Consider the following 142,902-nt stretch of genomic DNA (forward strand, 5'->3'; position numbering starts at 1 on the left):
CTTCTTTAAATGAACAGCATGCCTGCAAGCTGGGTGTGTTTGCAAAGCCTTGATTTTGACTTGCAGTCAAGGTCATGTTGTCAGAGAGGATGGTAAAAGAAGATAAAGGTCGTTTTCATTCATCCCTTTGTGGAAAAACAGACTCGCTATGTCATCCTCAGACACACTCACACTCGACATGAATTTTGTTTCCAGTGTTACACTTCATTAAACTGTGGATTTGTCAAAACAGCAAAACAAATGCAGTGCATGCAATGACTTCAAGGAATAATGAAATCATGCTGCAGATGACTAAGCCAACTTTTTTTTCATTTATTGACCGCCCACACAAGAAATACTGTCCACTGTTGAAACAGGACATTCAAAGAAAACGAAGAGAGTTTAGTATTGAGGGAGAGTGGTTGAATTTTACATTATTCCCTGCACATATAAATGAAAATGGATTTAAGAATGACATTTTAAGACTGGGTTTTGTTGGGGTTTTTGCGTGTAGTTTGCATGTTATCCATGTGCCTGCATTCATGCTTCCACTGAAAATGATGGCTGCCTTCGACAGAAAGCCAAAATTACCCAACAAGCTTGTACAAGGTGCGTGACCGCTGAGTTTAGTCAACATTGTCTGTCGGTATGTGTGTTTGTGTGGGTGGTTCGTGGTCTTTTCCTCCATGTTTAGTCTTGCGATGGGCTGGCAACCTGTACTGGTTGCTTCCTGCCTTCCTTCCAATGTTATCTGGGACAGACTCCAGCCCACACAACCCTGCTCTGGATAAACTGAGTTCATGAGATGGATAGATGGATGGTTTCCCCCAGCAGATGAGTCCACAGAGCCGTAACTGCCAATAGCTGGGCGACTGAAAGCATTGGTGGAGCAGTACACAGAAGTGACGCCAAAGCTGTGAAGCAGCAGGAGCCACCACAGCGGTAAGTACTCTGAAGAGTTGATCATCATAATCAACACCTTGATATCATTTCAAAGGGGAAAAAAAATACTTAAACCAAAGGAGACTTTTTATTCTTACCTCGTTTCCTTAAAGCAGAACCAGACTTTTTTTCTCGAGGCCTTTGACTCTTCAGAATACACCTGGATTTTTTTCAGATCTGAGCAAACTGAGACGCAGACTCTTTGAATTAGACACAAAACACCTGGACTAATCAAACCACACCTGGAATATTTCTTAAACTGACATGTACTTCTTGTATTGGACTTTGCAGCTTTAAACCAAACCCACACTCTTTAAAACAAATGTGAATTATTTACAATCGATCTAAATTATTTGAACTAGAGACAGACTATTTGAGATACACATGAATACTATGAACTCTACACTGGCTCCACACTACAGGTACATAGCAGTTCATTTCTCTACCAAAGGGTTGTACAGTATGTATGTATGTTAATGGGTTAAGGCTTCTTAAATAGCACACTAAACTAGACACATGAACTAGTCCAAGGAAGAACTGGGCTGCTAGCTCTCATTCATGGAGAGTGAAACTCTCAACTTATTCATACGTGCAATTTTTGTTTTTGTCTCACTCCAGCTTGTTATATTTGGTTGAATGCCAGCTTTCTATATGTGAAGAAGATCTGGATTGATAGTCTATATATAATATATCTTATGCTGGCTTGTATTTTAAAAAGCCATTGTAAATGTGTATTTTTAAACGGGCAACATTGCACTTGTTTTATATTATACTTTTGTTATTTCCGTGGTCTATAGTATGTATTAAATACATTTTCCATTTATTAAAACAATATTTCTCACTATGGAGATTGTGTCTGAGCATCTGAAGATTGTTGGCTACTGTTTGAATTAAAACACAGCTTTTCTTGGAAATATAAAAAAAAATCAAGTTTCAGTGTTTTGGTGCTGAAACGGCCTCCCATTTACCAACAAATCATTGAGGATGTGCACTTCTGTTGTGTGATGAGTTCGGTCTGTGATTTCTAGTTCACACCAAAAATGTGCCATATTTTTTTTATACACCAAAAAAGTGAGTGCAAGACAATTGTAGAAGAAAAAAAAGGAACTGACACCTTTTAAAGTTTCTTAATCAAAATTGCGAGGTCCTCAACAGCCTTTTATTTTAGCACGACGGTGTACAATACATGGAAGCAAGCCCATAATATACACATGCTACATAGTTTCATACATAAACCATCACTTAAGTCACAGAGATGACAGAATTAACCAGTCTATAAACTGTCAAGTAATACGGAACACAGTGGTGCAAAAGGTCAGATTTCTGTTCACACAAGCAAGTATGGAAATACATTCATGATATAAAAAGACTATAAGGGTTAAAAAAAAAAAAAAAATGTAAGCATCAAATGACAGTTTGTTAAAACACCACTATGGAATACATTTTACAAAAATGGAATTAAATAAACGTGCAGTTCAATAAATGGTGATGCTTTAATTCATACTGGTATATATTTTTCACATTTTTCTTTTATAACACACACAAAAATTGGTTGAAAAAATAGTTCCCATTCATAAAATGTGTCGCAACACCCTTTACAAGAAATACTTTCAGTTTGGCTGTAACCATTCAAGAACATTAAGCAACGATGTATTCCAGGATGTGGTTCAAAGTCACACCCTAATCTCTGTGTGTCACAGTGAAGCTGTGCAGAGTATCTGCAAGTTTATCATTTCAAAATGGCTACGATAAATACATTTGCTCTGCTTTTATGGGGCAATAATCCTCCATTTGCTTTACATCATTTATAAACTCATTCAAGAATTATCTAAATGTTATCTGAAAATGAAAGCTAACTGGAAGTCACAATGGATAATGTATCCCTATTAAGTCCATGCCATGTGCCCAGACAGTGCCTGGAGCGCACAAGCACATGCAATAAATAAGCGTATGTGTTGGCTGTTGTCGAAGAAGAATTGAAGTCTTGTGGATGAGCAGAGAGCAACAGAGAGCTCTCCTCACACATACCGACATCGACAGAAGACATAGACAGACTGCCTGAACCTACCAATCCTCTCAAGGTGTCCAAACCCTCTAGACAAAACAAGGAGTCCAGCCTGAGAACCGAGCCAGATAGAGGGTCTCACAGTTGTGTGTCCTTGAGAGAAGGACAGCTGAAACACTTGTATCCACAAGAGGGGACAGATACACATATCATAAAAACACTTGCACTTAAAAGGCAAAAAGGTAAACTTAAATGCATTCAACAGAGAATGAAGGAATTTCATCTGCAGTTGTATGTAAATAACAACCGGTTTCCTCTGCTTCGCCAAAAAACGAGAAAAAAGGTAAAAGAATGGCCTCTGTCACAAATGATTAAAGTTACAGTCGTTTTATTGTTCTTGAGAGAAATTGGGTTGAACATATGTAAAATAACACAAATACATCAGAAAACAAACACTATGCACTGATAGTCCTTATTATCCTTGTAGACAACATCATTTGGGTTCATGTAGTACTTACAAAATACATCAATAAAACTGTGGGTTTTTTTCATGTTTAGCATGTCAAACTGAGTATATATACTTTCTCTGAAAAATGCTAAGAGAAAACAGTCAAAGTACTTTAAATAACCAATCACAACAGATGTTTCGCACAACTCCAACATCTGAGAGCCTCACATGAGGGAACATAAAATAAACCCCTGTGTTTTTCCCTTCCACATCCCGCTCGTTTTCAAGCATGTTTGACATTAGCAGCTGTCCTCAAAATCAGGCTCACCGCTGATGTCTTCTTGGTAAGCTTCAGGGAAACCCAAGTCAGGTCCAATCAAACTCCAATGCTGTTTTCTAAAAAATCAAAGTCTTCTAAATAATTCAACTCAGCTGCGGGATTGTTAGTGTTAAGAGATTGTGTGTGGGATTGTGAAATTCCAAACGTCACAATTTGATCAGACTGAATGTGGAGGCAAAACAGCGTCCAAGCAGCGACCCGTTCAGAGCAAATCTGGACAGGTGATTTTAACAAGATGCAGACCAGTAATTAGACTTTCATGTCATGCTGCTTGTACAGACAACGAAACACTATTTTCAGCACATAGGAGATAATGGCTCTAAGTTAGATTCTCAGTGAAATAAAGCTAATCGACGAGGGTGGCTGCTGCCAGTGCAGAAATACAAAATGCAGGATAGCAAGTGACAACTTGTGATTCCATTCTATTCTATTCTATTTTACATGGGGCCCTCAGTGAAAACGATTTGGACTTGGATATAGATTTTGACTGATGGTTTGTGTTTGTATTTGACTGTATTGATATTTATATTCATTTTTAACATTACAGTATTTGTTTACTGTATATTGTTGAACTTGTACATGGATATGAGACAATAGAGTGTAAACATTAGTTTTTTACTCTATTACACATAGACATCATATCTCATATGTTTCTGTATATTTTATTTAGTTGTTTATACTTAGATATATCCTGTAACTGCGATAGAAAGATAATACAACACAGCTACTATACGGTACAACACAAGTGTCTACATTCCCTTCAGTACTCTGCATAATACCTCACACACAATAATGGGAATCTGATTTGTGTTAAATGCACTTCTTTGCACATTTGACGGACGTCAAATATCCAACATCAACATGAGGATTCAAATGGAGGTTCAAGGGTAGTTCTTTATAGGAGACAAATCTAAACCACAGAACAAATGGTAGCAAATTAAAGAACCTTGGATGTTCTGTTTCAGTGACTTCTACACGTAGTTTGCAAGTGAATCACAGAGCACCAGGAGACAAGATGAACCTCGTGCTGGAACATCATCAGTGTGCTTGATTGCTGCCTTGGTTACCGTGATCAGTTTTAGGGTCCCACGATGCAGCGCTTCCTGGCAATATTGTCATAATCTGATGGATGTCTTCAATTATGCTTGAGTCCAGCACTGCAACACATGCACACACACACACACACACAGTCACACTTTTATATTCCAAAAAAAACATCATTGTGAGGGAATATAAATGTAAATTTGATGACAAGTTGTGCAATTTTCACTATAAACAAACACCCTTCTTTTTTTTTCTTTTTTTCTTTTTTTTTTCAACCTTCGTCCTTCTTTAAAATAAATCCAAAAAGAGACATTTTAAGGACAGGAATTTGTGTTGCAATTTTAGAACATATAGAAAATATAGATTGCACTCCCAATTTGTCATGCTTTGTGTTCACAGAAACTACTCGGGACACGTCAGACATCACTTCATATCTGTTGTGTCACATTTGGCAGACCACAAGCTGCATGTTTACTCTGGCCACGGCCAGTAAGAATGAAAATCTTTCATTCATTGAGAAAGTTCCTATATGCCACACAGGTGGTGCATGTTGTCTCTTATAAATTTGAATTAGCGCTGTGTTCAGTCTGTTCTGCTTCTATAGATTCTCTATGAGCCTCTGAGCCTCAGCTGCAGATGTTCTTGCTTCCTCCCACCTGTTTGGATTAGGATATAATATCTCAGGTGAATAATCTATTGGAGCGCAGCAGCCAGAACGAGTCTGCACTTCTTTTAAGCTCGCTCAGAGCTGCAGCAGCTCAGTTGGCTTTGGATGAACGGCTGGAACTTAAACAGGAAGATTTTGCTCTTAATTTCAACTGTGGTAGTAAGGAAGGACAGTAAATTCTGTCTGAGCCAGATGTGCTCTCAGACAAGATACAAATAACTATTCATTAAGCTGCCAAGTTAACTTTAAGTCCCAGATGGATGTGAAGATGTTGGGTTGTGTCGTTACTGGTACTGACGTGAACTCATCAGACTTGCATTCAGTTTTGAGCAAAACACTGTTTCGTTTACGTGAATGCCTTCTAACAGGTAAAATTACAAGATATCCACTTTGCACTCAGACAGCAAGATATCTTTCAGGAAGTTTAAGAATGTGCATAATACAAACACACCTAAATGTTTCAGGGATGTTAGAAGTATCGAGAATTTGGTGTAAATTATTTGGTATATTTCACAATTTACTGAAAACTTATCAAAAGTCACTGAAATTCCATTTATCACTGAGAATAGATTTGTTACCATCCAATTTCCTAATGGTATACATCATTTCAAAATAAACCTTGAGCTATACTCAAACATCTGGATAGTATGAACAACAGTTTCATAAGTTCTTTTTGATCTCTTTATAATACTGATAAACTAAAAAGAAAAAAGAAAAAGACAGGCTCAATAAAATCATATTAGATTCCTCAAAAGACTATCTCAGTTCACCTTCCGCAATAGCTCCAGTAGCCTGCTGGAACCCATTTATTGCTTTTCTTAGTTCTCTGAGCTGTTATCTTCCCATGTCAGTAAATGGCAGATAAAAAGGGTTGTTGGGCCATGTGACTCCACAGAATCAGTCTAATCCAATGAGTCTGAATACACGTTCTAATCTGACCTTTGTGTGTGTGTGTGTCACAGACCAGGACGGAGACGCTGGATGTCCGACACAAAGTACGAAGACGATCTGGCACAGACACACTGGGGCAACGGTTACACGTATCCGGGTATTTGAAAAAACGGTGACATTTCTCTGCGTTTTGGCCGTGCATTTACACATAAACGCAGCTACGACTGACCACAAACGATGATTCTGGAAAACTCTTTCCACAGTGGAGATCTGGATAATATCTGTGTCTCCGGTTGCATCTAAAGGGGGGTAGGTGGATATTTACATCACAATTCGTGATGTGGTGTTTTTTTCCAGGATTCTGATTGGCTATCATGGCTTCATGCTTCGCGATACACTGCCCCCTACAGGTTTGGCATGCTCATAGCAGCTCTGAACCAGGCATATATGAGGTCAGTGTAAATGAAGATTTTTTTTAATTTTTTTTTAAAGGTAGAGAGGGAAATTACCGTTTTTGTAAAAACCCATGTACGTGTAAACGTTGCCTCAGACACACCAGGAATGCTGACAGTGCAATGTGCGTTTGTGTGTGTGTGTGTGTGTGTGTGTGTGTGTTTGTTGCTAGGTAGAGTATCTTTAGAATGTGCGGGTGTGTCTGTGTTCAACAGTTCAAACACGGACAAGCTCATCCGTCAGTGTGAGAGCGGAGCAACTCGTATTAGAACTAACAATGTTTACAATTCCCGCTCTTAACGTGGTTTTATCATGTCAAAACCGACGGTGTATGCGAGCACGGCAAGTATGTGTGTGGCATTCTTCTTTGCAAAGCAAAATAGAGCGCTATCCTTCGTCGCACAGCGTATGGAAATGTCTCAACATAACCGACGAAACTACAACCCAAAACCATTTTGAAAAAAATCTAATAAAAAGCACCAGGCCATCAAAGATGTGAGGGCGAAAAACCTGTCAAAGTATCGTATTCATGTCATGTGACTAGCAGTGAAACACCAACTCTGTGGCAGGTGACAAGCAAGAAAAGAAATGATTCTGCCTTTTCTTCAGTTGCATCTTCACTTTGAGACTTATTGGCTCAGAAGTGTCGGCTAATTCAAAAGTAAAATTCACAAAGCACCGATGGTTATAGTACAGATAGTTTATCAAGTCTAGATTTTTATCAATGTTTGCAGGAAACCAACATTCTGTCCTGAACCTTTCCTTTTCAGGCAGGTGGAGTTCCCCCTGTGTGCCACAAAAACCCACAGTGGAGTCTGTTGAGGGACTGGTGAAAATGATCATGCAGGAGGTGTGGGCAAGGTGAACATTTGTAGTATTCATCGAGAGCCTTGATGATCGTTGTTGAGAGTTAAAGGGAATGGCATTGTCTGTTGCATTGGTCTTGGTGTAGCACATGTAAGACAGCAAGACTGGTTATTTTGATTTGTGGTGTAATGAATGCAGAATTACCACAGATTGCTACCTGTAAACCCTGTTCCTACAGCCATTGTTCCCTTTAGAATGTTAAGGTGGATCACTACATTTGGAGTCTGAGAGTATTGTCCTGATGGTGGTGTGGTTGGTGTTGCAATTGATCTTTTATTTTAAATCTAGGACACTGATTTTTATGAGACCCATAGGATCGATTCTTGAGACGTCTACTCCTATTATTAACCCGTGGATGCATGACTGACCAATACCAACACTCTTCCATGAGTGGGGTCAAAAATGACCCCAATTTGAATGAATGTGTTTTTACAATAAACTTAAGAAATGTCTTTACTTTCGGTTAAAGATGATGATTTTTCAATGATATTTTAGTGAACAAAAGACTGATTTCATTGTTGACATGCTCATTTATAGCTTTTTCTAACATTTTAAAGATCTCTATGCCGAAATTGTCGGGCCTGCTCAGCATATACAACAGAAACTTGGACCTCCCTCTGAATGGCACAAGTTGGTCATCCACTGTGACACAATCACCGGGGATGAATTTCTGCCTGCGGTTGACCAGGGGCTGCCAATGGGACCTGGTTGCGGCTCATTCTGCTTATGGAAAAGAGGGGTAGCGATATAAAAACTGCATTTTCTTTTGTTAAATTTTTTTTTTAAATGTATAAGGACATTTTTTATAAATGCAAATGGCCTCATGTCACAAACATGTTTCATGAGGATTAACCTGGAACATGAACAATATAGAAACGTCTTCGATTTTGAAGAATTACAACCTTAGGGGTCCTTTTTGACCCCACCTATGCATCGAACAGTTAAGTAACAATTAGAACCTGTTTTGTCTGACAGTCTGGTAAGTTCTTCATTTTCAGGGTTATTTGTCGTTGTCAGTAATGACTTAATTCTGCCGTCATTTGTCTGAGTGTTGTTTATTCCTTTAACTAATCCTGATGATTGAGGGTGACAATTGGAGTAAAGCTTTATAAGTATATTAAATGCTTCAGCTAGTTTATCACTGCATTTCTGAAATGTTGTCCATTCCCTCCAAAAGTTAGGCAGAATCACATTATTTGTTTGGTTGTTTTTTTTATTGTGAGGTTTTGGTGCTTATAAGATTGTTGTTTTCTAGCTTGATCTAAATGTTTACAAATAATACATTTTCGATTTTAACCGAGCACTACATTTTCATTAGTTAGGTTATAGTCTAAATATATTCACTTCCTTGATTTCATAGTTGTAGCTTATACTTTGAAACGTTTTCATTTACGTTTTGGTAGATATTGAAGCAAAAATGTATTTATTTTTTTATTTATTTTTTTCCTCAGTGATGAAATCAATGAATCATCTAAGTAAGATCACAACTGACTCTCTCAGCTCAACCACAAAGGAATTAAAATTAAAATGAAAAAATCCAATACTGAAAGTAATTACAATTTTCTAAATTAATATACAAACAGATCCATGATATTTAAAAAAAAAAAAAAAATGTAATTACTTTTGGAGCTTGTGAATTACAGCTCACTTTACAGCCCACAAGTATAACCTCAGTCCAGCCAGAGAAACTTTATAACTGTCGAAATGGAAGAATTACAGATCAATCGATCCATTTTTAATTAATCATTAAATTATTATGCTGTCCCGTGTGTTAGGCGTTAAAGGGTTCTATCTAATAAATGCTCACTGCTTTATCTACGGCTGGGTTGTGTGGTATCATTTGTTTTTTTATAGCGTCATTATGTGTTTCAGCAACCATTCCTTGTTCGGTGGGTTTTATTCCGTTATTAAGTTCAATAACACCATCGCCCCCTCAGAGATTGACATGATACAATACTGTTATGGGACCAACAACTTCAGGAGATCTAGTTAGAAGATTAATGGCCGTGTTTAAAGGCTGATATTTTTAGCATTTTATCCCTGGACATGAGCAATCAATCAGGACTTTGCCTGCTTCCAGAACAGTTCTTTATGCTCCTGACGACAGAAAGGCTTTCCTATCTGGTTTTAATCCATCCTGACTCCACATTAAATCTCTTGAGAAGTGGGTCAGTTTCAAGATCTGGGTCAACAGTCTGAAATTTTCAAATCATAAATTACATTGCAACTGAAAATTAATTTGATCCTCAAAAAAATGTCTGTCTAGATAAAGGAGTGTGAATAAAGAATGCAAATAATGTATTAGAACTAGCAATTTTTACAGAACTTAGAGGAGTAAAAACACTCGCAGCTCTTATTGACTTTTACTGCTGTTTTGTAAGTGTTTTATATTTGCTTCTTGATTTTTACTGATGTCTGAAGAGTTTTGTATTGTTGTTTTAGCGCATATTGTTTTTAGCACTTTGAGATTTACGAATGTAAAGTGAAATACTAATAAAATGCATAATTATTATTATTATTATTATTATTTTAAAGGAATTAAACCTTACGTTAAAAAAAAATTTAAGGAAAAAGATGATTGGCAGCAGGACTTGGAGAAAAGCATCGTCACACTTGACTGAGAAAGAAAAAGGTTAAACAATATAACTGGGCAATATGCACGCATTCCTGAAACGGAGGGCTCCTAAACTCTCCGCTTCATAAACAAAAACAGCACACAGCGCTTGCCCAACTAATTACAAGCCAGTTACCTCATTATTGCTGCACCCATTCACACACTGTTTGTTCAATCCAAAGAGACGTTGAAATGATTATTTCTGTGGTAGCTCAGCGAGAATGTCTCAGTTTTATTTCAAAAATTACTTACTCACTCAATAAACTGTACACATACAGGATGCTCCTAAACCCACTATTCTATCAGTGAGAAGATGACAGTTTTCTTTGAAACTTTAACTTAATTGATTCTTTATTGGGGGGATTTAGACATAGAAGCAAACACTAATTTGTTTTTCATTACCATAATTTAATCAGTCAGGTTTGTTTTTCTTCTTCTTCTCTAGAATCAACTCTTCAATTGTAATGAAAAGCAATGGAAATGTAGGTCAGAAGACCGACACACGCCTAGATATAATAAGAAAAACAACAAGTAAGAATGGGTAAAGAAATCTCTCAAACAGGAGAAACCAGGCGTGACGCTCATTGTATTCACCGTGCTGTCAATACACTCTTTGGTGACACATATACTAATCGAACACGCTGTACGGGTGTAAATTGGAAGTCACACAGTTCATTGGATCTTGAAAAGGAAAAAAAAAAAAGGCCTTTGTCACAGCAGTAGCTACAAGCTCCAAAACCAGTGCCATGGTCAGTGGAAATCTGTGGTAAAACGCGAACGTGAAAATAATTCCACCGAAATAAATCCAGTGAGAATATTCTCACACTTTTGAAAAATATCATGTAAATAGGGAGAAATAATAACATATCACTCTGTGGGTGCTATATTTTTACGATGTAATAAACAACATCTAACCATACCTGCCAGCACTTGTTCATGTTGTCACATGAAGGTGGGGAAACGTACACAAGGAACTAATACGGTACATGGATGCATGAATCACAATCATAAGAGAGCCACGACTATGCACACAACTAACACTCGCCGCCGCCGTGTTAATTCAAGCTACCAAATAATCAATAGTGAGCACGATATGGACCAAATCATCTGTTTTCAGATTTGTCTATTCGACTTGTACAGCTCGCTTCATGTCTTATTGAAACAGTGTGAAAAATGCCAGTAAAAATTGTGCTTATTATACGTTACCTCCAGAGCACGAAATGATTTAGCAAAGAGAAAATGTAAACTAAATAATATAGAAAATATCAAACAAAACAAAAAAAATTCTAAAATGTAAAAGGACACCACTATCAGAAGGCTGAAGACAGTGATTATTGCAAAAACATTTAGCTCATTTATTATGCCTTCAGAACACCAACTCATAATGAATACACACGCAAGGCTAAGGCATATGTTGACTTACCAGCTCTTAACCACTGTTGTGTTTATTTTTTCTCTTTATTAATCCTTATTTTTAGAGTCAAAACAGAGATCTACTGTGCTGTTTATTAACGTTTTGCTGTTTCTTATATTTCCTTGTCAAATAGCTTTTTCTAAATAAAAAGCATTCAAAATATCAAACCAAGACCTTATATTTATCTACTTTAATACCGTTTCTAATGAATAGAATGTTAGTGGTGTGGTGACCAGTGAACTGGTGGAACTGGGGTGGATTCAAATTCTCAGCCTAAAGGTCTGGAGTTGAAAACGAATCATTCTCTCACATTACCAATTACAGGTGAGGTGACATTATGTGTTAGAGAGTAGAATTCTCATACACAGAGAATGACTGAATGACTGAATGAATGAATGAGAAGGTGTTAAAGGTGGGGGTTTGTGTGGAGAAGCATGACATTTGACCCTGTGTTGCTACTGGTCTGCTTTAAGCAGAAGCAGCTCATGGTCCTCCTGTGAGTTTCTTTTGTTCCAATCAAACATCCAGCCCATTCTCTTGCTGCACGGCCCCACGGCTGCGTGGAATTCCAGGGAAACAGGCTCGCCACATGTGCTCGCCACTGCTGTGCTTTCACACAGTCAGGCGTAAAAACACAGCTCATCTCCATCCATCACAACAAACTGAGACGTTGTTATGGATTAGTCAGCTCGGTGGGCGAACCCTAACTTTTAGCACGTTGGTGCATCAGGCAGTGAAGTGAAACCTGGCAGTGAGGACGGAAGTCAGGTCACATGCCGTGGTTCGAGAGCGTGAGGCAAAAGAACCGGAGCTCATTCCTGCGCTCCAAGGCCACGGAAATGGTGAGGGGAGGACTGCGCGCGTTTCCTCACTGTAAAGCCCACACCAACTAAGCATCTGCGCAGCAATGGGGGACTCACCCGATAGTGCCTGTTTCCAGCTTTAGCCCTCGGTGAACATAATTGAAGAATGACCAATGGTGAGTAAATGACGCGCAACTTGCGTGGATCCATTCAAGTGGCCCCGAAAGTGGTGACACACTGAATTAAGCCACACTTTTATCAACCAAAACCTGTGCGTATAGTAACCATGTGTGTGTGGTAGATTTAAAGAAACGACAGGCAACAAAAACTGCAGTGCGTGTGTGATATAAAGTGTAAACTTACCAGGAGACTGAACTGCGCGTCTGCCTCCGCCGAGCGACTGACTGGCTGCGTCTCTGTGCCAGACTGAAAGGAGCTTCCAACCGGGGGGAATTCCGTGTTATTAACTTCCCTGCCCGTAAGAAGGAAACTGAAAAAGCTCGAGGATTTACAGGAATTGGCCACCCGTTTACAGGAATTGGCGGAGCCGCTGGACTGATTCCCAGGAAGGTTGTTTTTTTTTTTAAAGCGCAGTTCATGTGAAAAGCAGAGAGAACGAATCATGCATTCTGTCTACAAGACTTTACAGTAAACACTGGGCTGCAGTACATGTGGATTCAAGAAAAAAAAAAAAAAAGGATAAAGAAAGTCACTTTTTCAGTGTTGGTTTAAAATTGCAGTTGTTTGCTAAAGTTGTTGATGGGATATTTTGAGGTCTGATACAAAAGCCGGGGAGGTTTTCACTGATCACACAACGCGTTGTAAAGCATGAATCAGTATTTTTCATGGTAAATCATCTCCTTATCATATCAGTATTGTGCAGATCCCAGAGGTTCTGCTTTGTAAAGAGTCTAAATAAATGTTTCAAAATAGAAACCATAAGCGATTTTTTCCTGCTCGTACTCTCTTAACATTTCTGACTCCAATCATGAAGTATTTTGCGAACGTGAAGACACTGATTGTATTCCATTTAGTCATTCTACCGTGAATCACACCTGCCTACTTTTTCACGAGACTATAGCATCGTGAGTAGACGTGGGTGGCTTCACGGTGCTTCTATAACTCGGTTAATGAAAATGAAATTGCACTTTAATTCAAGGTCCTTTTCCTATTATACAATGTGGTTATGTAATCCGAAAGCACTAATAAAAAAACAATAACCTGAATACTGTCAACTTCATCACATTCATAATGTTACACGTATTTGATTCCATTCACATGAATTCTCAGTCAGTTTATCACATTTCGAAACTAAAAGGTCCGGCCAAGTTCGACCGCTCACATCCTCAAAAATAATTTCCTTATTTTTCAGAAAACACTATGCCCTCTTGGAGCATAAAGGTTTTGGAGTGAGTTTATTTATGACGAAAGATCTAGATCATAGTGCATCGAGTTACCATCCGTGATAGCCTTCATATATACAACTACACCATTGAACACATTTTTACAACTTTATCTTTACATAAAATAAAATCTGGTGAAAAATGCATTTTGTGTTACTACATTTCATGACATCTCGTGTACAAGAGAGTTCATTGATTGTTTTAAATCACTCTTCCTAATGATAAGAAAAAGTTTAAATTGACACACTATAGACATTTTTCACATTTAATACACTGATGCATACCTTTGATTATACATACATTGCCTGGATTCTTTAACACCAAAAGAGCTTAATCTATACAGATACCAATCTGACAGATGGATGGAAAATATCCAGCTGGCTCTGAAGAGTATAACCATATGTACACTTATCCTTGCATGTATGCTCTGCATTATTATTGCCAGACTCATTATTGTTGTGAGCTAAAATTGCCAAATTGCAGAAACTGTTGTGAGAAGGTGGACGTAGGCAAAACGAGGCAGGAACAAAGCTGGCTGTTTTGGACACACACACACACACAGTAACCATATTTACAATTTGAGCTGTTTCACAGGACCCGCCCCAGTTCTTTCATTCTTTACTTAGTATTAAAGAAATGCCAAAGGCTGATTTGAGATTATGATTATTATTTATTAAACAGCCACATGGTCCATTTTGAACGCTATGAACTATCGCAGGAGTTCAGTCACGTCCAGAACCTGTGTGTGTGTGTGTGTGTGTGTGTGTGTGTGTGTGTGTGTGTGTGTGTGTGTGTGTGTGTGTGTGTGTGTGTGTGTGTGTGTGTGTGTGTGTGTGTGTGTGTGTGTGTGTGTGTGTGTGTGTGTGTGTGTGTGTGTGTGTGTGTGTGTGTGTGTGTGTGCCTGGTTCTGCAAAGGTTTCTTCCTGTTAAAAGGGAGTTTTTCCACGTCGCCCATGTTTTGCTTAAGTTGGGTTTTTTTCTTTTAAGCCTTGAAGTGCCTGTGTTGTTTTTGTCATTGCGATTTCTTCCCACAGTGCAGGGACATGCATTTGCGGTTAATTTGCCATAGTAAGATTTACTGTAAGTGTGTGTGAGTGTTGCTCCTTCTCCCTGCAATGTACTGAAGTGGCAACCTTAGCCAGGATGTACTCTGCCTTCGCTCATAGTTAACAGTCTGGAATTGGCTCAGGCCCCCTGACCTCATGTTGGATAAAGCGATATAAAAGATGAATGAATGGACTGCATGTTGATAGAGTTTGTGCTATTCGGCTGACCTCTCCACCCCTCTCTCCACTGTGTCCCTCACAGACTCTTCTCTGCAGCAGTGTCCTTGCTCTTCTGCTTCTACCTCTATCTCTGTCCTGTAACAGTAAAAGGCTCCCTCAAGAAGTCAGACGAGATTACGAACTCGTGAAGATTGATCTGCGCAACTCAGTAAGTAAGACAAATATTATGTTCCTCACTTTTTTTAACCTTTTCTGAGCAAAGGGGCAATAAGTAGTCCATCCATAAATAAAAAAGCATTTGAGCATAACAATGTTAAAATATGGATTGACTGTATAAATTGGGGACATTTTTTAAGCGTCATCTCAGATACAAATGAACCGATTAACAGCCTACGACAGTTACAGTACATAGTTCTCATATGAAATCCAATAACCATGGTGACGGTGAAAACACTGTAAAGGGAAGCAGACAAGTTGGAACACAACTGTAGTGATGCTGGAGGTGTTCCCTAATATTAGGTATCAGATATTAAGCATTATGCAGGTTGGATGGTCTTGTCTTGTTTAGTATCCAGTACAAGTTTAGTATGCAGTACTATTCCAAATAGCACTATTTGGACAATCAGACAATCCCCCTCACTGTCCACTTTTAAAACTAATCTTAAAACCCACTTCTATTCCTTGGCTTTTAACCATGTTTGAGACTCTGTCCCTGGTTTTATTGTTGCCAATCTATTGTTTGTTTATTGTATTTCACTGTTTTTACTCTTTACTGTACTTTTTTATTTTGTCTTTTATTGTAAAGCACTTTGGCCTCAGCCACAACTGTTTTAAAGTGCTGTATAAATAAAGCTGACTTGACTTGACTTGACTATTAGTAATGGTGCTATTTGGAATAGTACAAACAGCCATAAGAGGCAGCAAAATCAAAATTAGGAGATAAAGAAAATAGTTTCACTGTGAATCCTTGATTGGATTTTCACAATGAAGTGAGCTGCTGGGAAGTGCCAAATAGAAGAAGAATGTTCTTTTGCCCGAATTGAATAATACTTTATTCATACTACAGAAAGTACTTCTCAATCCAATTTGTGCCGCTTAAAAAACAGTGGTACTAAAACTCTCACCCACCTTCGTCTTTCTCATTCACCTAAGAATCAAAGTGTCACCACCTTGCTGCAAAACTCACCCTGCCCAGTTCTGAGATACAAGTTACGACGCTGCGCCTCAAAGAACAACACAGTGAGTATTATTAATTATTCAGTGCATCATCTGAAATATCTCTAGTGGCCACAAAAGCAGAGATCCCATCTCAACTATTCATTTGCTTTCTACATACACTGCCGTGTCTCCTCAGCTCCTTAATAAATGAACAGATTACAGACCCTCTGAGGGGCTAATGGAAATGAGCTGTTCCAACAAGGTCAATGCCACAGTTCAGTTGTTTGAATTGATGATTAATTAAGAGTCGGGGTTATGGAGAAAAACCATCACAGGAAAGGAACGAGTTACAGCAGCAGGGAGTGTTCACCTCATCAACCTGTAGGCAATTGTTTTCCACATAGCCAGATGTTTGCATTCCTGTCAGAGAGCAAAGGTGACTCTTGCTTCAATGAGCATTTTTACATGGATCTTAGTTTTTGTGGTCACCAGGTGTACACACCCTCCTACTGAAATGCTTTAAAGGACTCCTGTGTTTCTGTTCTGTAGGATTTTGTGAGCACCCTGCACATACTAACCTGCAAAATGAAGCATTTAAAGCTTTCCCACACGGATAGGCTGACTAAATCTGTCCTATACTCGATACGTTGCCCTTGTCTCGAAAAACCGGTAAGTCTTAGCAAGTTCCCCAGCATGTTTCTTTTGCTAGTTTGTTTATTAAAATTTGCAAGGGGCTGCAGCATAGTTTCACATTCTCTGCACAACTTTATAGCGTATTGAATTGATACCCTGTGGTGTTTTTGTAACTCGGTAATGGGTGAGTCACAGGTTACAGAGCAAGTTGGCTGTGAGAGTGTATTCCTTCTTATTTGAGAATTTCAGGCCAGAAAAGTTCACAGCAATCGGTGAATTATCGCGATCACTGTACCTGTTCATGCCGAAGGTCCTCGGTGGAGTCGAGGTCTGGACTCTATGCAGGCTGCTTCCGTTCTTCCACTCATCCAAGCATGTCTTTATGGACCTTGTCGTCTGCTGGAGGAGAGTCACACTTGTACAGAAAAGAGCCGTCGAACAAAGTTTGAAAAGTAGCATTGTCCAAAACTGTTTTGCATGATTTCACTCACCTGCAGCGAAGGGTCTGATTGAATCACCTGAATTCAAAAATTGACAGGTGTGCCCAAACTTCTTTTGTCCATATCGTGTAGGAACGCTCTTCAGGACAGCAGTTATGTCCTCACAACACCTGACTGAGCAAAACGTGTCAACGAAATGTATGTTCAACCCCAAGAAAGCACAGGGAGAATATAGAAACTCTCCTGAAAGAAACAATAGTCTTCTTTACAAAACACAAATCCCACTTTGACAACACCAAACCACACAAAGTAAGTTGCACTCTTCAGCCCTTTTTGAAAGGCAGGATCAGCGTTAGATCTGATGATTCAATGTCATCGTTAGAGTCTGAGTCATTCAGTAAACCAGGGCCTCGTCAGAGACTCACCGATCGAACTGCCCCCATGTCCTGTTCAGTCGGTTTAAGCAGCCGTTTCAGATGACTCTTTACTCCTTAATTAGAATTTTGACACACACGTCACTTAACTACAGTACATGTTTTCAAAAATGGCTGCATGCGTGAAAAGGTCACGCCAAACTAAGAGGAGATGAACCTTTCAGAGCTGCATGTCTTCAGCTGGGGAGGATTAAAGTCACACCAGGCTGCATTTTAACATCTGACAGTTACCTCGGTCTTATACATGAGATATGGATTATAGTGTATTCTGATTATAATCAGGGTTTGTGGGGGGGGGGGGGGGGGGACTGGACTCTGATTTGTCACAGTCAGACTGAGAAGTGAGTCATTTCGTTATAAATTCATAATAAAGACGCTGAGTGTGAGTCAGCAGTATGTGCCACGACATTGCCAATTTTCCTCGTGCTAAACTGATGTTAATATGAAGCGAATTGGTGATTACTGTATATTAATTAGGTTATTCTAAATTGTTGTTTTTTTTTTAAATTGCCTAGACAAAAGGAGCCACCGCCAGAAGAAGACGGAGGGCGACTGGGGAGAGGCAAATCCAGAGACTGACAAAAATACTTTGCAAAGCCAAGGCCTTCTTGAAACACATGACTGAATGCTACGAGATGCTGAACACTCAGGGATCAATGGCCACCTGAGACCGAGTGTGAGCAGAAGGGACTTGTTCAATTCTTCTGTACTTTGCAGGATTATGCAAGAAGAAGCTTCCACATCATTTAAGCTTTCCCGCCAGAAACTGTGATATCTCTCTCATTGTTTTGGGTGTTGCATGATTACCAAACTTTCCGACATTTCCAGGCTACACAAGAAGAAGCTATTAATCAGAGAGAAAATAACTGGGTTTTTTTTGTTGTTTTTTTCACCCCAGTCCATCATACTTTACGCAAAACAGTGTCGGACCAGTTCAAAATAAGCTGATGAATGTTCATGGCACAACGAAGCCTAATTGTTTTAAAAGTGTGTTCAAAAAGGGAAACATTGTGGGAGAATAGTTTACCATGTGCAGCTATATAGGATTTCTCCAAGCCGTCAAGCTTTTAAAACATGCTGTTGACGGTTACCGTACTTGCGGTACGCTATGACAGCTAAGCATGAACAAGCAGGAAATACTAAGGTGCTCAAATAGTTTTTACTTTCACTTTTCAAATTACCGGCCCCGACACATCCTTGTTATCCCAGGCATCTAAAAGGTGCCGTTTCTGACTGTGGGGTTGTTTTAGGCAGTGTGACAAATCATTTGTTCTCTCCTGAATAGCCCCGGAGTTCATCAATCATCAAGCCTGATGGAAATATTAAAAGCATATTTTGCCACGGTTGGCTGGAATTCAGCAAACAAGAGACTTTTCGACTCTGGGATACAGCTGAAAATGTTTCCTGTTACATTCAGTTGGTGCCGTGATTAATGGACCCTGCATGGTTCAAACGTATCAGAAATGTACTGTAGCAGAGTTACTCGATACTCAACATTTATTGTTTTCACATGACAAATATATTGTGTATATATATATATATATATATATATAGCATGGAAAAAAAAGTAAAATCAAGTTTGCAGCCTTCACTCCTTTACTGCAAGTTATCACATAGCTGTTTTCTGTATGCAACGTCTCGTGCAAATATATTTATATGCACACTGAGTGCATGTGTTTTTAACTGAATGGCCCATGTACCAGCACTCTGCAGTAAAAACTAGATCACAGATATCTTTATAGTTTCAGTCAAGTTTATTGATGATGGATATACATGGCTTTAAGTGCATGACCAGCTGTCTCCGGGTTAGCAACCGTTATCAGAACAGGAACACACAAGCATCCAAATCTGTTTAAACATTTTGTGTCACGCGTTGTAAATACAAGTATGCCTCTTGGAGTAAAAACAAGACCTTTTCTGAAGCTAATATTGTAATCCACTGAATACTGAGGAAAACATAACTACCGCAGCACATCCAGGTGCATTTGTTTTTTTATATACCAGTAACTCAAAATAAGAACATTCTGTGGTTTCACACAAGAGTTGAAGTCATTGTTTATTCAGTAGAACAACAAATGGGAATATGAAAATAAATAACTAATCTTACTGAATGAAATAAGCTAGAGTAAAAGGACAGAGCAAATTGCTACAATTGTCTACGAGGGTACTGTGATGCATTTATCTCGAAAGAGACTTTAAAAGGAGCACCGACTAGATATTTAGCATCGAGACTGGTCCCTCATAAAACAGCGGACAGGAGACATTTAAGCCCATATCTTCCCCTCAAAAACAAACATTACTTTCTTCAGTAGTCAATCATATTGCACTTCAACGGGAGCAGAATCTGTCAGAGGGGAAGGGGAGGCTAATCGGTTTAAGGAATGCAAATCAGATCAAGGTGGGCTGGGGATTGAAATGCAGAGCTTTACCACTCACCTCTAATTCACCATTCCAAGATTTTTCTGTTTGTCCTGTCTCACATTATCTAAACCATTTTTTTTTTTTTACCCTTTTAGCTTTGCGTACACGCCGTCCTCGGACCCCCATCAAATGCACATCCTCTTGATTCCACACTCGCAGCAGAATTTAGCATATTCAACAGGGTACTTGGTCCCGCAAGCGTGGCAGAACTTGCTCTTCACCTCACCGTTGCCGACGTCATTTCCTCCGTCGACATTGTTCCTTCAAAAAGAATGAAGACGAGTACAAAACAATGAATAGTCAATAGTGACAAATGACTTAATTTCAAACATTTGGAAATTAATGAAAAATAAAGACAGGAGGTCCATTTTCAATACAGGTTTTAAAGAAGGAAGTTTTCCTTCTAACTTATGTCTACTAGCTGAAAATCAACTCTGTGAAGTTAATGCTAAATGATAAGTGGTTTTCATTTGTATGGAGGGTTTTTAGACTTAAAAAAACAAAACAATAAAATAAAATCGGAGTTGGAAGCTGTAATTTCCAAAGGTGCGAAGCATCAGTTGACCACAAGGGGTCAGGAGAGTTTAAGACTTTCTGTGACTGTTCACCTCGGTATGTAGGCGTCCACTTTCTTCTTGTTTTGTCCTATTCCAGACGGGGTGTTTCTCGCAGGGCCGTAGCCAGAGCTCACTACTCGGGTCTTATTTCCCATGCTGAGAGAGAAATGAGAGAAAACAAAGAGAGAACAGTGATACGGCCGTGTAACTTGAACTGTGTTTGCGCTGGCACAGAACTATAAATTGCACTTTGATACTCACCTGCCTTGTTGTGAAACACATTGGTGCAGCATTAATGCTTATGCCAGTAAAACATATAAAAATAATCACCAACAAGCACGGCATAAATGTTCTAATTTTAGTGTAGTAAATTTTTCAATCTTCAGTCCAGAGTCTCCTGAAGGTAGAAAACACCCGCCTTAGAACCGGGGAGACCTGTCCTTTCAGGCTGTGGAATGACTTGCCCCTGTCCCTCCCCACGCTCGACTCCACACAACACTTAGAAACGTTTTTATTTAGAAAAGCTTTTGTTTGATAGATTTTCCACTTTTGTTACGTAGTTTATGAAATTATTTGTATCATTGTTGTTTTAATGCTCCATTTTTATGTACAGCACTTTGTGATTTTTATCTGTGAAAAGCGCTTTATAAATAAACTTTACTTACTTCAGTGTAAATGTGGTTAGTGCAGTTATTTAGTCTCATATCAGTACCATCATCATGCACATGAAGCAAAAAGTAAATATGAAGAATGTGAATATTAACGAAAGGAAAAAAAACTCTTAGATTCTCATTCTGTTGCTGCTGATTTAATGTGGCATGAATACTTCTCATATCTATAAATCCTGTTTAGAAAACTATGGAGATTTTCAGCCAAATACGAGTCATCGCATGGTTAAGCATGAAGTTATATTGGGGAAAAAAATAAAAACGGGCAGAATCTTTCACTCATCAAATAGCATGAAAGGTATAAGTAGTGGTGTGTGTGGGGGTGTGTGTGTGCACACGCACAAACCCTGAGGGTGGACTTGTGAGCCCGGAGGGATTACTCTTCACCAACCCTGCTGAGGAGGTCTTGCCAGAGGGGATTCCTTGAATGAAAGACAAAAGATGGGAGGAAACATGAAGTCAGACAGATGCGTGAATCACTGTGAAGCACATTAAACCCCAATGGGAGCCGTCGTCTCACCACTGGGCTGTCCCAGGCCTGATCTCTGTGGTAAGCGAGAGGATGCTGAAGGAATGGTGGACACAGCAGGAGGGTTGGCCTTCTTCATCGGAGTGGAGGCCTTGTACTAAAGCCAGAGGAAGCAAAACAATAAAAAGTATGGAGTTTAACTTGAAATATTTTGCGTTGTGCATTTCTGCATATGTGATGTTAAAAACAGACCGAGCTCCACATATTCATTACAGATCTAAAGAATAAGTCTCATTCAGGAACCAAAATGAAATAATGATAATAATAATGGTAATTATAATAGAAAAGCAGAGGTCCTATTCAAAATGGGTTCGGCTGCTGAATTACCAAATGAACCGTCTGCTAATGCTATGTGAGTCTTATTATCTATAATAAGTGTTGTGAATTCCCACTCGGAGTCATTAAAATTACTGCAGTTTGGGGCAAACAAATCTGTGTGAACATGTACTCATGGGCTCATAAACTACTTCAAACAACTAAATTATTAAGTGCCCATTCCAATGTGTTTTGTTGAGAGAACGATAGTTTGTACCTGTCCTCGACCAGCCGGCTTCTTGGGTTCCACCGCCTTACCCTTGTTTGGCATTCGAGCCGCCTGCTCCTGGCAGAACTTAATGTGTCGGTCGGCTGCGCTCTGGTTGAACCTCCGCTGACACCAAGGACACTGGATATAATCTAAAGGCAAAGCGGGAAGCGGGAAAGACCCCGAAGTTTCAGTAAATCTGTGACCTTGACAAATCTTTCACACGTGCAAAAGTATTTTTTGTTTGAAGACATAGGGTTGCATGCCGAAGTGTCCTTGGGCAAGACACTGAACCCCAAAACTGCCCCCTGTTGCAGTGACAGCGCCTTGCACGGCTGCAGCCTCCAATGGTGTGCGAATGGGTGGATGTGATGAGCTTATGTAAAGCACTTTGGGGCTGTTGTCAGCTAAAAAGCGCGATATAAGTTATTCCATTTACAATGTTGACCAACATCAAATGGTTGATTTACCAGCACAGTTACTGAATATGAGCCGCGTGACCTTTAATTCAACTCCTAAAGTAAGTTATGGACTACCTGGGTCATAAGTCGGAGGTGGAGGTGGGGGTAACGGCCCCCCTTCCTTAATGACCTGAGTTATGTTCTTGGCAGCTCGGATGGTAGCGATGAAGTCTTCATGTTTCTTGCGCCAGTTGGAAGGCTTCTTCGGAGGCTCCGCCTGGCAGGACGACACCACAGAACAACGCCCCGTTACCCCGGCTTGCACTTTCTCAAGTTCTCTAACTGTAGGACCACAGAAGGATGCTCAAACCCAAAATGGACCAAATGTTTTACTGCCAATTTCAAATGGTGACAGGTTCTCACGTCAGCATGGAAAACCACAAAAAAAAAAAAAAAAAAAAAAAACTGAATCCTTAGTTAAAATGACTGCCAACTCTCATGTTCTGCCCTCCTAGGACAAAAAAGGACGGCATGAGTCATCTAAAGCTGACGATTACTGACAGAAGTAGTTCACTGAACTGGTTCTGTGGCAACATGATTCCGACAATACTATCTATGTGGCCTTGAACAAAAAAGAAACTGGCCTCGCATAACACCTGGAGGGTAGTCCTGTTCATATCATAAAGCTATGGATAAGGTTATTACACTAGAAAGATAGTCCGTGTGTAGCAGTTTGTTCAATACATGTATGGCCAGCAATGCCCTTATTTTCTGATCTGCAATTAAATATCAAGAATGGACAAGCGACATGTGTCGGACCCCATACCGCACAAATAAATCTGTTTGTATGGTAGGGGGCTTAACGTGACGTGTTTGTTCATTCCTGTGACTTTAAAGCAGATCAGATTGTGTGACAACTTTATTTACCAAACTTTGAAATGTAAAAATGGAGCAGCCCACAGATTCTAAGATGGCATAAATAGACAGCCAAAGCGAACTCTGGGCAGACCTTGGGAATTAATGTCTGTGATAAAAAAAAAAAAATCCATGATCAACTTCTATAGCTTTAAGATAAGTTTTCAAATAGTGATTTCAATCTAAAGCAGGTAGATTATTGCAACAGCCAAGCCAGAAAACACTACGGTACTTAGAAAGGAAAGTGAAATATGATCAGTTAAAGAAGTAAGGAAAAAAAAAAAGGCTTGGGTTTAGAGACTAATATCACTGGAGTGATATGATACACCTCTAGACTAGCCAAAAGAGGAAAAAAGAGGAAATTCAGTATTTATGAAGCCAAGGACAGCAAGGAAAAGCTTCCTGGGCACCAATAGATTATCTAAACATCACGTATATGGAAAGGACAAACAAGAGCAGACAAATCAACTTACTTTCTGAGCAGCAGCTGAACTTTGTGACTGAAATACAATTGAAAGTGGTTTACATTTGATAAATAGACTTTCAACACAAAGAACTGGGTATCCTACAGGGAACAATAAAGATTTCAAATGAGCTGTTCACTACAGTAAAAGATTTCAATGCTGCACATATATTAAGGATCAATAATGTTCTGATTTCTGTTGATCGAAATGTAATTTTTTGAGTTTTAATAAGATGCACTGTAAACAAGGGTGCATGTCTAGCGGTGTACTGGTCTGGTAAATAACTCTCAAGTCTCTGTTGAACGTTTCTATTTATCAATGCACTGTGCAAAACATTAATGACATCAATTGTAGTATATACATACATATATGTATATATAAATTTAAATTCTTATTTATTTAGATGATTTGAGATAAGAAAGCACTAATCTAGGAATTAGCCAAAAAGGACCTCTATATAGTAATGTTGTGTAAACAAGAATCTTATGAAAACCACATTTTTAGGAAGCTGTAAAATTTTGACAAAATGAGGACGCTTTCAGACGGACTCCAAACATTTTTTTTTTTCATCCTCTGAACCTTCCTGGGATTTTCCGCCCGCAGACATCCGTCCTGCAGCGCCAGTGAATTCTTACCTTTGGTTTGATGGGTTTAAGTGTGGAGATTTCCGTTCCTTCAGCTCTCTGTCTGCTGGAGTCAAAAACCTTTCTCCTTTTAGCCGCAGACTTCTGACAGATTTTAGAATGTTTCGCCTGTGAGAAGAAATATTCAGAGAGAATACTGTAAAATCAAGAATTTGTCTTTGTGTTTTCTTCTAAGGCTTGTATCCTGCTCCTTTTTTTTTTTTTTAAGTGCTTCAGGTTTCAATCACAGTTCAATCTAACCCTTCGTTTGTGTTTATTGCACATGTTCTTTTGGAGGTGGCAAAACTTTCATATAAAAGTGAGAAGATAAAAATCACAAATGAAACGACAAACTTGCACTTGAAACAGAAGCAGATTATTATAGGACCACATCCCCATCACAAAGAAACAGTAAATCTAGCTATTTCCGTTATAGAGGATGACAACAAATATAGTAGTGATAAATAGATAACACCATTTCTCCAAAAGATACAGATATACATATTTGCAAGACATCTAAGCAACACTTATGGTGCCTTAAATACAACAACTGGATTTTGTTTCAATGGGTACAGACTGTATAACAGAGCAGTCTATAGTTCCTTAGTTTTGACTTTTAAATACAAACGTGCCACCTCTCAGAGCAGTTCTAAAGCCTGGATTTGAAATCACAAGTAACTCTACACATATAGATTTAGAATCATAGCTTCGCCGGGTAAAAAGAGTATTTTTTGGGAATAAAGAACCCTTCACACAGGCCTGTGGGCTATTATAACCCAAACAGCTGACATTCTGTCAGCTGATACGAATGGAGAAATGTGTTATTCAGCAAACACAGTGTGTCTCCAAGAAAGATTGGAACAGATCCACTTCTCCTTTCACATTGCTGTATTCTCATTTTTTTAAATCACAATGTGCTTATTTTGTATTGTTGTCAATGAATAGTAGAAATAAAAGATGAGTTCTTTTTACCAGGACTTTCGGTAAAAAGCATCTTTGGCAGGTGTTACATTGAATCAGGTCCTCAGCAGGAGGAGCTTCATCTGCAAAAATAACAAAATATATAGTTATCTAGTGACTGTGTAAAACAGAGAATAACAGTGGGATTGATTGTGCGCAAATACAACTGCTTTCCTGAAATAGAAGTGAAAAAGCAATTACATTCCGAGCCAGGCTTTCATTATTATAATTTTTTTTAGACTCCTGTAGGCACAACATTCAGACAAACTGCCCCTGGTATGGACACTCAGTATGATACTGTGTATGTGGATCAGTCGTTCATATCCATTAACCATGACAAGATGCCAGTTGACCATAGGAAGTAAAACTAGGACAAGAAATGGGCGTCATGGCGTTTGTGTCACGAAGGCAGCGTTGAAAGTTTATAACGTCGCTCATTCATTAAAGACACACAAGTCAGCAGCATGCTAGCACAGGATAGCTCCTGCAGCTTGGGATCACACCCATTCAGGCAGTGAGCGGTAAGCTTCATCTTTGGCCCTGCCGTTAACCCAAACAAACGGCTCGCGATCAAAAGCCGGCCAACCGCCGGCAGCGGGGTTATCTTGGGAAGATAAAACCCGAAATGTTGCCTGGTAGACCGTGCTACACAACAAACAACAGGGCTTTAATTTCGCTCACCTTCAAATTCTTCCATCGTTAGGTTATCCCTTGCCTGATGCTGCTGCTCTTGTTGTTAAAAAAAGAAAGGAGGAGTAGCCAGAGGAGACGAGAGGGTTCCCTCATCATCACTTCCGGGTTCGTTTAACAGGAGAAAACTAGAGAGGTACCGATGTGCGAACAAAGAGCGCCGCCATTTCTCTCTTGACATCGGAAGTCGCGTGATTTTTATACATAAAGCATGTTGGGGGTTTTTAATTTTTAGATTGGTGAAGGTTTTAAAAAGGTACAGGCTGAAGAATTAAAAAAAATGTCCATTGGGAAAACAAACTATAGAAAAATTAAAATATTTTAAAAAGGTTTATATTTTTAAAAAGTACAACACAGCAAGAATGTCTTTAAAAAAAAGTTGCACATTTTAAAACTATTGGTTTGACAGAATCCGAAGCAAGTCAAAAAAATGCAAACGTTTCTCTGCATACTTCAAGGCAGTGTCTCCTCGAGACGGCAGGTGGGGCGTGGGAGGACACCTTTGTTGTCATGGTTACAGTGTTGTTATCAAATATTATGTATTCCGCTGTCTTGGGTGGTTCAAATATCACTCAGTATGGTTTAAAAAGAGTATGTCTTCTTGTTATGGACAACAATCAACATTTTTACCAGGGTAACTCTTATGTTGATCGAAAAAGTATTATTTACATGAATCTTAAATTAAACATATTACAAACCTATTTTCACAATATCTTTTTGTGTAATGCCCTTTGCCAAAAACTTTGTTTAGGGTCAAGCCTCATTTAGAGATGACTGTCATCCTCACTCCAACACAATGACTCCCCTTTGTGTGTGCTCCCTCGCTGCCTTTGTTAGTTCAAATGGCCGAGAAAAGTACTTGCCCAGAGCAAACACTAAGTGGATCCCAGTTCCCCCCATACTGAGAACGTGTGTCGTCTGAATGGACTAATTCATAGCCAGATGTTATGAGACCACAGAACGTGCGTTTATTTGAATGGCTACATCTGTACTCATCACAACAAGATTGCTGTTTTCAGCCTGAGTCTCCTCTTTGTCACTATCGTACACACACACACACACACACACACACACACACACACACACACACACACACACACACACACACACACACACACACACACACACACACACACACACACACATAACTAAGCTAATCTACTCACAGGATGTCCAGTCTCAGACTCTACCACAAGATGGTGTAATAAGACATTGGTGTATTGAGTCAAAATCTTTTGGGGAAAAAGAACCTGACACCAGATGTAGCTGTAAAGACATAAATCCCTTGGACTCTCTAAACAGAACTGACAAAACTCAGAAATCTCAAATGACTGGACACTGCAGAGACTCACTTCAACCACTCAGCACACTAGGGTTGCATCATTTGACAGAAGTCACAAGTCTCCTCAGTCAAAGAAGCAGCTCTGACCCTTTCTGAAGAAGTCATCAGTCCAGGTTTGTAGTCAGTGGACACTGTCAGTGGATATTTGTGGTGTTCTACCACGTCAACACTGGATGTGAACTGGGGGTCACCTGAACCTTGCCTCTCCTAAAATCCACAACCAACTTTTTAGTGTTCTTCCTCCTGCTGTGCTTCAGTTCACACCATGTCACAAAGTGTATCCCCCACCACTTTGTTTTCAAACCTCATCACCCTGATAGCTCACGTCGAGTGTTGCTGACCTCTGTCTGACACATGCTGCTGAAGAAGTAGATTGGTCTCGAGGGTGCCTCCTCCCGCATTGCCATCAGTTCGCCACCCAGTAGAATTTCCCTGATTGTTTTAAAGGCACTTAAAAAGTAAAAAAAAAACTTGAACATCACTGTGTTGGCCAGCTTGTTCATATTAACATGTTTGACTCTAATCTGAATCTCGTAGGCAACCTGAAGGGGATCTAAGTGTGGCTCTAAACTGCTCTAGGACAAGCACCTGCAAAGTCTTCATTATGTGCAATGTGAGCTCCACCCATCAACTGAAGTAGTCCCGATAATAATCAGTTTTACTCAAGGTAGAAAAAGCTTCTTTTTATTTTTTGAATTGGAAAGTAAAGTATAGACATTCAAAAAACACCCTAACACTCACTATCACACGTACACCAAATACACAGTGAAATATATTTTCTGTATGTAGCCTCTCCTCGGGGAGCAAATTGGAGCTGCAGTGAAGCATTTGGGGGTCGTCGGCCTTGCTCAGGGATTCATACCTATGAACCTCTGATCCAATTGCTTTCTCTCTTTGCCACTTGCTCTTGGCCACTGCTGCCCAAAACAGTCACCTCTGCACTGAAGTTGGTTCCATGAATCACCAAATATAAACTCCAATCGACCTTGTCTGAGTTGAAACTTCACAAATCATTCTGCAATATTGCTGAAATACATTATATCAAGGCTCTGCCTTAAGAACCAATAAATAAGTAACATTTTCAGTGTAATAATGTCACCAGTTGATGCAACATTTTAGAAAAAAGAAAAGTCTAGACAGTTGCTCACTTCAAGGGCTTTATTTTGAAACTGCCTCCGTGAAGCAGCGTCATTTGGACTCTTGCTTGATGAAGTGTATCCTCCTCTCTGGAAGCGCAATGGGGGACGCAGAAGTAGGGAGATTCAAGCTGATGTGACTGACCCCTGCTGATATTCGGAGGCTCAAACAGGTACTTGATCACACTATTTTAGGTCTATCAGGAGTTGCACATAATGCATGTATGCCGAATTATTGCATGCACAGGCTGCGTTTATGGCTGCAGCTTTGGGGGTCTTTGTCAGCAGATGACATGTTGCTGTTCATTTATTAAATCAGTTTGAACGTGATGCTTCTCCTCCACCATTAAGTCAGTTAGAAAATGTTATTTCTTCCGCACAATATTTAAAACTTAATTTAAAATTGTCTATGTCCATGTGGGAGCGCCATTGTGTGTTTCTGCCTGACAGAAACATTGTGTTGGGCTTCAGTCCCAGTTATGCTCAGGCCACCTAGAATAACTCTGGCATTACATTCCTGTACTCCCCCTTATCACAGCGAGACTCACATGTAATTTTCAATTTGACACCACAACAACTGAAATGCTTGCACAGCCACACACTTCATCATTGCTTCGCCCTCATGTTTTAATCAGTGGTGAAGTGCACTGGCCTTTTATGCTTTTTAGTGGTTGGATCATTTGTTTCTAGTTCAGGCCAGCTGAGCTCGAGGTCCCACATGGGAGCAAACCCCCCATGGGATTTCACAAACACGCCTTCCCATGAGCTTGAAACACTCAAACACAGTTGATGGGGATGTTCCACTTCATGGGTGCTACAGTGTGACTGAATTATGTAAAGTGTCAATCAATATTTTATAGAGTATGAGCATAGGAAACACCTGTCAGGAATAGTCTTCTAGTTTTAGCTTAAAATAAAATGACAGTCTATTGCGTAACGGTTATGAAATTGCAGTTAATTTATTGTCTACATCATACAGACACAGGACATATATTATGAACCCCCCCCCATGTTCTGTTTTATAGTTGTACACAGTCAACATCTGCTAGGTCTTGCCCATCTTGACACCATTTAGAGAATGGCAGCTCAGTGAGAGTGAATGTGAAGATGATGACAGTTGAGGCATCCAAAAATAGACGCGGTCCATCTCAGCTCGTGCGACTCTAAAGAGCCACACATGGATATGGAAGCTGAGGTCATTTTTAAAAATATTGCCACCGAAGACAATGTGTTGGGAGGTGTGTGGCTTATTGGTGAAACTTAGATTCTGATTGTGCAAATCTGAATTGCAAAAGCGTAATAATACCTGTATTTCAAGTTGATATAGGCCTCAAAAATGTAGATGGACATGATCTTTAATTAATGAAAATGGTGGGACAAAGCCTGAACCTGCTCAGTGCTGAAGGGCAGCCTCATCCAAGCAGACTGAACCAGAACATTAAAATGTCAACAGAGGATTTACCCTAAATCTCAACGCAGCTCTATTTGAGTTTACTATAGTGGAATGAAAGCACTTTCTTCCTTTGTGCCTAATTATATTTTTTTTTGTCTTTTTGTTATTGTTGTTGTTGTTGTGTTGCGTTAATCATGTGGCGTCCTCCTTTATGTTCCTTCTCTCATTAGTTCCTGTACAGATTTTGTCCTCTCTGTGTCGCTAGTAGGCTGAGATTAAAACAGATTAATCAGGGATTAGGTCATAAACGAAGAAGAGGGAGGGGGGTGTATTGAACGAGTGCAGCCCACTGTGACACTTTCTTCTTGTCATCACAAACACCTGACATGATCATTGTGCAAAGCTACTTTGGAAAAGCAACATTTCACTAGTTTCTCTTCAGGTGTAGCACGGGGTCATTCATGTTATTGTGTGCGGGTCTGTAAGCCTGTGCTGCCCTGCGTATCCAGGCTGTGCTATGGTGAGGTGTGGCAGCGATGACGGATGTGGAGGCGACTTATGAGGACTTCATTGCGTCTCGACGATCCGGCCGCAGGAATGCCATCCATGAGATCTCCGGAGCCCCGGGAGGGCAGGGACCCACCGACCCGTCGCAGAGTCTGGCACAACTTGACATCAACAAATCAGGTGAGACATATTTGGGTTACGGTTGCACATAATTTGACGACGCTTGTGCGAAACTGTAAATGAAGAAGAATAAAAGTGAAAAAAAAAAAAAAAAAAAAGAAATAATCTAAATAAAACTAAGGTGTCAAAATGTACTCCAAGTGAACAAAGCTCCTTGAGCTTCACAAGTTCAAATATTCATCTAAAAAAAGACCATCGATGGACAACACACACTGACTCCACACAGAAACAAGTAATCAAGCACACATACAGTATATTCCATATATGTGTTGGTGCCATGAGGGAACCACACTAACCGCTGGACCACCATGCTATCATTTTTAAGTCCTTTTAAGTAATTTTTTATGAAATGCAGTGATTGACACATACAGGGATTGTTTTTTCCCCCCGTTTGTTTTTTCTTACTTTCATTTAGATTGACACTGAGAGGATACGCAGTTATTTAAATTGTTAACCCTTGTTGAACGTAAACTAAGCTTTCGTATTAAAAATATCTCCTTGTACGTAATCGAGGGGATTAAGAGCAACAAATTTGGTGTAGAATTACAAATATTTTGAAAATGACTTATTTTAAAGTATTCCTATAATGTTCCTATGTGTGACAATGTTTTTGAAAGCGATCATTACAAATGTGGGAACTGGCACATACTCACATTCTACTCAAGTCTGTCTTTTCATGGTCTTATCTACTTGGTATGAACTGTTCTGAGCGGATTCTTCACGTCAGTGACTTCTGGTCTCGCAGATTTCATCATGACATACTTTGCTGATTCACCCGGCTTCATTTGCGTCACTGGCTTCTCAAGTTGTAACTTATGCATGAAACTTACTGCCCCCCCCCCCCCCCCCCCCCCCCCCCCCCCCCTTGCTGTTTGTCAGGTGGTGAGGCAGACGATCCTGAGAAAAGCCGAGACTGTCCAGCAAAGGAAGAGGAGACTCAGGCCGAGGGCAGCTAAGTGGCTTCGCGTGTCAGACGTTTGTGAACCGGAGGAGCCACGTCTTTTTGCCCCAGCTGATCCCTGAACGATCATCCAGACCTCAGAGTGGCATCTGAGATACACATTCAAATCCTCCACTATCAGCACCCCACCATCGGGAAGTTATCACTATGGCAACCAAAGTACCGCCTCTCGTCCTGTTCTTTGGTGCGTTCCACCCTCCGTAAAGAGTTAGATATCCTTGATGCCTTCCCTTCTTTGCTATAAGATGAGAGAATAGGTTTGCTGAATGCAACATGGGGTAAGCAACTAGGACCACCTCTGCTGTGTGGACAAATGCCCCGAGTGGAATGGAGATCAGGAGAAAAGAGGTCATTGATGGGTTTTTGGGGCCGGCTTAAGTTTCAACCACAGAATTAAAATTTTGTCTTCCCTTCCCCCTTTGCCTTGAACCAACCTCTAATGTGGCGGCAGCTCTTCCATGAAACATGAGGGTGACAGGACAGCTACTTGTTTTTCACGCCTGCACAGCTGTTCTCCACCGTCTATCAAATGATTTCTCTATATTTGTTTACTGTGACTCAATGCTCTGTTGTGTTTCTTCTGTGGAATTTTGGAGGGTGTTCAATTACTAGTATCTCGCAAGTGAATAACACTCCGAGTAACATTGTGGATCCGCGTATAATATCACTACTGATCAGAAATGCTGCATGCAGTCATGCATCTTTATTATTGCATTGATTAGTCATGTAGAGACCAAATCAAGGCAGACGTTTTTTGACTGGTCTGATTTGCTCTGCACTGCCTCACAACAACAACCAAGACGTGGGACAAAGAAGAACTTGTGTGTCTTGCTTTGTGCTTGCACTCCGACCCATAAATCTGTCTTGAATTCCACTAAATAGTCACTCACGTTTTTGTGCGTCTCCGGTCAGGCCTAACTGATGGAGTAAATACTTTTCCTCTTGGAAATCATGCATTTTAAACCCAATGAGCTACCCATGTGATCTGGTGGTGCAGTGGGTCACACTGGTGCACTGCATTAACAACACCCGGGGTCATGTCTGGGCCGGGCTCCGGGCTCACCCTGTTTGGGCTTTGCTCGTTTTGCTTGTGCCTGTGTGCTTTATCGGCAGGGACTCCCACTTCCTCCCACACTTCAAGGACATCGTGTTAGGTTCCTTGGTGTTCCTGAATTGGTTTTAGTTTTGCTTTATTTCACATGCGGATGTGCCGCATTGCAGGCATAAACCATTGACATTGAGTTGTTTATTCAGAATAGTGCTTATTTTAAATATTGTATTTTTAAAATGTGTAATAACTGAAGTATTATTAATCCTGCCTCTTAACTTCTTATGGCTTTGCTGGGAAGACGCCATCATTGTATGTGATGGCGGCTGATGCAGGACCTCAATACAAAGCATTGACACAATATTCACATCTGCATCACTTCCTCTTTGTATCGCAGTAGCTCCATGCTGCCATGTGTAACATCCCAATGTGTGTTTAAAATGTATTATAGTCTCATGATGGACACTGAGACAAAATAAATGCTACTGGAGGTTCGAAAAATTGCACTACTGATAGCACTCACTGGTAACACTAGTGTCTTATTTATAATGAATGGGTAAGGGTTTATAGGTTTGTGTGCACAGTTTTGAGTGTATTCCCAATGATAGAAAGCACGTTGGAATGATTGTTGTTGGGATTTGTATGGACTGCCTTTTGCAAGTCCCATTTTTTGAAAATCTTTCCGCATTAAAAGGAATTGAACCTTTCTAATATTATAACTGTATGATGCCTTGTTTTGTTATCCAAACAAACACATTTATATGTTCGCAAAATATCTCTGATGAGTTTGTGCAGTGTAATGCTCGAATATTAATTTGCTTGTTTCATTAAAAGGATAGGAATTGTTCACACTGCGAATGCAACTTTGGATTCAGGAGTTGCATGATTTTAACTTGTGTTGTATTTCTCACATCATTTTTGCCTTTTCAATCTGTTCATTGCGTTGTAAGAAGTATTATTGTTTAACGTCATCACGTTCGACACATTCATCTTTAAAACGAGCGCGTGAACAGTGCATGTTGCAGCTTCCTGGGCATTGCTTCCCTCTGGTGGTCAGAGGAAGACAAAGCATTCAGCCACAGAAAAACTCTGCTGTGAATAAAGTGGATTTAGAAGTGACTTTTAAAACACACTCCAGTCATGAAACTTTAACCACAAAGTGGTGAATCCAGTGCGAGGTGTTAAAAAAAGAACGGCAACCACAAATATTGTAATATTGCATTTAAAAAAAACAAAAAAAAAACACATACAGTACACATTTGATAAAATAGAACAGTGCTTGTGCATCTGGCAGTCATCAGAATGGTAGGAACTGGTCTGAATATGCTTCCAAACAAGAAAGAAAAAATGTATAAGAGTGGCTTATAAGAGATAAGATATGTAGGTAAAGACTTAAAAGTTTTGCTTTAGAAAAAGCAGTTATTCAGTTATGTAATTATACAATGAATATTTGTGACATCCACTTGAGACAATAATAGAAGATATAGATATGGATCTTTAAATTGTATTTGCTTAAATTTGCTTAGCAGAAGAAGAAACTTTCAATCTGAGAAAATACTCCCAGCTCTACTTTGCGCGTGTGTAAAACAAAAGTCAAGGTCAGGTCATAGAAGGTAACTGATAGAGAAGCAAAAGATGACAAAATGTGTCACGCATATTTATGCAAAACTGAGTTTTAAACACATATCACATCTCATTCAGTTAGCGGGAGCCCTGCCTTTACTCCCATGGAGGCCAGGACAGGCTACCACATGTTCTCTATATTCTAGTTGATGCCGCTCTAATAGATAAAATGGAATGCAAACATATTACATGTCGCAGAAGGAGAATATAAGGCGTCGCTGGTATTTTCAAACACACTACATCGATTCTCCAAATTCACATCATTTTAGGACGTTTTGAGAATGGCTTTACAGTTTCTTGTCAAGCAATGAAAAAGAACGACTGGCTTAAAGATATTAAATCACAGTCAAAGAAACCCAGCATGACTCCTAAACAACCTCCCACACAAAATAAAGTGAAAATAAACACATATCTACATTCTTTTCCTGACCTGTATGACTTCCTCTAACTTCACCTAAACATTGTAAAAGCACCTACATGGACAAATAATGGGAGCGTCTGAAGATAAATCAATTTCACTTAAAATGTTTAGAACAATCCTATTCCTAATATACAACAGTGACTTTCGATACTTTAAATCATGAAAAACAAAAATCCCACTTCGGACAACACAAGAAACATAACCAGTAAAAACTAATATATCAACACGTGCATGCGCTGTTGTGGCATTTCTATCATCAAAAGAAATGCTTAAATTTCTTTCTTCTTTCACAAACTTGTGTTGAAATTCTTGAGTAGCATGAAGGAGCACCTGCAACCATGTGCACTTATGTCTCAAACACATTCAACACTGGGGTTTTTTTTTTTCCCCTTCCTTTTCTCGGTCAAACACATTTCTAAACGGATTACTTTTCGTGTGGGATAAAAAATCCGTGCACGTCTTTGTGGAGCTCAGCCTTCACGTATGCTCGGCCGACTTCTTTGAACGTTTTGCCATCGAGGAAGAGGAGAAAGTCAGACTGGCCTGGTTTGCAGCTGATGACTGACACGAGCACCACACCTTTCAAAGAAAAGAACGCATTATTGGACTGCCTTTTCCAAATTGCTCTGACCTGATAACTCAGATAACATCATTTCACCAATAGAGATGATATCAAGTGAAGCGAAATGTCAATGGATTTGTATAACAACGTCACAAATCTTGCTTAAACACCAGTTCATATTCTCACCATCATCCTCTGACTCTCCATTTGGTCTGGGGATGAAGATGGGCTCTGACGGATAGCAGTTCTCCTCATCCCAGTAAACCATTTCCTTGGTTTCCGTGTCAAACTTTCCAACCTGCGGAAAATGAAACACGCTTTTACTGTAACCCAGGATTTCGCTGACTCGACAAAAAATGGCAAATGGAACAAAGTTCATCTGACAGATGCTGCTATCATCAGCAGAGCGAGAGAGACATAAAAACCTATATTATAAATAGCTTATCAGAGCCCATGAAGTACTTTGTCCACACTGTAACCAATATGAGTGGAAGAGGTTGGTAAGGTCTTACAATGCTTAGTGCTCAATTGATCTAAACAGCAACTCTTTTCCTGGTATCAGATGCGAAGTGACGTGTTTTTATTCAGCTTTCAGTCATAAATCGAGGAGTGTTCCGTCAGCTTTCTTGAACTTCCTACTGCTATAAAACCGGTCATCTCGACCAATTCATTAATAAACAATAGAGCTGCTAGTGTGAAATGCCTTCTAGGTATGACAAGTAAAGTGTGAACTATTTGAAAAAAAAACCAAAACAAAACTAACACGGAACTGAATCAAGTGACACTCGAGCACATGTCAAGCATTCTGTGTTCCTCGTTGCTCACATGGGATTTCCGGCAGCATGTGCACTTGGAAAGGAAGCAAAGCAGCAATGTCAGCTATACTCAGATAGAACCAACTTCATCTCTATCGTATCAGGTTACAATCGGTCAGAGAATATGTTGCGGGACTTACGCAAAGACTTTTCTTCTTCGAAAAGAAGCACGAAAAATGACATAATGTGGACTTGTGCCTGCTGAATCAGACAATCCTCCGGTGTTGAAATTCAGCTAAAGAGGAAGCTTAGTACCATCTATACCTCGGGTTTGTTACCGATGCCCTGCAATAAAACCCACCTTTCTCATGGCCATATCTAGCTTCTGTTGTTACTGTATGTCATGACTTTCTATTGTTATCTCACTGTACAGCCTTTAGACTATGCTCTTTAAACAGTTGCTTTATTTTCAAGGTCAATGAGTTCCACTTCTTGTTCGATCAAAGAAACCTTGAATGTTAAGCAAGGACACCTTTGTTCTGTTACTCCTCAACCATGAAGGAAATTGATCAGTTCCTTTCTTCAAACAACTCTGGAACTTAAGGAAGTGCCAAGGTTGACGCTTTGTGATAGCAAGGTCAATTGAGGATTTTTTTTTTTTTTTTTATCCAATTGTCGAAGCAAGGTGTTTCCTTGAGTACATCCCTCTATGCAGTATACCTCTGGGCTTTGGCTTAGCGCTGCAGCTCAGTACATTAAAGGTTTCTTTCCATTGTTCCCGGTGCCTTGACGTAGGAGAGTACCCAATGGAGTAATGAAGATGCAGAGGATTGGTGAATGTCAGGGCATGACATTTTGTTTGAGACTTTCTGTGGCAGCATTCCCAGTACTTCCCATAGCTTTGAAACAATGCTTTCAGGAAGAACCTATTTCCCTTGAGCACAGCATGTACAGCCGCGTCTAAAATACCTGAAAGTGTCCAGTCTATCCTGGCAAATATCACTTATTCAACCCAATGTCAGAAACCCAAAACAAGGATGTTCCCACCCGCTCTGCAGCGAATTAAAAACAATGTGCAGGTTCACCTGTTTGGTGTGGGCAGATTCCTTCACAATGTTCCCGTACACAAACTGGTGCCGCTTGCCATTGATGTCATAGTTGATACGGGGCAAGTCGATACCTGTTGGAAAAAAAAAATGTATATAAAAAGAATTAAGTTACAATAAAATACAGAAAATCTAATGCTTTGAGAAGTGGCTGTTGTTGTTTTTTTTTTTTTTAATTTGCTTGAAGTTAGAGTGACTTTACCATCGCAGAGCACTTCCGCTTGGCATAGAAGTTTGCCGTCCTTCTCCTTCACAGCACTGGCTGTGGTGTATTTGAGTTTCACCAGGTCTTCCCCAACTGCAACATCCTGAAAAAAATATCCACATCAAGAAGCAAAGTTTAGACTTTAAAGGAGTGCCTTCTTTAAGTTATCGCATAGATATTACACTGCTCTGCTTATCACCTTGTCAGAATGAACAGGGAACGCAAATCGTTTGTAACTGGGCTTGGAGTAGCTCTTGTCACTAGAGCCAGATTGATCGTTCAGCTTGCTGAAGTAGAACATATCATAAAGGCTGTTATCATTGTAGGTGATGACATCGCAGACCACGTGCCCGTCGTCCTCGAAAGCGTTCACGTGATGGTAGACAATTGTTGCTCCGGCGTGGTACTTGGTCGCGACCTCTTTGCCCGTCCTTTTGTCGATCACATGGATCAGAGTCTAATGGAAGAAGAAGAGAGACAAGATTTATTATTGTCCTCAATAACAACCCATGACTGCTTTCTTTAAACAAAAGAAAAGAAATAGCAGTAAACTGCAGCAAGTCTTTACATTTTCTTCAGGGCAGAACTTAATGCAGCTGGCCCAGCTGACTCCTCTCATGTAGGCGGTGGCCATCTTCACGATGTCCAGCTTCAGGGGCTGCTCGATGAAGATGATGTAGTTGTCTGTCATGCCGAAGCTGTGGTAGTAGCTGGGCGTGAGAAGATGGCGACAGGGAACGGAGCAGACCACTTCCACATTCTTCAGCACAGGGACAGTCTTCCCCTTGACTGCAATGGAAAAGCACAGATCGCAACTAAAATGAACAAACAGCAGGAAAAATGTGGACTTTTCTTGTCACGCAGGCAGAGATGAAACAGCACTGGCGCTGTTTAATGATTTAGAGAAGAAACCACTGCGTTTGTGTATACTTTGAACAGAGATGCACATTAGGTCACATAATAGTCTTGCCACTGTCGTCTTCATCAGGAACCCTGGTTTGCCTGCTCAGTCAGTTTCAGTGAAGTTCAAGATACCAATAGGGCCCATGATTATGGAATTTAATCCAAAAGATAATTTTTTATTGACACTTGGTCAGTCTAATAATGCTTTTTACACAACTCTATGATACATAACATATTCTAGAACAGTGTCTGTTTAGGAGCATTTATTTTTTTCCCAAATTAAACCCAGCTAAATCTAGACTGTGTCTAACTAAATCGCACACATTTGGGGAATCAGTGTGACCTTGTTATGTAATGAGCAGAATATTTCCCCCTTTCCATTCACAGAGCCTGAACGTTTTTCAGAAGCTCCCCTGGGAAGTTCCGCCCGATGTCATGCTGTAAGGCCCCGCGGGGCAAAAGAGCGATTTGGGATATTTTGTCAAATTGGCCAACAAAAATTGAATTTGACTAAGCTGCCGCACTGCCCAAAAATAAAACCACCAGTAGCACAATCATGCTTATTGATGCTCTTTCCCCGGTCCGTCCACTCCTATGTTATATTCACTTAGTCTTAGTTTGTTTCAAATATTTTCAACACAGCTGATAAAGAGAGGAAGAACTGAGGATCCAGGCACAAAGTTGAGTGGATTTCAAAGTGTATATACCTTTCTCTGCAAAAGCAGGGACTTTGAACACCAAGTATTTGGTCTTGCCCTTTTCTGCTATCGAAGTGCCAATGTTGTAGGCATTGCCCTCCTTGTCATAGTGCGGATGGGATGAAACAATGTTTGCAGGCAGGTACTTCATGTAGTCCACCTGTGCGGGGCAAGGCCAGAAACGCACGATTTATTAAACTATTCCTTGACATATTCATGCGATATATCACAATTAAAACAGTTAGTGTGACCTTTTCATGGGTTTCCAGGGTCACGGGATCGATCTTGCGGATGTAGTTGGTTTCAGAAGTGGCATAGTAGTCGTTCCCATACTTGACAAAGTTGTTTCCACCGTTGTCAGTGAAGTCAGGCACTGTGTGGTTCAGGAAGGTGATGGCTCTGAAAGGCGAGATATTGTTAACGGAAATATGTCACTAACAAACTTGTCGGTTTGAGTTCTTGAAAATCTTCTTAACATTACAGATCACAGACACATGCATGTTAATCATGACCCTTTTGATAACTATAATTGCATTTGCAAGTCTGAGACAGTTTATTTGATGCACGAGAAAAGAAAACGAGAAAGTGGTAGTGCATGCCGAATTAATATTTCATTAATAATAGATTTTGCTTACTTGAAAATGAAGTTCTTGCTTGGATCCGGATAGGCCATCGTTCCCATTTCAGACACAACTATTCTGTTTGCAGCCATGTTCGCCTGATAAGTGTCACTTTTAAGAAACCTGCTCCTGTGAGTCACTTCACCTGTGAGGAAAAACACACAAAAAAATAAATAAATAAAAATCAGTTTCATGTACTTCTGCAGATCATGCAGGTATAAAACTGCAGCACGCACCATCCTTGATGGTGAAGCTGTTCATGATGGCCATCCCGTCAAACCAGTGGTTGTAGCTGGTCTCCCCTAAGGAGAAGATGCCCGGTCCATTACGCAGCAGTGTGCCTTGCAGCCAGCTGGGGATATTCCCTTCAAGAAAAAAAAAAGAAAAAAAAAAGTCACTAAAAAATGAAGTTCTGCAATTTAAACCATGTGAAGTCAGTTTAAGAGTTTAACAAAAAAAAAAAAAAAAACGACCTACCTTTAACTTCTGCCGTGGTGGGCTCCGGACTCTCCACTGCGTTCTTGGAAAAGTCAACAGACATGTTGGCGAGCGAAGTTGCGGAAGACACGGCGCGTTGTGAGCGGAGGACAGGGCGCGTTGTGAGCGGACGAAGAGCTTCTGCGGCACGCTGAGGTTTGAACCACTCCTTATTTAAAGCTCCCAGCCTACCCGTGGGGTTGGCACAGGACGATAAGTTATCTGCCTGCCCTGCAATCACAGCCATCATTGAGGATTTCACAGAATTCCGGTTTCTCAGTTCTGAAAAATGGACCATAAAATTCTGCAGCGTTCAGCACAAGTCATCTATAGATGACCGACCTATTGCTGTTATTTTTCTATAGTTCTCCAGTCGCTTAAAATAGTCAATAACATATTTTTACTTCTTTCACTGCTCTGCTGTTGCACTTTAAGGTGCTCACCTCCTTTAACCCCATGAAGCCCCCCCCCCCCCCCCCCCCCCACCCCAGTTTGTTGAAAAATACATTTTTTGTGTAAGTATATGATAGATAATTGTGCTGTTTCATAAGTGTGCAAATTAATTGATAGTGATATAATTATATTATCTGGGATCTTAAGCAATGTGTCTTATCTGCTTTAGTGACTGACATTCTCATATTGTGATTTTTATCCTTATCACTATTATGATTTATATCCTTATCACTAGATAGTGTTGTATTGTGCTGAGCTAGAGTGCAAACTTTATTTCTCCTGGGATTATTTTCCTTGGATAATTTGGTTCTATAAGAGAGGCCTTTCACTGACTGAAGAGTCCTCTGCTATCTTTGTTTTGAAATTTGCAATGTGGGGATGGAGAAGTAGGCTAAAGAGTCACCTGAAGGGTGACCTTATGTTTGGGATGAGCCTCTTGGATATCCAGCATAAACCAGTGATATGTCCTCTGGGGTGTGTGTGTGTGTGTGTGTGTGTGTGTGTGTGTGTGTGTGTGTGTGTGTGTGTGTGTGTGTGTGTGTGTGTGTGTGTGTGTGTGTGTGTGTGTGTGTGTGTGTGTGTGTGTGTGTGTGTGTGTGTGTGTGTGTGTGTGTGTGTGTGTGTGTGTACGTGTGCATGCATCACCCATGTTGTGGGGACCTGATTGTGTTTATACATTCCCCATCCTGGTACACTGTAGGTGTTCCCCTAAGGGAAGGAAAATCAAATCGTTAAATGACAAAAATGTCACGGTGTACTTTTAAGGTTAGAAATAGAATTACGTTTAAATGGAGATGAAGCCGAGAGGAGAAAAAGCCAGTTGAGGTCAGGCTTGATCGGATGTCCAGGAAGAGATAGAGTCAATGGAGAGCTAACAATGTGTGGGCGTGCCCATGCTCCCTGGGAGAGGACCTTATAAAGAATTGTATTTAATTTCAGTCTTTCTGACTTCAACTTTTCTCCCCTTTCCCCAAAATCAAAACCGTGTTGAGATTATATGCCTGATTGTTTGAAGTTAGAGGTTGTGGGGCGCTCAAGCCAGTCTCCGACAAGATAGGAAAAATGCTTAACAGATTGTGAGCCCACCAAATGGCAGAGAGACAAATCGCCCACAATCCATCCTGATTTGAGGCAATATTGGGTCCCAAAATAGCTTTCATTCCTTCCATACATCCATCCATCCATTCATCCATCCATCCATCCATCCATCCATCCATCCATCCATCCATCCATCCAATTACACCAAAACTCAACACAGAAAATCATGGAAGCCAGGACTCCAGCCAAGGATTTCCTTGCAGTGAAGCAAGCATGCTTAACACTACAGCACTGTGTGGCCTCTTGTCTTCATTATTATTTGTGTAGAAGGTTTAATGCCCATCAAGGATTTTTCCAGCCCCACCAAAGTCTTCATTTACTTAGATGAAGAATCACTGTTGGCTAAATTTAAGAACAAGAGTTAAATCATTGTCTCATATAAGCCACAAAATGTTTCTCATTTTCTGAATACTTGCCGTTTAGGTTAATTGTACATTCTCAAAAATATTCAGTGTATTCGTAGATGAAAGTGCCCAAACTAAATTGTTGTTGGCTGCAGACAGCGTGCATGTGCACTGATAGGGATCCTGCACTTTGACCATATGTAGAGCCATGTGGACAATGTCACTGGGTTCTCCTCATAGGAACATGAATCAGACACTGAAGCCAAAGTCCCCTGTTAAAGTTAAAATTGATAATATTGCTGGAGGATCATTACGTTTGTGTCTGGTTACATGCAGATATTCTTATCAGTTGCTTTGCCAGATATGTTGGGTTTGTGGGATTCATTGTCTCCATGAGTATTTGTTTATCTTATTTACTGTGTGAATACACAAACAAGCTCAGAAAGCTTAAAAACTGGATCGATGGAGATGCACGAGTCGCAATTTTTGCAAGTTTTGCTTGACTCTATTTAAGTTGCCAGAGTAACTTTAATTTTGGATAAATGCTCTTTGGCTTCCTGTGGCTAAAAGATTTGGTCACGACAGTAGTCACTCAGAAATATATCTATTAAAAAAAAAAAATCACTGCAGTATTAAAAGTGCCCAAAGCCACTGTGAACAAACTGCCTTTCTCAATCCTTCATCTGATTTTGTCTCCACGAAGCCGCAATCAGCCAGCAAAGAAAGCAAAAGCAGAACGTTTCTCTCATGATTGTTTTTGACTGCCACCATTAACCTTTAAACCTGATATTGCGTTTTAGCTCTTACCTCTTTGATACCACGAGACATTTAAGGGAGTTCAGAAATATTAGTAAACAACAAATAAACAAGTTTAATCACATGTTATAATTGTGTAACGGGAGATTACAGGGTGCAATGACTAAACACTCTGTGACTCAAATTAGGTCAGAAAGAAAAGCAAAACAAGACCGCACTGCCATCTAGTGGCCGGCTGGGTGTTAGGACACGAGAACAACTCCAGATATTTTGGGAGGAATGGAGGCAGAAACTTACATTTAAAAATGTTCTTATCAAACATCAAAGTACCTTCCATACAGAAGAATAGAAATACCCCCACCCCCCCTACACACACACACACACACACACGAACTGTCAGAGTAAAACAAAAGACCGCATTAAACAGTGTGATAACTACAGAAAAATGCAGAATACATGAGGTGAAACTTAAGCTTAACTTAAAAAACAACAGACTATTTCATGAACATGAAACGATGCTACAAATAGATCAATTTAAATTCCAATAAACGTCAAAGTTGAATGAAATTTAGAGGCGTAAGAAGATAAAGTTGTGGTCTATTCACAATGAAACACCATTGAATCAGATGTTAATAGTGTATCCTTTCACATGTTGATGACACTGACACAGAAACATTGGATGGTCCCCCCCCCCCCCCCCCCCCCCCGCTATATATTTGAAAACAAGAGAATACTGACTTCTTAAAATAAACCTCAGTACAACAAATATTAACATTTAGCAGTTACACTGCACAACTACTATCTAAATTTTTAGTGAAGTCATCTCACAAATGCTTGTGTACCTTTTTAATTACATGATGTTCTTTTGGTGCAATGCTTTTGCTCGTTGTATTTCGCCAGTACAAATAAATTTGCCTGGGCTTGAATTTTACTGACTTTGTGATGCAGACCATGATAAAATGTTTTGGTTAACCAAATATTTGAGACGACTTTCACCATGACAGGAACCTTCATGTAAAAAGAAAAAAAAAAAAAGCCATGACATCAATTAAATGAGATCACTACTGCAGGCTATTTTCCTTTAATCAGGAAGGAACCAAGACGACTTTGGGCGAATGATTAGTCACTCAAAACCTTGAGAGAAGATCCTTTTGATGGGACTTATCAGGATGTTTGGAGGGAGAGCATGGAAACATTGTCTTCATACGTAATTAAAAAAAACAAAATACCTTGCACTCTCTTTGAGAATCTTTACATTTGTATTGTAGGTTTGCCAAATTTGCAGTTGTTACATGCCACCAGTAGGAGGCATCAAATGGCATCTAAGTACTTGGTTTAGTTTGTTTAAAGATATGTGGGATAAAAACCCGCTTAAAAAAAATTGGAGTCCATGCAACTTAACACGGTTAAGAGCTCGTGTTTATATTTTGATGTGAAACATTCAAGTCAGAACACATTTAAGTGTATGTGATTGTAAATGCTTGAAGGGCAAAAATAACCAGAATATTAAACTGGGAGGTGAAATAAGAGACATGGAAAAGATACTGTGAACAATAGAACATAAGAATAGACAATGTAACTGCAAGAGTCATATTAAGAGGGAGGATTCAGTGACACGTCACTCTTTATCCTTTCTTTGAATCCATTACAGATATCACATACAACATTCAAAAACAATGCAATATTGTCCTTCGATGAATCCCCGTGGTAAGTAGAATCAAACCAAACACTCAAGATAGGCAGTTTTTATTTGTCTCCCATTAGTCACAGGTGGCCAAACGGTTACTGACTCAATGAGACACTTCACAGCAGTCAATTTGGTGTTTATTGTCAAGAATAAATGAAAATGTGAATGACAAACGTTTTCTCATCTTCAGTACATTCATAGAATGTCACTAAGCACGCCACCTACTCAGATATTTCCTCCAAACAACATTAAGGACTGAAACATCATCAATAGTTTAACTATCTGATAGCAGCACCAGATTCCCACTTACATTGGCATCTGCTTTGTTTTACGTCAGCTCTTCCTGAATAAATTAAAGACAACTGGACACATTAAATGCAAGAAGTTGGTAAGGTTAATGTTTATTTGCACTGCCCAGATTGTTATAAACTGTGCCCATTAGTATTCAAGTATTCCCTTTTGGATCATTTCTGTGCTGGATTATATACTAAATATCTGTTTTACGATGTTAACCATAATATCATCATCGTTCTCATCACTGGTGGATTATATCATGTGGCAAGTACAAGATTAATGCTAAAGTAAACATTATGTTCAGGTACTAAAAAAGAAAAACCAAAGAACCAAATCTATTTTGCAAATGTATATGCTATTGTCTTCACAGTGCAATCCCCATGCAATATCACATGCAGTAGTAGAGGGTGCATGAATAAGACCATATTGACCATGCATGAGTTGCACACTGAGCCTACTTCAATTCTACCAGTTCTCAGTGAAATATTGACGTACATCAAGTCTTGCCTTGTTACCGGAGATGTGGGATCGCGATATTCAACTTAGGGAAGATAACATCCACTGTTCCACACTTTAGACAGCCTGAAATCAACGGTGTACCTCAGAGGATTCTCTCTTTCCCACATTATTACAATAAACTGAATTATGTTATACTTTGACAAGCCACAGCATGCAAAGATTGTTATGTGAATAAAATCATTGTGACGCACTGAACCATACCTGCTAGTTGGCACAGATGTACATTAATGTATTTTTTGGGGAGAAACAAAAAAGTATAATATATATATATTAATATATATATCAAAATAACAATCATACGAAAAAAATACAACAGATAAAAACAACAAAATCCAGCTTCACCCTACAACAACGCTGCATGTTTTACACAATGTGGAGTTGTAATGGCATGAATAGATAAAGTGAGCAAACAAAAAGCACTGAAGCAACCAACTTTTACAAGCCCATGCACTTTACATTTCAACCTATAGTACAAAGGCCAAGCAGTCACATTAGTCAGGCATCAGACATGGAAAACGTGCCAGTGAATCACTGAAAAACATCCAGGTGTTTTTTTTTTTCAGCATTGTGAGGATTTAAGGTGTAACAAAATACTGTGCAATGATACGTTTAAAAAAAAAAAAAAAAAAAAAAGGCAATGAAAATTAAATGCTGAGCATAACAAGGCATACTTACAATCCCCGTTTGTGTCACAAAGTAACTCACAGAAGCAGTTGATGTACGCTCATGTGACGCTACATCTACAACGAATATTCAAGTACACGCCGTAACCATCTGTGGGCTGTAACTTTCAACTCAAACCAATCACACACTTGCCGAAAGGAAACTGAAGCGCAGTCATCCCCGCGTTCATATTATGTGGTGATTATCATAAAACTTCAGAGAGCAAAATGATAAATGAATTAATTTAACATTTTAAAATGTTGCCGCTTGAAACAAAATACAATCCCGTGTATCAATGTCATTAAGAAATATGGTTATACCAGAAATCATATGTGACATGAGGCAAAAACTATCTGCATCACAATCCTCAGAAACAACCAGAAAATATTCCTGACACATACAGAAACTCGACCTCCCAAAACACTGATTATTGTCCTTGGTTTACATCCAAATAAAATCTGCAAAAACAAGTGTTGACATCATGTGCTGAACATCATTCACCAGCCAAACATCCCAATCGCTCAATTAAAAATACAGTGCAGCATGCAACGTGTTGGCAAATATTGCCAAGGGCTAAAATTGACAAAAAACACATTATAAATAGGATGTCTGGCGATTACACAAAGGTCAGATTAAAAACCCAGAAGAGTGTCAGAATCCTGCTAACATCTTCCACCACACCTTTTTGGAAAAGTAGATTCATTGCTGTAGATCCACCGTATGACTTCATAACAGCAGTCCATCAGGCATCGCACCTTAAATAAATATAATGCCGACTACATTCGGCGTCAGCAACGCACTGGCGTGTGCGCAATGTGACTTACAAATCAGATGTTGCCTCAAATCGTTCCAACGAGTTCAAAACTCCGTGTACACAGCTATGGACTTTCAGTTTCCCATGGAGCATTTCTACAGACTTCCTGACATTACGGTCATTTCTATTAAAAAAAGTTGCATGATTATATCTTGAAAACAAGTGCGCTTCATCCCAGGTGAAAAAGAATAGTACATACGGCGCACTGTTGAACTCAATCTTATCCAAAAACAATTGTGCAAATGTGAATAGAACTTGAAACACTCTCAAATTAAAAAGTCCTGAAAGGCTGGCCTTCTCAAATGAACCTCTTAAACTCAATGATAACGGGGAGCAACAAACCTCATAGTTAATTCTTTTCTGCCATTGCACTTGATGTAATCTGATTGAGTGTCACTCCTTCAACAAGCGACTTGGCAATGATTCCAATGGCACTGGCCATCAATGGCGGCGTCGCTGCATGTTTGCTTTGCTTGAACTTACAGTTCACCGGTTTTCAGCCCATGACTTAGGCAGCTGTATTGATAGAAAAAGAAGTCATCTGTTGAGCACTACGTAAAGATTGGTAAACTTTTTGACAATTTGTGGGTGGGCCGTTTTACAGTCCGTTCGTCCCAACATTGACCACTCCGCAGTGGTGAATAGTTCAAGAGAAACAAAACTGGCCATGCATACAGAGTATTGCTAAGAGGTCATTTCATGGCTTGGAGATGGCCAGTTGAACGGTCCATCGGTACATCTCAGGGACTGCGCCTGCTCTCCGGAGAAATCTCGGCTTTTCCCGTTACATTCGGTCCTGAAACGTGAAGTAGTCCTGGTTCTGCTGCCGGCGAAGCAGCCCGACGCGTCATGGTCCACAAACTGCTACTCGGCACAGCACTGCGAGTGTTGTCGATTTGTCTCTGCCGTGGCTCTTTCACGCCGCTGGCACCCTGCTTCTCTTAATCCGCCTTTCCGTTCTCCTGAGGTACGACAGCTTTGCTCTGCCGCCCCGAACGCAGCACCCTGTAGCAACCGCGTGCAATCTTGTGCATCCACATGATGTTCATAACGTCCAGGCAGATGCTGGAGCCGATCCAGGCTACACGGCCGCCCCAGGGCACCAGGTAGAAGGCCTCGGTACCGTAGACTGCATACATACGGCTGTAGTAGACTGGCATGACGGCGATGCGAACCATGAAAAAGACTACTGCCATGGCGACGCCGTTGGCCATGTTGGGCCGGGAGGACTTGGGGTAACCTAGTACCTCAAAGAACCAGCTGAAATGAAACACAGTTTTCAGAAAGAATTCTGGCAAATTTGTGCAGATAAAATATGATATTGTTGCGTCAGTAAAACCCAAAACACCAAAGTTACAGATGCACTCCAGATCAGAGGGATTTGGGCATTTCTCGGACCGGGAACACTCCAATCTGTTCAGGTCTTTATCTCTCGAGTCCTATCACAGAGGCTTTTGTTGAAGTTTTAAAAGCTTTTCACCTGTTGTTGAAAACTTGCTATGATATCTGATGTCTATCTCAGAAAGTAAGTTAGTTAGTGAGCACAGATGCAAAAAAAACAAAAACTAATTTGCGATAGATTTTTGTAGTTTCTTCCCACTATCAAAATTGCACGTGAATGAATGTGTGTGAATATCAGTTTATCTTCATTTTCCCTCGGATGGGTTGGTGACCTGTCAAAGGACTTTTATTGCTGAATTATGTTCATTTTTTTCATCTTTGACTTTATGTTGTAGTTTATTTTTTCCCCCCGACAAAGCGGTGCAGGATGCTTTTCTCTTGCTGACACGTTTCGGCAGTCTTCCTCAGAACTGAGGAAGACTGACACGCCATCACATGTCAGATGACGCTCTATAGAAGACTGGGAAAGCAGCCAAAACATGTCAACAAGGTAAAAAAAAAAAAAAATCCTGCACTACTTTGTCGGTAAAGAATAAACTATAACATAATGCATTTTTAAAGCTTTTCGACGCTGTCAGCTTGCATCAGCATCACACGACCCTGCGGTGGATAAATTATTGGAGAAGATTGAGAGAGAGAGAGAGAGAGAGAGAGAGAGAGAGAGAGAGAGAGAGAGAGAGAGAGAGAGAGAGAGAGCAAATGCTTGTAGGTTGGAATGTGCAATCCAGAAATGTTACCCCACAAGGTGGAGCTTAACACTCTAAAATCCTACTCATTGGTAAGCAAAGTACATACCGCTGGTTCACACATGGTGTAGAAAACTCAGCAAGCAGGCGGAAGTTAGCAAAGTAAGGCAACATTCCTTGGCCCTGGAAAAAAGAAAGAGGCAGGAACAGGAAGACAACGAATGAAAGGGACAAAAAACAAGACATGGAGTCATTTGGGTCAGCAGCGTGACGTAGCTGATGTACCACCTGCTCCACATAAACAGCCATTAATCACCATTAATATAGAAGAACAGTTCACATCTCATGTGAAAGCACAGATTACAACGGTATGACATTTCATTAGGGAGTTCAGAAATGGAAGGAAAACTTGAGAGGGCATGGGGAGCACCCGGCCTAAAATTACACAAAGCCTTCGCCAAAATTAGACCTATCGAGTAAATCCAACAAAAGTCCCTCTCCTTCAGGGAACAAGATTAGACCTTCAATTCCGCAGGCCAAAATTAGACTGTCATTTTTAATTCTCTTTCATTTATTGTGAACAGAAACTCTTTGCCGCGTGGGGCTCCGAGAGAACTGGTGATGTGTAAAATTACACGCCGACTGCTTCAGAACCTCTCACCATTCGAGAGCTGCAATGGGAGACACTTTTTTGATCGGAGCCATTTGTTCACAGCAAGACTCGAGAAGCGGGTGTGACAGACGTGTCGACACAAATTCATTCTGAAATGGAAGCCACGTGAACACACTGCACAATCTTTGTGTCAATCAAAATGTTTAAGGTTGACAGTGTTGTACGAGATTGGATCTACTGCTGTTCAGATTGTAAAAGAAATTAGAATCTTATACACGCACGCCACACTATGGCGCCTCATGTGTATTCATGCATCATTTGTCATCCAGCTCTTCCAACTTGATTCTTAAATTCCATGAAGCATGATTTGCAAATATGTCGACAATATATGAGCTCCATGTCTTATTAGCACTGAAATTAGTGCGTCAACAAATTAGTTTAGTATTTTTGGATCTGGTAAATCAACAAAAAAGTTGAAATCAGTTTAGTAAAAGTCAATCTTGTCCATTGTTTGGAGTTTAACCAGCCAAACAAAGTGTAAGCTTTAGACTTTTATTTTTCTTTTTTTTTTACTTGTAATGGAAGAAAATATCCGCCCACTGAAACTATAAGTACACATCATATAAAAACACGTGATCATAAAGTCATTGTCGGTTCAGCTGGTATCCGTTCAAAAACAAAATAAGCAGCCTGGACTAGCATTGCTTGTAACGGGTAAAAGAAAAGCCGGCTTATTATCAACTTCTTGTTGAGATACCTCTTTAAATAAACTAACAAATAGGGTTAAAAATAGCAAACTTCCCACATAAAAGTGGGTGTACTTGCAACAAATCCAAAAACTGTTGCTTATTACTCTTAATGGCAAGCTATGTGGTGACAGTAATGCCTTACCATTTGTCTTTTAATGGCAAAAAATCGCACACTATGCAGGGCAATTAATCTGAATAGGCTCCCAACAATGACAAAATGGAGCAAAAATATCAACACAGCACATGAACCAAATACTGTACAACGATAGGGACATTCAGCCAGCCACTGGTGGAAGGAGCGATCAAAAGCCATGCAAAGTCAAAAGCAAAAGGTTTAACTGCCACACACGTCTCCTTTTGTTGAGTCGTGACTTTTACTTTTAGTTTTTTTCAAGCAGTCTTAAGCTGCCACCAGTCTGATCGGAAATCGAATCAGTTGTCAGGAAACCCAACGTGAAACCTGTAAAACCCGTTGACTTGGTCCAGCTCGTTAAAAATCAACTGTAATTTTTGAAGCACAACTCAGTTGTGTCAACACTGGGCCGTTTGCCAAGTAAATTTGAATCATGCGCTCAGGTCGAAGAGGTGCATTAGTGAGATTGAGTGTAGTGATCTGACTCTTAATTCTAACTTTAATTAGAAAGTTCCAGATTGATGAGGCTGCCAGAAACTTGGCGTTTTTCCCGTAGGCAATTGCAGATGGATACAATTCAGAAAAACAATTCATTTCGTTTCACCAATACACCCACAAAAAACCCCCACATATTTCAAGGTTATTTGGCTGGCAGTGCCACTTTTTGGAGACGAAGACTTACCGTCAGCGCTGCAAACAGAAGCTGGTCAGTGAAATATACTTACTACTCGATTACAAACAGGATACATCTGCAGTGCAGTGTGTATATACCATTTCATGTGAACTCTCCATTTAGCATAAGCATGCTAGTACCTCTAGGAACTGGTAAGTCCATACTGTGACTGGGCATCATATCTGCTCAGTACAACACAACAGCAATAACAGCAGACAAGACAGGAATAAAGAGGTCCCCATCTAGATCCAGACCTGCCGATCCTTTTTGGCAGCTTTCGCATGACTAGGGATGACACAACCCAACTTGATCTTGGTAGTTTTTGCATGTACGGTTTGACGGGGGGGGCCATTTATGTTAAGGTCGGCACAAAAGACAGAGACCAACAGACAAATAGATTAGAAGAAACAAAAAGAAGAAAAAAAAGAGAAGAGATTTCACGACGACTGGAAGCAAATAAGCGACGCTTACAACACAGAGAAGAAAAGCATGCATCTAAGGGTGTGTTCACACTTGTCAGGTTTGGTCCGATTAAAATCAATCCTGCTGTGATCCTTAAGTGAGTGCAGTCCATTTTTGGAGGTGCAAATGCTGCCATTTGAAGAGCGGCGTGTGAACACAGCACGGACCCAGGAGCTCTTAACGGACCAAACACAGGACACGGCAAGTTTCTGTATATTAGAAGTAAATCGTAAATTGATGTGAAGAATGGAGGATTACATATTGAGTCTCTTGTAAGAAATATTCCAGAGAAAATTAAACATACATTCAGCTTAGCACAACTGCATGGGTTTTGTTCATATCGTTTGGTCTGATGTCAGAAATGCCCGTGGAAGGAAAAACCGAACCTTGGATCTGCACCACAAGTGTGAATACAGAATAACATTTACACAGCAGGCACAATAGTCACAACATTTTGACAGAGTTATAAAAAAAATTTAAAATACAGACTATGGTGCAATTTCAGAAAAAGACTTAACATTGTTTTGACCAAGGCATTTCTATTTTCCTTTAAACCAAAGTCGCAAAAGGCGCTCTGTTGATTTAGGCCATACGCCTCAGGGGTTAATATTTTTAATTTGTAAGTAGAATTTATTTAACACGAACACTTCCACATAAACACATTAAACACATTAACTCATAAAAACCGACAACATATGACAAGTCTGACCAGAAACAACACTTAATAAAATGAAAATGACATCAATGGTCATCCAAGCTGTAGCTGTAATGCAGCTACAATGGAGTATTTCGTTGTTTTCATACCACAGTTTGCCAATGTAGAAGTTTGGACTTTATTGTGAGGAAGCAGTCATGAGTGTCCAGTAACAGTATGGCTAAATGCTTTACATACAGGTGCTTGCTCTGCGCCCCCCATCACAATTAAAATAGTCAAATCCTGCCACAAACTGGAAAAGATGACAGGGTTTACGCATTAGTGACACCACACTTTCAAATCTTTTTTTTGTCATCGTTTTCTAATGGAAAACGAGTAACAATGCATCGCATGTATTTCTTTGCAAAAAATAGTCAGAGCAATGCACGCTGTATAGTAGTGTATTCAATCCAAAGTAAAGTAAATGTGCTGAAATGTGTCACGATAAAGAAAAAGACTAAGAAACATGGGAAATTGTATCTTTAAAGTACTTGGAGAGTAGACCTAAGTGAATGCAATTAACATTGGGAAAGGGGGTCTGAATATCCAGTGACTCATCATGAAGTGGAGTGTGAGAAAGAGAAGGCAGTACTAAGTTCTGGCACAAAAAACAAACAGGCAGAAGATACTGTGGATAGGCAGGTGAGTGATTAAGATCGTTAGATACCGTTTGTTGGCATGCACAGTTACAAGAAACGAGCCCCGCCTGCTTCAGAGCGGCCAGCGGCATGCACACAGTGGGTACAATTCAACATTCAGCTGCGCTAAGCCCAGAGAGGTTCAGCTTTACGTCAGGGCCACACAACATTAAAGGGAGAGGGAGGGAAGGGGGGGGGGGGGGGGGGGGGGGGGTCAATAAAAAGAACAGAAAGCACAGAATTTGTAAGGGCAAGGTGAGGAGGAAGGAGTGGAGGTGAAGGGACAGGACGGGAAGGGAGGGTTTCATCAGCCAGTACCATCACTGAGCATTCCATGCAAAAAATACCATAGTCATTCATTTCCTGCAATTATGCGACAGATCCTGGCGATCTAGAGGGTTTCAGATTGAACCAAGAGTGAACAGCGCTGCCTGAGAACTGGAGAGACTCGACTGACGCTTCTGTAAGAGAGCCAACTGTCAGCTAGATATGCTGCATAAACAAGTCATTACTCAGTGCTTCAGGGATCATATTACAGTACAACGTAAAACAGGAGGATCCTACACCTTGGAAACTACATAACTGATTTGATATGGAGTTACGTGGATTTTGACACTGCTGTTGTAGTAATTATTAAATAAGGAAACACGTCAAAACCATCAGTGTTTTTCACAGTAATCCTCGAATGTCCATTTAAAGTTTAAAATCTGCCCATTCCTGGGGGGGGTTAAAGAAAACAGAATGGGGACATCGACTATTTGAAAAGCTGCACAAACTGTCTAAACCTAAAAATGACATGGAGAAAGACACTGTCCCTAAAAAGAAACGGTAAATTAAAGAGTAAGAATGCTTCAGTTTCAGTAGGACTTATTTCTACCGCACTGGTCGGAATATAAGATGTTTAATGTTTTTCCTATTAAATAAATCTGTAATAAAAGTGGGGTCATCTGATATTCAACACTGAATCAAACTGGGTCAATTGCACCATAGTAATTGTTATAAACAAAAGATCATTATTTATTTGTATTGTTTTTATATTGTAATATTTTTTGTTTGTATATGAGCCTTATAGCGTGGGGACTTTGCCTGATAATCAGGGTCATCTTATATTGAGACTGATACGGTAATTTAAAAGCAATGAACTCAAAGGGGTAAATTTAACACAAGCTTATATGTCAGGATGCACAGACGGTGGCACTGCTCGCATTGCTCATGACTGCATTGGGACAGTTGTGGAGACCGAGTGATTGATGAATTTCTTTAAAAGTGGTGGTTGTTTTGTTTTGTTTTTGTTTTAAATGTCGCCCAGCATTAAATGACACAGCTGTTCACCCTTGGCTGTCTCCTTCCCATCTTGCCTGCACGTTCTGCTATTGGACAATAGGGCACTCACCAGTACATAGTAGTAAGCATACAACGCTGCCAGATGGTGAACTACAAAAAACTTGTCGCCTATCGCCTTCCAATAGTAAAATATTAGCAGCAGGTCTGGAAGACAGAAGAACAGGGGAAAGAGATTGAAAAAAAAAAACAAGACATGTCAGTGTTATCAAGACAGTGTGGATGCATACTCAACACATGGAGGTTTAGATAGATTGGACAAAAAAACCTTTTCATTTTATGCTCCTTAATTGAGGAATAATTTACAAAAACACTCCAACATATCATTAGTAACCAGTATCACATATTCATCTGCACTCCGCTTTCAACAGAGGTCTTTGTTTTAATGGGAGTTCCTCATAATATGAAGGTACATTAAAAAGTCTTGAAAGCTTCCCGATATTTCAAAGGGCACGTTCACACCGCAGGGAAATGCGACCCAAGTCAGATTCTTTCGCAACCACTTGTATTTGTGTGTTTATGGCGGGTTCTTTATTACAAATATAATAGTTTCATGGTCTTAACATGATTCCTACACAGGATTGAGATTTGGGCTGGTTTTTATTGAGGCGTGTGGGTTTCACGTTGTTTTGGCAGAAAACGGTGAGTCACATCTGGCAACCGTCGGGTTCGATCACGTTCACACGGCAGTCTGATAGAGGTCGCGTTTAATATATATATATATATGTGTGGGTGTGTGTAAGAGATGGAAGGAAGTAATTCTATTATTTATTTGTGACAAGGGGTGAGAGTAAATAAGTTTTTGCTTCTTCTCACTCCTTTTCGAATACTCTCTGACGATGTTTTTCTTGATTTATTTTATTTTATTACTGTTATTCATTTATTTATTATTTGAGAGTAAAACTTTGCTGTTAATTTTCTTTTCTTTTTTTCTTATTGTTTTCGTATTCGAAATAAACATTTCAATCAATCAATCAATGATCACACACACACAAAAAAAACCCCGAATCTCAGCAAAAAATCGGAATTGAGAATCAAGACCTGCAGTGTGAACAGAGCCTAAATGGCAGCTGATAGTAAACAAAAATTAAAGCTGGGATGTGTAATACATAAATTAATAATAATTGTTTTTTGCATTGAGTAAACGGACATTGACTTACCAGATATGAGGTAGCCTGTTGTGATGGCAACATTAGTCTTCACCAGCGTAGGATCTCCCCTGTCGGAATAAAATCGTTTTGCTTTTCAATTAACGTGAGTGAAATTTTAAAGCTGGGAAACTGTTATTGTATCACAGCAAATATGAACAGCACCAGAAGAAAACATGAGAACACAAACAAGGAGAGATAAAAACACCAACTCAATATTCACTACATAAAACATTTAAATTAAATTATAGATTGACAGATTGCTTCTGAAAGGCAAGAGCAAACCGAAAGGACTCCAGTCTGGTTTTTGAAACAAACTGAATCTGAGCACTTTTGCAGGTTTCTGCAAGTTCGCTCTGAATATTTGGTGCAAAAAAAAAAATCAAACAAATAAAAGCAACTCCTGCATAGTTTTCTGGGTGCACCGAGAGAAATCAGGTTCAATCCAGACTACCCAAGAGGTACCAGTGGAAATATGACCTTCCAATGGTAAGACTGTTTTACAAAGAAGCATTGTTACAACTTAGAAAAACAGTTTTACTTTATTTGTGTTTGTATTAATATTCTGGAATTCATCGATCTGTCACTCTTTGTTAACTTCAAATTCCCATATGATGTCTTTCATAAAGGCCTAATTTTGCTGTCAAATTCATCTACATGTATGTATTTATAATATTTGATACAAAAGTACAAAACTGATTCGACATTCTCCGATTCTGAGTGTTTTCTTCAACACCCTGCTATTTAATGATACCCTGCACCTGAAACCCTCAAAAAAGAAAAAAACATGAATTTAACCAGACATTGAGTCGATTCCATCAAAACCACAGCAGCTCTCTCACCAGACTGGGTCTTCATTGACGGCGTCATCAAAAAACAAGATGGAGAGACAGAATATTCCCACCAACAGTGCGTGAAACGTTGACACTGTCCTGGAAGACAAACACGAGGAAGGTTCAGACGACCCAGGAGAATGACAGATGCTGACACAGAAATCTGAAAGAGTCAGAGGCCGCCTAAAAGGAATGCCACACGCTTGTGTTTATTCATGAAAAGTGGCCCGCAGCTTCTCTCTGGTTTAGAGAGTGGAATTTTTGGTACTTATCGTGGATCAACTGATTGTCTGTCAGGGCTGCACACAGATTCAGTCCAATTAGACTAAGAGATTAAATACTGCTGAAGGGTCAGGCAGAGCAGCGCACAGCCCCAGTCAGTCATTCAGACGATGAGACAGTCCGAGAGTTCTCAGCAATCAGTCGGTGAGGCAATACGACAGAAACAGTGACTGCAACACAATCTTAAATGGCATCGGTGACGCTCCAGACCTCAACAGGGCTCTCCATAACCTGAATCCGTCTCGACTAATCATTCGTCTTCATTTGCTCATAAACTGCGTGGCCATTTCAATTTCACAGGGTGCTCCCGTGTGTATTAAATTGCGTTTGAGAGAAAATGATTGTTCATGCAGGCCGAACCCGCATGGATCTCCCTCAACACTCCTCCCCTCAAACAGCCTTCAATCTTCAGCTTTCACCTCTGTGGCATATTTGACAAAAATAACACAAGTCCTAGCACCAAAATAGACTCCATGAAACAATGCAGAATGGAGTTCTGTGTGTTTACGTCGTTCCTGTGAAAACATCAGTCCAGATTTGGTGTGGTTTTTATTTTCATGCTTTACAGTAGGCCAGCCTCAGTCTCGTCAGTTGCTAAATAGTCTCTAGAGTTCAAGTGTGCCTATTTTTGGCTGTCAGATGCTGACCCTGGCCTGCCCTTGTTGTGATCTGTTTTGGTTTCTGTTCAGACTATCTACGAGTATAGCCAAAGCTGCTTTCCTGCAATTAAAAAACAAACAAACAAAAAAACTGCACAAAAGCCAAGTCAGTTTCTTGGAATCTGTTTGGGTCGCCGACCTGGTTTCATAATATTCAGTAATCAATGTCACTATCAAGCAACCTCAAAGAAAGATCGACTATAATCTTTGACAATTTTTCCCAGAATAGTTTTAAGCTATGGACAAAAAATGGAATTGTATTTATCATTCCATAAGTTCGATAAAGAACACTTCAGCCATGTTGCAGGCACACGGAAACACAGTATAGAGAGCAAACATTGTGTAACACACAATGCAACCCACATGTGAGTCAGACACTGGTGTCACAGCAAGTATGTGGGCTGAATGTCAGCACGTCTCTTTTTAAAGGAGCTAAAGCAGTCCTCCATTGACAAGCATTTCAATCAAGACCAGTGTCACACAGCGCCACACAAACCATGCCAATGCTCGCATTCGTCAAAGACAACAAATTGATCTCAAGTCACCTGGAGTTCCATTCCACCTTCTGCTTGTCACTGAGGCCCAGGAATCCCTGGCTGATGCGTATGGACACCCAGGGGCTGACTTTGTGGAAGAGCCACTGAAAGGTGAAGAAGCTGGTCACCGAGATGGTGAGGATGAGCTGGCTGAATGGGTCCATGGCCACCCGACCCCACTGCGGACAGAAAGCAGAAAGAAGAGTTAGAACACCCCACCTGTCCTTTATCCTAACTCCAATAGTTAATAAACACCAGCCGGAACTAGTGACAGTGTTTACCTTTGTGATCACATTCAGGTTAGCCAAACACCACAGCTTGGCTTTTCACGAAACGTAAAGGGAAGTTCGAAACTCTAAAATGATTGTGAGTATAAACACTGGGCCAAGCTTTGAATTGCAGGCCTGTCAGACTCACTGAGCACATATTATCTATTACGTCGAATGTCTGCCTTCATGAATATGGAATAAGAAGCATTTCTACCAGGTCTGAGAGTTTCAGACATCTGAATTGTTGATCATTTCCCAAAACAGCACATTTTACATTTGATTTTGTGCTTGTCCATCCAATCACTAAATAACAAACTGAAGCAAACAATTACAGAAATCACACCGTTTCTTTCTTGTGTAAACAAGGCCCAAAGCATGCAAGGCCCTCCTTTAAATGCTCTCCTTTGCATGTGATGCCACTCATGGTCTTATTCTTCATAGATAATAAAAAGAAAATATGTCTCCTCGGAAGAATAACTTGTGGAGGTGAATTCACACTTCGGTTCGGATTCAATGTGTGTGGGACAAAGCTGTTGCTACTGTGACGCGAGTGTGAACACTGGTCTGAATGCGGCGCACCTTTTTAAACAGACAACCACAGGACAAGATGGACTTCAGAAGTACTATATGTCTGCGGCTGACGGTTAAAGCTCTGACGCAGTTTGACTGAAGACTGAATACAGCTGAAGAAGGAGTTCTAAACAGACACGACACAGAATGTGACCAGCCTATTGTGAGCGGCATATTATTGCATGTTCTTATTGGAGAATGAAGGATTTTCTCCTGCTGTTGATGCTTTTGTACATTTATAGAAGCTGATCTTAACTTGTACAATCAAAGTAATAGAAAACAGAATTTACCCAAATATCTGTTGGGATTTATGTTTGGTCATTAGCATTAAATTACTGTAAGTAACAGATTACTGAAAGTAACAAATCACAGAGCCAATATAGCAGCACGCGGAGCTGTGGCTGTAGCGACGGAAAGACGCTTCCCGAGGTCACGTCACGATACCAGTGAGCGGCCATCTTCACCCCCTACACAATCACACAGCAATGGTGATAGCTGCCATCCAAGGCGCTCGTACAAGGGGTTCAGATCCCCCAATGGCACTTCGACACAAGGATGAGTGAAATGCGAGATCAACCTTGGAGTTGGAAGATGGTTTAACACTTGAGCTTCAAATAATCCTACATACAATGTACTGCATTAAGCTCAGCAAACAGCATTGCTGTTGATGTTAGGTTGCAGAATATAGGTCACACTGGCTTAGCAGCATGTGTTTTGTTCACATTGTTAGGTTGGATGTTAAATAGTTTAACCATGATTAGTTACATTAGTTTTATAGTGACCTATCACCACATCAGAATCATTTTATTGTTTATGCTTTGCAGTTTTATGGGCACGAAATCTCAACTGTTGCTCAAGTGTACAGAGCAAAGTCTAATGAACAGGGCACTGCCACAGTGACATAGTTGGTAATGTGATAATGTTTTAAGAAGATCATGAACACAGCCAAGATAACATCATCGGTAGGTTTCTTTATTTATGAAAGCCTGTTCCGTGTGCTCCGTTATCTCATAAGCGCAGTGAAGAGGCACAAGGTTTTACAATCATGTATTATTTATCCATGATCAAACTATTTTCTAGCCTGGACTTATATTCCGTGTTGAGCAACTGTAAAGAATTCCTCTCTGGGATTATTTAAGTAAGTAGAGCAGTGGTCAACGCTCTCTCCTCACAGCGAGAAGGTCAAGGGTTCAAATACTGGATGGACCCTTTGTGTGACACGCATGTGAGGTTAAAATGGTGACCCTAAACTGAGGTCTGAAACAAAACACATTACCTTCTGCCAGTCAAAGAGTGAACAATCTAGTTTGCTGGGTTCACATATTTGTAAATCTGATCATGATGGAATCAGCGCCTGATGCCTCACCAGACATGAACCTCGTCGCATGCCACTGTGCAAAACTGTGTGAGAGAAATTCCCCCGAAACAACAAGGACAGTGATATATTTCAAACATTGCATCATGTCTTGCAGGATCTCGTATGGTTCCTATGAAGAATCTGTGCGTCTGCTGAGTGAAGCGACGCACCATTTCTGGAACTCGGTGTCCACAATGAACATTTTATATTAGAGGAAAGTTTTCAGACCCAAACTTCAATTTTTAGCTTTGAAAAAAATACAAACTTGTAACCATCATCATCACAATATTTTTAATCATGCCATATGACATACATCATATGATGGGGTGGTCTCTGTGATATAACTGTTACAGTGGCTACAGATTATAGGCCTGATAATAGTGAAAGAGCCTGTTGTGTGACGTTTGTGCGCACACACACACACACACACACACACACACACACACACACACAAAATGTTCTAACAAGTACAGTTTAAGCTGCTGTTAAATATTCTCCAGTTTCTCGCCACAGTCACTGTGAGAGTCTGAGTGTTGCTTGAGTCACTGTTGGACATTCACTAGAACCAGCCCGACACAGAGAGAAAGCCAGAGGAAAAATTCTTGTATGGATATGACCAAATAAAAAAGAAGAACTTGGAATATAAAGAGATAAAAAACAGAACCTAAATAGATGAATGAGTAACCCTTTTTTCTTGCATGTGAAAATGTTTGGTAAAAATCCGATAACCTTGAAGCGAACACTGATCTGTTTATAAGGATGCTGCTGGACGTTGAGAAACCTAAACTGTGCAGGATTCCTGGACTTTGTGGTAAATACAGGAATGGATGCCATATGTGCACAATACTGTACTGTGCACACTAATGCAAGTTACAGCCCATCGAGACTATAAATCGCACCTTACTGTGAGACATATCTGTCAGAAAATGTGTCGTGAGGAGAATAAAAACTTAAGTTGCACTGATGAATAAGATGCATTTATTTCTCCATGCACAAGTCATCCTTGTCCAGCGGCTCGCTGTTTGATAACCTGTCAATTCGATCCTCTGGCTTTGTGCTTTTAAGAAACACAACAACGTTTTCAAGTGCTCCGAGCGACTGAAAATGCTCTCAAGGTGGAACTTCTCAAAAATGCTCCGAGTCCATGACGGTGGAAAATGCAACTTTTATAAAATGTTGCTACTGTGCATGAGTACCACGGTCCGAGTAAATAGTTCTTCTACACACGTGCGAGGAGATGGACAATAACAATGGCGGGTCAATATTGTCCTGGGACTAGTTTTGTAGTTGAGAGTCACCGGAAATAGCAAACCAACTTGGTTGTCTGTCCATACAGATGTCAGTGTACGCACCATTCTCAATGTTTATACCATATTGTACTCTGAGCGCGTGTGTTTTCATTACAAAAACAAACAGCACTCACTAGTGGGCCAATAGGAAAACATCATTTTCAAACTTTTGACCATTTCCATGTAAACGGAGATCGTTTTTAAAAAGTTGTTGTGTAAACTCAAACAGAAAGAGAAATACAAAAAGGATATGTTTTCACTTGAAATGTCGCGTGAACGGGGCCTTAGCCCACCATCAGCCTTTACATTTTCCACTCGATATATTTTGTACTTTTTAACTTCCACTGTGTAGTTTTTTTTTTTTTTCCTTTTTGGCCCATACAGTGTGCCACCTCGTGGTCCCAGGAGGTATGTATACTTTGATATTAAAGTCATGCCTGATACAGGTAGCATTACCAGCCAAACAACTACAAAATGTGCAACTTAAAGTCCGAAAAATATACATTTTTAAACATATGCTCAGTACATATGAAAAGTCACATTTCGGCTACCCTTTTCCCAGACATAATATTGTAGGACACCAGTTTCCTGTATGCTGTTAAATTTGGATTGGTTTCTCCCCTCATTTAAAGATAATTTTAAGATTTAGGACAAGAAATACGACAACTTTATACCAAATGCAAATGTTAAATCCATGTTTTTTATTCCTGGTTTTAAGAAAACCAAACATTTGTACAGATTCAACACTAGCAAGGCTTAACTTTTCCTATATCAAAAGTAGAGTGTGTTAATGAGTAACCTTCAAATGACTCAGGCCTACCACCGGTTGACATTAAATGATGTGCAATTAAGATGAATTATCATCATTATTATATAATGTGGCACCTGTGCTCAAAGGTGTTTTGCATGTTTGTGAGTTGGAATCACTTAATGAGCACAATAAGGCACCCATGTCATAACTGGAGCTTCAGGTATGGCTGACAGGAATGTTCTTAGAAAATAGAAAATAGTTCCTGGAAGTTTATATGGCCTCCAAACAGATCAGAATCAATTTTAACGGTGGACTCTAATCGCTCTAATTTCAGCCCGCCGCATATAATCAGTGGTGCGTTACTCCGGGACCTTTGGACACTGATGACTTCGTAAGAATAATCGACGCATTATAAATAGGATCCATCTTGTGAGAGGCATACATGTCCACAGAAAGATTCAATTCAAACCACCTTGCAGTTGTGACACATCAAGTGCCACGAGCAGTGATGAATCAGTTTACACGCATTGGAAATTAAACCGCTAAACATTTACTCACAGATACTAACACATGTAAACATGATATTGTATTTGTACATTGTATACCTACCTTTGTTTTTGGTAGAATTAAATATTGGATTGGAGACATGAACACGTACAGTAAGCGGATAAAACCCCCCGAAAGAAGTCTGAACATCAGTAGAGGTTTTCTTGAGCACATTTCAAGTCTGCTATGAAGCGATACTATTGGGTCCATATCAACATGAGAATAGGTCTTAGCTTGTATTTGCTATTCCTCCACTTCACATGGGCCTAAGGGCATTTTCCCGGGAAAATGCACAGCTCTCGCAATCCTATTACTTAAACTGAGACAACACATAAACTCCCTCAGTATTCCAGTTGCTTCTTCTATTTTGAGCCAACGTGGTCAATTGATATCGCAGTTTTGCTGGAAGCGCGTCGCAAATACACACCAGTGTTCTGCCATGTTGGAAACCGGGAGCTGAACGTGGCTGCATAAAGAGCGATCAGTGTGGGCTGGTTCAATAAAATCCATTTTATATACACAGTGCATATACTTCAGGCCCTGTAGTCATGTAGTGTACCACAGAACCCTGCACTGTGGCCTAAAGCCACTGTTACGCCCCAGAATCTATTATCCTTGTCCATTTTTAAATCAAAAAGTCTGTTTACGTTATAAGGCAACATAGATCTAAATTTAGTAGCTCCAACAAGCACTTTGGACTGAAGCCGGTGAATGTATGTCAGGGCAAAAGAACTGCAAATCCTCTTTTATTAGTGTTGCACACTCTTATTTGCATCGAGGCAATTTTGTCTGCCTTTTGAAATCAGTCAGATCCGTTAAATTTTTATCCATATAGACATCTCCTAAGCAACAGGAGAGAATATCTTCGAGCACAGGCACATATAACGCCTATCTCCGTCCTTTAAGCTCTGGCCTTGCTGCTTCTATACCTGCCTTTGTTCCTGTGTTTTGCCAGAGAATTGCTTGAGGACAAACAGTGTGCTTCACTGAAACACATGCAGCCACGAAGAAATAAAAGCCAGCAGGGAACTGTAAGGCCAATTCAAGAGTACACTTATTTTGCAGTATAGGGGATTGAGTACCATAGCTTTATTGTGGCATGCTGCAAGGTAGGAGTTGTTTTTTTTTTTTCCTGTGGAAGAGACCCCAGGGATATATGTGGACGGCTGCCTCCTGTCAAACTCATGATGAGAGTGGGAGGATTGTTTTACATGCACACATGCATGTTTGGGAGTGCAATGAAGGTCCTCCCCGCCAAGGGCAAATCGTTATAAAGGTCGACTTAAGGATACAGAGAGCAAACAACTGAAGCACCCTGGAGAATAGCGATGCATGTGTAAAAGTTTCAAGGAAGGGTCGTGCGGCGGCGGCAGCGTGGGGGAAATCACCAAACATGCTTGTGGCGATAAGAGAAAAGCCGCTTTACGTACAGCATTTCCTTCACAAAGCTGTGTGGGGGCAGAGCTTTGTTGTCTTTCACTCCAGGCACATAAGGTAAAAGGTGATTAAAAAAAAATTTAAACCAGGGGTCTCATAAGGTAACATAGCTTATTTTAATGTTATAAAACATTTTGCATTAGTATAGTAGTCATACACACACAAAAAACCCTGTGGGTTTCCAGGATTTAACATTTTAACCACCTCCTAGTTTTAAGAGCAGTGGTATTCAAACCCCTATTGAAATGGAGACTTGCTTGTTTGGGCCCAGCGTCCAGATAGGCCTGGCCTACATTTTCTACGAAATAGTATTTCCACGTACATGACTAAGGCAGGTTTCTTTTTGGAATACTCTGTTTGGAAGCTTTTATGAGCCTTGTAAATACTGACAAACGTGCTTGCATAACACGGGTGTGTGTGTGTATATATATATATATATATATATATATATATATATATATATTTATTTTATTTTTTTAAACAAGAAAACAAGTGAACCGTGTGTGCACCTCTGGATCTCATGTAGAAGAGATGCTGTGCAGGATTGATGGCACGGATCAAACATGCAGATTCATAATGGAGAATAGAGTGCATGCATATAGTGTACGCGCGCGCACACACACACACACAAACACACACGCATACGCGCGCGCGCGCGCACGCACACACACACACACACGCACACACACACACACACACACACACACACACACACACACACACACACACACACACACACACACACACACACGGCCAGTTCACGCTGCATTGCCTGACCAGCTGCTGTAACGTGTTGAGGAGAATCAACACTGGCCTGGTCGTGTCTGTACACCAGCGACTTGATATGGAGATTAAAAAAAAAAATAAAAATAAATATCAGATTTACCTTGTGACTTTCATTCAAATTATCCGCTCGCGCTGCTCTCAGCTACGGCTGCTCGTGGCGTCCAGGCGCGCTCGCAGAGCCGCGTATGAGTCAAAGCTACAGCCATGGCGAGTCATTTTTGGTAAACAAGGCAGCCCGCCTCCTCTTCCTCCTCTTCCTCCTCCTCCTGCTCCTCCTGCTCCTCCTGCTGCTGCTGCGGCTGCGGCGGCGGCTGCTGCGCTGCACGCGCTATCAACCTGTGGGGGAATCTGAAGGGCTGCAGCCGCGCGCCTGTTCCGCCGGGTTCCACTGCGTTCAGCGAGAATAACCACCAACACCAAACGGGCATAATTGCAGAAGTGCAGCTCGAATAGCTCGACTCTCGATTCCAGAGGAGGGGAGGGGGCTCTCGCTCTCTCTCTCTCTCGCTCGCTCTCTCTCTATCTCTATCTCTCTCTCTCTCTCTCTCTCTCTACCAAGGGGCTCAAATTACAGCTGAAATCTTAAAGACACACGCACACACGCGCGCACAAAGTCTATTTATAGCCACAGTGTAAATAAATCAGATGTAAATAAATCCAGTGCAGCCACAGTAGTTTGCTGCTTTGAATTCTTAGTTTAAAATCCACCAAGTCCTTTAACATAAAGCCTTTGTCAGAATTTGCACCTTGCATTACCATGGATAGTACCCAGGACCTTTGGGGCACTGACCTGTGTTCTGGATGATCAGATCACAACTGGCGAGAAATAAAGACAAGTGTGAACAGGCACCAAAGCGCTTTCGCTCACCCCGTTTACACAACAACCAAGTGACAACACCTTGGGGGTATTCCTGAAAGCGGGTTATGTGAAAACTCAGTGTATGTTAACCCTGAAACGAGAGAAACTCTGAGTGAGTCACCACAGTAACAGACTCCGTGACCAGAACCTGCTTGCTGGTAGGTTTAGTAGAAGAAACCCTGAGTTTCTACCTGTCTCCTCCCACCTGAAGCAGCTACCAGAAATGGTTATAGTTATTTCAAAACCCAATCGACAACAAGGCAGAGATGACCTAGGTCGCGGCAGAGTCTTCTGGCCCAGATTACATTTTTTAAATAAAGAAATGTGTGCGTGTGTGTGTGTGTGTGTGTGTGTGCGTGTGTGCGTGTGTGCGTGTGTGCGTGTGTGCGTGTGTGCGTGTGTGCGTGTGTGCGTGTGTGCGTGTGTGCGTGTGTGCGTGTGTGCGTGTGTGCGTGTGTGTGTGTGTGTGTGTGTGTGAGCCAGAGACATTTTAAATGACTCCACTCTGATAAAAATGTATAAACATTACGTTAATCTACTCAGAAGGATATTAACAGAGAGCACAAGTTCAAACAACATTTTGTTATCGGTTAAATATACAACAATTTTTTTGTGACCTGGATCTTGACTTGACGGACTTTAAACACAGAGGAGGTTTATGATGGCGCTTTATAGCATTGCAAACTGGTTTATCGAGGCAACATGGAAAGGAAGCCAAATTCAAAACACGCCATGATACGTTCGTTAACGACTTGATGAGGAAAAAACACACAGTTATTTTAAAAAGGTAACTACAACATAAACATTTATATTTTATTTTGAGAAGCAATGTGACAACAGTGATATGTTGTACTGGAATTAAGGACATTTTAGTATACATCTGCATATCACTACTAAATTCACCTATCGTCTAGTACTGTAATTCCCCAAGTGATTGCAACACTTTAATACTAATAAAAAAAGATCAAACGGGGTGACACAGTTGTTTTGTTCTTCTTGTTTGACCTTTATTCACCTACATTTGTCTTGAAGTTGTTTTTTCCATTGGAAGGTGTTGCTCCCTTTGACATTAAACTATGAAGCAGACTTCAACACTGGAACATATACTGTAAGGCTGGATAGCTAAATGAGGTTTTCTAATCACATGCATTTCAGTGGATAGTTGCAGGGAGAAACAGGTTTTTTTTTGTTTTAGCTTTGTTTGTAATTATGCTGCCTCGCTGTTATTGGTTTTCTAATATGTTTATGTGTGTGGTTCAACTAAGTTAAACCAAAAAACTTGAGTTTTCCATGCCTTGTGGGATTCCACCAAATGAGGCCCAAAACATTCTTTCCCCACCATCATCTGCCCCTACTGGACAGCATTGACCACGACATGTGTCTGAAGTCAAGACAGATGCACAATCATATGTCATGACTCTTGTTTGTAGCTGGCCGCTTTGATCAGCTCCGTAGGTAAGTGTCAGCGTAATTTGAAAAGATCTCTTATCCACCCACACAAGGTTTTTGTGTGTGAGCAACTGTGTCATTGACATCGTGGGGAAATCCCCTCTGATACTTTGGAAAAACAACCCTGAAATTTCCTGACTCCACTGCATGCTGTTAAATTTTATTGCCCTTTTGGTCAATTCGCTGTGAACACTGGTGTGTGCTGGGTGGAGAGAGTTTATTTTGGAATCTGTATTTGAAAACTGAAGTTATAACATCAGGATGTTTATTGTTGGTTATTTTGATTTTCTAAATGAAACATCCTGACATTTGAATGGGGCGAAGAAAACCCATTTTGACCACAGTCTCAGAGCTTAAACTGAATAAAAGACAGAAGATTCTGTTGAACTTGTTTCATTTAGTTGAGAAGAGTTTTCATAAGATCGCAATGTGCGTGTGTCTTAAAGGGGACATATCATGCTAAATCCACTTTTTTAGCCCTTAAATGCATTTTGTTGTATATTTAGAGTGTTTAGAAGTACAGAAAAGTTCAAAGTAGTCTCTTCAGGTGCTCCGTTGATATCTTTATATTCTGTTTTGGTCATATTTTGCGATCGGTTTCGATTTTTCTATTCTCTATTACGTTTTTTGAACAATGACGTCACAGTATTCTCAGCGGAACTGCCAAATTAGGACATCGACATTTCGAGCAATCCGCCATTTTTGTTTCTCGCTGCGATTTTGTAGTCCAACCGAAGTTACGAGAGGATAAGTCGAAATGTTCGGTTGTTGGATGTAGTAACCCACAAGCTTCGTTACACCGTCTCCCAGCATCAGAACCTTTTCGAAGTGCCTGGTTGAGTTTTATTTTTCACAGAAATGTACCCACATCTGTGGGTAAGGTCATTTTTGTGTGCGCGAATCACTTTAAGGATGACTGCTTCAGCAACCTCCGCCAGTATAAAGAAGGATTTGCCGAAAGACTTCGTCTGATTGAGCGGTCAGTTCCTTCTATCTATGGAGACGACGAACAGAGCACTTCGGTAAGCTGTATATAACGCTAAAAAGTGTGATGATAAGACGTCCCTGTCATTGTTTTGTTAGCATTAGCAGTTGCACCGTCTTCATATGTTAGCGCTGTGTGCTCGTTTTAGATTATAATGTAACTTCTGTGTTAAATAGTCGTTGTAATACAGGCAGTATTGTAGTAGTGGGCATGGATGGAGAAGTTAGTGTAAATATAGTAACACACCATTGCGTTACATCCATATGAAGACGTTGTTCTGTAGGTGCATCATCGTCATTTTCATCTCGCTCCGCCGGGTCCGACTCTGGCTCCAACATGTATGGCTGGATGGACAAATCTTCCGTTGTTGACATTTTGTAAATAATGTGTGAATATAAAGTTTCTGCGCCGCTAGATAATTGTATCTGTTCTATCAAACTACAAAGATGGCCGAACAGGGTGACGTTGAACCGAGTGTCACCTCTGCAACCTGGAGAGGAGGCGGGGTATGAAGTGTCTCATTTGCATTTGAAGAGACCGCCCCAAAACGAGTTGCTCTCAGAAGCGCATCAGAAAAGGGGTAGAAAAGGGGCCTGTGGAGCTATAATAATGAGGAATTCAGACCCAAGCATTGCAGTTTCGCGTTGTATAGACCACAACTGTATGATTTATATGTAAAAAGGAAGGATTTAAAAGCATGATATGTCTCCTTTAACAACAATTTTAGCGAGTTCCTAGTTATCTAACCCAGTCTGATGATGTAAAAAGGTCCTTCGGCACAGTCATAGAGAGGGAATGAGTGAAAAGCTCAAAGAAAACAACAACAGGTTGATAGAGAAATGTTAAAAAGGAGAGGTAAGCTTGGACTATGATTGTATTTTATATAAATGTGGGATAGCTGCTGTTGTAAATGCTATAGTGCTTTATAAAATCCAGTTTAATTGTATCTGTTCAACACAATTAACCAACAAAACACAACTAAGTGTTGCACATTTATTAATTTTCCTGGCAATTTACCAAAACACTGTGCAATTTCCATGACGCTATTCTTACATTAACTGCTATGTGTCCTTTATGAGTGCACATGAATTACACATTTGTTCATTCATCCACTTTAAATAGCACAGATCTGTATCAGAAGCTCCACTTTCCCATGATTTCACTCTTGTGTCGTTCTCCGCCTGTAAACCACATCCTTCCTGAAAGGTTTGTTCTGTCACCTGAAAACACACCGTGAAGCTGCGCACCTGAAATCGGAACACTTATTCAACCTCTAGAAAATGTATACGTCCTCAATCCTTCACAACATTTTTAAAACCAGCCCTCAGTAGAACATTGTCACAATTTCCCAAGTTTCCCTTCTCATTTGTAGGGTTTTTTTTTTGAGGTGTTGATCGAATGACATATTTATCAAGGATGACAATTTGTATTTAACAGCAACTTTATTCAATTTACAGTCTATCTTACACATCAGAAGCACAACTTTCTCATGACTCCCCCCCCCCCCCCCCCCCACAAGGTTGACTTCATCAACCACATCCTTCCTAAAAAAAATTAACTCTTTTCTCTCCCCAAAACACAAGAAGTTGCTTACCTCCAGAGAAGCTGTGGTGTGCGTGGTGGAAACTTTGACGGTTGTCTGGTTTAGATGAGACATGCAGATTTCAGTAATCATTATAATTCCCAAAGCAATGCATTGATAACGTGTATGTCCATATGGTTTTGAGGTATGTATACATGCTCAAACTATCAAAAAGGTAATGGCGATACTCGTGAAAAGGGGTAGGAATTGTGAATGTTGACTGTACGTATGTTATAAAACTACACAATAATAAGCCTTCGGGGCGTTTTTGAGTGAGTATAGACACTATCCACAGGAGGGCGCTATATCACCATATCACTGATAAACTTATATCAAGAGTTTTTGCATTTTTTCCAACATTCCCACAAATGCCTTGCTCAAAATTATATTACATTTCGATTATAGAGACATAACATTGCGTTGGATTTTTCTCCGAACACTGTGATGTTTGCGGCTCATTGGCCACACAAAACGTTTATTAGTATTAATTTCTCCAGCAGACTGTAAAATACATAAAATTACTTCTTGCCGAGCAAAAAGATAAGCTTGCATTTCAGTTCTAATAAATTAGGTATAATCTTCTGTGAAGTTATTTTGAGACGGGCATATTAGGTAAGGTAGATGGATGTCAATATAAACGGGTTTCAAGAAAGAATATCTGAAATATGAAACTCTACATAGCATAATCTCACACACGCGGTGCAAATGCAGGTATTATACTTTTCATTCTCCTTCAAACATGTCACTATGTGTTGAGTCCCATCCCAGAATCAACTCAATTCAAGAGGTAAAATATAGCATTTTTATTGTTCATAAGGGAATACAAAATTAAGATACATGCATTGGTAATGGCATAAATACAGTAGGATCAACATGAAAATAATTAAAAAAACAAAAATATATGATAAAACAAACTCATGGAAGCTTCAACAGTAACATTTGGTCAGCTGGTAGAAACTGACCTATGTTCTTGGTATAACGTGACAAAACAGAAAATATATATACTTTTGTTCTCGCTGTATGTAAAGAGAAGCCAAAGCGATAAAACCACATATACATCTTACCAAATGAACATACTTTGGTCAAAAAGCAAATAAACAATGCCAGGAAGCAAAGCGAGAAATGCATGAGCAGATATATTATATATCAGGCAGCTTGATGAACAAACAAAAAAAAGCAGCTTTGTTAATAAAAGGTGGGCTACTCACTTGTAGAGACATATTAAATTACTTTTAATAAATGTGTTCAACTGAAAACTAGTGGACAAAAGCAGCACAATAACCAGTCAGTTCTGATGACTGGTGACGAGATGTACCATAGATTTTGGTGGCTGGGCGTCCACAAGCTCAATTCCAACGTCTCCAATATTTTGGCATTTGTACTGTAGATATACAAAAATACTTACACATGAACTGTGATGAAAAAGGCACAAATAGGACTTGAGTTGATAATGGATTCAAACTATTCTAAAACTGACTACACCACAATATAAAATTCAACAAGTACAGTTATACCAACATTGCTATAATTAAAAGTCCTCATGCTTACGGTGGATCGCCTGTTATTATTTAAACAATTGAAGCTTTATTTCAAAGTCTGTAGTAATACTATTAAACCCAGCACGTTAACGACGAGTAATAGGCTGTCAATCTACATTACATCTTGTAATCACATGTAATAATAATAGCACCTCGGAGCTACATTAGTCAGAAATGTGTAGACTGAACAGGCACTTCTTTATCACAAGTATATTTACTGCATACACATGAGGATATGATGTGCACACGCACATCAGTGTACACAGTTAAGACCTGAGAATGCAACAGCAATGATGCCTGAAACGAATATTGTTAAATCACAATCAGATTTGTATGCGTTATTCCTTCTGTACAACAATAATGTCAAACTGTTCCAGCTCGTTCATGACATGTATAGAGACCGTTGAGACTTGTTACACGATATTGGGCTCAAATGAAATTGGAAGCTCCAACAGGAGATCGGATTTGTCCAGTGGTTGGTTAAAGGAACACCCTCCTTTGTTACAGGATCGAGAACAAGAGCAATTAAGTGATAGTTTAGTCCTCTTACAAGAAAATGTTTAACTCTCACATACTGTACAAGTGAAGCTGAGTAAACAAGGCAGAGGGTCACGCTGAAGTACAGTTCAGGACTCCTGGACTTTGTTTCTCGGCAGTTAATGAACTACACTGTAAAAAAAATTCAAATCCTTTTTTGGGAAAAAAAGAACTTGAAAATGTCGTCTTCACAGACACAAAGGACCGGATGATGTTGGCACACACAGGCGCAACTACACCTTCACTACACCATGAACTGTGTGTATCCTTCAGCGCCTGTAACGATCACATCCATCCAGATCCTCATGGCCTCAGGGGAGGGAGCGACCATGTAGTAGACGCGATCGTGTGTCTTCACGCTGAAGGTCAGGGACGGGTTTGGGCTCTGAGGAAGGAAACAAAGAATAAAGATTGACTATTACGTCCACCCCCCTTCTACATAGCTTAATGTGGTCAAAGCCAGGGTAGAAGTAGCGTACTGAAAATCAACAAACAAACAAAAAAAAAACATAACTCTCAGAAAGTAGGGAAATAACAGATGATTTATTTGGTTTAGCAGACAAAATTTTGAAAATAACACAATCATACCAGAATTAAAAGTGTAATCGTCTGGTCAGTAATTTGCTAAAATATTTAAATAGAGAATATTTCCACAATTATCCGGTAACTATGGCTCAGTTAAAAACTGAGAAAAATCGTATCCAATATTTGAGCATGTAAAGATATGGTTTGTAGATTTTTCTGACAATAAAACAAGAAGTTCAGTTTGTGTCTAAGGAATCTGAAATATATGGAAGATTCACAGTCCGAATTAAATCATGGCAGAAATGAAATAGTGTGCATTTACCTTTTGAGATGCACGTGTGTACTATAAAAGCGTTTTCAACACTTACCTTATGTGCATTCTTCAAGTGGTCATAATACACTTCTTCAATAGCTTGGAAGTAAATGACTCCTTTCAGCTTAGCTTCGTGTTTGTCTGCAGAAGAGAAAAATAAACACATGAAATGTAGAAATATAAAAATATACAATTAGATAGATTATATCGAGGCACCTTATCTGTGTGTGACCCCTTGTGGGCTGCGCAGACACGCTGTATTTTCATGCATTTGAGTCTCACCTGCATAGTAGGAGAGTGTGCGTCGGTTGCGGTCAAAGACGAACCAGCGCTTCTTCCAGGTCTTGATTTTTCCTCCCATCTTGACCAGGTAACCCCGGCAGGTCTTTTCTGAGATGGACAAGTGGAAGCACGTGTCCGCGCTGTGGCCAGCGGACTCAATGTGAGCCCGCAAGTCGAAGTCGTCTTTTCTCACTGGCAGGTAGCGCGTCAGAGGCCGCGACTGGAGTGGAGGCCGAGAGCAAACACATGGAAGAGGTGACGCTGATGTACTCAAAACGTTCCGTTTGGTATTTTTTTATAATTCATACAAATGGTGCAGATGCACATCATATGCTGAGAAACACAAAAGGAGCCAGATTCTTTGTTGGGCTGCCAGCAGCCGAGGATCCAGGAGAAAGAAGTAAAGATGATAAATGAGGCTTGTAAGAAGAACAGTCAGCGGCGTTGTGATTGAAAACACACGGGAGGAGAGAAATATGCACAGAATGTGGCTATAAACCAAATCAGAAATGAAGCGATGGGCAAACTCAGTGGCGTCCTGGGCAAGAATCACAGCTTGAAGGGAATGAAGCCAGGCTACACAGAGGAAAGTCTGATACTGACACACATGGAGGTTAACATATAAAGTGCTGTCCTGTCCTCTTCACCTGCGCTCGCTGCTTTTCTCGCAGCTTCACCTCTCGGTCGATAAGTTTCTGCCGTCTACTTGTTTCCTCCTGCAACCTTTTCTCCAGGTCCTCCCTCCGTCTTCTTTCGTCGTCCAGGGCCTGCTTTCGGATTTCCATTTCTTGCTCCTAAGAAGAAAAAGTAGCTCATTTAGTTGATACAGGTGCAACTCTGCAATTCCCCGAGGAGTTGTGAAGTTTGTTCTTCTACAGGCTATCCTTTTGCAAGAAGAAAATATCCCAGTTGGCTGCTATGCACAAGAGCTTTTACATTTGTCCATCCATCTTTTACACCGCTTATCCAACTCAAGGCCACAGGGGGAACCTGGAGAAAAGCCATACGCAGACAAAGTACCAATGCCGCACAGGAAGGGTTAGGGTTAGAGAGACATCACCGCGTGGATTCCCTTTCCATTTGTCTGCGTATTTATTTGAAACTGACCTTGTGTTCGATGAGGCGGCTTTTCTCGGCCTGCGCCTCCCTTAAAAGACGCTCCATCTCCTCGAGCTTCACCATATTAGACGTACTGGCACTGGGCACACAAGCACACACGACACAAACATCAGAAAGTGTACACACACACACACACACACACACACACACACACACACACACACACACACACACACACACACACACACACACACACACACACACACACACACACACACACACACACACACACACACACACACACACACACACACACACACACACTTGTGGTAATCAAAGAGGAAATGCATTTCAATGAAAGCTGCGGTTGTCAAATCAGTTTAAAGCTTTTCTCGCTCTTTCGGGTTATTTCTTCCTTCTTTCAGGTCGAGCACACAGCTGCTCTACATATGATGTGCATTCTTGACTCACATCACAGGGAAAACGTGTGTATGGATTGGACTGTGTGAGGCTTTGTCACATTAAACATTGTTAACTAATCTAATTTATTGCTGTGTTATGCGTTCTCTCATAAGTGACTTGTCACGCACACACACACACGCACGCACGCACGCTTTTATCTTCAGCCAAAAGGAAATGAATGCCCGGTGTTAATATACAATGATGTCAGAACTCGTGTATAAACAAATCATGAGGGGAGACCAGGGGGAGGAATGCAGGGTAGCCCAAGTAAAAAAAGAGTGACAGGCGGAGATATAAGGTGGAGAAAAAACCCCAAAACAACAGCCAGCAGTGAAAATAACTTTTTCCCGCTCTCTGGTACTTTCAGTTAGTTCAGTGGCAGGTTATCCCCACAGTAATGAATTTGGATGAATCACTTCAGATGTGAAAGGTACATAAAGATGATAATCAACACACAACTAAAAGCTAAATCAGATAACAGCTCTGTCGGTCAGATTTGTATACAGCACTCTAACTATTTTTGCAACACATATTATTCCCCTGCGATTATCCTTTGTTACGATGAACATTCATCTATCTTATCTGTGATCTGACAGCAGCATTTACCTGTAACTGTGTTCATCATGCTCTCCTGTGTTGCCTTACCTTAATCGATGAGAGGAAACTGCATTCATAGTCATTGTAACACAGTCCACCTCAAAAGTTTCTTCTTCAAATTAGAACAAATTCTATCTCGCTCCAAAATTTTTATCTCCCCAACCTGGATACATTATGGGTAAAAATAAAAAAAATAAAATTTCTTTGATCATAGGACTATTTTGCTGTCTGATCCTGATTCATGTTCACGAACGTATCTCTCAATCCGACCTAAGCTGCTGCAAGCCAGAACAGATGGAGCCATACTGAGGATCACAAAAGCAGCCCGTTGGAGGAAAACTTCCAATGCGGAGCGGTCAGTCTGCAAGTGGTTTGAAATGTGCTCGATCGAGACCATACCATTCAGAACCAAAAGGAGGGGAGAGAAAAGATGCAACCACTATACAATTCCAGAGGAGGAGAGCAGGCACACATGGTTTTAGTCTGGACAGGGGGCCTGGAGCCCCAAAATGTACCTCCACACTCATTCATTCAGTTCATCTCATCCTGAGGGGGCTGACCGTGAACACACATGCTTTCCAATGCCTTCTTTCTGTCTTCTGTAACCTGATCTCAGCTACACTAATCAAGAGTCCCCTTAGCTTGTACAACACAAAAAGCTCTGCACAATCAAATCTCCGAAGAGGGACCGTGACACAGGGAAACTCTCCACACACTTTTTACATTAACAGACTTTCTACTCTTTCTTTGATGTCTCTATTGTTCTCATAATACGAAGTCTATGCTTCGCATTATAAAAAACAAAGAGCCCTTTTCATGTTTTCCATTATCTTTCCATGGTCGTGTTTTTCATTTCAATTCGCATTTGAAACATCTTGTTTTAGTTTTTTTTTTTTTGATAAGTTTATGAACTTTCCTGGAAAAGTCATACATGTGGATACTTGCAAAACAACACAACTGGGCCACAGAGTACCTGGAGACGTTGTCTGGCGAGCAGGCAGAGATGCTGGTTTCGATGGAGTCGCTGCTGTCCACACTCATCGTGTCGAAGGCCTGGTTATCGCGGTAGCCGAAGGCATCGAGGTAGACGTTTGTCTGTGAGGCTGCCCGGGAGCTGGAAGGACCTGGAGAGAGTCAAGAGAAAAGAATGAAAGCTTCAGCAACAATTAGCGTCCCCCCGTCTGTTCGTATGCTGCCATGATTTTCTACCTGTCTGTGTCGCTTCCTCTGAGACAGGTTGCCCAGATGGCTTTAATTTCAAATCACAATGCCCCGCCACTGTGACAACTGTTCTTTAACCTCTCAAGAAATTAAAGGAATAGCAACACGATTACTTTAGGGGGAATTGTGTCCTAATAGGAAAACACACATGCACACAAAACCCAAAAATAAAAAAAAATTGTCCAAAGTCCAACGTAGTCCAGAGATGTCTGAACGGAAAATGCAACTTTCAAAGAAGCAGACACAGAGTGGACACTGTGAAGAGAGACTCATGTCGCCTCTGGCTACAGGAAGAGACGCACACCAAAAAACTGATATCGTCGGGCCCATGCAGCAGGCACACCCATTTGATGAGCCAGATTAGGAGACCAAAGGGACTGAGGGGATCAGATACACGTGGCAGTGCCCGGAAGGAAAACAGCAACCCAAATAAACACGAGGCACAAGACACTTAGAGAAAAAGCAACAACAACCCAAAAGCTAAAAATGATCAAATTTGCACATCTGGAGCAACGAAAACTTAAGGCTGGTGGGTGTGTAGTCAGGGAGACTACCTTGAAAATGTTAAAATCTACTGTGCACACTGTGTGATCCAGAGTTGAGGTATTGTTTCATCAGACATGCAGATTGATTCTAAGGTTTGTGACGAATGATCAGATTTTAGTTAAAGATGGCAGGAGGCTGGTTGAGTGACACCCATAACACAAATATACTTCCGATTCCATACTTATACACACAGTTTACACCACTTGAAGTGGCTTGACTCCCCCACTTACATTCCTCCACTATCTTCAGCAACAGACAAACAAATGAAACAGTGTAATTTATCAAAATGGAGTGAAGCGCACACCCAAAGCCACAAAGCGCAGCATGCGTGTGTGTGTGTGTGCGTGTGTGTGTGGAGTGTGTGTGTGTGTGTGTGTGTGTGTGTGTGTGTGTGTGTGTGTGTGTGTGTGTGTGTGTGTGTGTGTGTGTGTGTGTGTGTGTGTGTGTGTGTGTGTGTGTGGAGTGTGTGCATTACAGTTATGAGAACATCAATCTGAATACAAAGTTTACACAAGAGCTACTTTCTGTTAAGAGTTCCAGAAAAAAAACATCCCTCCAAGAAAGGAATGATTGTAAGTCAATGTTCCTAAAAGGTGAAAGATATAATGCATTTGTTCATGTATTAGCCTTAAAGTGGTTTCTTTGTCTGGATTGTTTCTCGGTGTGCTTGTTTGTACCTTTATGAAGACGCCGAGATTCACTTTCCTTGCTGGACAAGGAGAAGATTCTTGGAAGAATACTGCCACAGCTTGTACTCTGAACCAGAGGCTGATGAGACTATAGACGAATCAAGACGTTGTAATTCACATTATAAACTACATGAAGCAAATACAAATAAAAAGTTGGAAATTAAAATACAAGCAATGTTAAGACAAAAAACAAGTCCAAGCTTACAAAATCAGTACTTTTTTATTTTTTATTTTCTGCACGCATGGTGCTTACATGTTTTTACCTTGGTAGGAAAACTGCGTCCAAGCGTTGCACATGTGAATTGGGGGTTCATGGTGGGAGTAGTTTTCTTTCGGGGTAAAGTGTCACTTAAATGTGATCCCCCTTCTCTCTCTGACCGCTTCCTCTCCTCCATCAAACGGAAATGCTAATCAAACAGACAGAAGAGGAAAACCATGCACTCAGTCATTCCTCGCACACTGTTTAGTTTTACCACAATATCTCAGTTCATTTTTTTTGCCTTCAAACAGCACGGTCTTCTCCAGTCCCAGAAAATGTAATCACTTAAAATGTCTGCTTGAAAGACTTTCTTTTTGCTCCTTTGATGCCATCTTGTGGTGACATCAAAAACCCTGGCTTACAGTCTTATATATTCATTGGACTTAACAAAATGTTCCTGAATGATTGACATTTTAACATTAATGTAAACCTTAAAATATATTTTGCTGGAAGAGGAAAACATCGAATGTGATGATTTGAATGTGAAGCTTGTCATACAGAAACAAACACTCACCAGCAATGTCTTTAGGTACACTTTAAATTAATATGATGAGAAACTGTACAGCTGCTCGCCCATAAACTGTTTCTTCTGACCAGTAAGATTGTTCAGGCTGGCAGATATTAAGAAATACGTTTAAAATACTTTGTCACACCTTTTACTTTAATTTTAATAATTCATTACAATTTGTGGTGGAAGCCCAAAGTATTGTTTACCAGTGTAGTGAACATATTCTCCTAAAACATATTCTCTTTATCAAGAAATTGAATGTCAAATCCACCAGATTGTTTCAAAACTTGAATTCCAGGTCAACAACAGTAACTTCATAACGTGCATGTAAATAGCAGCCGCAATATGCATTCAAACCCACATGAAAAACAGTAACATATCTAACATTATAAAATCCAGTGTCCAGTGCTGCTGAACTATCTATGTAATGTTTTCAACATTATATTAACCAACAACATTTAAAAATGTCTATTAGTGGTAAGATATCATGAATGTGACAGCTAATCTGTGTGACAATGATCAATATTTTGACTAAATCCTTCCTCTCCAATGATATAAAGCAAGAAAAGACTACATTTGGTTGTACAAGTGTACCTAATGAAATGTCTGGTGAGTGTTTATACACACAGACACAGCCGCTCCCACACACATTACCTGCCTGTGTTGCTGATGATGCTTTTTGACAGGAAGGGGAGGTGGGGGAGAGTCAGGAAGGGGAGAAGGGTCTCGATATGTCACCATGATCTCTGGCCAATGCACAGAGGGAGTTTTGGTGGCAGGGCGGGGATTTAAATGAGAGGAGGAGGAAGAAGAAGAAGAAGAAGAAGAGGAGGAAGAAGAGGAGTGACACTCGGCAGGTGAGGGGGAATGACAGATCTTTGAAAAGAAGAAAAGAACAGGAAAAAAAAGTGAAACGGTCCCAAAGAAGGAAGCCCATTGGGGGAAATAATCCACACGCTCACTACAGCTGTGTACTCATCTATACACGCAAAAACCGTTGACGCGACTACACACACCTCGTCCTCCGTTGTTTTGGTGTTGCCATCGAGGGAACGGTTTCCCTCGGACTCACGGGAGGCCTTGGCCACAGTGAAGGAGGGGGAAGGTTTAGGGTTGTGCCCAAGTTGTGAGTAAAGCTCATTGAGTTCACTGACTGTGACATAGCCCTGTGGGGTATTATATAGAGAAATGGGGGAGAGAGAAAGGGTGAGGCGTAGCATGTAGTGAGTCAGCCACATTGGGATGTGTATATTAGTGGTTAGAATGATGCAGGACTTGGTGATTATTGTGGAAATGTGGTGCACTGTTAACACAATCAAGACAACAAACATTTCTACTAGTGAATGTCAGTATCAATTAAAAATGCATGAGCAAGCTGAGCTTACAATTAATTGATAATGTGTCCATACAAATCCTGTAACATTTTCTCTGGTGCAAGAAACCAACTCATGCCAGCAGATTAAACACAGTGCACGGGTCGTAACGATTAAGATGAAACAGACAGAACTTGTTTTAGTGCGCCAAGACAAATGTACCTCAGCGTTCTTGAGAAAAATAGAGGAAAAGGAGGACTGACACACATCAGCTAAAAAAGCTGTCTCCTATCAAGGAGAGAGGGAAATCCCAATGATTAAGATAACCAGGTTTCTACCCAGTGAAGGAGCTTTTCAAACGGGATTCAAAGAGGAGTGTAGCTGTCAGGCACACATACCTCCCGGAGACTGAAACTGCGGCCACCAGTGAGGTCGGCATATTTTCGCTCCAGTAAAGCAAGGTTTTCTTTTTCCTAAAAAAAAAAAACCCAAAAAGATGTAAATATTTAAAAACACAATTCTTAACGGGCCGGGATGCTCTCATGCATACACGTGTCAACATACTCTTTGTAGCATTGATTCAAGGTTGCTTCTTTCTTTCAAGAAGCTTTCCTTTTCTCGCTGAGCTTGTTGGGAAATCTGTGCCGCCTGCTTCTTCAGGGTGAGGAGCCGCTCCTGGAATAAAAGGGGTAGAACAAGCTCATTATGTGTTTATAGCTTGGGCTAAACTGCTCAAGGCAAATGTCATTTGCATGCTTTCAAATTGAGAGTATAAAGTAGTATCTCGTTCTGTCTCCTCGCATGTTCACTCAGCAGTCTACTGTGGATGTGGAGGAGAAACGGCTGGACTGTGAGTCGCTCCTCAGGAGGAGTGACGCCAGCAAAGAAAACCTATCCAAGGTGCTTGTATCCGTCATCTCGTTGTTTTTGTCCAAAACCCATAGTACATGACCACAGGTGATAGTGGGGACAGACCAGAGCCTTACTGCTCAGCTTTCTGCAGCTGCCTGGCCGAACAAACGGCCGATCTCACAATCCACAGCTCTAACTGGGCCTAATTCATTAAAACCGATGTCCATTTTGCAAAAGCTACAGATTAATTTCACATACACTCTCATTGTTCTGTTACCTTGCGAGTGACAGAGCTGCGCTGGTAGTCTGCAATATCCCGGAGAAGGTGTTGTGTATGAGTTTCCTTCTCCTCGTCCTGCCTGCTCTCCTTCTCCAGCTGCTGAAACTCCAAGTCCTCAAAACGCTTTGTCTCGGCCTCGAGCACCTCACAGTCCTGATACAAACAAACAACACAACAAAACAAAAAAAACAACTCACTGATGAAACTCATCAAGTCAATCAAATGTACTTTTCCATCAGAAAGCCAACTGCACATGCTTTTGTTGCACAAATGTAAAATGGAGAAGGCCCAAGTGTACATGCAAGCCTACACAGATAACATCCCACAAGAAAACCACTTCACACTTATTCCAGAAACTCTGTGAAAATTAACCGCATTTCCAATGAAAAGAGATACGTGTGCGCGTAATGATAAAGAAGCCATTCTGGACCACACAGACCTGAAAAAGACAAACAAACCAGGGCAAGAGATCTCCGTCGCATCACCAACGCTGCATAGTCATGCAGACACCGACACTCAAAACATGCAACAGGTCACATGTAGTAAACCTTTCAAAGAAAATACAGTTTAAAAAAAGTCATTCTTTTATGAAATCTGTTTAAATGAAATACTGTCATGTAAAAAAAAAACCTCTATGCCCAGATGTGATTGTAGTTCTAAAAACAGAACACTAAAAACTGCTGAAACAGAAACATGAGGAAAAACAAACATTAGGTGGTTAAGAAAGTGAGAAGAAGAACCATGGAGAAAGAATAAAGGTGACTGTGTGGCGGCTGTGGGAAAGGTTTGTTCAGAAGATGTGTCTTTGTTGACATGTGCTGGTAATAGAAAAGATATATAAATATGCTGTCTTGAATCTGTAGTTCGCTGAACGTGTCACTATTGTTCTTTTCCCGTCAATCGCCCCTTTTATACAGCCTGTTTGAGGCGACAAGTCAACTTTTATAAAGTGTTTCTTTCTTACTTTCAATGCTATTGGCATTCTGCTTACACATATCAGGTTATATCTGTTTGCATATAAGTGTGTAAGTGTGCATGTGTGTGTGTACTGACCCTGGCTAGCTGCTCCTGCAGGGGCTCCTTGGTGGCTTCAGGGCAGCTGTCCAGCTGGGAGCGCTGCTCACACACACTCTGAGCCAACCTCTCTACTCTGCCTTTCTCTGCCTGCAGCAACTCACACGCCTGGCACACATTCACAAGTGCATACACGGAGGTGCACGCACATGAGGACATGCGCACCATGTACACATTGGTGGATGTGTACATAGGAATAGAAAAAAAAAAAAAAAAGAAGAAAAAACAAGCACACCCACACACACACACACACACACACACACACACACACAGGACAGAGAGAGGATGGCAAAGTTAGTTGGGACTGGGGAGCCACAGTTAGTAACTACGGCAGACCAGGTCAGTGGGGCTGGCCTAGAGGGAGGGGGAGGGAAGGGAAACGGTAGAAAAACTGCTTGTATGAATTGAAAAGAAATGACAGTGAGGATGTGGTACGATCAAAACCATACGATTCGTTACGTTGTTTAGGTTTGTCGGGACAGACATGACTCAAGAAATGGGTGACGAGAGAGGGGATGCATGGGATGGCTCGGTAGAGGGTTAACTATCACATTAATGGTATTTTCTGTACATAGCATCCATACACAGGCGCTCAAGATCTGTGCTCACAAACAACCTGATCTCTTCTTTCGTCGTGGGGATACACGCATCTATAAATTCATTTGTTTTTCTATCAGTACCTTGATGGAGTTTCACCATTGACACTATCTACAGGCTGCGGGTGGATGGAAATTTCAGAGTGAGTCCAGGACTCAGTCCAACAGAGGATAAAAGCCTGGTTCTAAACTGAACCACACACACACACACACACACACACACACACACACACACACACACACACACACACACACACACACACACACACACACACACACACACACACACACACACACACACACACACACACACACACACACACACACACACACACACACACACACACACACACACACACACACACACACAATCTTGTAGCAGTGTGTGCAAGATAGGATCACTTGGTGACCGCTACACCCTGGCCTGTATTAGCAGGTATATATTTGGAGCAGGGACAGCATGAGAAGGATTATCACCTACCAGTTAGTCACATGACCCCTCAATATATGGGAGGGTCGGAGTTACTTATTGGATTTCAGTACCATTTCCATACCTACACCATGGCAGGGGAAATTCATGTTGAAAGTTGAAAGGCCAAGTCAATTTTTTTGATGTTCAGGTTAAAACGCCTAAAAGTTGTTTTTGCACTTGTCAGTATGTTTGCATGATGTGTCATATCAATGTCTCAGTGGAGTGAAAAATAAACCACATTTTAAAAAAAATGTATCACAAGACACTTTAGTCTATAGTTGCCAAACTAACACACGTCTTCCAACGGCTTTAATGGACATTTGAACATTTTACTTTCCTTTGTATCAGTTGTATAAAGCCAATAAATTACCTTTTCTTTTTCTTGCTGGGACTTGGTCTCGAGGTCAGCCATCTTGTTGTGAAGTGCTTCCAGAGCCTCTTTTTCTTGTTGGAGAGCCGCAACCTCTGACTCTTGCTCCGCCTCAACCAGAGCTCGCTCAACCTCCACCTTTAAGACAGAAAGAAGCCTCTTGCAGCGACTCAGGGCAGAAACCATTTCAACCTTAACAACAAAGTAATGTGCATTTTGAACTTGACAATGTGCTGGAGAATTCAAAGTTCTTATTTCTTACAAAAACAAAACAAAAACAACGACAACAAAAAACTAAAGCTGCTAAGGTGGATGAAGTCCTCTTCCTTGCTGTTTGTACCTCTCGGGCAGATTCCTCCATTTGGTTATCCAGCTCTTTGATTTTTTGTTCCAGCTCTTCCAAGTTGTTCAGCACCTGGATCCTCTCCTCCTCCACTCGCCTCACTTCCTCCTCTGAAGGCGCCAGACTGTGTCCACGGCAGCGAGCAGCTTCATCTAAAGCCTGACAACAACATCTTCACTATGGCGGCTGATTTAAAGACAGTTAAATGTCTATTCATATTGATGAGACATGGTTTTGATTTTTGGTTAGTATTCAATTCATGAATGACTTGTGTATTATGGGAATTTTTATAGAGCAAATAAATTGATTCAAGACTGCAATATCTCATCTTTGTGGTATTGATGCAAAACCTTCTCTATGCAGTTCTGTTCTTCACATAAATGTGGGCAGTCACAAACACACACATGCAAACACCAGCTGTCAATTCAGAATGGTAACACTTGGCCTACTCTAATCTAATAAATGGGCTGTAAATATCTCCCATCTGTGGATGTGAAAGCTGCATTAACGCCAGCAATCCTTGTCACCCTCATGTGTTTCAAAAAGAATAAAGAGCATAAACACATTCCACATTAATCCTGAATAATATCTGTCAGATGTTACACCTACGTCCCTTCCATACAAAAAAATGAATAACACCTTTTGTTTAGATTTGTATAAATGAGAATCCAAATGAGTCCCATTTCTCATACCTCATTCCTTATCTGAGCTCGTGGAGACGGCGAGGGGGCGAAGCTTCGCAGGCTGACGGCAGGTGATTCGGCCCGGTTGTCTCTCTGGCCACTGTTGCGCCTCCGCCGCACTTGCAGATCACCTTCATAGTAACCATTCTCTGAGCCGGGGGAACCGATGTGCCCGTTTCCATTCATGGATAAAGAGTCCGAAAAGACAGAGGGCAAGTCGTCGTCGTCGTCGTCGTCGTCGTGCACCTGAAGCTTCTCCAGCTCCTGGTTGATCTTCTGCAGGTCTGCAACAGCTGAAGTGGGACTTGTCCCTGTGCCGTCTCCATCTCTCTCGGACCTGCCCAGCTCTGAACAGAGGGACAGGATGGTCTCCAGTCGCTGTCGCTCCTGAAATTATCATACAGGTATGGTGAATATATAAGCAGTAAGTAGTGTCTTAAGACAAGAAATTTGCCAGATCACATAAACGCTAATGCAAGTCTGTGATTATAGACTCTAATCAAAACGATCAGACATTACAATGTTACCAAAGGAGTCACACCGGCTCTAGAAAATACTTCATTTGCCATTATAAAATCGAGTTAACAGTGCTCGGATTACCTGAGGAAGCATTGCCGAAGCCAGTTGTCACAATCTCTTTGCTCAGGTCAAATTTTCTCAGTATTCACTTGGTACCAACTTTCAAATGATTTACATACTATAAATTGGAGTAAAAGGTATATATCCTGAGAAAAAAAGGCATGTCCTCAAGCTAAAGTTTCTCTTTCCACAGATCTGCTTGCCTGAACAAAACGATATGTGAGGAGCTACGGGGGCTGCAGAGAGTCAAAATACCCAGAGCTTCAGCTCTTGGAGGGAGGGACGTATATTATCCACACAGCAGGCCTGTGTCAGTAATATTAGATACAGTGAAAAAAAAAAACATGAGACAGAGGTGTATGTGTGTGAAAGTGAGAAAGAGGAGTGCGCTCATAGGAAGGTGGACAGCTGTCAACTATGATCGGAAGTGTGCATGAGAGCAGGCCATAACTTCAAACACAGGAATGTGGCTGTGTGCATTGCCACCAAGGAAACAAGACACTTTCCAGGGAATTGTACTCCAGGAGGGAATTTGAGCCAGGTGAGGTTTGTGCTGAGGATAACAATCTGCCTGTCTTAAAAAGCATCAACACTGGCATCGTAAATAGGAAAGATGCCAGCTTCTGAGGTAAAATATAGAGCATTAAATCCATCTGGGTATTCAACTACAAAATATTACATTCAATGTTAGATTACAGCGATTCATAGACATAAGCGAACATACACAGCCATTTCTAAAGTGTTATGTGAACCAGGAGCTGATAACAAAACAAGCCTGTGCCAGTTTGTCACCTTGTTCCATTCTAATGGACACGAGCCTCTGAGGAGATCCTACAGTGATCAGCTGTCAAATAGCCTGTTCAAAAAAACATGATGCAAAATAAACTTAGCCAAACCTGGATGTTCATTAGTCAGAGGAGACAAGTTTTTTTTTGTATGTGTTGCTTGAGCGTGTTTTTTCCTTTTTATTCGGATTAATTGATCAGCTTCTGAAGTAAATATCGTGCGAGCATCCAGATGGCAGTTTGTTAAAACCACCACTAGAGGGCAGACAAGATTTGGACAATGAAGGACGGTCCACGGTCTTGGAGACGATTAACAAAGCACACGTGCTCTAAGTGCTTCTGGCAACTATCGGATCATGCTGAATTTGAACAGCAAAAAGAAGACCTACTTGTTGAATTACATTATATAATATTATTCATATAATATTGAAGAATAATTATTCTAATACCTATTGGAAGTCAGAATATGTCATTTTAATGCTGTAATTATGGCTTAGTTGTGCCAAAAACTGTTAAATCTCTACATCAAATGTAATACTGTGGACTTTGGGTACACAAAACCGGATAAAATTTAAATTAGCTCTCATGTGAGATCAATATATTCATGAAGTTCAAACCTGCCACAGTGGACAGCTGGAAACCACGTTCATCCAGTGTTGCCACAGTTACCTTGAAAAAGTATTCCGATTATAGGTTATTAGTTACTCCTTTAAAAAGTAACTTAGTTAATTTACTGACTACTTGTTTCTAAAAGTAACTAAGTTAGATCACAAGTAACTTTTTAGTTACTTTCAGCAGCTGCCGACAACACTCCTCACCGATCTCAACATAAAAATGACAACCGGTTTTACCAAAAACTCAGTTCTAATCACTGCCTGGCCTCCTGCTTATGCATATTCTAACCTTTGGCCTTCATTCTTTGTTTCATTCATATCTGATTCATGGTTTTATTAGTAGATTTTTACTATTACTGGTATTTATTTACCCGATGATGTAGTTGTAGTCTGTTGTTGCATTATTTATCAATTTATTTATTTGCACTACCTGCTCATGTGACTCGGATAAGTAACTTCAATGTGACTACTGGTTTGGAAATAGAAACGTGTTAGATTACTCGTTACTGGTCATAACAGAGTAATGCATTACTAATTAACGCCTTACTGCCGTCAACCTGAGGGATCATAGGTTTGTTTGTGCAGGATTCAGAGAAGAATTTCTCACAGTTCAAAGCGACTGTGGGCAGAGTATGGCTGAGTGAATGAGAGACAAATTTGGAGAAAGAATTTTGAGTCCGGTCCTGGTTACACGTGGAGCATCTGTGTGTTTATCCACCTGCTACACAATGACTCTGTAATCTTCTTGGTTTCCCAAACCGACATGTAACTGATGTGTTCTGAGGCTTTTGAGCCATGCAAACCACACTGGGCGGACCTCCAGATGACTGACACACACACACACACACACACACACACACACACACACACACACACACACACACACACACACACACACACACACACACACACACACACACACACACACACACACACACACACACACACACACACACACACACACACACACACACACACACACAGTGAGGTTCGCCACTGAACAGATGCCCATGGCACTTCGCCCATTCTAACTACACTATTCTTAACTCTGTGTGTGTGTGTGTGTGTGTGTGTGTGTGTGTGTGTGTGTGTGTGTGTGTGTGTGTGTGTGTGTGTGTGTGTGTGTGTGTGTGTGTGTGTGTGTGTGTGTGTGTGTGTGTGTGTGTGTGTGTGTGTGTGTGTGTGTGTGTGTGTGTTCATGCACTAAGCTCCCTGGGAGAATATGTTTGAGAGGCCATTGAGCAGGTTACTCTGAAGTGGCACATTCCTAAACCTCGACCATTTCTTGTGTGCATACACGTGCAGAACAAATTCACTTTAAAAATTGACGACGAAATGTTGGAACAAGACGGAACTCACCAGTCTCTCCACCTCCTGCTCACGAAGTCGCTCCTCTTTTTGCCGCTGGTGGTAGTCTGTCAATTCTTCCTTCCCGCTCAGTGAGCTGATGCTCCCTCGTCGTTCCCTGAAACCTCCAGGTGGGGTAATTCCTGCCTTTCCAAATGACTGCATCCTCTCCCCCAGACCCATCCCAGGTTCCAGTCCAGCCTTCCCAAAAGAAGACTTTCTCTCCCCAAGCCCCATTCCAGGAGTTAGTTCGAGGCCGACTGCTCGTCTCTCCCTCTCCCCCAAAGAGCTCTCAGTGCCTGAGGAGACTACCTGGCCTGACTGTCTGTCAGTTTCTGAGGAGCTGGGACTTGTGGAGCTGACAGAGCCTAGTGAACTCGTGGAGGTCAGGCTGAGTTTTTTGGCGACGCGAGGAGAGGAGGAACCCCCTGCCCTGGAGGGGATGGTCACGTCTGGTGGGGCACTTGCTGGAGGGACAGAATGAGCGGTGACTGATGAGATCTTCAGGGCAGAGAGGGAGATAGACACAACACCTTCGCCATTAGTATTGTTTTGTACTTGATTTCTGATTGAAGCGTGCTGGCTGAATTTATTGGAACTAAGGTCAGGACTCGCTTTCTGGCTATTATTATGATGATCTTTGCTTGATTTGTATCCTCCTGCGGTATCAGACCGTCGCGGTGGCAGCGTAGACAAGGTCAGCACACCATTGCTGTTGTCCCGGAGAGATGGGGAGGAACAGAGGCGTGGCATTGACAAGCTGTGGCCTCCACCCAACATCCCAGTCAGTGAGCCAGCGGAGTATTTCCTGGTTCGACTGCTGGGCAATGGCTCTTGTTTCCCATGGCTACGGCGGCCCAGACGGGGACTTGAGGGCATGCTCACAGCTCCTCCGGTCGATGGAGAGCGTGATGAAGAGGACGATGGAGGAGGAAGAGAGATGAGGAAGCTATCATTACCGGGAACAGAAGTGGAGGAGCCTCCACCGTTCCACATGGACAGCAAAGGAGAGGAGGCTGGGTTATGCAGCCGCCGACTAGAAGAAGAAGGATCGGATCGTCGCCCAGGGGTAAGAGGAGAAGGCGATTTTAAAGACATGGAACGATCTGAGGCATAAAAACGCCTGGCTTGCTCCTGATAGGCTGAGGATGATGTGGAAAGACTTGACACAGGTGTGGTGGGGGGTGACTGAAATACAAAAAAAAGGAAAAAGAAGATTTCACTGTGATCTAAAGACGCACATACAGCATAAAATCGATTCGATATGGCAGCATTAGCTAACAGAAATAAAATACACAACCCGAAGTTGGAGCAGATTAACATTACTATGTAAAACGTGACACTTGCAGCCGAGACAGACATCCAGACTAACAACACAGACTTCAAAAGCGTCGCTAAGCTGTGATAACTAAAGGCTGACCTGTGACACGCTGAAGTAAGACGGGTTGGCATTTCCATTTGCCCTCAGGCTGTTTTCCAGGGCAATTTTCTTGCGTTGCAGGGTATCCATCAAGTCCCGGAGCTCAGAAGCTGATCGCATGCCTCTGGCACTGCTGGTTCCCCCAACAACTGCATGGCTATAGTCACTGCTAAACTTCAGGTAATCTGGAGGGGCAGCGAGAAGAAAGTAAGTGGGATGGATACGGGAAAAAAATAAATGTGAAAACATGAACTCACGAGAAGGAGATTATTCATGAGAAAAGACAGAGAGTTAGAATCAGAGAGGAACAAACAGGGAAACTGTGGGAGGAATAATAGACATAAAAAAATATAAACCTGTGGCACTGGGACGAGAAATATAAATATACAAAGAGATGAAGAAGCATTAAATCATTTCTGGTTAGTTCCTGGAAAATTGAGGGAAAAAAAAGGGAAAGAAAAAGAAAAAAGAGGGAAAACAGGGAGGGGCCAATGGTCATAAATACAGAGAAGAATAAGGGCAGGAGGTGGTATGTGTACCTGGACCTGCTGCAGCTATTCACAAATGAAGCCCTTGGCAGAACAAACCCAACCCAAACAACCCGCAGCTGGCAGTGAAGTCAGCTCACACATTCACACAAAACCATCCGGTATATCCAAGGCAAACAGATTTACTCCAGTTCCTTCGAAAGGGGATTTGGTAATTGAGAAAGACCACAAAATATTTTGCCGTACCCTCAAGAGGCCCCCCGCCCTTCCTAAAGCCCTTTATTTAAGGCTGCTTCAGCAGTGAGGGGTTCTTTTTTCAGCACAGCGGCTGTTTTGACTTCTTTACGGCTAAATTTGAAAAAGGAATATGAGCCGGAAGCTTAAACTTTGATAAACTAACCTTTATGGCACAAATTAGCAGAATTTCGCTAAAATTGATAGCGCGATTTTATTTTCTATAGCGGGCTAATGAAAATCCAGCGGTAAACATCCTGTCAACCGGCAAGCAGCTGCAAATGTTCAGTACAGCAAAATGTGATGAACCCGTCTATTTTTCTCATGTGTATCTTTATGTGGAAAAGGAGCTACTACAATGTTCAAGCTGAGACCACCCAGTCTTTAACAGGCCCGCACACACACACACACACACACACACACACACATACACACACACACCCGCACACATAAAAGCTTTAATACATCTGAAGACGGTGGCTCAGTTTGAGAGAAACAAATACCTTTAATGTGTACAAACATCCACAATGTACTGACGTGTTTACAAACTTTATTTCAAGTGTGAATATTCAGCCACTTTAAGTAATTTAGTACAGTGGAATATCTAAACGTGCAGGCAGAATTATAAGCCTGTGTGAGAAAATGTCAAACCTTAGATAGTGGAGGCGAAACGGGGCAGAAAATGAAAGACATCAAAAGATCAAGAAACCCTTTCACTCGCACAAGCAGGGTGTTTGTGTCCATACATGGGCAGATTCCTACAGCAGGCCTGGTGTGGATCGACTTCACTTCTATTGTAATATCCCTTCTGTCAGCAATGTAATGCTTCTCGTGCTTTGTGTGGGAGTCCTTCCTTCAGGTGCACATGTCAGCATGTGAGTCTCGGCTTGTCTGAAGAATCACACTGAAGACTGCGGCTGCTGCAATTTTGCTATTGGCGCATGTTTGAAAACATGAGGGAAGCTAAGGGAGAGAGAGGAGTACATTCCTTGTGTCTCCGAGTTTAAGGAGCAGGAACCCCTCCAAATATGACACACGCGCGCGCACACCTTGCTCACTGCCTGATCAATCACAAAGGAGACAGCAAAGCCCAGCTGTATTACCACGGCAATGGAGGAGCACCAGATGACAAAAACATTCCAATATGCTTTGGATTTTAGGTTTTAGTATATGTGTGTGTGTGTGTAGGTGCGCGTGCATGCGTGCGTGTGTGTGTGTTGAAAGGAATACCTGCCCCCGCCCTCACTCCACCCCGTCTCCCTCATACCTCTTTCAGGCAGCAGATGCACATATAAGTCAGGATATAAATCAGGGATGGGACGCTCAACGTGGACAAGCAGACAGTGATGTGGCAAAATAAAGGCAGAGGAAAAGGCGCTGATAAGAAGAGAACAGGGCGATAGTACGGTTAGGGGTCATAGGACTCTTTCTGCGAACCTGTGTTGTAGGCGAGAGCGGACACGGGACTCTTTTGGGGAAGCATACTCTTCATTCGGCTGGCCTCCTCAGGATGGTTGAAGCGGAAGAAATAGGATTTACCCAAACACAGAGAATAACCTGGAAGGGAAATCAAACACACACAAAAAAAGATCAACTCAACGAGCAACCATTCACAATAACAAATACTGAATGGGTACTTCAACATTGTAATAGCATAAGAAGACACATCTCTAAGTACAGCTTTAAATTAGAATGAGCCAGGAGTATTCATTCACAGCCAGACCGTCACTTCAGTCATGCTCGTGCATGCAGCTTCCCATTCCAGCCTTCCATGTTTGCTCTGGCCATCAATTAGGCTGAGAGGGCCAGGTATTAAACAAGATGTCAGGGTCACAACCTCTGTAATACACACAGCCAGTCACAGCTGTCCAAATACTTCAGAGACAGCAGTGCTGAAACACATACAGGCGGTCTTACGCAGGAAAAACACTGAGGGACAGCCAAAAGAGAAAAGGAAATGAAAACACTTCACTGATGAGCATTTTGAGTGGCAGGCAGTAAAGAAGGGAGAAAGTCACAAGGCACGCCAAACATCAACCTCGTGTATTCTCACATGCAGTTCCATTGTTCTCTATTGGTTGGTTCATTATCCGAATCAGTGAGGACAGAGGGTTCAGATCCGCCTCAAAGCAAAACTCCCATCACGCTTGTGTGAAAGACTCAGGGAAAGTGCCTCTTCAATAGCTCCATTACAGTTACATCAAATTCCTTGGACCTGAAGTCAGGCACAACCACTGAGGCAAGAGGGGGATAACGAGAGGGCGAATGGAAAAAGACTGAACGGAAAAATGTCCTTTCCTTTCGCTCACTCTCATCTTTTTTAGCCTATTCCTTCTCTGCAAAAACATCATGTCCAAATTAATTAACATCCCAAGTCGAAGATTGTATAAAAAAAACTTCATTTGAGTTTATAGTTTAGATGAAAGCGGTCATATATGTCTAGACGATGTTTTGGAGTGCCTGAAGAGCAATTTTTTATGCCTTCAAAGCTGTAATTCTCAGCACGGATGGGGGGGGGGGGGAGTTCACACACCGCACACACACGAAAACACTGTAAGACGTGTTTAGTCTACACAGCTGGACTGTGAACTCCTCAAATCCATACAAACACGGTGCGGCAGGTTCGGACAGAAACTGTGAGGAAGTGGCATCATGACACAGAGATCAAAAGATGCGTTTCTGCCAAGGAAAGGAGACACACACACACACACACACACACACGCACACGCACACACAAATCAGTATGTCAGCGAGAGTGAGTAATACCTAATGATATGTGTTCCTCATCACCAGACATGAGTAATAACACTGTACGGTTTCAAAATATCCTACATGCTCTTGTTGGGATCGTGTCCTGTAACACCGTCTCCATAATGAATCACGGTATCTCTCGGTATTTAGTGCACACACAGGAATGTGCACAGAAACACACACTTTGCCAGCAGGCCAGTCTTGTAAAAAAACAATTTCCTACCCTCAATAGCCTCACCATGTGCCACCTTTTTAAAGCGTGGCGGCCTGATTTGTTCACAGCCCCCGGCCCTCCCCTCTTTCTAATTTTCTCCCAACTTCTTAGCCAACAAATAACAACTACCTAATCCTCTCCTGCCATCAGCTTAAATTTATGTCAGCATGTAAGTCTATGTGACACAATGAGACAGAAATAAAACAAAGAAGAACATAGTGTTTCTTTGTGTGATGATCTCACACACAATGCTGGCATGACATTAGCCTTTAACTAAAATCTATCTGTGACATTAATATAAGAAAACAAACTGCAACCCCCCCCCCCCCCCCGAAAAAAAACCCCACACCATCTAATCTTCACTCTTGACCAACAAACCAAATTCCAATCCGTTGTCCTAAATCATTTCAAAAACACATCAAATACCCCACTACACTACACAGACACACATTTAATCACATTCACGTGTTTACTTGTTTACCAGCAAATTCAGTTTGCCTCCCATGTGAAACCCTGCACTGCCCCCCCCCCCCCCTACAAATACACTTGAAATTAGTCTGTATATACATTTATAGGATAATTTAAAGTTTCCAATCTACAAAGTCAGACCTCAGAGTGTTTGAGGACACAGATGTAGGAGTTGTAGGACGTCTGGAGCCAATTCCCGACCCCATGTAGATCTTACACTCTTACCACAATGTTATAGGAGGGGAAACTCAAAACTGTTTCTCTGTTTGGTTAACATAAGTGGAGAATTGCCAAACGGAGACCATTAGGCTAGAATGAAAAATAAACTAATTACAAAGATCCCATGTCAAACAAGCAGCTGGAGGAAACTCAGTTACCTAGTACTCGCTCAGGCTTGACATGGAAACAAAGTGTTCTCAGTACTTTTTTTAAAAACAGTCAGAGAAATGCTCATTTTAGACGTTTCCCTTTGAAGTTTTCTCCAAAGTGCTGCAGTAAACTCCAACATCTGCCTGGCACTGGAGTTGAAGCTAAAAATTTATTTATTCATTCATGAAATGATGCGTACACACAAACAGGTCGCAGTGGGAGTGTAAATTCGCCTCAAAAACCACAACTGACGGCTCTCTGGGGCACAAGGGACCAGTAGTAACATCATGAAAACACAAACTGGTGCTTCTCTGGGGAGCGTGCAGATTAGTTCAGTCCCATAGTCCCTCTCTCACATGCACACACTCACATGCATAATTTGGCTCCTCACCAGCTCAGCAGCTATCTTCTTGTTACTTGAGCTCAAATTGTATCCACAGAGCATCAACTCACCACTCTTTTTTCCAAGTAAGGAACGCATACTTGAATATAACCTTTTATCGCCTCACGACAGATAAAAATGCATTTATAAAGATAAAACTATATTCCTTCTTCATTTGTTTGATCTCCAGCTAGTAAATCGTGCCGAGGGCAAGCGGGATAGAGCGCTGTGAGCACAATAACATCCCGGACAATGAGGCTGGTGTTGTTTCCAGGTGTCAGGTATCGTGACCACAGAGCCCGGCTTCATAACCAAAGGCTAGTTCTCTTTGTCATGTGCACTCACACCGGTCTGTGAACGTCACCAGCTAATTTACTTATCGCCCCGAGGCGTACACAAAGCAAGCATTTGCATTGAATGATGCTGGCGATGTGCTACAACCAACAGGTTGGGATGGGATGTTTTGGAGAGAGGGAAACTTTCACTTTAAACCCCAAACTGACTAAGACTGTGGCAGTGATTCATAGATCCAGCCAGGCTTTAGCAATAAAACACTTGCATTATGTACTTCATCATTGTCAACAAATGTGTTTGAATTGAATGATCTAAAGTTGCATGAATGTATCCATACAAATCTGACTTAATAAATGGTTTCTATTACAGTCAACCAAAAGGCTTTTAAACTATGATCTCAGCTGTTGAGCAAAAGGTGTTTGTCCAAGTAAATACAGCCTACTCATCTTATTTAAGTGGTGAGGAGAACGACCAGAAATAGACTGATTGGAGATATTTGAAATGAAATGATTAGGGCTGAGATCAGTCAGTCCAAAGAGCATATTGGGTAGAAAGAGTGCGTCTTCAAAAGACATTATTACAGTGAAGAGAAGCAGGCTTATCAAACACACACACAAACACAAGGTCCTACCATTGTCCTACTATTGTAGTGTAAACTGCAGATGTTTATGGCGTAGTACATGCCTCATGCTTTATAATCCTCTGATAACATAGATTAAATACTATTAATGATAAATGCATCATGTTGAGCTTGAATTCTTTTTGACAGTATAAATCTCTTAAGTGTTGTTTAAATAGTAACAGAAATAAAATGTTGCAGAACAGCAGCATGAAGACGACAATAGTAGAAAAAGTATTAAAAAGGTTTTTTAAGAAATGCAAGAGCAAATCAAAAGAGTTTTTTAATAACAAGACTGTTACTGACCTTTTGAGTCCCATTAAGTGAGCACTTATCACGACTAGAGCAACTCTTTCCTTTCTTCAGGGAAATAAAAAACGTAAGTTGCTATTTTAGTAACTATTGTAAAATAAGCTAAAAAAAAAAAAAACAATAATTACAAATGGATGAAAGTGTTGTTTTCCTCTGTCCTGAGATGAAACTCCTCCTCAGTCGTCTTCAGTCCGTGTGGAAGAAAGTTCACTGATTTTACGTCCATGAGCATGAGCTCCGGACTGTACCAAGTTTCGGTAGGAGAGGGGGTTGAGAGGTGAAGCGTTGATGATAATGGACGATTACAACACTGCCGATATCCCGAGGTACCGTTTTATGAACTACTGAGACATCAATGTTCAAGAGAGCTTTTATATAAGTGTAATCAATTCAAAGTCACTACTAAAGTAACTCCACGACATGCGAAAATCACCTATTTGCCATTGGTACGTTCAAAGACGGTCCTACACAGAGGTATTTGGTGGACGCCCCCTCTTCTTTCTTTGTCTACCTACCTATTTTCCTCCTCTTTTGCACTCAAATAGCTACATTAGACAAATGTAACTCTATACCCAACAGTCTAGTAGAGACTGGCTGTTAATACTGCTGCATAGGCTCTTTTAAAACAACAACTTAGGAGTCTATACTTAATGGGACACAATACAATGAGTAGAAAAGAAGTCTGTGTGTACATCTGCTGTATAGTTTGAATAAATCAAGACAAATTTGTAAATTTGGAAGAATAACGGAAAACAAACAGGAAAAAAGTACCATTTTAGGAGAACTTTGCTCTTAGGTCGAACTGCAGGCTATGCTTTTTTTAATCGTTTTGAGACTGTTCAACAATTCATAACACTGAATAACTTCTTTGTCTTCTTTAAAGATATCACAATGAGCGAGAATATATTGCTTCAAGTCCTCTTAAAATGTGAACTGTGGAAAAGAAAAAGCTCTCATGGAAAGATGGCACAAGATAAAAGGTGCAAACATTTTCCAGATATATGTAAACGTCTTCCTGCTGAATGATTGTATGAAATCTATTAGCTGATACAGTTGTTTTCAATGTCCACTTGCCACATGGTGACATTCAATGTCAGACTTTTAAAATTTTTATTATGCTCCCAAAACACATTGCTATTCGACAAGTGTCGTCCAGCTGTTCCAGCGAGTTCGCTGTGAACCTGATGTGATTCCAGGTCATGCTCTGATTTCCCAAGTCCAGAGCAGTTCATTTCCTAAACATAGCTAATCATCTCCAGACTCCCGTACAGTGTACGTACATTTGTGTGTGTGCGTGCATGTGTGTGGTTGCACTAACTGGACCCAGAGCATTCGAGGCCAGTGGATATTCTTTCTTTCTCTGCTTTTTCCTTCCTCCATAATTTTCCTAACCATGACCTTTTGACTCTTTTAACCCCCCCTTTCTTTTCTTTTTCAGTCCTTTACTTTGCCTTTTCTACTTCACAATGTCCTGGTGTCGCTTGACAAAGATGATGTCAATATTTGAATCAGCCAGGCTGAGCGGGAAAATAAATAGCCCTGTCAATATTTAACCTGAAATGGTCAGGCCACACGGTGACAATGAAAAGAACTAAAGTGTAAACAGAAAGGGAAAGACAAGCTTGTGACCTCCTAGTTCACTGAAATGAGAGAAGAAAAGGAAGGAAAACGGAGTGGAAAGTATTACAGTCTGCAAAACAGTAAAAGAGGGAGAGTCAGGGAAAAAACTAGGGAACTGGGAGAAGCAAGAGAAAGACGAGAGTAAACAGACAAGAGATAATGAGATCGAGATATGGGTAGACAAAGAGCAGACAGGGGCACGTGGGCAGGGGGTAAACAGAAAGATAAGAAAAGAAATAGATATTGCAGCGACTATGTTGGAGTGTTGAGAGAGTTTTCTGTAGCCTGCAGTGACAGAACCTGGACGGCCGTGTTGTGCTGTGCTGTTGGTGGAAGCTGTGACTCATTATAGCAACTCGCTCTTCCAAACCACAATGAATTAAACCAAACCAGAGGGACGCACATCCACAGAATTGAGCACGCACACACACACACACACAAAATTTTACCTTTAAGTAAAATTACTCCCACACAAACATACTGTACACCCTGTAGTTCACACAGAAAGTCAGCAAAACGGTAACTGTGCCCAGATGACTCATACACAAACAGACGGGAATTCAAGTTAACCAAATGACGATCTAACTACTCTCCCTGTCTTTCACACACATGCACACAGAGAAGTTATGAAACGATGTACACGCTCAGCAATATTGAACCACTGCGCAACCAGTAGGTGGCAATGTCTCAAAGCGGCTATGCAGGACCCAGTAAGTTCAAGCAACAGCACAAGAAACAGCTGATATGCAGCTTACAGTCCTTTTCCAGTTCTCACCCTGAGTGAGTGGCGTCGGCACAGTGACCTGGACTCCATCCAAGCTGCAGAGGTGACCGCAGGGGTCCAGGGTCACGACGCCTCCTGGGAGGAAGAATGGGGGGGAGAGTGTCATGGTTAAGCGCACGTTCGATTCATGCAATCCACTGTATTTGTAGCCTTATATTTCAATTCGTAATTTAGCAGTGCACACACATCTTTCTCTCTTTCTCCCTGTTTCTCTCTTTTGTACATAAAACAACACTTAAGTTATTAATCGATTATTATTTTGTAGATTACACATCTAAAGGACTTATTAGATGCTTAGACTACAAAAGAGTAAGTCAGTGATATTGCTGTAATCACTTCTGATTCTAAATAAAAATAATCTTCACAAAACCAAACTAAATACCTTTCCATTTATGACGGACTAAGATGGCATTTAGCAGGAAATCTCTTTACAGGATGATGTCAAATGTAATCTCACTTCAGGAACGTATTTGTTTCCAATGATTCAGTAGTGTTATGAGAATTTTATTTGAGCTTAAAAGACCTAAAGCTAGTTAATTACAGGGTAAAGAGATTGGTCCTTTAACACACTGAATAGTAAAGATGTAAACTCCTCAGCCAGTTCATTTATACAATTTTATTTGAGGCGACCCCAACACCAACCTTCATTGAAGATGAGGCAGTGCTCTGCCTCGATGCCTGGCCCCTGGATTGCAATATCTTGAGGAATTGGAGCATCTTCTCTACCGATACGGGTCACGCCTAAAACATTAAACAAAATACACTGTGGTGTTAAGTTTAATAAGGATACAACGTTATCTAGAGTTGATAGTATGCCACATTACACTACACTGTGACCCTGGCAAAGAGATCAGTCACACACCATTGAAAACTAACAACTTTATTGCTTGCAAAGTAGCAGTGTGTGTGTGTGTGGGTGTGTGGGTGTGTGGGTGTGTGGGTGTGTGGGTGTGTGTGTGTGTGTGTGTGGGGGGGGGGGGGGGGGGGGGGGGGGGTTGTGATAACATGAATGTTCAAGGCTGCAAGATTCCTGGGTCCTGGTTTAGCCAACATCAGTCTGAAAAGAAACACTGTGATAGATCAAATGTCAGGGAGCAGAATTAAGCCAAAAGTAACTGTTGCATTTTTGCATCCAATAAAAATAAATGGATAATACGTGTGTCAACCTTAACAAATAAGTTTTTGACTTTTCACTATATGTTGGACCTGGATGTCCTGATAAAAATGCATAATGTTGAATTTTCACCCCCCCTTTTGGGCAAAAAGAAAAATAAACAGCATTTGAAGTTACCTCAGCTATCAATATATGAATCCAGCCCATTTGAAAAATCAAATTGGGATATATGTTATAAAGACTTTAACACCCTATATGTTCTAAGAAACAATATGTTTATATTGATTAAGTACAGTCTATGACTTTATGCAGGTGGCTGTCTTCCATACAGGAGTGAGGGTGAGACAAATGGTAGTCATGGTTCAGAATAGATTGGCATTATGTATAATAAAAAATTGTGTGTTTAGATAGCGATTTTGTTGTGGGAAAAAGACTCAGCTTTCCCAAAATGTCTTGTTCACATAGTTGACATTCCTCATTGCCATGGGAGTGCACACCAGGCAGGCAAACTCACAAATGGCATGACAAGTCAATATATAATAATACCACCAACTCTAAGATATGTGACCAAGGCCCACACCACAAATGGATAAACAATTTTACTTTACACTGTCTTTTAAGTTTTTATCACAACCTTTCATTAATGAAATGTTATTATAGTGTTCTTTATGTCACGCAATGCCCTGTGTATAAATGGATACACATTGAACTACTAATATGAGTTTATTTCTGAATTGGTGTATAAACTATGATTAATATTATATTGTGATTACTTAAGATGTACTATGCTGAATATGTGTGACTACAACTATATACAACCGAGTATGGACGTAAATCTTGTACTCTCTTGTACTCTCATGGAGAGAAGGAGGGAAAACAGAAAGCATCTCTGTTTCTCTGCATCAGGAATATAATAAGATCTTTGTGCATTTTGCAAATGCATGAGAGTCACAACTATTACTCAACAATGGACCGATTACTGACTGGCTTTTAAGGTCACAAATCCAATGTGATTCAATTCGTCGTACGTCACATATGAGCCACAGGCTACAAAATAATAACATATACAAGTACACCCTTTAGTCCATCATACTGTTAAAGTGCTCCTGCAAAACAGTTGTGTGTTTACCTGCAGATTATGGGGACTGATTATTGTTGTTATATCATGTGGAAAATCAGTGAAATGTGAGGTGAAGACATGTCTCACGGTGAGACTGTGGTTAGAATTAGTTTCTAGTGAGGTTATTGGGTTAAGGATGAGGCACGTAGACGTTATGGTTGAATGAAAATAAAGTGCAGGAAATTGATATAAATCGATGCATTGCTTCTGGGAGGAGTAGCATAAGGAGTGTGCATGCCAAGTGAATGAGGGCAGAGGAGGGAGTGGAAGACACCTGTGGACACCTGATGATAGAGAACCTATAAATAACTTCAATACATCATTATTATAGAGGAAACTTGAGTGTGTGTGCTGTGTATATGCACAGTCCAGTGAGCCAAGAACTGCAAGAAGCTGTTTGTTATGAAAGAAAAACCAGACTGATCCTCGAAGAACACATTCCAATGAACTACTGACTGAGCTTAAAGAGAGTGCTTTAACGCTATTGTAAGAAAACGCTGTCTCATTTGCTGTCTGTTAATAATGTGCCTAACGAGTAGGATCACTTTGATCTTGTGTGAGAACAAACAGAAACAACTGTTGATTCAGAAATAACTTGTGTAAGTATTTGCAGAATAGACGAGATCTTTTGCAAGGAATTAGTGCCGGCTTCTTTCCCTGACTTGATTGCAGTCCAGCAAAGAGTATTAATTTCCCTCACTCCACCTTTCTCGTAACCATGGGAATGAAGCCACTGGTGCATGGGAAGAGGGCAAAAAGAAGTAGAGGAGAGAAAGCCAGACAAGCACAGAGATATGGGGGGGGGGGGGGCAGAGAGAATGAGACCGTAACGATTTGGCTTTTCTACGGGTTGCAGCTTTGCATGACGACTGAGAAGTTACTTTTGAAGATTTATCAATTCACGCACATCAGAAACATGGGAAAAGATAGATGGCTACTTCATTAGGATAGTCATTCTTCATTGTGTGTATGTTTGTGTGTTACCTTCTTTCAATGGCAGCAGCGTGATAGCCACACTTAACCTCCCACTGCCCAGACTAACCAGATGGGGCGTAGCTGTTTGAACCTTGAGCCCTTTTCCCGTGTCGATCAGGTCCAGCGGTGGAGACTGCCAACATCAGGTATTGTAGAAAGGTCAATTTGACACTACAAATGTTGGAGCACACATTTTTTAATCTTCTTGGAAGGATAAACTTACTTACTGTTTATTGGTTCTATTATTTCTTAATACGACTCAATATTAAATATTTTATCTCAAGATACACGTTGGAAAAAAACAACATGGTTTTCATGTTGATGATGTTTCTTATTAAATGTGTGTTTATATATGTGCATGCGTATGACTGTTTGTATGTATTCTCTCACCTTGAGGTCAACAGGTGACCTCTGATCCGACTCTGGCTGGAACATCATCTCAGAGTCCTGCACACAAACAAAAGCAAACAAATAAATAAAGGCAAAATTAGAAAACAAAGCAGACATTTCAGACAGGCAATACACTGAATGTTTAAATGTAAATTAAACCAAAGACGTGAGCAGAGGTGAGCAGATTGCCAACGTCATTAGGGAAAGCTCATTTTTCCACTTCAGATAGGCTATCATGTGCAGAGTGTAGTATATGAATACAGTCAAAAGTTGTATACATAGAATAAAAATAATATTTAAGTAGATGCGCTGCACTGCATTCAACACGCACGTACGCACACAACTGCTGCAGCCATGTTTAGCTGCCACATAAGAGGAATTCTCTCTATGAAAGTGTTCCAAGGAAAGTTTACCAGTTGAGAGGAAAAACATATGCATGTGCATAAAAGCAGAGATTTCTTTTTGAAAGTCCTTCAATTAGAAGAACTTTTCAAAAATGTTGCATTCATCACAACTTGTTGATTCTGGCCTCAGCTCACACAGCAGCACTGATTGCAGTTCAGTCCAACAGGGAGGGAGATGAATAGGGAGTGTTTGTGTTCAAGACAAAGTTTGTCTTTATTTGTTAGTATTTCCTCTTAGATCTGACGCATAGCAAAGTTAATGAATATTCATTTGCGTTAGTGACTTGACATATCTCTTTGAAACATTTAGGCCAGAGCAACCATCCGTCATGAAGCTGCATCAAGACGTTCGGCTGCCGGAGGATCATTCTTGTTAATTTTGATGACTCGTTGACATATTTAGTGTCAGCCTCAGGCTACAAACATCAGAGGTATAAATCACAATCGGTTCCACGAAGATGTAATGTCCATGAAATTTACCAAGCACAATCCTCGCTTTGGACATCCCGTTAGCTTTTTTTTCTTCCACCACTGGTCAGGTGTCAAGGTATGTCATAACAAAGACATGTCTTAATCTCAGAGGCACATTCTGTTGAACAAGCCCGTGATCCTCTAGCCGTGAAACCTTCTTCAGGCATCTGGAAAGAAACAGCAGCTACGTTTCTGCTGTCCTTATCGTGTAATAATTTGCAGTCATGTCTAAATTACAAAGAGCATCAAGTCAGAATGTTTCATGTTTTGTGGGAATATGTACGATGCCAGATGAGCGGGGAGAGAATGACAAACTCAAAGAGGAATGGAAGCAGATCGACATGAAAGTAGGCAGAATTAGCAATGCCTTAGAAATGTAACTGCGTACAGTTGAGTAAATGAACTCAGATCTTGAGCCAAGGACAACCCCTGTACTATCCTGCAATCTAAAACAGCAAAAACAGTTGTGCGACTATTTGTGTGTCTATACACAATCAAGGACACACACACACACACACACACACACACACACACACACACACGCACACACCCTCCCAGATGGATGAGTGAAATGCTTCTCACCAAAACAGAGATGATTACAGCTTATAGGAAACCACCATGACCACATCTCGTTCTCCACCTCCCGCCATTACTTCTTCTCTTCCTTTTTTCCTTTGGTGTTATCCTCGCTTTCCTCCACATCATCCTGATATAATCGTCATTAAAATTACCATTTTGAACAGTTAATGTTAATTTCCTTTCTTTCGCCTGCTTTTTAAAATTCCCGCATAGATTTTGAGACTTGGTCCTTTTTTCTATTTCTCCTGCCTTTTAATTCCCACTCTTCACTTTTTTTTGGCTCTCTCTTTCCTCCAATCATCAGCAAAGGAAATACAAATCAAACCCAACTCAGGAGCACTTCCTCTTATTCAGGGCTGGCTTCCTTTCTGAGCTCACTTCCTTTGCTTCTTTGACACCCTCATTGCCTTTGAAACGCCCCTCGGCACAGACAAACACACACTGGCACACACTCTCTTTCTTTCTTTTCAGCCACCCTTCTCACCCCTTATCCACACACAAACATCAACAAATAAAGTCACACATAAGCTCTTAGGACGCGGGCTCCACATTCCACTGATTATTTTCATTACTGGTGTAGACAAAGCAAACACACTGTCTATAGTGGCAACATCAGCTGGTCGGGAGACACAGAGACTTGCTGGAGAAAAGGGGTCAATCCCATTGCACAAGTTAAAAGAGAAATTCTTTTGAGTTCAGTTGCTTCATTCTTACATATTTTTACCAGGTTCTTTTCTCTCAAATGGCTCCTCTTTTTTTCCACATGATTTCTTTTTGTTCTCTGTCATGCACTCATGTTCTGTACATAGCCCCCTCTTTGCCCTCATTCACCAAATGAGTTCCAGTCTGGGCAGGTCAATACAGGTTTGTAGCTTTGTTTGCTCCAGTTACAGCAGGGCAGTGCAGTGTGTCAACCCCCCCTTTAAGACCTCAAAGTTTCACCTTCTTCTTTCCCAGGAGGGTTCGAATCTGCATCACCCAGTCTGATTCTTTGATTTTAATGTTTCACACCCAGTGTAATGCTAAGTAGTAAAATTTCATTGATCGCTCACAGTTACTAGATGCCTTTTAAAAAGTGATGGAGAACCTTCAACTAGTAACTGAACATTTGAAAGTAACACTGCTTGGAAAAGTAACTCCTGTCTAATAAAGCTTCACAGCATATCTCAAGTTAATCAATATTTGTGGAATATCAAAAAAAAAGTATAATATACATATCACAACTGTGTGGGTGTTGTGATGGTGGAACAGATAGAGACAAACAATATGCAAATTAGGAGCAAGAGAAAGAGCACTGCACTAAGTTAACATCATGCACTCAAATGTTTGTCATACAGTTATTGCCATAATACACAATATCACATGTTAACTAATGTTGTGCAGGACTGCTGTCTCAGTGTTGATTCACTGGTTAAGTTAAGCTACAGTTACATCATATAGTGTGATGAAAATCTTCTGTCAATGAGAGCCCTTCTCCAAAGAAACTGTTTTATAGCCAAATAGTACTGTTAAGAAGCAGCAACAAAACACTGATAATCTAAAAATGTTTTACAAATATAAGTCAAAATCAATGTAATGCTGTTATTGCATAGTATGTGGGGACAGGCTGACGTTAAAGCTAAGCAAATAGTAAAATAGAGCTGGTCTAAAATGGAGACAATAATGTTAATGCTAAATAACTAACTCAGTGAGCATAACATAAACATTTGCCACATTAACTGCTACAATGGTAAAGTACTAAACATCACTTTGAAAAGTAGCAATGTTATGATAATGCCATCACTTTACAAGGACGACAAGCATTAAGGCAGAATATGAGATGCTAATGGTAGATCATCCTAATCATCCTAATCTGCAATCTTAACCAACATCTCATTGTCAGAACAAGATCTCACTCACATTTCTTATTTTTCAGCATTGAAAGAAAATAAAACAACGTTTATGTGTAATAAAGTTGAATTACAGTTTGATTGAGAGTAAAAATGAATGTTTTCCATTATAATCTACTTTCTCACTAAACACTCGTCTTGGCATGCTTTGTTTAAGAAAACCATAACGTCTTAAATGGAACAATTTAAGACTTGGGGAAATTTTCAAAGGTAAATTCTTCCTTTTATGGGAAAGCGGACCAGTGAGAATATTTCTACAACTATGCAACCCCAACCTTCTTTCATTTTTGTTGCCTTATTAAAACAGAAAAAAAATCCAAAACACTCGAACAGATTAAATCCTGAAAGACTGCCTCGAACAGATTTGTTCATAGAAAATGCTCTAAGTTCACAACTACACGTGCAGACACATAAACTCTTTTGGATCCCATCTGTGGAGCAGCTGAGTCTCCCCAAATTTCTTAGTTTGACCTCCATCTGGAGAAAGACAGAGATGAAATAGGGAGAAGGGGAGAGAAACATGGGGTGATGGAAAAGGACACACTTCTCAAAGAAAAAAACCTGATAAAACTATGAGGCAGTTTCTGTGCTTGTTCATCAAACTTTTCTTTAACCTTTCTTTGTCTTGTCCCTCCTCGTTTGTATTCCCTATATACCTACTTTGTTTTCTGCCTGCTTCAGTGAATGATGTCCTGTTCCATTTGTATTTTTAAAACTACCTTCAAGGACAATCCAATCATAGCTAATAAGGGGCGATTTCCAACAAGCACAGCCTGCAGGATTGCTCCTTTTTCCTTTTTCCTGGCTGTATCATTGGCCTTGAGCTCCTCAAGATGATCCTAAGTGATGTTTCACACCTGACCAAGTGACAGGAAGGCGGTGATAAGTAACTCTAATTATTAAAGTTTCTGTACATTGTAACATCTGTATCTTTGCTTGGCTTTGTGTAATATCTCTCTTCTCGCTCGCTCTGTCTCCATCCCTCTGTCCCTCACTAATATCCCCTCCCAGTACATTCCAGCTTCACTCTCTCCTCCTCCCACCTGACAAAGACAGCATTGTATCACAGATGCTGTTTAATATGGAGTCCCTCTCTCTGTGTCCCTCATACAGGGCCGCTCGTGGGGCTAAACAGGGTTATCTCCTTCCTGCCTTTTCACTGCACACTGTTTGTGTGTCTGCCTGTGCAGGAATATCTATGACTCGACTTTAATCTGATTGAATTGTTCTTTCACGCACATGCACACACACAAGTATTCACACATGTATTGTACATCTTGTAGTAGTCTAGTAGTGTAGTAGTCTCATTAAAAAAGTGAAAGGTTTCTTGTGTTTACCTACAAATGTGTGTGTATTTTTGTAAAACCTCTAAAAGTAGATTACTACATTTTGACCTTGAACTGCAGCTGAAACAATAAATATCCGCCACACTTGAACTCTCTCACACTCATATTAGCATTTTTTTTTTTTTTTTATCATTCAGCAAAGTGCAAGATCCTCACAGGAAAGAAAGTCCATTGTTGTTGCAGCTGACTCAAAGGCAGAGGAAATCTAACTTGAATTTTTAGTGAGGGTGTGCGTGTGTGTATGTGTACGTGTATGTGTGTGTGTGTGTGTGCGTGGAAAAACCCAGATTACTTTAAATTGCCATATGTAAGGGATCAACTGATGTTTGGTTTTCAAGGGTCCGGATATGACACAGAGACATGGAAGGACAGTGATCTGGATCGAGGAAATGGAAGAGGTTTGGTGAACTGACAGCTCGATGAAAAAGGAAAAGAGGAGATTGTCTGAGATAACAGTTAACTGTGGAGGAGACAAAGACAATGAAAAAGTAAAATAGATGAAAATGAAGAATCTCGATGTGAAAGAAAAGAGATTAATGGTAGATTGAAAGGGCATCCACCAGTTGCACTCCCAGTCTCCAAATTATGTTTCCGCATTTCACCAATAGCAATTCAAACAGTTGCATATCAACATTACACAAATCTTCTAAAATCCTTTCATTTATTAGCTTGTTAAATGGTTTGGCAATTATATGCTGAACATAGCTAAATATAAACCCAATTCAAGAAGTCATTATGAACACGAGGGGCAGATACAACTATTGGGCTTCTTCATGACAGAATGGCAGCATCCTTTTGGTTTCAACATCCCAATTAGAGCCAAGATGACAGGTTATAAAGAGAGTACTGCTATTATAGAACCACATAGCCTATAAAGTATGACCTCTATAAGTAAACAAGATTTTACCCTTTTTGGTGTCACCATTCTAATGACATGGATAATTGCCTATCTTGTTGCAGTGCTGTGGCTGGATACACCAGAGACAAATCCACAAGGATCCAGTGCTATAAAGAGTAACACACCACTTATGGTAAGGCTTGAACAGTTTGAGATAAGCTAATGATAATATGTTTGATACACATGGGCTGATTTAAATGTCCTCCTACATACAATCAAACACCACAAACGCCTTACAAACTTAACTTGTTAAAGACAATTTCTTATGCTCTTTCTTTGAAGGTGCTTCTTACCAGATTAAGTCAAGTTAGAGGGAGCTTTAAGTTGTGTTTGGTAAACCAGAACATTTATGAGACAAATGCAGACAAGTCAGATAGGCCATGTACCGTAATATTAATATAAGTGAATGATCAAGGTGTGTGATTAATTTTTCAGAGGGAGCCACATAAATAATGGACTATAGTGTGCGTGTGTGAGCTTTTAGTTTTACTCAATCTTGCTCAGTATGGATGTATTTTCTATTTAAAAACATTATATTACATGGTTTTGATAAGCTGTTTGCAAAGGATCAGACAAGGTCATGTATTTCTTTTGGTGATTAGTCTGACAATGCTGATTCAAATTGTAATCAATGAACACAAACAAGATGGATTAAGTTAACAGATTTAGGTTTTTTTTTCACTGAATCAAAGGCTGATTTGTGTGTGTCAGATGAAGTATAGTGTTGTTTTAAATATACACCGACTTTCACAATCTCTCCTAATGACTCATACCAGAAATCTGATTTCCTCCCTATTTTCTCCTTATGCAGTCTTTCTACTGACAATTGCGCTTTTTCTGTCATTGTTGGCCACAGTACTGAAGCAGTGGTTGAAGTAAAGATCAACAAACTCAAACATCATCATTTTTTACACATTTATCCCCAGCCAAACCATACAAAACGCACCGACATTTATTTTCAAAAAGGTCGCCAAGAAAGAAACAAAACTTTGCCTGTGTTTAATTTTCAAAGCTCAAATCTGTGCGCCACGGCTCACTTAGGAGGTAAACTCTGGAAATAATTCCCTGAGCTCAACTGGAAGCATTAATGGTTAGAATGATTTCCTGTTTCAGTAACTCATTCAGATCGTGACAAGGCAAAGTTGTAGAGTTCCAAATGTGTACAAAGGTGCTTACCATCATTGAAACCGGACTGGCCACTTCTGTCATTGCGCAGATAACGCTGCTGCTCCAAAGAGAGAAAAGTCCGCAAAGTATGCTGCTGTCCCTTTCTTGTGGCGCGATTACGGTCTGTGACTTAACAGAGGAGGAGACATTCCCTGTGCAGCGTGCGCAACCTGCAGAAATGTAGGAAAACTCGACTAATCCTGTGTGTCACATTCAAACACACCGACACTCAGGAACGTACACAAACGTGGAAAAGCCGGCGGCTGCAGCCAATTGCGACCTGTGGAGGAATGCAGCAACAGCTGGAAGTGGAGTGAGACAGAGAGGACAACGAGAGGGAGGGGGTCTCTCTCTCTCTCTCTACCTCTCTCTACCTCTCTCTCTCTCCCCCCCTCTCTCTCTCTCTACCTCTCTCTCTCCAGATTATAATGTGCAGGTGGTAACAGACCTACTCTTGACCTCTCTCCCTAAAGGCTTCAAAGAAAGAGACCTATGTCTGACAGAGAAGCAGGGAGAGAGAGAGAGAGAGAGAGAGAGAGAGAGAGGGAATTATTTTACTTGGTGCCTGATGACAAGAAACAATGATAAAATGCATGTTGAACTAATGATACAAGCAGGCCAGACATCTAGCCTCCCTACATTAGACATAACCCAGTCCTACTCCTGCAGGTTTTGATAAATGAGCTTCAAACTGGCGAGCAAACGATCGCAAATCAGATAGAAGGTGAGAGGAATGTTAAAATGTTTGCAAAATTAAAATATGTAAGCCAACTCTTACTTGCGGCCCAAGAAGATAATCCTATTTTGAGAATAACAAGCTTATCAGAATATGTAGGGAGAATGTTGCCTATGGAGGCTTCATATATAGTGGGATATAGAGAAGGTAGAGGAAAGTAGCCAGCCAAGTGAAATTAATGTTAATTCCATTACATATTATGTCACAATAATAAACAAGGTCAAAGGTGAAACTATTTAAAGCACCACAAATAGAGTCAGTTCCCATGTGTGTCACCAAAAGACCCTAAAAGTCCTTGTCATATTTCAAATTATAATTCTTTTGTCATGTCACACACACTGAGAACCGTTGGCATCTGAAGGCTGCGAAAGGCTGCTGGCCGCACAAGTTATGTGCACTATCTGGAAAATCTGAGCTACATGTCTCATCATGCATCCATCCAAAGTCACCATGAGGTTCAGACGCATGCCATTGGTTCCATATCACAAGTAGGTAATTTTATTTGGCAGAGAGTTCTGCATTCTTTACAGTTCATTAACAAAGGTTGCGTAAAGCTATAACAGGAATCACGCAGAGCCAATGCATGGAATGACCAAAGCCCAAAGCACAAAGTGTTTCCACTGTCAGAAGAGGATACATGGAATCTTTCAAATTATCCTTGGATTGAATTTGAGGTCAAAAAGGAGGATATGTGAACATACTCGCACATGCACATACAGCCATTTCATATCCATTGAGACAGGATTATCTTATCTTCCAGAGAGGATTGCTTCACAGATAAACAGGATGTGAGCTTGTGCACCCAGCCCTGTCCCACTTTCTCCACTGCTCCTTACACTGAGTGATACCTGGTATGTCAAGACTGGCCTGAAAGAATCTGAAAAGAATCAGATGTTATCCCAGAGACTGAGTGTCTTGCTTGAAAGTCATAAACCCAACTGACTCGATGGAGAAACATTAAACTTATAGTTCTTGATCCCTCAAGTGTTTTTAATTCTTTTGTAGATGGTACATCAGGGATCCTTGCTGGTCCAGGGTCTTGACTGTACGTTTACTGAGACGTGTTTGGAAAGCCCTAATAGCTTGAGCAGCCAAATGTTATCAGGATAACATTGCCCGACAATTGCTTTGCAGTTGCTTTCAACTTTCCTTTATCTTAAGTCTTTCCAGGCGGTATTAAGCCATTAAATATACACGGGTCGTTTGCCAGCAGTGAAAGCTGCTGAGTTTTCCCACTGACATCATACCGGAGCTGGTGGGCATCAAGGGGCCACCAAATGTTCGACAGCATTCCCAAACGAATTCCACAATCCCCATGTGACCTGAAGACACTGAGCCAGAAGTCTGGAGCTTTCATTTGGAAGGTTTTGCACCTAATGTTGGATGACTAGGCCCCAGCAGCTGTTTCATTAACGTTTAGTCACATATCACTATAAAAAAGGTATATAGACAAAATAATAGCATCGGATAACTTTGTGAAAACCAAACAATCCATTCGTTCATCCTGAAGCTGCATTTGGTACAAGTGTTTCATATGGGGTTAGAGGACATTAAAGTATTGTTCCAGAGAGGGCTTTAAAAGTAATCAGTCACATATTAAGACATTTTCTTGGCTACAATGTGATTCTCAAATGGATAGATTTCAACTTGAGTAATTTTTCCAGTCTAAACTTCAAAAGAAGCAGTGTAACACGATCTACCAGACCCAATACTACCGGCAAGCTGAAACCATGAAAATGCGATTATTTCTGACTCATTTAATCTCAGTATTATCTCTGGTGCCACCATTGATGTAGAGCTTTGATGACTGGTGTGATAAAACCATTCATCCCTTATTCATTTAATAGTACAGTCAAGACAGGTAATTGACTTGGAGTGATTTGTTGCGGTTTGTGACTACATGAGGTAAATCCTCATGAGTTCGCTGTGGTCTGCTGCAGTGCACCAACACATGATGAGTCTCTCACTGGCTTTACTCATCTCTCATCCAGTCACAGGCAGGATGGTCAGAAGATCGAGGACCAGTTGTTTTTGTGGCTGTTTCAATACAATAGGCTCTATGGGCTCGATGGAGGTGTTAAACAGAGGAAGCAATAAAGAGAAGCTAAAATTGTCGTTACGTGATTTTTGTCAAAACCAAAGCATCTTCAGAAATACTCATAAGAAAAATATCTAAGAGCAATGAGTCACTTATTTTTTTTTAAATAAGGAGAGGAGATATTGTTTATATCATAGCGAAATCATACAGAGCCAAAAGCTGTTTCATTACTTTGTTTAGTCCTGAAAGCCCATGCTTGAGTTATGGCCTTCTCCTTTGAATCCTGGGAAGCCGGCCGGGTTACAGCGAGGCGAGGACCAATCCAAGCAACAGAGGAATGCTCTCAGGCAGTAGTGCTACTCTGTGATCTCTCCCCTTCGCCTGCAATGGTGTGTAATTACTCCACAATTAAAGTGCCTCTGTTGGTGTCCACGCGCGCAATCGAGCGTGTGTGTGTGTGTGTGTGTGTGTGTTGACCTTGTGTGGTGCTTGGTGACCACTCTCAACCTTGTCAACAATGTGGCTTGGACAGAACGGGCAATTTCACACAAGCGAGTCAGGACGTGGAAAAAAGAAAGCCAAGCTGATATGAAAACAAAATATTTTATTTCCCTTTCAGATAGACAACGCTGCTGAAGGACATGGCTGTTGTTCTGTTAACTCTCGAACTGCCTTATCCACTTTCTATTTCAGATGAACTCTGTCTATATCCAGAGTGAATAAACAGCTTTTGTCTTTTTCGTTGTTGTTTTTGCCATTTACTTCCCCTTTTCTCTGTAAATCACTTTTCCTTCGCTGCTGTGCTTCCTGCTCCTCTCTCCCCCTCATCCTGGCCACAAGAATGTGGGGTGACTGTCACTGCACTACTGTCTGTGTCATGCATAGCAATCACGGAGCTCGCAAAGGCACACATACTGATGCAGAAATGAGACACATTTCAGACAACAATACCTACTATTTTTATTTTACAATGCATATTCCATTTCATGGAGTCTGATGCAGACTCAAAATATATTGTATTACCATATATTATGTCTTCTCTCTGCAATTCCCCAACATACCTTTAAGTGGACAGTGTTCTTATGTCTGCATCTCTAAATAGTGCGAGTAAAAAAATACCTAACAAAAATACAATAAACTTTTATAGCTGTGTATGTGCAGCATTGCATGTGTTTTGACAGGAATTGTGGCTCCAGTGCCACACATATTTGGCTTTCCCTCTGCAGCTCCCCTAAAAAGGTGCCACTGTATTTATTGCTTGCTAAATGCTAAAAGCGCTGAGCCACCGTTGGCACAGTGGGCTCCTCTTTCACAGCAAATGCCTTTGCTCAACACAGAAAGAAAAATACCCAGAGAAACAGCACCCTGTGATCTTATGTTCAGGTCATAATTGTTAAAGCGCCCTGTGCACAGTTAAAGTGTCAAATTTAGTTTGCAAGCTAAGTATATGCGTGAAATGGAGTCAACAAATTCCATTGCTGTGACAATAGATGTGTTGATGCCTATACAGTACATGCATAGAGTATTTAACAATACTATCACGTATTAGGCCTTGCAGCTCTGCAAAATGTTTCCAGTTATTCTTTTAAAAAGGATGTTAGGAATCTACATTTGCTGCTTATGCTATGATGTAGGAAAGTTTGGTCTGCCTTAAAGGCAAACTAAAGCTTTTTCCTGAGCTGAATGATCCGTAGCCTTTTTATAGACTTTGTTTATAACACTGCAGCTGGACCAAAGCTGTCACCGCTACATGAGCTGATGATGAGTTCCTAGAAAGTTTAAAAGGCTTCATATTAGAGGACCCTGGATCATAGACATTTCATGTGTATGTTAATATGAACTGTCCTCATGCAAACCAGTGGTGCTCTATCAGTTAAAAGAGGAAGCTATTTCTGGATTATATACCAATATAAAGAAAAACATTATTAAAGTTATTATTAATTAATGTTGTACATATAGTTAAAAAGTTACTTCAAGACAGAAATATCTTCCTTCCACCACCAGCACCGCCCTCTGGTCAGCACACCTCTGTCCTGTTGTGAAAACATGTGTCATCGTGGTTTGCGGTCTTGCTCAGACAGCAACAAGTTGTTAAGTTTGATCACTATGTTGGCAAAGTCGGTGAGATCCACAAAGTCCGAGGTGATGATGTTGACTCCGTCCACCCCCGGCCTCTGAGCCTCAACCCAGGACATGATGGTTGGCAGGTTTCTAGGACGAAAACAGAAGAAAGATTGTATTAAAAAGTCATTTAATGAACAGTTACACTGAGTATCGTTACACCGAATATCCTGAATTTGACTACAATCTGATTACTTGACCTTGCAGAAAATACTTATAAACCACCTACTGCCAAGTTTATGTCTCAACAAAAATTATAGTTTTGTCTACAACTTTGCCAGAACCTAACCAGTTGTTTCTTGGCTGACTATTTGTCTGTACTTCCATCACATTTAATCAAATGGGTTTCAAGATACAACATATATGACATTGTGGGAAAAAGTTCTTTGTCACTCAGTGAAAGACTACTTTGCCAATATTGTCACAGTAAAATTGCTATCTTTGCAATCAAAACACTTACTCTACACACACACACACACACACGCACACACGCACACACACACACACACACACACACACACACACACACACACACACACACACACACACACACACGACTGCCGTGAGCTGTATCATTTCCAACTCTGTAAAAACCTCCACTATGTTTCAGCCACCAGTAAAACAAAAGCAGGAAAGCCAGAATGTTTATCCAGCAGTGATAAACAATCCCATTTCCTCGGAAGTGCAAAATTAGGCCCCCTTCTGTCTCGCCGAAGTGTTCGTTTAGCCTTTTTATAGCCTGGCATTGGTGGTTGGTTCTGGTGGCAGATACAAAGGTGTGAGTGTACTTACTGTAAGGCAGGATTTCCACGGGCATTTCTTCTTAAATCTAATGCTCAACGCGCTAGATGACCAAAAAGGGTTTTGAGAAATCATGCCGTCATCATGCAAGATGAATATCTTGACATGTGCTGACGTTTGATGCTACTCAGTTTGGATGAGGATTGGAAATTATCAGTAGATTCATGCATGTTGAATTGTGCACTGCACTCATTCATTCACTCTTATTCATCTAACCACACTCACTCTCAAACACCAAAGGTGATGGGTGCCATGCAAGGTGTTAGGCTTGCAAGACCAACTTGAGGGTCAGTCTCTTGCCTCGGGACACAGATTGGGTGTGATGGGGTATTGAACCACCAACACTAAAATGGAAGATAACCTGCAACTGCAACAACAACTACCAACACATAGGCTCAAGAAATATTCAAAGAGACACTCTGTCTTAAAATCCATATTATTGTGTTCTATTACTAATTGTTTGATGTGACATGTAATTTTTAATGTTAATATAATTTGAAGATGGGTTAGCAGCCATCCTGCGTTGGCGTTCAAAGAGCAGAATTTATCATATCTACTTCTGCCCTCTGCTGGATGTTTCCAATATATACGTAAACACGCGCCTATCTACGTGTCTTCTATACCAGCTTTTGATGGCTCCCGGTTAAAGCGTGGTGCTCCTTGAGCAGGTAGCCAGACCATCACAGAGCCAACACAGTGAGACAGGAAGCCATCCACATACACACTCATGCCTTTAGTAATCATCAATCGGACGAACATACATGGTGTAAGGAAGCTGAAACTGAATTGTCAGAGCTGTGCCTGGCTTTTTGGAATCGTTTTTTATAATCACTTATTTAACTAGGTAAAAAAACATCATGATTATAATCTCTTATTCAAGAGGGACCTGATCATGTGTTATTTGTCACGTAACTCTTTTTTTCTTTGTCTTTGAGCACATGGGTGTTATTCAATCTAATCTCAGTGAGATTCGAGCTGAAACTGTGTTTTTTGCAATTCCTTTTTTTTTTTTTTTTCTTCCAAATGAATAAAATACTTTATCATTTGGCGTTCTGCTTGGACCTCTCCTTTATGTTTGCCATACTCTGAGCCAACATGCAATACAAACCACACAGTAACACCTCAGCTCAGAATCAAATGCCTTCTCACTGCATCAACGTGCCACAAAAACACCTGCACTCATGAGATATGATGAGCTTCATAGCAGAATACCTGTCGAAACATTGTATGTTCATAATATGTTGCTTTAATGTATTCATTTGCACCCGTAAAACACTTTGAGTTGGCTTGTATCTGGATAGAGTGATGCAAATGGACAAATGCTGCCTTGTCTATAACCTGTCAATGCGCCTTCTTGTGCTCATCCAAGCCCAGTCACTGACCTCTCAACCAGGTAGTTGCGAAGCCCCCAGACCAGCCCTTTGGCCACAGTGTTGGGTGTGGGTGTGAGGATAGCCTGCGTCACATGGAAGGACCCCTGTTTGGCTCTTTCTTTCAACGTGGTTTCCAGGAACTAAACAGGAGAATTTCAGAGAGAGGAGAGTTCACATATGTGATAAATGTAATCGATAGTGAGAAAAACATTTGTCTTGGAGTGTAACTGCAAAGAAGGAAGGTGTTCAGGTGTTGCTATTTGACCTGAATGAGTTTGTAAGGTTCGGTAGTGTTTGCCCAGGGAGCAGGAATCTTGTTACCAGGCCACATTACGGGGACGCCCTGAGCTGAAGGATGATGGTAGAAAACGATCACCTGTGGGGAAAAAAAGAGGGAAAATTAAAATGTATTCACTCCAAAGAGACCTCAGGCACTTCAATTCAGAAAAACAAAGTAGTCTTCATTTATATTGACAACAACATAACTTGACTGCAGTCTCACTGTACGATTACAATAAATGTAGTATTCACATTTAGATTTAAAAATAGTCACTCTATTGCACGACTTAAAATATGTTCCAGAAAATATGTGAATAATATATGTACCTCCTTATTACAGAAGAGAAATGTCTTCTTCTTCTGCTCCCTGTCTCTATGTAATTTTTGACAAGTTCACACATGCTTTACATACTGGTTTCATATGTATCCATATGTCTTTATGCTGTCTTGAATTGCCCCTCAGTGATAAATACAGTGAGGGAAATGGAAACAAGTGTTTTCTGTGTAAAAAAATAAAAAAATAAAGTTGATTACAGTTGATTATTTTATTTTTACAAAATTCTATGCTCAGTACTTTCATCTATTTTTGATGACTTCATGCCATGATCTAGTATTTCATTGGCTGTGTAGGTACAGTACTGTATATGTGTATGTGTGGGGTGCTATGGATCAGCAGTTTGCTATAAAAAACAACAATTGTTGTATGTTATATGCAATGAAAAGAAAAACCTTCATTTATTTACTAATACATGTATAATTAAAATACAGTTAAAGTGCCTGTGTTACAATGTCAAACAGAGTGGAGATTCCCTCTGCAGCTGCTAGCTGTGCACCTCCTACTACGTATCCCTACTCTCTTCCTCTCCGATCTCTCTCTCCCCCTCGTCTTTGCCAACTAAGCCAGTCACAGATTAGGGTCATGAGAACCGGAATGGCAACGTCTGAATGAGACGCAGACGTGAAAATACCGTAGTAATAGCGCCATCGCAGTATTCATGTGTGTGGATATAAGTGGTGGCTGAGCACTCGTCTCTACAAGTCTGGGAAGTTTGTGTGTGGTGAGAGTAAATAAAGATAAAGATAAAGAGAGAGCAAAGGTGAGTTGAGTCTGGGAGTGTGACGTGAAACTGATAAAAGATAGCCCCCCAAAAAATGACAATTAAAATAAATAGGAAGGATCAACATGTAAAGCCAAGGAGCTGAAGACAGTAGAAAGAGAAAGGGCTTTTGAATGGTGGAACGAGTGTTAATGAGATGATGCGCACTGCTAATTCCTGACCACCAGAGTCACAGGTGGCCGGGATTTCCTGAGCACAGAGGTTAAGTGAGCTGACGACTCCTCACATTCAACCCTGCATACTCTTTTCACTGTTGTGCATTTATATATATATACAGTATATACAGTATATATATATATATATATATATATATATATATATATATATATATATATATATATATATATATATATATATATATATATATATCATATGACAATGTTTTGTGCATATATATATATATATATATATATATATATATATATATATATATATATATATATATATATATATATGCACAAAACATTGTCATATGATCACACGTTTAAGTACAGATACTAAACACAAAATACTCTGAAAAACCACGTCACATAAACATAAATCAGTAAACTAGGTGAGTTGAAGTGTTTTGTCCTGACGTCACCTGGTATTTCTTCTCCCAGAGGTAATCCAGGGTGATGCGCTCCACATCGCAGTTGTTGCACAGTTTGTTGCCAAACACCTCCTGGAGCATGGTGATGAGGTACACATGGTGCTCTGGCCTCATTGCATAATGATGATTGAAGTCCAGAAAGACAATCTAAATGAACCAAACATCGAACTGTTATTCACATTATAACAATACATGGATGTGTACAAAACGTTTTCTTCATTATCTGACAGCTCATTTGAGGGACTGCCACCTTAGATCTTTTGCCTTCGTCTCTGCGCAGCCCCTGTATCTTCTACCATTACAACTAATATAACCATGGTGTCCTTCACTACAAGCATTAATCTTCTCATTTTCCTCTATTTCCCCTGCCTGGCAGATCAATATCCAGCATTCGTCATCCAATTTATCCACTGTATCTCCTCAACACGTGTCCAAAACATTTCAAGATTTTTCTACCAGAATATCTTAATATCTTAAAAAACATTCTCACCTCTTTCTTGTGTCTACACAGAAAGGAGTTGATTTCTATAAGGCCGTCACTCACCTTTGGATGAAATCAGAGTGAGAGGTTAGTAAAGTATTTCATGCATCAGAACTTCCGATTTATTAGTCACATAGTGCTGTAAGGAACACTATTTTGGAGTTTCAAAAGAATGAAATGATCAAATATCACAATCAATCATTCAAGACTGAAAAACCTCAACTGGGAACAGAAGACATTGCCTAAAGAAAACATTCACTATTCACACAGTGGTGCTTGGAAAAGACAAAAGGAAGAACTATTATCCTTCAGGACATCCAAAATTAAAGGATTAAACCAGGCAGTGGCAGACAAACACAAATAAATTAAACAACCAAATGATAAATAGGAAGTTATTACAATGAAAACCATTAAAGTAATTGAAAGAATGCTGACTTAAAAACTTACTTTATGTCCAAAGAGGCCATGAATGAAATAAATCTCATTTCCAGACTCGCCTGGTTTGGAGGACACCCTGAGGTCAAAGTAACGGATTCCTGCATCCAGCTGCTCCATAAAAGTCAGATTCTACAAATGCAACACATCACACTTTACATCTGCTAGGCTATAAAAGACAGACTTTCAAAATCTGTCCCCAAAATCTGTCATCCGCAAGCTACTTCTGCGTAGTACCTGAGTCATGGACCACTTCACCATAACCTTCTTGGCTAAGACACTGAACATAGTAGCCAGGTACTTCACATAGGATTTCTGGTCAGGTCCCACAGGAGCGTGTACATCCACCCAGAAAGTGAAAGAATCATGTGAGCCTGGGAGAAAAGGGGAGATCTGATGATACTTGATGTGTAACCTTACTGCCTGTTCTGAATTTTGTCAGAGAAAGACATGAATTTTCGCGCGATGCGCTCACCTGGCACGGCGAGGTGTTTGAGCGGCATGGAGCTGAGCTTGGAGGGAAGCGAGCCCATCCACTCGGCATTGACATTGCCGATCCCTGCAGGCCTTGTCTTCATACTTTGCAGCAAGGTATCCCCCCTGAGGAAACCCTCAGGAGACGCTCAGGAAACCGCCCTCTGGTACAGGTGCACGCCCGGTGACGGATTTTTACGCGCTCCCAGCAGGTTGAAACTACTACAGATCATCTTGTAGTTGCACAATTAATTCAATACAACTGCAAAACGGAAAACATACTACCTGAGAGGCATCAACTCCAGTGTGACCCTTCTTTTTTTTTTTTTTTTCCGACGCTCAGTTACCGGTAGACTGGGCTATACCATGACGCACCGGTGCGTTGAAGTCCAACCGGCAAAGCAGCATCAGTTGACCAGGGCGGCAAGGAGCTAACGACCGGGATAAGCCTCTTAGCATGAAATACCGCTTGTTCTCCCTCACACCCGTCCGAGAGCTTGCTTCTTGGCTTAACCTGCTTAGTGTGTGTGTGTGTGTGTGTGTGTGTGTGTGTGTGTGTGTGTGTGTGTGTGTGTGTGTGTGTGTGTGTGTGTGTGTGTGTGTGTGTGTGTGTGTGTGTGTGTGTGTGTGTGTGTGTGTGTGTGTGTGTGTGTGCGAAGACCACCCATGGACACACAATCCAAGACGCGCAAATCAGAGATTTAAAAAAAAGAAGGAAAACTGAGAAATCCTGATGATCAGGTTGAGAAGAAGTTAAACACAAAACATTAAGCAGCTCATATTGAGAAATGTATCAATGGTGTGTGATGACATGTCAAAACTGTGGCAAACAACTTTAACGTGAAAATATGTTAATGCGCGCCGAGGTGGCCGCAACGTTTTATATTTAAATGCTTCTTGTTAATCAATGAATCTATTGAGGGAAGCAGGCTTTAGGGAAACCTTAACCTGGACTTATTACTTCATCATTTACTTGCTGTTTTTATTAAGGCTTTCGGGATATCGTTTAAGTAATGCAATGTTTCAGTTAATTCCAGAACTAGAATATATGTATGTGCTTTTGAAGCGCTTCATTACCGAGTATGAACAATCATGCGGCGCCCTCTATTGGTGCTGCACTGGAACTGACAGCATTGTCCACAGAGGCGCTGTAAGGATAACTGCTCCTCTCACGAGTTTGTTTTCCTCCACCAGATTAACTGGCAAATTATTCAGTTCAGTTAGATGTTTCTGGGTGTGTATAGCATATAGATGAATAATCACATCATGCCTGTAAATACTGTATGATAGCCACATAACCTATAAATACGAGTCCCACTTTTATCATTTTAAAAGCCTTTTTCAGTTGGAAAATCAAAGATTTGGTGTTTGTTTCTAAGTGGAGCACATATAGCAATCCAAATTTCAAGCTAATCCCAAATTATGTCTCTATTTGTTATAATGAACTCCTCCAAAATGTTATCTTTATTAATTTTAACAATATTACAACAATGTTAAAATACACAGAGCGATATATATATATGGGTTTCAGTCTTGTTCAGACTGCCCTGACATTAGATGAGTAGCCTTCATGAGGCATCATAAACTCTGATTAGTAGCCTCATCAGACACCAGGAGCCACATAAGAAATATTATTCTGGGGACTGTTATTGGCTAGAGTTCTGCTCAGACCTACTGTCCTACTCTCAGGCAACTATCTTGTGTTTGTATTCTCTGCAATAATAAATTAATCTTAGAGTGTGTCAGAACCCTGACTCCTCATCTTTGACTCTGTCTCACAAATTTCCACGTCTCGGTCATGCTCCATGACATGCATTTTGTAGATGATACCCACATTACCAGCTATTTTGGAGAAAGTAAAATTGAAAAGATGAAATGGATCATTGGATTTTATATCTATATTTAAATCTTTGCATTTAACATTTGTGTCATTTTACTTTATTTCATTTCATTTGATGTTGACGCAATTAGGATGTTGTTAACGCAAGAGTACCAGGCTTTAAAACAGGACTACATCTCCCAGAAAGCCTTGCGGCCTCTCCGTCACCTGGTAGCCGAGCCGTTTCCATGGGGACAAGTCACGCACACACACGCACAAGCGTTATCGTCTCAGTGGGGTTCAGATACTACGAGGATTTTATCTGAAGCTATCTTCAAACCCAGACAACGAGAGAGGAACGACACTCGTTCTAAGGTGAGTTTCAAACTGAGAGAAAGAGCGCGAGAAACTGAGGGGAGAAGCCCGCACGTGATGGTTGAGGAGTCGAACTGTCAAAAAACTGGCATGTCAACAACAACTGTTGTTCTTATTACTTTACTGAGTTCAGGAAACCTAAAGCCTGGAAGCGAAGTGGATTAATCTGTTTTGTAGTTGGCAGGCTGTGGATTAACGTTAGAGCAAACACAGCTGACACAAATACAACTTGATTCTCATCATATTGAGAAGTCATGATTCCATTTATCCACTCTGCTTTTCTTTTCCACTGTCAGGTTAGTGGCCATGTGTGTTTTCAACGTGAGCGACCTTGAATGTCTTCCTAATGTCACACACTCTGGATGCATCTTAATTCCCCTTAAGCCCCCCCCCCCCCCCCCCCCCAAACAACAGATTGCCATATGTGAGATCTGTGTGCAGGCCAGAAGTCTGCTGGCTTTCCTCTTCTTGTCTTAGTGCTTATTGTCTTAGTGGGACTCAAATATCAAGCTGGAGTTTGTTCAGAGGAAGCATTTCTAATTTGCAGGGAAGTAAGGGAACATGATACATGTAAATTAAGTGTGCAAACAGGGAATCTGACATCTTGAAATATTTACATTTGGTCATTTTCACTGCTGATTCTTTCATTAACATCATTGTCAGCCGTAACAAAGCGAAGTCATGTTTGGCCGTAACTTTTGGACTGGTTCCTAGATTCAGCGAAATAAACACATGCTTTGTCATCACAGTCCTACTGGTTTATGCCTCCATAGTTTCATGAGAAGAACTCACAATGGGATTCAAATCCTTCAAATCTAATGCTGTTTTATTCATTTTTTGGCATAAAATCTGTATGCATATTTAAAAATGTATTTACTAACCATGATCCAAGAAGTACTAGACTTTAATCTTGACAGAGGAAATTGTTGATGTTGATGATAATGGATGAAATGAATGAATAAACAGAGATGAGTAATTTGGCCAAATGAAGTTCCTCAAATTCCAACACCAAGAACATTTCATCTTCACTTTTAGCTTCTGGTTCATTTGATTGATTTATTTGTTCCTGACATTCCTCTGATATGTTCCTCATCGTTGGCCTTCCATTTGAAGACGTCCTAATATGATTCACCACCACAAACAGATAAAGTGAGCTTAAAAGGTGAGCTGCTTAGTGTACCATGTTCCCCGAGAGGTATTATCTAATGCACATATGGATGTGGCTGTTGTCTTATTGGATCAAAGTAATGGCCACATTTAAAGAATAACTGTTTACAATCTAAAATAGAACTCATAGTAATGCTATGCGTCCATGACAGGTGTTTATTGAATAATTTTGTGTTTGTAAATTAACACTTTATTTGGCAGAATAGGCAACATGACAAAGTGGTCACTATGACCAATGGCGTCAATGAAATCCTCTTGCCAGGCGGGGCGCTTGGGGAAGGTAGTCGATGCCGGTAAGCATGACGGTGATGTAACATCCTATTTGTATCCCTGCTGGCCTAATCTGCCTGGGCCTGGCCATGTCATCTCCCCTGGGTGGTCACACTGGATCCGCCCACAGGTGCGCCACATGCCTAATCCTGCTCACTGAGGGAAAAACAACAAGTGGTCGTAGTCATTCTGTCTTTGGTTGTCCTAGAAACCCTGTTTTGTATGGACGTATTGCAGAGGACTGATTACACCCGAGGATTTGTTTCCGGGCTTGTCACTGACGTTGCGTGTGTCTGCTTCACTTATTCACCGGTTTACCTGCAGCACCGGGATTCAGTCTTTCTCACGATGGATCAGTCACTGCCCGATGAGCTTTGAACTCCAGGAGTCACTGGACATATTGGCTTTCATCCTGAGGACAGAACGAAGGGAAACTACTCGAGCAGAGGGGAAAGGATCGATGACACCACACACCGTCTCTTCAATTCATCCCACACGTGAGGAAAGTTAGGACGCTGATGAGAGCATCTTGAGAGAGGATGAACCGCTACACCACCCTGAGGCAGCTGGGGGACGGCACCTATGGCAGTGTGCTGATGGGGAGAAGCAACGAGTCTGGAGAACTTGTAGCCATCAAAAGGTGAGAGGGTGGTCATATGGTTTTTCACACCTTTCCCTTGCACTGTCATAATATAAAGATTATATAAACAATGTAGGCAAACTATTGAGAGAACGGAATTAGAAGATTAGATACATTAAGTTGATAATCATGCATTTATAGCGGTAATTGACTAATATGAATCTAAAAACAATCATATGCAGCAACCCGATAAAACACATATTATGGTCACTTTATTTGCAGGTAGAAAATATTGCAATTTTTATATTAACGTCACCTACAAATTTCACGACTCTCATGTCAATAAACTGAGTGCATCGAAAAGTTGATAATTATGCACTTATAAATATATCTGATCACTATAAATCCAAATAGATTCCACATTCTAAATGTAAAGGGTGAAACTACACAACAGCAAAACATCAATTTTATTATTTAAATTTTTTTCTATGTAGGGCCCGAAGGACTTTTTTGCGTGTTTATACAAGCGGGCGAACAATTTTGACTTGTGTATTTTTTGGATCATTCCAGCATCCTGTTATCACCAAACACACGGGCTTACACTGCTTTGTTACAGCAACATGGCAGCAGTGTTCAATAATAGATAGGAAACTGGGGAGGTGCGTCCGCCGGTTGATCATTTGGTTACCATGCAAGACAATACAAGTGGTGACGGTGAAAGGCAGTGAAAGTAGAGTGGGTGCGTCGGGTTGCTGACACCGCGAAACGGATGACTGCGACTGGCGGGTGGAGGAAAAGATATCTTCACGTTCTGCAGCTCTTATGTAATTCCAGAGGGGAAGGGGAGGCTGATCAGACAAGATAAGCGTATATTTGCTGCTGCGCAGTCCAAATGTGCATAATAAAAGCATAATATGGAACGTGAGAAATTCTTAAATGAGCAGAGTCCCGATTTGTTTACGGGCCCGATTAAATCAGATACAAATTATTTAAAAACATGTAAAAAACATTTCTTAGTATTATCGTTGATAATGGTGTCCAGCTTTTGGAGGTCGGTCTTCTGCAAAGTTATGAGCTGAAATTGGAGACATGTCAAAAGTTTTGAATTATTGATGAAGACACAAGGAGTTTGCTAAGATGACACAGTAAACAGGGAGGCTTTCATATGACCCACTGTCCTAATTTCTATAGCCTTTGCATATATGAAAGATCTGTCATGTATTACATTTTTCTGCAGGATGAAGAGGAAGTTTTACTCATGGGAAGAATGCATGAACCTAAGAGAAGTAAAGGTGAGCGTGTAAATAAGCATGAAGGCCATGTGACTCTGATAGTTTCCTGCTTTGCTGTGTATTCTTCATGGGGGCAACCCACATTCCCACGTCTGCTCAGTGCATAGAAAATGTGGCACCTTTACAGGCTTTCAAAAGGTATACAAAGTACTCTCAACAAAGTATTGCTATAGCAAAGATATCATTTACCACACACGAGTTTTGCTTCTTTTCTGTGCTTAGTTTCCTTACTGGTAGCAGTATATAGCGGAAGTACTCTATTTCATTGGTACAAATGAGAGCCATGAGGTGAGAGTAATGTGTTGCTATGTGCTTTTCAGAACAATATGCCACACATTGTGAAATGATTTTGGCAGTGACAGTTCATTGGAACGTGCCATCTATGTCAGTGGGTGTCACCCTTTTGAAGGCAGAGATAAAGTTGTGTTGAAATGGAGACAAGATGTCATTATGTGGATCATATTGACTTTTTTTTTTTTTTTTCCAATCATGTGCCACTGCAGTCACTGAAGAAGCTGAACCATTCCAACGTGGTGAAATTAAAAGAGGTCATCAGGGAGAACGATCACCTCTACTTCGTCTTTGAGTACATGAAGGAGAACCTATACCAGCTAATGAAGGACCGGTAAGAAGAGAAAATCCACTTTGGCACAATTTGTTTGACGCAGTAGTTTTTCTAGCATTAGCGTAACATTTCTTTAAAGGGCAGTTTCCACTGACTCAGAAGCATTTCATCGTCACCTTTTCCAAGAGAGTTTCAATATTTGTGATATATATAGATAAATGGTATGTTGTGATCAAGTAGTTTTCCAGTGGAATATTTTTTTTTCCAGCATTTTGCACCACACTTGTGAATGTTTACACCTTCCCAGGATCAAGCTCGGACTTGCAAACAGCTGCCACCAAACTTACTGTATTCTCCTGGGAAGGCCCTAATGTTTTTTTGTTTGGAGAGCACAGGCGCGTGTACGTGGTGGAGTCAAGGAAACTTTCGCTCCTTAACATCCAATCAGATTTGTGCTTGAATCTGAACTTTTTGTTCCAGATCCGTTTAGCCCGTATTGAATGCTGCTTATAGAACAAGTCTGTTACCTCCTGGCTCACAGAAATGTCACTGATTTTATGTTTACAGAAAAAAATTGTTCCCTGAGTCAGTGATAAGAAACATAAGCTTTCAGATTTTACAAGGCCTCTCATTTATTCACAAACATGGTAGGTAATTTCCACCGGACTTGCAGGCGCATTAGAGAGGTTTCATACTGCAAGATTCACTGAACGCACCCAGTGTCAAAGTAAGAGCATCATATACGTCCAAATTCTCAAATGCAATCTGAAAAAAATAAAAGCATATTGATATATTCAAAATCTGAATTGCCAGATTGCTTATCATGGAATGTTGCACTATGTGAACCCTCTATAAGTGCCTTGTTTTAAAAACCTGTGTTACTCTGCTCCATATATAGTGTGAGAAATGGATGTGTGGATTTAACTCTATTTATTTATGCCATTTATGACTATCTGAACTCCTAAAATGTATACATTTTATGAGCTCCTGCTCATAAAAGTAAAAAAATGAATGGTTAAAAAAAATATATATACTGATGATGTTAGTATCCACACATCCATGTGGATGCATGTTCTTTCACAAACACTTCTTTTCATTTTCTCTTTCCTCTCGTCTCCTTTTTTCCCCTCCTTTTCTGTCTCTTTGGTGTGCTGTTAGAGAGAACAAGATGTTCACAGAGAATGAAATTAGGAACATCCTGTTTCAAGTGCTATCTGGGTTGGCATTTGTGCATAAGCATGGTAAGAGGCTTTACTCTATCACGTATAGATAGCCAAACCTTTAGCTCGGTAGTTTGTATAAATTTGATATTATGAGATGCCATGCCACTTAGTGTCTTTAGCCATTCTTACTGAATCAAGAGACATTTACGTTTGACATGCTTGAAATCATAAAAAGCATGTACTTGATTATTTCTTCATGATACTTTATTTAAGTGACAAGAATTTGGACGTTTCACTTATTTTTCCATTGCTAAATGTATTTTTTAATAATCCGACCTAGGCTATTATTTCCATAGAAATCCTCCAGTCTGTGTAAACTTTCTATTGTAAATACAGAGAAACTGTAGTTTCACTTGGGTTTTCATAAGAGCAGCACACCCGAGGACTATAACCCAGGTTATTTTTAGTTATTTCAGTCACTGTTGCAGGCAACACTTGTGTGATTTTCCACATGCATTTTTAATACATGTAGAAAGGCCGTGTCGTTGTGTACGTTTGAATCTTGATTACAATCCACCTGGGGGTTTTACTGAAAGCTTGATGTTTCATTAATCCAGGATTTTTTCACCGGGACATGAAGCCAGAGAATCTGTTGTGTATGGGGCCAGAACTGGTCAAAATAGCAGATTTTGGACTGGCCAGAGAGCTCCGCTCCAAAGCTCCCTTCACCGACTATGTATCAACAAGATGGTAAGGGCAATTTCTAAACACCCTATTCATCTAATTATTACTGTCATATCCCTTATCCAGGCAGGAGAGGAGTATAGTAACAAACTGCCGCCCATGGTTACATTAGCTTGTATGTATCTTCAATTAAGGTACAGAGCTCCAGAAGTCCTGCTCCGGTCATCGACGTACAGCTCTCCAATCGATCTGTGGGCTGTCGGCTGCATCATGGCTGAACTGTACACACTCAGGCCTCTTTTTCCCGGGAATAGCGAAGTAGATGAGATCTTTAAGATCTGCCAAGTTCTGGGCACGGTCAAAAAGGTGGGAAGAAACTCATCGTATATTCAAATCAATGAATAGATATTTTAGGATTCTACAGATGGACAGCATTTGTGAATGGCCGAGAGGCACTGTGTCTTTCTCCCTTTGGTGTGAAGCGGTTTAAGTGAACTTCATGTTGAATGGGATGCCACTTGATTATGAATCTCACCGTTGATATTGTGAGGAATAATTTACCTGCTTACAGAGTCTATTTTACATATAATGTGTATGTGCTCCAGAAAGACAAATGGATTCTCGAAAGTAAAACACATTTTTAAATTACAAATGTGAATATTTCAATACCGGCACCAAATGCCTCATTTTACAAATAAATGATCGATAAATATATTAATATGCCATCCTTTGGTTTTCTCCTCCATCAGGCGGATTGGCCTGAAGGCTACCAGCTCGCAAATGCTATGAACTTTCGCTTCCCGCAGTGTGTCCCCACCCCCCTGAAGACCCTCATCCCAAATGCAAGCAACGAGGCGATCACCCTGATGAGGGATATGTTGCAGTGGGACCCCACAAAAAGGCCCACCGCTGCGCAGGTAGGACAGATCCGAGCCTTGACTTGGAACTATCTTCGTCATGTTGCTCCAATCCTGTAAATGTCATGTTGTGTGTATCAACCAGTGAATATTACCTTATGAAGGTACAATTGCAACCTTATTAGACCTATCTGAAGAAGGATTTTATTCAAACCTACAAGGACATGCCTGTCCTCAAAGAAGCAACTCCTACCACAGTACAACACTCACCATGAGAAACAGATTACCTCCTGTTCTAATGCGGAAATTGAATCAGCACCCTAATCCCAGTCCTTCCAGCAAGTGTCTAAGCTTAATACTTCATTCCCCGTGTCGCAGCAAAACAGCGCACGTCTGCATGTGTTCTCCATGACACATGCGCATGTTGAAGACAATCCCCGGTCATTATACCACGGTCATGCAGTAATTTACAGTCCGGTGAGATAGCTGCATCACTCTGCGGGCCCTGTGTAGGAAACACCTGTCCACTGGGAGTGCATTTCCATTTTTTGTTGACTGAGCTCCCAGGTGTTACGGTTCTGTGAGGACGCTCATCTTGTTTTAACTTGATCTGGCGATGCAGTTCTGAATTAAACGGTCTATTGTGCTTGTTTGTTGGTGAAATCTTCAGGACTTCTTGTGTGTTGAATCTAGTTCCTGCAGGAGTTAGTGAGTCATGTTCCCCAACAGTCTGATTCATCTTGTTTGTGCACACAGGTTGCATAGAAATCCATGTCTCTAGTGTTATGCATCATCAAGTCTTCTTTGTGTTAAGAGTGTTGACAGAATACTGAGAAAAATGTTTGTGCTCATTTATTCCTCTCCCTGTTCAGGCACTGCGTTATCCTTATTTTCAAGTTGGCCAGATTTTGGGGCCTCGCCCTCAGAGCCAGGAGGTGAAGAAGGTCCAGACCAGGCCTCATCCCCAGAAACAAGCGTCCGAGTCCAAGGTTGATCCCCAGCAGTCTTCCTCAGAATCTAAAACCTCCACATCCTCCCACAGAAACCTTCAACAGCCTCTTCAACAGATCCCCTTACCCCAAGCTGTGAGTAAACCAGCGGGAGCTGCCCATGTCGTGAGTGGCTTAATGAAGTCTGACGTTTCTTCACGATGTTAGATGTAGATATATTATATTTTAGATGATTTCATTATTTTGCAATGCTGAGGTTGGCTGTGGTTACGGTGAGACAAATCGGATTTGTGTCGTCTTCTTTAGCAGGCAGCGCCAGCAGGCAGTGAGAATAACGTTGGCGAAGGAGCGCTCAAGAGTGGCCGGCGTCGCTGGTTCCAGACGGCTGTCAGGGCCTCAGACAGTTGGGACGAATCGGACCCCTCAGAAACAGCCGCTTCAAACTCCAAGAAGCCCAGCCTGGGTAATGCAGAGGAGGAGAAGAGCCCAAAGGAACAATGTCCGCAGTGAGTGCTGTTTTTGGGAGCAGCAAATCGAAGGTCCTTATAAGGCCACAGAAGAATAAATAAAAGAAACACATATTTGAAGTGATTTCAGTGCATGATGATGTCTTTATTTGGTTTTCAGGCCAAAGGAGCAGAAACCGCTGTACTCCTTCAGCACAGTTACCAAGCTACCCAACAATGTTAAGATGGGCCAAATTGACTCCAATCTTCCAGGATCTGTCGCACGGCAGCACTATCTCAGTCAGTCAAGATACTTACCAGGTAGGATGAAGAGGCACTTTTATTACATCTGCTTAAATTCTTATTGAAGCTTATTCAAAAGCTTTGTTTTTATGCGCTATTCTTGGTTCCCTTGCTTGCTACTAGTCAAGAGAATTGTAGCGATTGCGGCCTCAATTCTTATTCACAAAGATCTTTTTCTTTTGTTCCAGGTTTGATTGGCAAGAATCAGACTTCCTCCGAAGGTAAAGAGCTGAGTGGTATGACACTGAGGGACTTGTGGGAGAGCTCTTCAAACACAGTGAACAAACCTCTGGGTCCTATCGGAGGGGGATTAGCCGTCGGCAGGGCCAACGCAGGTAAGGTCCGCTGACCCCGTGTCCAGGTTTTAAAAGGTTCGGTCTATGCAGTGGAAACCTGGCGACTCTTCCACGTGACCCAGTGTTACACAATAGGACACTGTCCTGATACAGGCGCTCCAAATGCTATTGGTGCAGCTAATGGATCGTGTTCAGGAGTTAGAGATCCATGAAATCAACATAAGGAGTCTGCAACTTTCTTAAAAGGAGGCATCTATAAGTCATTTGTCATCCAGACAGTCACACAATATGTGATCCCTTCTTCTCGCCCTCCATTTCTTATTCACGAGATTAAGACTGCCGGTGTAAGATCAAGTGTTTCCTAAACTGTTCCTCACTGCACACCTCTGCTCATTTATTTTCTTTCTGTCACTTTGTTTCTGATACTGCACACGTATTGCTGGCGAAAATAATGCTGGGTTGAGTTATGTTTTTCTTCTTTGCCTTCTCTTGACTTGAGTCATATCATTTGCTTTCTCCCATTTCATATTTCCTTCCTTCCTTCTCTTTGTTTGCATGCGTGCCTCCTCCATCTCTACCCTTCCTTGTGTGAGTGTAGAAGATGATACTTCTAAGTCTGAAGACAGCCTGCCCGATAAAAGTGTTGTTAAAGAAAGAATTCTGGAGAAACTTGACCTCTCCAAAGGTGATTTCACATCGACTATCTTGTATCTGTATTTTACAAGTAGAGCATTACCAATGCTGCTAATTTAGACCTCACCGGCACTGAAGTTAGTCATTTGATATCCTTTGTAGAGAAACTGAGGGCAGATATTTGTTTGTCCTAAACTGAAAAACTACTCAAATGTGACTTTTGGGTACAACTACAAAAATAGTGTTGTATTATGCATAGACGGACCTCAGTTATATTTGTATTGCTATGAGGGGGACTATTAAATGGTACTTCTAAAAACTAAAAAAAATTATAAAAAATCCCTTTCCCTTTAATTATTTTGTACTTGAACATAAAACAGTCATCTAGTGTTTATTGGGATTAAATATTTTTTTTTTTTGTCAGCCTTGAAAAATGTTTTTTTTTTTTTTAAATCAGGTATTCTATATCATAAAGTCACTATGACTGTCAGAACTTTGGCCTGTTGATAGACCTTGCATGAGTGTTTTACACTGTTATGGTGACAATGAAGGGAGATGGTTCGGAGTACCGCTCTTTAAGAGAGTGGCTGGCACCTTGGCACCGAATGCTGCTCTGGTCTGGGAGTGAATGTATTGTTTGGCTGCTGTTGGTGGAATAAGACTGTACTCTATTTTATTAATTCATCTCCACTGTGATGGTTGTATAGCTACATTCTAGTTATCCAGCTACATATGCAGTAGCAGCGTCACACGTGATCTCACAAAGTTAGTGTGAAATGTGGCGTACGGTCTTAAATGACATTGACTAGTTGAACGAATGAGGTAAAGAAATGTTGCTGTTTTGCTCCCCTTAAAAGGAAACTTTGTGAGTACAAAGTACAACCTCTCTGGCGGTTACATCCCTTCTTTCCAGAAGAAAGAGGTTGGCTCGGTGGGACAGAGGATCCAGCTCGCCCCTTTAGCTGGCCAGCACACAAGTAAGGCTTCATATCGTCTTTGACCTGCCAACAATTTCAATTTAAACCTTCTCCCGAGAAAAACTCCCTTTACCTACTTCTATGACTCATAAAGTTGCTTTTCGCCTTAAATGTCAATCGTGAGTACACGTTATATGTGACTTAAATGAGCCTCCTGCACTTTTTCTTTTCAAACTGTCACTCTGACTGGGACTCTTCCTTCATTCTTTCAGCCAGTCTTCTTCCTTCTTCTCCTGATATTAAAAAAGACAAGCCAAAATCTTCAAAGCTCAAACCCATTTCCAAGTCATCGATAGGTGAAACTAGTGAAGGTATTGTCTCTTCCTGCTGCTGCTATGACTGTTATTTATTCCCTCTCACATCTTCTTGGAATAACTTTTCAGTTTTTAAGCTTCACGGTGTTTTAAGTGTTTGGCTCCATAAATTCCTAAACTGTACCGAGGGTAGAAAACTGACGGGCACGCTCTTGTAGATTACGAGGGCTGGAGGAGGCGGGCCGACAGGACCCAGGTGAAGGGGAGCAGCTATTCCGCCCTGGGAAAGACCTCCGGGAATCTCCTGAGCAGAGCGCCTGCTGCTGTGCAGCCCGTCCACGGCCGGGTGGACTGGACATCCAAGTATGGTGGGACTCGCTAATTCAGGAGAGCAGGTGCTACGACAGTCTGTTGGCCGAGCGGTGAAGGAAGTCCACGTGAAGTCTGTTTCACCGATACATTTCTTCAACATCACACGAAGACCACACAAGCCACGTTCTTTGTGAAGACATTTTGGATGTTCGTATGGTTGCCATGACGCTGAACCAAGACTGCTACTCGCTGCGTGACAATCCCACTGTATTCCTGAAGAATCCAGTGCGAGCCAATTCCACTCTTTTGTGCTTCTGCATTACTGAATAAAGCTGAAAAGTAGTGTACAATGTTGTTTTACCAATTACTTTTTTAAATATTCTTTAGTTTTTATTGATTACTGTCACTGTCTTTGTTCAATTGTTACTACAATGCTCTCTTCAGTCTTGTTTAATTGATCATACCTTCACATCCTCAGTATACGATTGGTTAAAGCTGCAAACGTCTTTGTATTATGCAATAAATGAACTGTACATTTTGTAATGATTTTATACAAATAAAAATACTAATGTTGATGAAGTCTGCTGGAGCCATTTTAATCCCACTTTAGTTTAAGGTTTATTTAGTCTTATGCAGTATTATTTTTGACCACTGGGGAGAGGAATTTACTGAGGTTGCGCTTCACATGGGCTTAGGTCATTAACGGTGCTGGTAACACAGGTGAGGGACAGGTGTGGAAGGTGGGAAGCCGTGGCCGTGCTCACCACAGAGGCAGTCACTACCAGCACCAGATTGGCAGGGGAATAACTTAATAAAATGTAAATCTGTTTTAAAAGACTCTTTTTGATAAAAATAAATGGGAAAGTGACCCAAAAGAAATATCCTTGGGCCTGGATTGTTTATATGGCCAAGTGTCGGGAACACACCCCAGGTTTGGAAAGGTTTGGAAAGTCATTAAAAAGACGACAAGATGACCATTCCTATATAAGCAAGTTTATATATTTCGTCCTCAAATATACATTCTCTTAAAAAACAAAAGACCTGGTTTCTAACGTATCAAACTCAACCGAGTGACTGCTCTCCAAGCAAAAGATCCACAAGAGAGTTTCAAGGTGTTCACTTCATCAGGACTCGGCCGGTTTCTGGAGCAACGATAGACTGAGCTTTCCCACCATCAGAAGACTGCAACGAGATATTGACAATTCACTCCCTGTGCGTGCATTCATCCAGAAATGATAGGACAGACAGAAAATCATGGTACTGACACATATATACATGGACAGTTTGAAAACACAATAGCTGTGGTGTTGAGGCGTGATCTAATGTAGTTTTGAGTATAAGAAATCACTTATTGCTTAGTTTTAAGTTGAGGCTCACCACTATAACGACTTATTCATACATAATCAACAGATAATCATTAAAATACCAACAAAAGACACATCTTCAATATACATGCAGAAACTACAGATGCCAATACTGCACAGTGAGCATGTTTTAGATGCATTAAAGTATCCAAAATATTATCTTGTAATAAGGGGAAACTGATAACACACCTTGCTGCGGCCATCAAACCAGCAGGCATAAACTTCCTGGAACCGTAGAACCTCTTTCCCATGACGCCACTTAGAGCTCCAGATGTAGCTGCAGGTAATAAAGACAAATAAATGGAGTTACTACAAAAACATCACTTACCCAAAACCCCACTAACTTGTTTTTGTTTTGTTTTTTCTGGCTCTCATTTAATAGAATGCAAGATAACAGCCTCAAGTTTAAAAGCAGAATTGCATCCCTTGAATTTTGTGTAGTTAATTGGACCAAACCTGTTTTTTTTGTTTGTTTTTTTAACAAGTAACAAGTCAGTTCACCCACCTAAAGAAACCCATATGTTATTTGGGTCATTGGAGATCTGGTAGGCACCAAAACCTGCGAGCCCCCCAAACAGAAGACCAGCTGCCAGGGAGGGGACACTGCCTGGAAGAAATCCACAATGACACAGGGTCAACTCCTGAACATGACAACCAGAGGATCCAGCATGGAGCATGTCAGGTAATGTAGTGTAATGTAATGTAGTGTAATGTGACACATCCAGAGATTTCAAACTGCACTCACCTGCTTTCACATAACCGATAACTCCTCCCGATGCCACCAGGGTTGCGTACCCATACCCGACCCAATCGACAGACATGTTGGACACCTGCCAGGACACAAATGTAGCAATTAAACAAAACACATTCCACCAGATACACTGGAACTATTAAGCAAAACTCACAACTGGAAGGTTGTTTAAAGTGACACTTGAGGCCGAGCTGTTATAGAGGAACAGCTGAACTAACGCGATAGGAAGCATGGTTGTAAATAAAACGTGTCTGTCACAAAGGATCTGATCTTTTGAGTGATAATCGTTACAGAGGAGCAAATGTCTGTTTGAGTAGATAAGAGAGACAAACTGCAGCCACCAGCCGCAGCATAGCAGAGGCGCCAAGCACACGCACAAAAACACGCAAACAAACCAGAACCACTGTCACACACTAATTCTAACACGATTCCGAATGCGTCAATAAGAAACAAAATGGGTTTAAAACTCACTCAAAGAATATCAGATATGAGGCCCCGAGGAGAGCTTACACAAAGCCTTACCCTTCCAGTTTGTCCTCTGCTTCCTCTGCAGTGCTTGTTCTCCACCGAGCACAGTTTGTAGGCGCACAACAAACGAGGAGTGAAGACTCATGGGAAATGTAGTCCACATTGCGCGACAGCGTAATGACGCAGTGACGCACGTTCTACCGCTGATAGTCGTGCTGTAACTTATTTATACTTAACCACGTTCCTGTTGCACGATTAAACAGAGTCATGTTGTCCGCTGCAAAACTAAAGCGTATGTTCTTTTTTATTGTAGAAAGGAAGGAGGGAAAAAACATGAACGAGGTAGTTTAGATACCGAAACACAATCTGCAGGAGCCTTAACACACAGAACAGTCAGTGGGGGATTATGCTGCAACTGTAACTTCATGAACAAAAGACATGTTTTGGGATTTTCCACCAAACCAAATTCATCTGGAGCGGCAAAACCCATTGGCAGTGGCACAAATTTCATTTCTTTGCGTGGGTCTTTGTCTCCCTCTCGGTCTTTGCCGTGGTGTTTGTCTGTGTCGTGGTCCAGGACCAGGTCCAGGTTCTGGACCAGGTGATAGGGTCACGTTCTGGTTCTGGCTATGGTCTAGCTTGTCCACGTCCATGTCCTCTTCTTCCACCATGACCTCTTACTCCTCTGACATCCATTCTGACCAGCTTAAAAAAACAGTTCCCCAGCAGGTTTTATTGTGTGCAGTTCATTGGAAAAAGTGTTTTCAGCTTTCACCTGTTGTGTCTTAATTGTGACCGTTGTGTTGGAACACAACTGTGTGCAAACCAGGAATAAGGTTCAAGGTTTTGACACCAGAGTCCTGTTATTGAGAAATGTGTGCTGTCAGTTGGTGGCTGTGTGCAGTGAATGGAAGTCAGTGTCTTATCAATTGAGGGAAAACTAACTGAAATGAACATTCTACTATTAATCCTCACCTTCTCGGCATAGGTCACTGTCACTGTCTCACAACTCTAAATCCTGAAAGAAATAACAAGAGAGCTTTTAGGAAGTAAGGAATAAAAGTATAGATGTTTGTGTTCAAATCTAAAGAGTAAAAACTTGTCGGAAAAATCAACATTAAAAAGATTCTAGGTTAAATAAGTGACCTTGCTCCTGTCATGTCAATATTGTCAAAAAAAAAAACACCACACAAAAACAAAGACTTAACGTTTAATCGTGTTTATTAACTGTTGCAAAAATAAGAGACATGGATCGATAATCAGCTTTTTTATTCATCTCCAACACCACTGATCAGAGCCTGCAGCACCACCTCAAGGACAGTTGATGATGCTCCAACAGTCTAAACTGAGTTTATTTTTGCCCCCACTAGATGGCACTACAGGATTAGATTATTGTGCGTTAGGGCCACACCACGAGTGACGACTTTCAGCAGTTTATTCATCACTGGTCTTTGAAACATACTTTGATTTTCTGTTTTCTTCTGAATTTTTACAAATGGATATAAGTTGTATTAGGCTACCCAATAGGGCTTATTTATATTATCATTCAACTCTGTGAGTGAAACAAGGATCACATGACACTCAACCACACAGTGATAATGTTGGTCCAACAATAAGCATTTCGAACCTTCACCGAATACTTTAAAACTGCTCTTATTGATCGCCTTTTTTACTCCCATTCATGTTTGTCCGGTCTGAACACAAGTTCTCATCTAGTTCCCATCACCTGCAGTCTCGTCTTGAACTCGCTGGTGGCGCGTCGTTTCTTTTCTCCTGCCGCAAGGTGGCGCTGAAACATCATTTATACCTCGTATGTGGCTTAGCAGCGCGCAGTAGCACCGGCCTGGAACCGTCTCACTCAACAATCACCAATTTCATGACTATCGCAAAGCCACACGGGTTGGTTTTTGAACTTGGGAGCTGCTCGCAGGATCGTTCCTGACTTCAGGTGCGTCCAGGTGGAGAAATGTTCCATCAGAGAAGGAACTCTGCATTTCTTTTTTCTGCATTTCTTTTTCGATTCACCAACTTCTGTGTGGTAGGTTAGTTCTCTCAATGATAAACCTTCACCGTATTTCTCCCATAAGAAGTACACATTAAGCTCAATCTGTATCTTTGTAAATTTAGTTTGATTTTAGGAAGACCCAATGGACAGAAACACACACACACACACTACCACAATATTACAATTAAATCAGAAAGTAAACCAAATATAATAATAATAATAATAATAATAATAATAATAATAATAATAATAATAATAATAATAATAATAATAATAATAATAATATCTTTAAATGAGATGGCCTCAGGTGCCGCAGTATTTTGCCGGAGGCCCGGCACTATGTGGAAGTGGTTGGAACCAAGTCCTAGAGACAAACAGACTGGATATTCAAAGAAGACCCCGCTCCAGTCTGCGAGCAACTTACTCCCGAAGAGATCCGCTTTAAAACTTACTCCTCCCTTGCCGCAGAGCCCCAAACAATATTTCTGATCCCCCTCTCCCCATACCCCACCCTCCATCCACACCCCCCTTTCTCCTTTGTCCGGGCCTGGTAAGGTCTACATAGCTGCAGGTATTGTGTGTGCAGTTAAAATGTGTTCGCCTTTGAAGTCAAACATGAAGGCTTGTTTTAAATATTAACAGCACCAAAAAAAAAAAATAATCTATAGAACCCATGTGGAATTATGCAATTACAAAAAGGAAAAAAAAACATAAAATCACAATGGATAAATAAATGATGAAGGAAAAGGGAGTATTTTTTTTTCCATAATAAAAAAGTTGATCCAAAACTGAATGTATGGCATCCTCTGTGTGTGTGTGTGTGTGTGTGTGTGTGTGTGTGTGTGTGTGTGTGTGTGTGTGTGTGTGTGTGCGTGCGTGCGCGCGCGCGCTCTTTCAGCAAGTTCAAAGAGGAGAAAGGTTTCTTTTTCTTTTCTTTTCTTTTTTTATACACTGAAACACTCTGACCATTATCACCTCCAAGAGCGCACGTGTTGCTCCACTCCGTGTGTTCGTATACGGTTGTTTGTGTGAGACTAAAAGAGAGAGAGAGAGAGAGAGAGAGAGAGAGAGAGAGAGAGAGAGAGAGAGAGAGAGAGCTCATTCACACTTGGCCCGAGGGGTCTACATAAGTATGTATTAGAAATAAACAGTGGATAAATAAATAATGACCCACACAATAGCGGGATAGCGTTCTGTGTAGAAATAATGATGTTGGCAGTTAACCTTCAAGTTTTTTAACTTGACACAGTTTCATTTGCTCTGAGAATTCGTGTTTTCTACCAAAGACAAACCAGATAAGGAAAAGGAATGGAAAGGTTAATTGACTCTCGGAACCAGCAGATATGTCCTTTTAGCTTCATGCCAGTTGTAAAAAATATCAAATTGACCCGTTCTAACAAATATTTACTGTGATCTATATTATGCAAGTTGAAGAAAACATTCTTATTTACCTAGGATTAATACTAGAGGAACGTGTCCTCTTGACTTATTCTTAAGTGCACAATAAATAAATAACGCTTGTGATTTTTTTTTACTAATAATAATTTACTTTTTCCTGCATTTTTTAAAATTTATATTAACAGAAGGTTTTATTTTTTATTTTTTTTGTATTTTTTTGTTATTGTTTAAAAACAATAAAATAACTCAATCATCATATGAACTACAGGGTCGAAAGCTCATCCAGCTCTGACGAGGCGTCTGTTTCGCTTTTTCCCAGGTACCGCACGCTGTTTGGTCCACACCCGGACCAGTGCGCATGCGTCACCAGGTAGCCCCCGCACCGTTTTTATGACCAGGTGAGACGATCGGTCCCAGGTAAAAAGTAAAAGGTTTACGCCGCGACCGAAGGCTCTAATGAGATAGTCAAGACACCGGAGGAGACTTTTTAAAAACACACATACACACACCACCAAAGGCAGCAGAAGACAAAGAATGTCAATTATGGGCAAAATGGGGGAATGGCAGGTATGTGCTGCTTACTTTGAGACAAAGAGACAGCTGCGGAAAATCCATGAAAACTGTCAAAGTGTCGACTTCTCGTCTCGGATGAGGCTGCATGGACAATGTGAGATCGTTTGTGGAGAGAGCTTCTCTTAAAATGTGCTCATGTGGATTTTATCAGGCAGGAAGGAAATCGTGGAAGTTTAATGTGTTCTAGTGTGGCACCTTTTTTCCGGTGTGGAAGTTGTTGATCTTATTTATTGTTGTGAGGATGCAAATCGCAAGTAAATGAGTTGTGAAGACACGGCAATGTGCACACATAGTAAATTGGACGTAAATTGGGGAAAAAATGGGCTGATGCGTCTGTTTGTTTGTTTGTTTGCTTTTTTTTGGCACAAAGTTTAGAAGTGAACAAAGCGCAAACGTCGCTCCAAGTTGAGCTTTTGATTTACAGTCGTATTAGATGCCACTTCTTATTTCGTATGTGCCTTACACTCATTCATAACGTGGATCGTGAGTTGTCAGACGTCAAACCTTTCTCTTTTTTTGTAGTTTTACTGTCCAGTTCGTCCCTGAAAATCTTCTCCTGTTTTGGTTGAGGAGGCTGTTAAAAACCTGTGATCATCAGCAACGGCAAAAAAAAAAGAAAAAAAAAGAACAATGTATTATATCTACGTTAAAACACAATCTCAAAGAGGCCAGAGTCGACGTGAGATGCGCTCATTGTCACCACCGCTGATTCATTAATAACAACTGCTTGTAAAGAAAAAAAAAAAAAAAAAGGTACTTCGCTGAAAAAATGTTAATCCTGTTTTTTTTTTTTTTTTTTTTTTTCTTTAAACGAGGCAAAGCCAACGCCTTTAAAGAGCTGGCGACCTGTCTGCTGACCCACACGACCTGCTGAGGTGGAGGCTCGGCCGGCGACAGGGCACAGCCAGCCTCTGCGTCGTGGCCATTTCAATGAGACAAGGCCGCGTTGTTGTGTTAATTATTTACATCCCCCAAACCCTGTTCCCCTCACAGGTAGTCAGTAGACCTGTAGAGCTGCTTCTTATAGCTCGCCTCTTTTACATAACACTTAAAGAATAGCCTCTGAAGGTGCCCTCTCTCGATGGGATTAAAATAACAGTTTGGGGATTTTAACAAATAAAGACAGGTAACAAAGTGTGGGACTGGCTGCTATTTGCATATGGCATGCTGTTTTCACATCAAACTCTGGAAAACTAATCAACAAGACAGTGGAAGGGTGGAAGAATAAAAAAACTTTTCTTCCCCCCACGTTGGCTCATTTTTAAAGTATTATAAATGCTCAAAAATATAGAATTTGTGGATGCTGGGACGTGCTTCTCAAGCCTTACAAAAAAAAATAAGTTAAAAAAAAAAAAATCCCACTACGAAACGTCCCAGGTGCATGCACGCAGGTCCCCATGCACGACTCCCTCGCCTTCCCTCCGCAAACACTCACACACTCACACACTCACACACACACACACACACACACACACACCCCTGAGTGAACAGTAGAAATAATAAGCATGTGAAGCGTCTTGCTGCTTTAGTTTTTACCTGTGTGCTGTCCATTGGTGTTGTGTGAGCAGATGGGGGGAATCAACGGCTGTTGATATGCTAATGAGGCCCAGTGCCAGTGTTATTACAGAGCTGCTCCAGCCCTCCACTTCCACCATTAGAGGGAGACCTCAGAGCGCAAGACAGACAGCAGCCCACAGCTTCAATAAAACTAGTTTTTCTGAGCGGGGAGCACAATTCACTGAGTGAAAACAAGACGATACCTATACTCAATATCCACCTCAACAACCCATGAAAATGCTCTGGAAATTAACTGATAACATTAAATATGAAGACTGCGAGGTAAGAGGCTGCTTTTTTTTTTATTTGTTCATTTTGATATTTCTATTTTGACAGGATAATTATTTAAGAGATATTTTGTATTGAATATATACAAATCTGATCATCTTTTGACAGCTGACAGTTAATACACTTAACTCCAAGATGAATTGCCTTTTATTTTTTTTCTAAAGATATTGGCACGTGTGTATAATAATAATAATAATGTTAATAATAAATTGATGTAATGTAATATTTTTGAAAAATAATTATAGTCTTTTAGCTGCATCAATTTAATTTAAATTGTGATTTGTTATTTTCTAATTTTACATTGTAATTACACCTTAAAAAAATATTCAATGACACGTGGAATCAGTGAAATAATAATACGCACTTACCATGCATTTGATAGAAAACACATTTTGACGTGGGCACTCAGACAGTCTGTTTTTATTTAGTGCTTAAATGTACCCTTCAGTTTTTAATTCCTCTGCTATTTCACACGTTGGATTTTGCATGCGTGCAGCCTTGTGTGCACATATACATTGGTTTGCGCACTCTTGAGTGATTGTTGTTACGGGACACAGACAAAGTTTGGCAGTAATATTGTCGGCTTGGCGAGGAGTGGAGAAGCCAGTCGGACGTGTTTTCACCCGCGTCTTGAGGACAGGGACCGACCGGGAGCAGGGAAGAAACAATACACAAGGCACCTCCGCGTTCGCGTTAAGTTGACTCGTTTAATTTACAAGAAAATGCTTCCCTGCTCCTGCAGAGGGTAAAAAAGAAAAGTGTAATCGAAATCCGATCGAGGCCCCAGTGTTTGGGTATTTTAAAAGGCGTGATTTAGCAGGACGGGGAGTGGAGCTGTTTTGGCCGCGCGTAAAAGTTAAGTCAGTGCGCCGGATCCAGCGGCCCTATCTGAGACTAAAGAGGATTTATTTCCCTCCGTCTTCCACCGTAAAAGTTAAAGTTAGCGGGGTTTTGGAGTCGAAGAGGAATCGGTGGATTAATTTCGGTGGAAACAGAGGAGAGAGAAAGAGAGAGCGAGAGGAGACCCATGGAGGAGAGCTCGCTGTCGGAGTCTGAGGAGGAAAACAAAGGGACAAGCGGTAGAAATGAGCCGGTCGGGATGCCCGCAGCAGCGTCGTCTGCTGGATTTTCACCCAGTTCAGAGGTGCACATTGTTTCCTTCCATGGTTTCTCCTCCGGTCTGCGGTCCACTTCCCTCCATTCCTACGTCTTTCTTTCACTTTTGCGCTTTGGCCCTGGGACTCTTTTAAAATGCCCCCCCCCCCCCCCCCCCCCCCCCTCCACCCCCCTCCTCCTCCTACTCCCTCTCTCTCTGATTCGTCAGACGAGAGTGAATGTCCCTCTTTTTGTCTCTCTCTCTCTCTCCATTCCCTCCACACTCTCTCGCTCCCTCTTTCGCTCTCTCACTCCCTCCCTCCCTCTCTCTCTCACCATCTCTGATTAGATATACTGATTCCTCCTTTCAATGGACGTCATTTAAGCGCAGACTCCTGCCTTGAGTTGCGTCCTCCGCTTCACGCCAGATTTCCGACTATTCTTTTCCTTATTATAAAGTATTCCTGCAATATTAATAGTCATGAATGCGTTCGATTAGGAGTCCAAGAGGGAGACGAAGAAGCGGCTCTATTGCTAATATGAGCTCGAGCGAGGGGACGGTAGCACTGTGATAGAAGCCCGGAGAAAACAGGGAGAAAGAGGCTGGGGGTTTTTTTTCCGAGAGAAACTTTTCCAGCCTAACCCACCAGCATCCGCCGAATATCTGCATTTTTAGACCCGAATGAAGGGCAGCGGGGAACTAACCATTTATTTCTGATGGATTATCGTCCTGCAATTGATGCACATATCTGACCGCCGGGGCCATCGTGATCTTGCAAGAGAGAAGAGTCTTTTGGGGGCTTTTTTTTTGTTTTGTTTTGCTGTTTAATTCCCCTTTGCTCGCCCCCCTTAAACACTTCGGGTGTTTTTGAACTGATTATTTTGTTGAATCGCACCAAAAAAAAAGCGTAAAGATGTTAGTGCACAGTTTTTCCGCGATGGTAAGTTGCTGGAGCTTCACCGTGTTTGTCAAATACATTTTTGGTTCTTTGCTTCTTCTTATTACATATTGATTTCTCTTTTTATTTTATTTTATTTTCTCGTGTATGCTATTCGAAAGTGGTGGGTCGTCCTGCAGAAATGAGAAAATCATAACAATACTCTTAAATGTGGCTGTTTTGTTTGTTATCGTATTTTCTTTGGACTGTTTATTATTATTTTAGTTAAAAACACTTGGGAAACAGAGGCGATGGATGCATTTATTGAAATTCCCGAGCTGAAATATCGACAAACTCAGATTAGATACACGGTCTGATTCTTGTAATCCTCTATTGCCTCAGTGTACGCCTGCAGAGCTGAAATGACGAGAGAGCGATCCTTAATTTGTCCATACCTCTTTGTAGAAAAATGCACTCAGACTAAAACAGTTTCTTCTCACTCTCCCCTTGCCAGGATCGTCACGACGGTACCAGCAATGGGACAGCCAGGCTACCTCAGCTGGGCGGCGTGGGCCAGAGTCCCTACACGAGCGCACCTCCACTCTCCCACACGCCGAACTCGGACTTCCAGCCCCCGTATTTCCCCCCGCCCTACCAGCCCATCTACCCACAGTCTCAGGACCCTTACTCGCACGTCAACGACCCGTACTCCCTCAACTCCCTGCACGCCCAGCCGCAGCCGCAGCACCCGGGCTGGCCGGGCCAGCGGCAGAGCCAGGAGAGCGGCCTGCTGCACCAGCACCGCAGCCTGCCCCACCAGTTGTGCCGGGAGTACCGCAGGGAAGTGCTGCTGCCGTCCGGACACGGCATCGATTCGGGACTGTCGGACTCTATCCCTATCCATGGAATACCTCACTCTTTAGACGATGTTCAGGTGAGACAGCGTTTACCTGAGAGGTCTTTACTATACTCCAAAAAAAAAAAAAGATGATCTTTCATTAACAGTCGGCGCACCAGGGTGCATTATTTTTTTAATTGATGCGATAATTATTAGAATAGTATCATTATTTTCGTTTAAAATGTATAAATATGGTTTTAGTATTTCCTATTTCAACGGTACAATTCATATTGTTCGTTTTATTATAAATGTACTATGCTTTTTGATATTAATAGTATT

At 40.8% G+C, this 142,902-nt stretch overlaps 8 protein-coding genes and 1 long non-coding RNA gene across 21 annotated transcripts; 3 read left to right on the forward strand and 6 right to left on the reverse strand.

Moving 5' to 3' along the window:
• The first annotated feature begins 12,414 nt into the window (after positions 1-12,414).
• On the forward strand, positions 12,415-21,412 carry LOC308125553 (uncharacterized protein). Its single transcript, XM_080489412.1, has 6 exons — positions 12,415-12,643; positions 15,179-15,304; positions 16,249-16,335; positions 16,804-16,923; positions 18,277-18,437; positions 20,278-21,412. Exons 1-5 carry the CDS (start codon positions 12,641-12,643, stop codon positions 18,427-18,429), a joined length of 489 nt encoding a protein of 162 aa, XP_080345538.1. The 5' UTR covers positions 12,415-12,640; the 3' UTR covers positions 18,430-18,437; positions 20,278-21,412.
• zc2hc1a (zinc finger, C2HC-type containing 1A) lies at positions 19,500-26,705 on the reverse strand. The gene is made up of 10 exons (XM_080489411.1): positions 26,504-26,705; positions 25,835-25,905; positions 24,875-24,991; positions 24,249-24,275; positions 22,996-23,137; positions 22,469-22,611; positions 21,928-22,033; positions 21,754-21,829; positions 20,791-20,895; positions 19,500-20,443 (listed from the first exon to the last, which is right to left on the reverse strand). The coding sequence occupies exons 1-10, from the start codon at positions 26,517-26,519 to the stop codon at positions 20,308-20,310; spliced, it is 939 nt and encodes a 312-aa protein (XP_080345537.1). The 5' UTR covers positions 26,520-26,705; the 3' UTR covers positions 19,500-20,307.
• A 2,333-nt stretch (positions 26,706-29,038) lies between these two features.
• On the forward strand, positions 29,039-34,410 carry LOC308125628. Its single transcript, XR_013936393.1, has 3 exons — positions 29,039-29,163; positions 30,893-31,070; positions 31,950-34,410. It is a non-coding gene; the product is annotated as an uncharacterized lncRNA (long non-coding RNA).
• Positions 34,287-40,916, reverse strand: bco1 (beta-carotene oxygenase 1). Its single transcript, XM_080489522.1, has 11 exons — positions 40,450-40,916; positions 40,209-40,337; positions 39,988-40,117; positions 39,604-39,751; positions 39,362-39,512; positions 38,320-38,540; positions 37,951-38,208; positions 37,749-37,854; positions 37,526-37,620; positions 35,872-35,983; positions 34,287-35,702 (listed from the first exon to the last, which is right to left on the reverse strand). The coding sequence occupies exons 1-11, from the start codon at positions 40,745-40,747 to the stop codon at positions 35,548-35,550; spliced, it is 1,803 nt and encodes a 600-aa protein (XP_080345648.1). The 5' UTR covers positions 40,748-40,916; the 3' UTR covers positions 34,287-35,547.
• Positions 40,917-47,653: 6,737 nt separating this feature from the next.
• tlcd4a (TLC domain containing 4a) lies at positions 47,654-65,468 on the reverse strand. Its single transcript, XM_080489862.1, has 7 exons — positions 65,031-65,468; positions 57,935-58,104; positions 56,458-56,547; positions 55,628-55,686; positions 54,520-54,614; positions 49,274-49,347; positions 47,654-48,337 (listed from the first exon to the last, which is right to left on the reverse strand). The coding sequence occupies exons 2-7, from the start codon at positions 58,087-58,089 to the stop codon at positions 48,019-48,021; spliced, it is 792 nt and encodes a 263-aa protein (XP_080345988.1). The 5' UTR covers positions 58,090-58,104; positions 65,031-65,468; the 3' UTR covers positions 47,654-48,018.
• Positions 65,469-70,593: 5,125 nt separating this feature from the next.
• On the reverse strand, positions 70,594-108,060 carry phldb2b (pleckstrin homology-like domain, family B, member 2b). 4 transcript variants are annotated; one of them, XM_080489472.1, is made up of 23 exons: positions 107,967-108,060; positions 101,204-101,260; positions 100,823-100,946; positions 98,247-98,345; positions 97,596-97,679; positions 91,229-91,348; positions 89,070-89,254; positions 87,662-88,837; positions 84,334-84,711; positions 83,639-83,800; positions 83,299-83,436; positions 81,840-81,968; positions 80,784-80,939; positions 80,219-80,329; positions 80,053-80,127; positions 77,838-77,981; positions 77,563-77,662; positions 76,092-76,242; positions 74,108-74,198; positions 73,648-73,794; positions 73,001-73,220; positions 72,774-72,859; positions 70,594-72,265 (listed from the first exon to the last, which is right to left on the reverse strand). In XM_080489472.1, the coding sequence occupies exons 1-23, from the start codon at positions 107,997-107,999 to the stop codon at positions 72,125-72,127; spliced, it is 4,107 nt and encodes a 1,368-aa protein (XP_080345598.1). In that variant the 5' UTR covers positions 108,000-108,060; the 3' UTR covers positions 70,594-72,124. The 4 variants fall into 4 exon arrangements, with proteins under 4 accessions (XP_080345598.1, XP_080345599.1, XP_080345600.1 ...); XM_080489473.1 differs by lacking the exon at positions 81,840-81,968; XM_080489474.1 differs by lacking the exons at positions 97,596-97,679; positions 98,247-98,345; positions 100,823-100,946; positions 101,204-101,260; positions 107,967-108,060 and adding an exon at positions 95,195-95,402.
• A 3,256-nt stretch (positions 108,061-111,316) lies between these two features.
• On the reverse strand, positions 111,317-118,886 carry plcxd2 (phosphatidylinositol-specific phospholipase C, X domain containing 2). 4 transcript variants are annotated; one of them, XM_080489802.1, is made up of 8 exons: positions 118,407-118,886; positions 118,169-118,305; positions 117,944-118,063; positions 117,506-117,559; positions 117,007-117,162; positions 115,292-115,402; positions 115,036-115,166; positions 111,317-112,942 (listed from the first exon to the last, which is right to left on the reverse strand). In XM_080489802.1, the coding sequence occupies exons 1-8, from the start codon at positions 118,507-118,509 to the stop codon at positions 112,783-112,785; spliced, it is 972 nt and encodes a 323-aa protein (XP_080345928.1). In that variant the 5' UTR covers positions 118,510-118,886; the 3' UTR covers positions 111,317-112,782. The 4 variants fall into 4 exon arrangements, with proteins under 4 accessions (XP_080345928.1, XP_080345929.1, XP_080345930.1 ...); XM_080489803.1 differs by having other exon boundaries at positions 118,169-118,324; positions 118,407-118,814; XM_080489804.1 differs by lacking the exon at positions 117,506-117,559 and having other exon boundaries at positions 118,407-118,822.
• Positions 118,887-120,493: 1,607 nt separating this feature from the next.
• mak (male germ cell-associated kinase) lies at positions 120,494-131,922 on the forward strand. 6 transcript variants are annotated; one of them, XM_080489656.1, is made up of 16 exons: positions 120,496-120,599; positions 122,361-122,676; positions 123,854-123,908; positions 124,412-124,533; positions 125,632-125,714; positions 126,254-126,386; positions 126,515-126,686; positions 127,070-127,237; positions 128,050-128,262; positions 128,434-128,633; positions 128,755-128,894; positions 129,065-129,211; positions 129,771-129,857; positions 130,663-130,782; positions 130,995-131,093; positions 131,255-131,922. In XM_080489656.1, exons 2-16 carry the CDS (start codon positions 122,576-122,578, stop codon positions 131,416-131,418), a joined length of 2,004 nt encoding a protein of 667 aa, XP_080345782.1. In that variant the 5' UTR covers positions 120,496-120,599; positions 122,361-122,575; the 3' UTR covers positions 131,419-131,922. The 6 variants fall into 6 exon arrangements, with proteins under 6 accessions (XP_080345783.1, XP_080345782.1, XP_080345785.1 ...); XM_080489654.1 differs by having other exon boundaries at positions 120,531-120,599; positions 128,050-128,292; XM_080489657.1 differs by lacking the exon at positions 129,771-129,857 and having other exon boundaries at positions 120,494-120,599; positions 128,050-128,292.
• tmem14ca (transmembrane protein 14Ca) lies at positions 131,723-134,042 on the reverse strand. 2 transcript variants are annotated; one of them, XM_080489660.1, is made up of 5 exons: positions 133,986-134,042; positions 133,458-133,542; positions 133,218-133,319; positions 132,902-132,989; positions 131,723-132,530 (listed from the first exon to the last, which is right to left on the reverse strand). In XM_080489660.1, exons 2-5 carry the CDS (start codon positions 133,531-133,533, stop codon positions 132,473-132,475), a joined length of 324 nt encoding a protein of 107 aa, XP_080345786.1. In that variant the 5' UTR covers positions 133,534-133,542; positions 133,986-134,042; the 3' UTR covers positions 131,723-132,472. The 2 variants fall into 2 exon arrangements, with proteins under 2 accessions (XP_080345786.1, XP_080345787.1); XM_080489661.1 differs by having other exon boundaries at positions 131,724-132,530; positions 133,935-134,014.
• Positions 134,043-142,902: the final 8,860 nt, after the last annotated feature.

The sequence above is a fragment of the Lipophrys pholis genome, assembly GCF_963383615.2.
Source record: "Lipophrys pholis genome assembly, chromosome: 20".
Classification (NCBI taxonomy): Eukaryota; Metazoa; Chordata; class Actinopteri; order Blenniiformes; family Blenniidae; genus Lipophrys; species Lipophrys pholis.

Excerpts from the sequence above, each read along its gene's own strand:
- LOC308125553 (XM_080489412.1), top strand. Across the intron at positions 15,305-16,248 it reads AGATTGATCTGCGCAACTCA|AATCAAAGTGTCACCACCTT; the intron begins GTAAGTAAGACA and ends CATTCACCTAAG. Across the intron at positions 16,924-18,276 it reads GCCCTTGTCTCGAAAAACCG|ACAAAAGGAGCCACCGCCAG; the intron begins GTAAGTCTTAGC and ends TAAATTGCCTAG.
- zc2hc1a (XM_080489411.1), bottom strand. Across the intron at positions 22,612-22,995 it reads ACCTCCGACTTATGACCCAG|ATTATATCCAGTGTCCTTGG; the intron begins GTAGTCCATAAC and ends CTTTGCCTTTAG. Across the intron at positions 21,830-21,927 it reads AGGCCTGGGACAGCCCAGTG|GAATCCCCTCTGGCAAGACC; the intron begins GTGAGACGACGG and ends CTTTCATTCAAG.
- bco1 (XM_080489522.1), bottom strand. The coding sequence starts at position 40,747 with ATGGTCCATTTTTCAGAACTGAGAAACCGGAATTCTGTGAAATCCTCA. Across the intron at positions 40,338-40,449 it reads CACCACGGCAGAAGTTAAAG|GGAATATCCCCAGCTGGCTG; the intron begins GTAGGTCGTTTT and ends TTTTTCTTGAAG. Across the intron at positions 40,118-40,208 it reads CAGCTTCACCATCAAGGATG|GTGAAGTGACTCACAGGAGC; the intron begins GTGCGTGCTGCA and ends TTTTCCTCACAG.
- tlcd4a (XM_080489862.1), bottom strand. The coding sequence starts at position 58,089 with ATGGACCCATTCAGCCAGCTCATCCTCACCATCTCGGTGACCAGCTTC. Across the intron at positions 55,687-56,457 it reads GTCAATGAAGACCCAGTCTG|GGGAGATCCTACGCTGGTGA; the intron begins GTGAGAGAGCTG and ends TTATTCCGACAG. Across the intron at positions 49,348-54,519 it reads ATGCTTACTACTATGTACTG|GGCCAAGGAATGTTGCCTTA; the intron begins GTGAGTGCCCTA and ends TCTTTTTTCCAG.
- phldb2b (XM_080489472.1), bottom strand. The coding sequence starts at position 107,999 with ATGACAGAAGTGGCCAGTCCGGTTTCAATGATG. Across the intron at positions 77,982-80,052 it reads GCAGTTTCAGTCTCCGGGAG|CATTTCCGTTTGATGGAGGA; the intron begins GTATGTGTGCCT and ends CTGTTTGATTAG. Across the intron at positions 76,243-77,562 it reads ATCTCGGCGTCTTCATAAAG|GTCCTTCCAGCTCCCGGGCA; the intron begins GTACAAACAAGC and ends GACTCTCTCCAG.
- plcxd2 (XM_080489802.1), bottom strand. The coding sequence starts at position 118,509 with ATGAAGACAAGGCCTGCAGGGATCGGCAATGTCAATGCCGAGTGGATG. Across the intron at positions 115,403-117,006 it reads TCTGGGAGAAGAAATACCAG|GTGATCGTTTTCTACCATCA; the intron begins GTGACGTCAGGA and ends TTTTCCCCACAG. Across the intron at positions 112,943-115,035 it reads CGCAACTACCTGGTTGAGAG|AAACCTGCCAACCATCATGT; the intron begins GTCAGTGACTGG and ends TTTTCGTCCTAG.
- mak (XM_080489654.1), top strand. The coding sequence starts at position 122,576 with ATGAACCGCTACACCACCCTGAGGCAGCTGGGGGACGGCACCTATGGC. Across the intron at positions 122,677-123,853 it reads GAACTTGTAGCCATCAAAAG|GATGAAGAGGAAGTTTTACT; the intron begins GTGAGAGGGTGG and ends ATTTTTCTGCAG. Across the intron at positions 125,715-126,253 it reads GGCATTTGTGCATAAGCATG|GATTTTTTCACCGGGACATG; the intron begins GTAAGAGGCTTT and ends TCATTAATCCAG.
- tmem14ca (XM_080489660.1), bottom strand. The coding sequence starts at position 133,533 with ATGTCTGTCGATTGGGTCGGGTATGGGTACGCAACCCTGGTGGCATCG. Across the intron at positions 132,990-133,217 it reads TAACATATGGGTTTCTTTAG|CTACATCTGGAGCTCTAAGT; the intron begins GTGGGTGAACTG and ends TATTACCTGCAG. Across the intron at positions 132,531-132,901 it reads GGTTTGATGGCCGCAGCAAG|TCTTCTGATGGTGGGAAAGC; the intron begins GTGTGTTATCAG and ends ATCTCGTTGCAG.